The sequence below is a fragment of the Opisthocomus hoazin genome, chromosome 1 (assembly GCF_030867145.1).
Source record: "Opisthocomus hoazin isolate bOpiHoa1 chromosome 1, bOpiHoa1.hap1, whole genome shotgun sequence".
NCBI classification, from domain to species: Eukaryota; Metazoa; Chordata; class Aves; order Opisthocomiformes; family Opisthocomidae; genus Opisthocomus; species Opisthocomus hoazin.
This window is the reverse complement of record NC_134414.1, coordinates 143,198,512-143,342,466: the sequence shown is the minus strand read 5'-3', so window position 1 is coordinate 143,342,466 and position 143,955 is coordinate 143,198,512. Positions and strand designations below refer to the sequence as shown.

The 143,955-nt window shown below is 39.1% G+C and overlaps 2 protein-coding genes across 23 annotated transcripts; one reads left to right on the top strand and one right to left on the bottom strand.

The window, feature by feature from the left end:
- Positions 1 to 2,247: 2,247 nt before the first annotated feature.
- Positions 2,248 to 35,354, bottom strand: ETNK1 (ethanolamine kinase 1). The gene is made up of 8 exons (XM_075439869.1): positions 35,045 to 35,354; positions 24,323 to 24,582; positions 23,393 to 23,533; positions 21,726 to 21,868; positions 15,039 to 15,122; positions 13,123 to 13,283; positions 10,447 to 10,520; positions 2,248 to 9,245 (listed from the first exon to the last, which is right to left on the bottom strand). The coding sequence occupies exons 1-8, from the start codon at positions 35,198 to 35,200 to the stop codon at positions 9,173 to 9,175; spliced, it is 1,092 nt and encodes a 363-aa protein (XP_075295984.1). The 5' UTR covers positions 35,201 to 35,354; the 3' UTR covers positions 2,248 to 9,172.
- Positions 35,355 to 58,076: 22,722 nt separating this feature from the next.
- On the top strand, positions 58,077 to 127,710 carry C2CD5 (C2 calcium dependent domain containing 5). Of its 22 annotated transcripts, none has more exons than XM_075439688.1 (29): positions 58,077 to 58,248; positions 58,449 to 58,555; positions 62,257 to 62,343; positions 64,225 to 64,396; positions 66,660 to 66,755; positions 67,323 to 67,478; positions 71,003 to 71,201; positions 72,688 to 72,812; positions 79,414 to 79,499; positions 80,437 to 80,469; positions 85,103 to 85,211; positions 87,043 to 87,108; positions 99,555 to 99,669; positions 102,208 to 102,396; positions 104,090 to 104,281; positions 106,626 to 106,812; positions 107,777 to 107,941; positions 108,275 to 108,415; positions 111,337 to 111,400; positions 114,317 to 114,378; positions 115,389 to 115,487; positions 115,885 to 115,974; positions 116,643 to 116,730; positions 117,797 to 117,883; positions 119,883 to 119,933; positions 120,931 to 121,032; positions 121,875 to 122,065; positions 124,939 to 125,085; positions 125,782 to 127,710. In XM_075439688.1, the coding sequence occupies exons 2-29, from the start codon at positions 58,466 to 58,468 to the stop codon at positions 125,908 to 125,910; spliced, it is 3,318 nt and encodes a 1,105-aa protein (XP_075295803.1). In that variant the 5' UTR covers positions 58,077 to 58,248; positions 58,449 to 58,465; the 3' UTR covers positions 125,911 to 127,710. The 22 variants fall into 22 exon arrangements, with proteins under 22 accessions (XP_075295803.1, XP_075295835.1, XP_075295814.1 ...); XM_075439720.1 differs by lacking the exon at positions 72,688 to 72,812 and adding an exon at positions 73,802 to 73,953 and having other exon boundaries at positions 102,208 to 102,336; positions 125,782 to 127,709; XM_075439699.1 differs by lacking the exon at positions 72,688 to 72,812 and adding an exon at positions 73,802 to 73,953 and having other exon boundaries at positions 120,961 to 121,032; positions 125,782 to 127,709.
- Positions 127,711 to 143,955: the final 16,245 nt, after the last annotated feature.

The following is a 143,955-nucleotide window of genomic DNA, read 5'->3' as shown; positions in this document are numbered from 1 at the left end:
GGACCTGCTCCAGCAGGTCCATGTCTCTCCTGTGCTGGGGGCTCCAGAGCTGGATGCAGGACTCCAGGTGGGGTCTCACCAGAGCAGAGCAGAGGGACAGAATCACCTCCCGCAACCTGCTGGCCATGCTTCTTGAGCAGCTTTATACCGAACAGCACAGCAAGAGACCAGGATGGGGATGAGCTGCAGATTGGTTGTAGGGAGTATTAAAAGGGAAGGTGAAGAAAACAAGCCTTGGTTAACAGCTTAAATCTGGAGTCTCAAGGAAGGCTTCCAAAGAGCATGCAATAAGACGTTCACACTCCTGTTTCAAATCAAGTTCTTGATGAAAGAGAAGTTTTTGCCGCTATGCAACAGGAATAAAGCCCACTGGGAGGCTTTAAAAAAAAAAACCCTTCTCTACATGTTCAGTAGCAAGTGCCAATTCTGGGGGGCTATCAGCAGTGCACACTCACAGAAGCACACGAGACCGATTCCAGCGCTCTCATGCAGCTTGACTCTGCGGTGCTAATGGGAATAAAGCCTCCTATATAATGTATCTATTAACCTATAAACCGATATACATCCCATATAATGCACATCAGCTTTCTGTTATTAAGGATAAATGTGCTATTTCAAACTCACTTGGGGAAACTCCTAGGAACGCACATTTTATACAGTTGACATTTAAATACATTACGTATTGGTGTCCGCTACACACCTCACTGTTTTCCCTCCTATTTCATGTCCGTAGTTTGCTCTTTACCTTGAGGAAAATAAGTAACTTCTTCAGGACCGTAGTTTCTGGGGTGGCCTCAAAAAACCTCTTCATTACCTCCCACAGACAAGTTCTAGCTCAGTAAGGGCTTGCTCTGCATTTTCTGGCCAAGTTGTGAATGATGGGTTTTTATCTCGGGAAGAAAAGAAAAATTCCATGTCAAGATGGATTAGTACATCAGCACAGGAGATCTCCTTTTGTCTGCGATCAGGACAGTGAACAAAGACCAGCCACCACTGAGCCCTGTGGAAAGTTCCAAGCATTTGGGCAGCGGACGCCAGAGAAATGCTACCACGAAGCAGCAGTTCGTCAGGGACAAGAAACCAGATACCCAGCCATCGTCTGAATATTTTCTATTCCATTGAAAAACAATTTTTGACTCCTCCCTTCGGTAGTAACATTTCAGCAGCAAAAACCCCAGTGAAAATCAGCCACGTGTTTAGGTCAATGAGAGGCAGCAATGCTTGGAGCATTTGAGAACCTCGGGCTGCGTAACGTGTACGTTTAGAGCATTACTCTGATCATTGCACTTCCAGAAAAAAGTCAGAGTTCAAAGGTGGAGGCCTTGCAAATTAAGAAGTGATTACATACAAAAACCTAATTAAGCAAATAAATAGGGGCTCCAGCCTCCTACAGTGCTGGGTCAATGCTTTTTCACAGCCTAAAGGTTACTTTACTTTTGGACTCACAGAAGGGGTTGTTCTTTTTTTTTTTAATTTTCCTGTATTTGCTTGTTCTATCTGTCCCTTCTTCCTTATCCAGAAACTGATAAAGCCTTAACCAAGCCCACTACAAACTAAGACCAAACCTTTGTGCTCAGCATATACAGGAAATGCCCATTTTCACTGACAAGGACAGCAGGTACTAACGGAGCACGGACTTCAGCCCAAGGGACGTTTGCCTCAATAAATTCACTGCAGGCAACTGCACAGGGTAACTCCAGCCCCAGTAAAATCTGTACCTTGGTGAAACCATTCTCTTTAGGGTCCACAACCAAGCTGGAGGAAGCAGTTTGCTGATGTACATCGAGACATCCCAGTTAACCTCCAAAGCAAGTATCTAACGTCGTGCCACTAGCACTGGGCGCAGAGCCTTTCCTCAGCATCACAGATCAGCCTGAAAAATCAGTCCCTAATAATTAACACAGCCCTTTTTGTGCATAAATTAAACTTCAGAGCAGACCGAACTTTGCATGTTTCCCTCCAGTTCCTCAGCAGTAATTCCTACTGACAACCATGCTCCATCTAATCCCTGCCTCACAGATGTGACATTTTAGTGGCGATTTAGTGATCAAGCCTCTTTAATACGCAAAACTTTTAACTTTGTGCAAGCCAAATACTGGCCTGAAGTATTTCTTTTTAGCCGGGTTGTTCATCCCAGAAAGGTATGCTTTTGAACACAAGCCAAAAGCCTCTAAAGAGCTCTGAAGTATCCAGTATAAAGTACTTTCAAGCCCAGGGAAAGCAAAATCATCACAATATATGCGTACAGTGCAGTTAGAAACAAACTTTATTGTTGCAGTTTGAAATTATTTACACAATATAAATCTCTTGGAAAGGTACATTACTTCATTTAATGAGTGGTAGGTGGCCTTAAAAGAGCTTCAGTAACATTTAGTTCGAAAGAAATACAATTCACTCAAATGGATAAATGATGCAGCTAAACTCCACAACATACAAGGAGGGTCATGGGGACTTTCGGGGGGATGACGGTGCTGGGAAGGCTTATTTGTAAATTGAGCTCATTTTATTCACAGGACAAACAGACTCGTGTTTAGAAGGACACTAGAAACTATGCGGGGGGGGGGGGGGGGGGGGGGGGCGGCGGAAAGAGACACAAAATGAAATATATCCCTAATATGCTAGGCCCTGCTTCTGCAAGTATTTAAAGTTTTAGATAGCTGGATTAAGAGGCTTGAGACAGAACCAGTGAATCTAACTTAGTCATACTGAAGAAAGATTGGATACATTCGCAGTGCTGAGACTATTCAAAGCACTTGTGTACAAAGCAGCATTATTAACTACCACAGACTGCATCCAAGATACAAAATGCTAAAATGAACACTTCTACAAAAAAAAAAAAACAGTCTTTCACACACTGAAGACTTGACACCTACCATTTTTTAATAACACTCAAGAACTACTACCACCAAAAGCTTAGAAACACACTTTTTTCCAGTTTAAGCTGCATTTTATGCCGTTGTATACAACATTTTCCATGTTTCTCTTCCATGGTCTCTTTCATCTTGTGTTTTGCATGGATCTCTATGGGGAAAAAAAAACCCACTTAACATAGAAAAAACACAGCTGCAATATCACAAAAATAGGCTGGTGCAGTACCTGAAGTTACTTCAGCATTTATTTTCGAAGTTCATTAGATTTCAAGTAACATGTTTGCTTCCTACATGTTCACACAACTTTTAATTTCCACCAAGCTTTCCCTATGTCATCTCGCTACAAAGCACCAAATCAAACATATTTGGGAAGTCCATGAATTGGAGTTCCACACCACAGCAAACATGAGACAGCAGCTCAACAATTTTAGGTGGCTACAGAAACAGCTGACGTAAAATCACGAACCAGAAGTGAAGTCTGGCCACCTGCTCTAAGATCATCATCAGCTTCAGGCCCGCTCCACTCATTTTTCTAACATTTCACAAGAATAAAACCCTTTAATAAAGAATCTTGTGCAGAACACCACCTGCACTACTGAATACACAGAAAAGCCCAACACTCGCAAATCCATCAACTGCCTGGGTTTTTAGAATAATCTTTTTGGAATGTTTATGCCCTCTCCCCGCCCCCCCCCCCCCCCCCCCCCCCGAAGCTGACTGGTTTCCTAATCACAGGAACTTAATCTCTACAGACCAGACCAATTGGAAAAGTCACTTAAAAAAACAAAAAAGAAAATCAAATACTGCTTTTTCCAGCTTCTTACCACATCACTGAGATGGAGCACCTCCATGCAACCAGCACACAGAAACATTTCACTTGTTTTCCTTTCCACTCCAGAGGTCTGAGACACAAAGATTGGGTTCTTCCAACATGTCCCACCTGGATTTGTGTGGTTTCTCACTGCTGAGAGCCCCTTTCTTAAAAATTGTGTGGCTGGCTAACAAAACACCTTCCTTGCACAAGACCAAAGGTCATGGCTTTTTTATATCTTTCACAACTAATGAAAATAATCACTTTGAAGCCCACTAATAAAAAGAGAGGAAAATAATCAGCTGCAAGACTGCTCAATGCAGCTTTGCATGACCTGAAAGTTTGATCAAATGCTTTCTGTTCTACTACTGTAACTACAACCTGCCTGGTGTGGAAGAGATGATAAGAGCTAGTAGCTAATTCCAGTAGTTTACTAATCTAGTACACCTTAGAAGACATCCAAGAACACAGTAAACAATACAAATTCGTTACAAAAATCAAGATTAGACAGGAACTATAAACACAGACCAGTAAGATGTGGTTAACCTCTTCTGCAAAGTAGAGGGGGGACTACTCCAAGCAAGAGATTATGGTCTACTAGGTTACAGAACAAAGTTTCGCTTAATCAGGAAGTTACTAAAATTCAAGATTTCTTTTCGTAGGAGTAACCAAAGAGTATTTTGTAAGCTTTTGTTAGCTACCAAATGCTTTAAAAGAAATTTAAGCCTCATTTTGAAACAAACTTTCCCCTTTACAATTTGCTCATGTCCTTAAACCATGGAAGTAAATAAGCACATCCGGTATCTTGCTACATCAAAAGCTTAAGCTTGAGTTTCCATGTGAATTATTTCCTTTTACTTGTATTTACTGAGCCCATCCCTCCTCTTGACTAATACTTCTTCAATACACTCACTTCCCAGGACCCTAGTAACTTAAGAGTGTCAACACTGATAAGCACATGTACCTCTCATCCGGGGCAGGTAAAGCTGACAGGATGTACAAACTGCATCAGGATCAGTATGTCCAATGGACAATGAAATTCACACGCCAGTATTTTCCAGCAGTTGTTGAACACAGACTAAACTAGCAGCCTGAAGGACACTGAGTTCAAAACAGACAGTGAAAAGCAACAGAAATGAAATACAGTTGGGCATTTGGAGAAAACTATGCTGCATTCTGTCTATGCTTCCGAGATTCAAGGCCTCTTCAGAAAGGGACTTCCTACACAAAAAAAATACGATGGAAAGTCATGTACTGACAAAACACCACACAATTTTGGTCAAAAAGGAAAGAGTGATGATTAAGTATGGAAAGGAAGCTTTTTATATCCTTGTTTCCCCTAACGAAGCAGGGTTGTGGGCACAGGAAGGAGCGGAGGAAATGGGACACAGGGAAAATACCTCAGGTAAGTTTCAAACAGTCTAAAAGGGCTGCCAATAGTTCTACTGTCGAGAAAAATAACTGGCAGAACCATTTTAGTGATCTGGGCATTTATTGTAAGAATTTATAAGTTAGAAACTAATCCTATAAGGCTATATTCACCAAAAACATTGAAGTTGGGACTTCTACCACAACTAACTCAATTGCTGTCACCATGGGAGAGCACATTTTTAAAGCATTTCAACACATTTATGTTTAGAAGTCACCAGCATTCAATTCAAGAATGTATAGGAAATTTTTGGAAGTTTAAGTAAACAATTTTAACAGCCTTCCCTAAACCACAGGTACACTACATGTACCTCTGACACATAGTTTGCCCTATTATTAGAATAGGCTTTCTCTTCATCTTAGTACTGTATAAACTCCTTTATTCCCAGAATCATTCCCAAGAGCAAAATGTCAAAAAAGCTGATGCAGAGAAAAAAGACACTGTATGCCCAAGGCTATAAATGGATGCCTTAACATAAAACTATTATGCTCTGTTACAGGTCAAGTTAACAAAAGAAGTTCGCACACAGAGTTAGATTTCTTCTTTACATCAAATTTTCTACAAAATAGGAGAGAATACAATGCAATACACAAGTCCATAAATGCAAGATACAGTACAATTCACACTAATTTACAAATGGTTATTTACACTGTTGTATATACATATACAGTCAGACCTGGTTAATGCAGAATTTGGTGAGTCCTTTTAAAATGCAAATCAAGAAGTGTAAATGAAGAAATTAAATTCTGCAAGAAGACAATATTTACCATTCAGAAATCTTTAATGCTTAGGTGACCTAAGCAATTAGGCATGGATTAGCCAGATCTGACTGCAGAAATGAGAAGAAAAAAATTCACACTATTCTGCTTTACAAAAGCAACCAGGCCACTACGGTCTATTGACTTGATGCTATTTATGCAAGAATGCCATTAGTAATAAACCTCTTTATATTTACAATATAGGTTTAACTAGAGTAAGAATTATTACTTTTGGCATTCATGCCCTTAGCTTAACATAAAGGCAACAGAATATCTTCTTGGCAAGTCACAGTCAAAACTACTACAGGATGTTTCTAGAGCTCAGCCTTTTTTTGCCCTCCTTCAAATATCTTAACGTTGCTACTAAAGAGACTAAGATAAATTAACTGTAACAAGTACACGTTCTCTAGTACCTAACTTACATTCAGAATGTCCTGTATTCACAGTTTTACGCTACCTTATGATCTGCAACGCTGTTGCAAACTACTGCTTCAGACTTAACACATCTGTAGATACTCCTCAGCAAGTGAGGATATCCAAGTGCTACTGGCTCAAACAGATGTGGAACAAGGCTCAAGGTAACTGGTATTTCATTTTGGAAAAAGTTTTACAGTATTTCCTCAAAACTTTACAGGAATTGTTTTAATCTGCACTTGTCTTGAAAGAAAGCTGATGCAAAGCAGCATTTAAGTGTGTAAAATGAATTTTAACATGCAATATGAAAGCCTCTACCAGTACTGCAAAGTCAACCGCTATAACCTCTGATAATCCTTGTGCTTCTTCAAAGTGGCTCAGGAAAAGCTTGCAGTATTTATTATCTGCTTCAAAGTGCTTTTATAGGATTCAGTGGAGCTTCTCTCCACAAGCATGAGATTGAGCTGCACTCGTGAAGAGCTTTGGTTCTGCAGAAGCAAGTTTCCACTCCTACAGTTATTGCTACTTGAGCTATAAAACCAAAAATACTACCGAAAAAAACGACACTAACTTAAATAGTACTGGTACCTGAAAAGGGAATGTGTTTTGCCAACTGCTGACAAAGTTAGGATCTGTCAGGTGTTGGATTTCGCAAGACCAAGTGAACTTCACAGCCTTTTTCGAATATTTCACAAATACAAAGCAACACTGCCAGAAATAAAGCCAACACTTGAAGAAAATAATAATAAGAGTTCAAAAATCTTTACCAATCTTACTTCCAAGCAGACCTTGCTGAACTTAGAGAGACTACCAAGACAGCAGGTTATTATTCAACATATGTCAATAATGTCAACAGGGAGAAAGCACAGAAAATTAAAATCTTCAGTGCTTTCATGAGCTCTAGCAACATCCTTGATAACTGCTACAAGGAAAATATAAATGTCCATTTTAGATATTTGTTTCTATTTAACTACCCAGAAGATTTGTCCAGTATAGTAGCCTCCAGCTAAAAAAAGCTAACGAAAATGGTCACCTAATTTCAAGTTATAAAAAAAATCCTAGTTCTCCCATCTGTATTAGGATTAAGGTTTTGACTGAAGGAAGTTTTTCAAAAAAATTGGAAACATTCAGAGATGAATATAAACAAGCTAAGAGGAAAAAAAAACACCCAAACCTTGCTTTTGTAAAATAACAGAATACCATTCAAAATGGTCTTTCAAGGTGAAAATTTTTCATTCACATCAATTTTCTTTGTCCTGAATTAATCCAAGGTATTTTGTAAAGCACATATGTGTATATATGTGTGTGTATACACACATACACACACACAACAGTGTGCCATAAAGCAATTTTGAATAAATATCTTTGCTGGAGTCTGTACAACAGACTCCCCATAATATTTACTCTTCAGGTAAGTTTGTGTTTGCACGTGTATATGCACACACACAGACTTTGTACATGTGGGCACTTATGTGACCAAAGTGCAAAGCTTTTCAGAGTATGATCAGAGTTGAGTACATGCCTGCCCAACTCCACACTGCATTGTTGGGTTTTATTTTTTTGTTTTGGGTTTCTTCCCCTCCTGCCCTCCTCACCACCTTTCAGATTTAAAGCCTCTTTCAACTCAAATTTATACATCGTATTAAGTAAACATTTTCTTCTCAATTCACATTTTGTAATTCAGACCATTCTTGGTATAATAGCTTTAAGAAAAAAGAAAACACATGTGATTATCAAAGCTCCATTGTTCAAGTCATACACTTTTCCATATTATGCTTCAAGATGGAGACTTTGAAAAGTAATTTGCTGTCACAAAAAAAATAAACCAGACATACCAGAACCTGCAACTACAGGACCAGGCATTTAAGACTAGAATCCAAGGTTAGAAGATGACAAAGCAGAAAGATGTCAACAATACACAAACTGTAAACCTAAGTGTCTTGCTCCCCAGTGCAACAGGAACTCTGTTCACTAATCTTCAGTTCAATAGTCCGTTCCGCTAGATACTGCTGAAGCACATCAAATACAGAGACCAGAACAGCATTCAAATTCAGAATCACATTTCAAAAAGGAATACAGATCTGTAATAGTGGTCTTTTGCTGTAAAGGTACACTTAACAAGCAAGCAGCTTTCCTAGAGAAGTTAGAGATGGTACACTGTCCAACTACCACTATGATGGCACGCATCCTCAAAGAATCTGGTGTTCACGGAACTTCCACATTTCTACAGCTTAACACAGCAAGAACGAAAAATCAAACATCATTCATCGTTTCAGCAAGCTGATTGATTCTTTCACAAAAGAAACGTACCATCTTATGGAAAGCTACCTTTTCCTTTTTTTAAAAAAAAAGAGAGAAAATACAGATCATTCTAACCTTCTTTCCTAGTTACAGCACACTGGTGATCTCACAAGTCTATTACCACTCATATTTTGCTTGTACACGTCTAAAACATTCTCTGACCATGTTTTCTTTAATATAAGTTAATGCAACTTCACTAAAATAGGTTGTTAATTGAATCCTTTGGAACAACTTCACTGTCTGCACCCAACTTTTACAAAAACTGATGAAAGCAGCAATGGAATCATGTTAAACTTATAATAAATAATTCACATACAACATATGTTAAATTACAAAGAAGGATTAAATTGCCATTTCTACAACTTTTTATAGATTTAGCAAGTTTCTAATCCATTTTATATCAACAGCAGTATGTATGCTCTTCATATTAAATTTAACATTGAAGGACTGTTCAGAGGCATTATTTATAAAGCAAGAACCACCAAGTGAGCATTACAGAACTTCAACAAATGTTTAGCTTTTTTCCAGTATCTGTTCTCGGAAAAGATTCAGGGGTTGTCTATCCACTTGGTAAGTTTCTTTCTCTTCGTTACTCTGGAAGAGTTAATGTCATGACCTCCAGCTTCATTTTGAAATACTGGTTAAACCGAACAATTGCATACCTATTCAAAGGGAGAGAGAAATTTGAAGTTAAGAGCAGGTAACTCTCTACATGAAAACAGCCACCCTACGCAGGACTAGTCAAAAATCCACCTATCCCAGTACCCTGTTGCCAACTTTGACCCTTATCAGCTGCCAAAGGAAGAAATTAAGAACAGAGCAACCATATTCTGGTACTTCTTCACTCCTCCCCCCCAGCTTGCTACAGTTCACAAAAAAGATGCTATTCTGGGACTATCAAAGGTGGCGTTTTCGTGCTTAACAGTTGTTAACAGACTGTCCAACAACTGACAACTACAATTCCAAATAAATCTGATCTTGATCATTGCAAGAATGACATTTTATTCAAAAACGACACTTTTTGGGTTCTACCACCCATGCTTTAACTTGGTTTTTTGTGCCATCTAGCGGTTACTAACAAGTACTTCTACTTGAGAATAATTAAGTCACACAAAGAAATTTACATTTGTCTCATTTACAAAGTGACACAACTAAGCCGAGTAAACTGGCTTAGTCACGCATAAAATTCTAAAGTGGGGTCCTTTACCAAGAAAAATTATTAATTTTATCACCTCGCCCCGTCCCTAATAGAGAGATTAATTCCTCTGCTTGTTGCCATGAAAGGCCATTGAAAAAAATGTCAAAGACACACATCTACCTGAAACAGAACACCATCCGCCAGCGTCTCAGGAAACAGAACTTAACACTCATTGACATTACGAAAGACTCTTTAAAAAAGATTCGGAATTTTCAAGATCAACACTCCATGCAACAAGAAGTCAATAAGCTCTTTCGTACAAGAGCCCCATTTCTTGACTCTTGCAGTTGGAAATGTAGGTCTTGTGTCTGACAGATCGTACACCACACTGACCAACTCGGCTTTTACACCTTTCTCCAACAAAAACCACTCAATATCCAAAAACATTTACTCCTCTAGTTATGTTCCTTGCCTTGTTATACCATGTGTTTTAGCCCAGGGGCACACACTAACTCAGAGAACTTTCAGCAACAAGCAAGCACAGACAGACAATTTTTACTGTCTTGTTTTCTCTGGAAAAAATGAAGAGTTATAGTCTGATCACATAGATCAGGTCTGCTGCTCAGACCTTGTAGTTTCTGATAGCTGGGGCATTGGACTAGATGGCCTCACAGGTCCCTTCCAGTCTCAAGCATTCTGTGATTATACTTAGCAAGCACACTTACCCTAGAAAATCAAAGTCAATGGTGGAATATTTGGCTTGAATTAGAGCCCACAAGCCCCAAAAGAAGTGGGAAGCCTGAAATAAAAAAAATTATTAGTGAAATATTAATATTATAGAAAATCCAACATGTAAACATATTCTCACATTGAGACAAAAAGTTATCTACTAGAGAACTCTCAAAACCCAAACTTGTCTTAAAGTTATTCGATTACCTCATTGCCAGAGACCGGTAAACAAGTATGACAGAATTAATTACTGGCAACTGGAGGAGTAAATCCATTGGCCTCCTGACACTGTGCATTGTTTTCACAAAAAATGATGTTGCAGTTTGAAATAGGGCATCTAATAAGTAGACTGTTGTACAACTATGTACACCATATTAAAAAAAATCTACATAAATACGACTATCTCACTTCTATTGCTGTTAATTGAGTATTTGTTATTCTACATGTCTTCAACTCTAGTGTAAATATGGAATTCCTTTTGAATCTCCAATTACAGCCCTTACATCATTTTAACTACAACTCACTTTCACTACTGACTTGGACAAAGAGACATCTTTCTGCGATGTAAGAGAATCACTTAACTCATCAGCATTTATAGAAATTTCTCATCTGTTGTAAACTTGCTTCCTTTACAACTCCAGATAAGTAGTCTGGAGGCCTATGTTCAGTTTCAGACTGAAACTACGGATTACATCAATGACATGATTGTTAGTATACTTCAAATGAAGAAATATGAGCTTGATAGTCTCCTTGTGGAAGACCTCTCTGGACCACACAGGTTACAAGTGATACACTTCAAACTTCTGTTCAGTAAATAACTACTTACAGTAATTACCTAAATTGCTTCCTAAAGCTTGTATGTAACACTTAAAAGCATAGAAGACATGCATGCACACACGCCTGAAAACACCTTGAAACAGCAACTACTGTATGTACATGTGAATCCTTCTTCTACCTTTAGTTTAGTTAAGTTTGCCTGATAGTGAGCAGTTTGGCATTTCACACCAGCACCATTAACTTTAGTTTGTATTTTCTGTTAACAAAGCTTCCCACACTAACCAACACAAGAGTGTTTGGCAATATTTGTGCATCATGTGTGGTCTATAAGCAGGTCTTGAGCTGTTCTGTAAACAGAACTCTATCCTCTTAAATATTAGTATGACCATAGTTTAAAGCTGACAACAACACTGCATTTTTCAAAACAGACCACCAGCCTACTTAAGTGTAGATCTAACTTTCCTAAATGAATGGAACAGTTGAATTTAACAGTAGCAGTTGATAATACAGAATTTAAAAGAACAACAGCAAACAAGCTGGTATTTATTATTGTTTAATAATCATCTTCCTAGAACACGAACTGTGTTTCCACACTGCACCCATTAGCTTTCTGCCAGAAAACTGAAGGTATCACAGTAACAGAGGTGTGTTTGGGTTAGTCAGCAAGAGGACTGAAATAAGGCCAAACTAGCTGCTTAGCCTTGGTCCTCCTATGACTAGTTTGGCAAGTTATTCTTCAGGAGAAAGCAAAACAAAGTTATCCAGCTGTTGGGTAAAAGGCACTCTTGCTATAACATTCCCTGTTACATCCTCCAGGCAAAACAAGACCAGGGCTAGTCGGAAAAAATAAAACTTATGTGATCCTGTAAAGTAGCTTCGGAAATCAGACAGAGATAAAGCTGGGGGTAGGGGGGAAAGACATTTTCAATCTGCTTCTAACTGTATACCTAATTGGGGCACTGAAGGACTCCATGCCACACCTATTTGACTCCTTATTCTACCTCCATGAATTACACTTGATGTGCTTTTTTTTCTCTGAAGGACAAGGCACCAAAGCCAGGTGGAATTTTCTGAAGGTAGATCAAAACTGAACACACTCCATCCTTTCAAAGTGAAAGAACAAGTGAACGAAAATCTCACATCCAAAGTCTGGGAACGACAGACTGACAGACAGGAGATAGCTTATAATGCACAAGCTACAGGTGGAGCAGGAAGCAGACTCACACAGCCAGCCCTCACACTCTACAGAAAGGCAGAACTTCCAGGCAATCACAGGAGACTACCTGTGCACTTTGCTACAATTAAAACCACTAAGGTGACCAAAACCAAATCTGCAAGCAAATCCCTGCTTGCCGAGACATTGCAGGCAAGGCAAGAATTCTGGTAGTGCTGAAAGACTTTAGAGTGACCTAATTATCTGAAAAAAACCACCCCAACGTATCCTAGTTTTATTGTAATAAAATTTTATCATCTTACTTTAAAAAGGCTTTTAAAGCCTTTAACTTTAATAAGGCTTTTAAAGTCAGAAGATTTATTGGTCTCTATGAAGCACTACCTTGTACTCTATCTTCTTACCACTACAAGAAAAAGTTCAACACAGACTCACGGTAAGCTCTAGCCAACTCAGGAACCTGCCAGACCAATAAACAGCCAATAGAAATACTCGCTAAAAGCTCATCTCGTTTTCTGAATGCTCACTGCCTCTTTCACTAGGAATATTCTACACAGAATTTTTAACACACAACGTAACAGAAAGCTTCCATAGAACAGGCTAAGGAAGTTTTTCTTTACATACCACAGAACACAGAGTAAGCAACTGGCAATTACATTTGTCCATGAATTAGCAGGTTTCTGTATAGTATTTAATACATTCTAATCAACAGTTTCTTATTTACCAGTGCAAACTGATTGACTTGGACATATAGAACTTCAACTTCTTTTTCACTGACGTCTGTGCCAAATCCTTTATATTCTTTGTAGGCCTCAAGGTAAGATCTCAGCCATTGCTCCTGTAATTTTCTGTTAGGATAAAGGCTGTAGTCTACCTCATTTACTCCTAGGAAAAGAAAAAAAATACCTATTAGAACCTCATGGTGTCTAAAAAGACCATTAGAATCACATTACTGGACTACTTCCCCCCCTCCTTACCCCCAAAACACACAGAAAAAATGATGCAGACAAACATCAGTATTTTTACTTTGACCTGATTTTATCAGTTGCACCTTGACAAGAATTTCTCACACACGAATTGGAGCATTCAATGTAGTAGAAAGGTTTATGCTGTTTATGTTTTCAGCCTCATACATATTGTATTTATATTTTGAAAATCAACAAGTTCGGCTTTGAGAGAAGCCTCAAGAAAGAGCATTTGAATTATGAAACAAAAGCCCTCCCACACACACCAAACATCACACATTTCATAGGAAAAGGGGCTTGTATGCAACAATATCCAAAGCTGAATCCAGCTGCATATGCAGGTCACCAGCTAAGCTCTTACTTCCAAGATCAGAAATTTATTAGCAGTCTACCTCTCTCCTCCACAGAGTATTGGTAGAATCAGAAGTTTTATCTCCACAACCACTCTTTTTTGTCCCATTTTTCTTCCTATACAAGAAATGCTTAGTCACAGGCCATACAGAGTCTGCCAGTTTACTCCCAGTATTTATCATTCCCTAAGGATGTGGGAATTATCCTTGCATCTTATTTTACGAACAGTGCAATCCCCTAGCACCTAAATCTTCTCCTGTGTCAGATTCAGTCAAGTTTAGCTTTAAAAAAAAAAAAAACAACACAACATATTTTTACTGGATGGATATAGAATAGCAGAAGCACAACTCTTCCCCGTAGTCGAAAAAAGTGTTTGTGTTTAGTCTTCTTACTGCACTTAGTTCCTTTTAAAAATGTAGTCAGATCCTCAGAAGAAATCCCAGATAAAAAAAACCCAAAAGCTCTCAAATATATTTTGTAAAGAATTTAACTTGCTTTCCAAATACTTAAAGTACCAAGTATACACCCTTGATTTTTCTTTTTAGTTATCTAGACTTCACATTCAGTTTGTGAAACGACTGGCAAATGAAGGCTCCTAATTCCACCATACTGCACTTTCAATATAAACTAATCACTATGTAGGGTTTTCCCTGTCACCTTATCTTCTGGGATAACACTGCAATATGCTCAAGGTTATTTCTCTCTTACGGAGTAAATGGAATGAGCATTCACTGAAAAGAACTGAACCAGTAAATGAACGAATCTACCAACACCTCATTCCTAAAATTCCACCTTTCTCCTACCACACAGTCTTAGCTTTTACTTCTCATTTTAGGACACGACCCAAGGGCAAGTACTTAGCACACACATTCACAGCCATGAAAAAAAAACAAAAACAAAAAACAAACAAAAAAAAACCCACACACACAAAAAAACAACACACCACACCACCACAGAAGCCTGCCATTTGGAACTGTGGAAACACACAGTGTATTCTCAATATGTATCTATGCTGTAAAAGATACATCTGCAGTATTTCATTACAGTGGGCTGTCTCTGCTGTGTCATTTCACAGAAGGATACCATGAAAACTACGAGTTCTGTATTTACCCAACTCTACCAAAAACTTAGGATGCGACGTTCCCATTTCTGGGTTAGCAGAGCTGCAAAGGAAGGGCATAACTGTCTTGCAAGATAAGACATCAATACATTTTGATACCAGCAGATGAACAGCCATACATGTATCTAGATACACAGAGAATGTGCAAGAATGAGGCTTCTTTATAAAACCAGTTTACCTTTACCTCAGAAATCCAATATTTACCTGCAAATTCATTGAAGTGATTTCCAATGTCATAAGCCAGGTAGTTGTATCCGGAGTACTCATAGTCTATGAACTGCACATCACCTATGTGAGACACAACAGCAACATCAGAGTCCGTATCAAATGAAGTCATGGCCCTAATCGCTTCGTGTCCTTTGAAGTTTTGGGGGGAAATAAAAAAAAAACCACATACCCATCTTACTTGTGCCTAGTTGCGTGCACTCAGACATTCCAGGGTAAGGCTGTGATTATTATGATACGAGACATCTTTGAATACTTCCAGAAAGCTCTTAAATCATTACTTAGAGCTTACAGTTCTATATTTTTAAACTCTGAATAGCAGAAATTCAATTTTAACTTCTACCACATGAGGGCATCCCTTGCCTTCAAAACAAGAAATATAGTAGAGGATCCTTTATTTAAACTCCATGTAGAAACAGCAGATCAATTTTTCCCCAAGTCCAAAAAGAACAGTCCTGTTTATTCTCACACAGGTGTGCAACCACAATAGACTAACATGTCGCAACACGTCGATACTTCCTTTCACGTGTTGGTATATCTGGCTTCCTCCAACCACACTTACAAAGCAAGACTATCCTTAGTTGTTGCTTTTCTTAGCTGGCTTGAACTAGTATCAATAAACTATTAGACAACCCTAAAGTCCTCAAAACTATGAAACTATGTAGTGTTATGTAAACCAGGACTGACAAAGCAGCAAACACTGCCTGAAATGTTTCCAAACTACATTTACCTATAGTGAAGCTGGGGAAAACGCTTCACTCAAGGTAGTACAGCACTGAACCTCCTCAAGAACGTCTACACCTCAGCAAACAGTCAAGACATTAACAAAATGGACTAGGTAAAACGACAGCTCTTGTATTTTAAGGGAAACCAGCAAAATTACTAAAAACATCAGAAAGGGAAGCAATGGGTTAATTTAAGTCCTGTTCACACTAGAACATTGAAATGCAAAACCTTACATTTCCCACTGCTATGCTGAAATGGGTAATTTTCACAGTTGCACCCTTCTCCCTCTCTACACCCATTCTTTTGATGGCTAGTTGCATATTTACTCAATAAAACTTATTTGTTCTAATACAATGAACGACTTTCTTATAATGACTTAAAACATCTTACTGATACTAATGCTAACTATCAGAACTCCAGGTCAAAAAAAAAAGTAATCAAGAACAAAGTATGTTATGTATTCCCTATACTAAAGATTTTAAGTGTCTAATATACTGCCTCCTTCAGATTTATGGATATTGCACGTATCAAATACAGCAGCTTTGCCTGATAAATGTCCTGACCAAGTTATCATAGAACAACTTGGTTAAAAGTGTTTCTTGTATCTATGCAGTTCATCTTTAACATATTTGAAATACTAACATATTAATATTTTCCAGATGGATAAAACTTCTCATCTGATCACTTACAACGGAAAATTAAACCCCACAACACAAACAAAATCACTTCGTCACTATCCTCCAAGTCAGCATTTACCCTTAGTTCCACAGAAAGAGAGGACTGCTTACCCAAGGCTATGAGGTTAAATCTTTTAGGGTCTGACAAACCAACATGAAAATGGCCTGCAAAGTGGCAAGCTCCTCCCAGGAGTATCTTCTTGGCAATGGAAAATTGAGGCTCTCTAGAACACTGAAGGGACAAGAAATTCTACAGCAGCTGCAGCCAAGATCTTATAAAATTGTCACAGATTAACTTCTGCCACTGCTTGACTGGCAGATCCATATACTTGTATATGCTTGCATTTCCCACTGGTTCTTTACTACTACTTGTAAAAAGAAACACCTGTAAGTCACAAGCCAGTCAAAACACACAGCCAAACCCTGGTTAATAGTTCTGCTACAGAACTGACTTCCTGAACCTCCCCCCCTACACACACCCACAAACATTTGATACTGCTTGTATTCACAGGGCTTTTCTTCCCCTCCCCACGCAAAATACAAACACAGCAGGTAGAAGTCTATTTGCAAAATATCAACATAAGAAATACTTCAAATTTATTTCACATGCATATTTCACCTCGAGTATGCGAATGTGCTGCTATGCATTGTTAAGTGCAGCTAACATTTCAAATGTACTTCCAGAGAGAAATAATATTACACACAATGAGAAATGGAATCTAACAAGATACGAATGTGGCTGTTACCAAGCGCTCTCCTATAGGGAAACACACATGAACAAGTGATGCGATAAACCTCCAGTCAGTGCACAAGCAGCACAATGCATGCCACCACCAGGCAGCAGCAACGGCATACCTAATCTGTAGCAGATGAAGAATATTTGGCAAACTCACATTCGATAAGACAAAAGTTCAAAGTGAAAAAGTCCTGTATTTTTACTGATCTTTCAGACATATGCTACTGTGGAACTCCCACCTTAAGTTTAATTTTTGCATGAAAAGCTCAAGATAAAGTGGCATAGCTCTCTACATGAAACTGGAAGAAAGCAAACACCTAAGTTTGTCACTTCACAAATCCCTATGTGTCTCAGCTACCTTTATTTAGAAGAAGAAACTTTGCATTAATTGTTTAAATATCCACAGTATTAGATGTTGCCTTTAAGATTTAGTGCAGTTCATACAGGAAAGCCACTTCTAAAAGATATGGCTTACACGAATAGTTAAGCAGCTAGCTTTTGTTTTTAAGTTTTTAACAAGTACAAAGAATTTGTACATCCCACTCATTTCATTGGGAGCAGGCAGACCAACAAGAGACACTAGTCTGAGCGCATTTATGTTTTATTGAAGACATGATTTAAAACTAAGCTCCCTCATCTCTCTGGAGAAGCTACTGTTATCAACATGAATACAGACATCAAGAGTATTGAACATCTCAAGTTGAAGCACACTACTTTCACCAAGTGTAGACAATGTGCAATGCAATCTATGAAAACTACACAAAGATACAAAATGGAACATGTGTTCCATACACCAGAAATTCAATTTTTAAATAGATCAAGCAGTAGTCAAGAGGGCATCTGTTAGACCTCCTCAAGGAACTGAAAGGTTGGAGGGTGATGACACCTGTGTTTCTAGCTGCTCTTCATTTTTAACGGTTTAACAAGGTAAGCACTTTCAACATGCAAGTCCTAGCTGTAGTTATCACAGCAGAATGATGTATCCTGAGTTCCACCCCATCCTGCTCATCGGGTGAGCCACTGAGGCCCCAGAGGACAGCTTCAGAAAAGATAATTATCTATGCTATGAACACACCTGAAAATTCACAAATGGGTCATATATCCAAAGAATAATTTTAGCTATAAACACCCAATATAGCTTTGCAAAACAAAATAGGTTTTTAGATCAAACCAAAGCCTTAAACATACCTCAGTCTTCAGAAGCACTGAGCACCCACAGACTCCTACCAAAGATCATAGAAAACATTGGGTAGGCAGAGGGAATAAACAGAACAAAACTAGCCATCTACCTACATACTTCACTTCCTGCCAGATGATTTCACTACATTCAAAAAGAGCACATACAGATATAGACAAAAGAATACTGATACTTGGTCATACTGAATAGCAAGTATTTGAATACTCTTGAAACATTAGGTATTTTTGAAAACTCCCAGGTCACATTGGAAAAAAAAAACAAAACCAAACTAAGAGCATCAGAACACCAGGGCTATAAGTAAGCAGTACCAAGCATCAAGCATATTTTGACTATCTTGATGCCCAAACTGTAATTAAAAGCAACACGAAGCTCCAAGTTATATCCTTCAAAGAGTAGTTCACACTGATAATAAGTTATGTAAAGCAACACTTGCAAATTTTCATATCCTGACTGACTGCAAACGGACATTACCAAAACAGCAAGAGGCAGAGGTTTCAGCCATGGCATGAACAAATTCAAATAAGCTGAGTGACACTCCATTAAATGAAGCTAGCACTCAGCATGCTATTCCAGTCTCGTAAATAAAATTTAAGGACACGAGACTGATTCTTCTTAAAAGCAGTATGTGGCACAACCATGATTTTTCTTTCAATTCTGAAAATTCAACATTAATTTAATGTGGAGGACAAGTCTAAAGCAAACCACTGGGACAAGCCACAATCATTCTAACTGCACTGGACAGGAGTCCTACTATCTGTTCATACTCTGTAGCTTAAAAAAAGCCACATACATGCACCCACCCTGTGCCTAATAAACATGCAAATTAAGCATTCACAAACAAACTGACAAATACAGTGGTGCTAAAAAAGATAAATGAGTTACTCTGTTTATGCCAGCTTCTGAAAAGCCAGATAAACGCTATCAGCTTTGCTTAAACTTTACTGGGGAGAGAAATAAAAAAAAAAAAAAAAAAAGTTAATCTAGAATACTGATCCTCTCTTTAGTTCCAGCTTAGGGTCACCAAGGTCTTTTTTGATACACTGGAGTCTTTCTAGATTAAAGAGGACATTTAGTAAGAGTACAGCACCACCAAAGCTGTTAACTACCTTCATACAGTTTGCTGTAATTCCTAGTGAAGTACATCTTTAAAGACTCTATTTTATGCTCTTGGAAAATTATTTGTATACCAATAAAAGCTTTTGCTCTGCTAAACAGAATTCCAGCAACAGATATTTACAGTTAAAAGCTGAGCTTCTACTTCTAAAATCATATTTCTCATCTTAAGATTGTACTAACAGATCAGTATTTTTTGCTCTGTAAGAAGTACACTGCAAGACACAGCTTTCGAACAACAAATATTCTACACATAGCATTGAGGTTTGGTTACTATGAAAATGGTACTTCTTGTACCCAGACTGCAGAAGCTTTACAACACAGTACATGTGCAACATTCAAACATTAAGTTTAATAAACATATGTATTTCATATTTCCAAGTCTTTCCCCTCCCCCAAGATGTTTACAGCTAGCTTGAAGCCAAAATGCTTTATGTACCTCCCTCCTCCCCACCCTGTACCCAAACTCTAAGCACTCACACACTTGTTATGGTAGGATTGCTCATAAGTGATGCACTGCTGGCATTGTTTTTTCCTCCATTCTGTTTACAAAAAGAGAAGCATATAGCATTTGTTGTAAACGTAGGAACTTCAAGCCTATTGATCGTGATAGTGAACCCTCTAAAGAAATTCCTCTGATTATTTTTGCAGTATGGTTCTACTATGAAAAGTGACTATAAAAATTACTGTTACCTCAAAGGGTCTGTTATGGAATGCTAAAAAACTCAAGGTAGTTTCATCACTGAAAAAACCCACAAAACAGCAACAGATTTATTTTTGGTACAACACTATCACAACTCCGTGTGTAAGACCACGAGCTGATTTTTTTTTTTTTTTTTGCATACTTTACATGCTTTTTCCCCCTCCTCTTTTTAAACAGAGCTATAACCTACCATTGAAACTAAGCAAAACCACTGATGTTTTGTACTGAACTCTTAGAAATTAAAATTGCTGTTAATAGCATTATACAGGTATATACACATACATATGTATGTATATACCGATAGAACTAGAAGTACTAGCAATTCCCTTCAAAACGGTATTACTCAGAAGGAAACTTGTATACAAACCACCAAAAGACTATTTTCTCAGTTCTCGTGCATTTAGTCCATCTCCGATGCAGAAATTGGTTATACATACACAGCCAGTTTTCATACTGGAACAAAATCCAGCATGTTTTTGTTAGTTTTTATTTAGAAATTAAGCCACGTAAGCTTAAAAGGCCAAAGACCAACGACGACTGATGAATACTTCAGTTCCATTCACAGTCATTTACTTCACACACGTTTGGCTTACACACCAACAGTCTCATTAACTGTCACAAACAAATACAAAGCTCCTAGAAGGAACATGTCATTCTCACTTCAAAAGAAAATCTTGATCTAGCCTGATTAATTTGTTGCACTCAGCCAAGCCCAGACATTTGAAATGGGAGGAAAGTTGTGCATTTTTACTGCACCATGGCCATTTCGTAGGAGGTTTACCCTTTCTGTTTTAATATCCCATTTAATCAATTCATTTAGTAACCGAAACTCAAACCACTAAAATACAGCAATAAAAGAAACTGTGGGTTTATACAGAAGCTTTATAGATTTTAGTTAAGGCATTCTTTCATAACATGAATTACAAGTTAAATCTATTATAATAAACCAAAAAATTTATCTTCGTCAAGATATGTACTGCCTAAAACTGTTTAAATAAAGCATGTATTTACAAAAGAAATCTTTCAGATTCCTATGTACCTCACATAGGAAAAACTGAGTCACAGAATGTAGTATTAAGTATCACTAAGATACTTCACTATGAAGGTGTCTTCCCACAATCAAACTACAACAATACACGTTACAGGAGAAAGTCTTTAGGTTATTTTCTATGCTTATATGTTTTTTTTCTCCTCCAAAAAGCTCTGTGACTAGAATAAAATCAACATAAACAATTACGTATTTTAAAGCCCTGTCATACAGTCAGACTAGGGATTAACAATTAATTTAAGTAAAGCAAGGAACACCAACATTCTTCCTCTGTACAGTAACACATAGATGAGAAATAGCTAATTAATCAACCTAATATTTGCACAGATATCACTACCACTATATTGGATCTTAAAAGTTCAAATTGAGTTCACTTGTTAAAGTCAGTGAAATGACGCTATTGATGTAGCAAATGCAATTACAGCACAAACTAAGCCACTACTTACTGTTTAGTTCAATACCTACCTTGTTTTTTGTTGTAAATAATATTCTTACACAACAGGTCATTGTGACAGAGTACCACTGGCGATCCTAAATTTGACAGTCTTTCCTTCATCCAGGCCATCTCTTCCTGAAGAACTTGAGGACTTGGAATGTCACTTAAAAACCTTTTCAGGTATAAAAAGTCTGAGTGTTAATATTTAGTACTGTGCATTCCATCTCAAGCATTTGTGATGAAATAAATTATTTTGCTCTATAGTCTTCTTTCAAATAATTCAGTAGACCTTCTCCCAAACTAGAGTAACTCTTTCCTCTGACACCACAGCACTCAAGTTACAACAATTACTTCCCTCTGTCCTCCCCCAAAACAATTCTCTAAAGACAGTCTGTGCTGTAAAAACAACATCAGTGGAAAAATCAGGAGTAGAACTTGAACACACTCCTGCACATTTTTTAAAGGAGTAAAGATTAGAAGTGTTACATTAATTTAATTCACTGTTTGCTCACGTTACATTACTTCCTCCCAGTAGAATGCACAATAAGTATTGTATGTATCTATACTAGTCATAGTAAATATGCTTACGGAGGCATTTTCTCTTTTAGACTTTCAATTAACTACTCAAATTTTCTCAGTTTTCTTAAGAATGTAACATACAAAAAAAATTTAAACAACTTTGCTAGATCATTCTTTAATCACAATGCAGCAAGAACGACAGTTGGCATCAATGATTTCAAAGAAGTTCTATGAAGAATGCTTTAAGCTGGAATCTGCTTCCTGAGCAATATGAAGTTTGACAATATTGTACAAATGCTTCCAAATTGAGGTTTTAGCTGAAAAGTTTGATCTCCAGTCCCCAAGAAATACTGTCTTCAAGTCAGGCATTACAGCACAGAAATTTTATCTAAGTCAACTTAAATATAAAACATTGCTCCTAGTTTTGCCATTTCTCTCATCCCAATCTTCTAGTAACTGATGCTAGAACCCTTCAGAAATATTTTCTTATTTTGTTAATCTCCTAAGAAAAAAACAGTTTGATTTACAAGTCAAGAGCTATACTGGGATGCTAAAACCAAAGTGTGATTAAACCCTTAAGCCCAGGTGAATCTCCATGATAGCACAAGCCTAGAATGGCTGTGCAGATACCTCTTCCTCCTCTGGAAAACACTGTGGGAGCTCATCCCATCACCCAAACCAGCCTTTCCCTAACTTTACTTTTATGCCACCCAATTTTGGAAAATTTACAAGCTGAACAAATACAGGACAGCTAAGAGGTGCAGGTTAGAACGAACCAGCAGGACTCTTGCAGCCCCAGGAAACATACTTTCAGTATTCATCCCAGAATACAGGTCTCAGTCGGGGAGACTGATGGATCTCTTAAAAGCTGTTGAGAGACAACCACCTGAAGAAGTACTTCACTTGACCTTGGTTCTTTAAAAAGAGTAAAGAAAACTACCACCATTTATTAAGTGTCCAATCAAACCAAGAACTTTATTTATACATACACAATATACCAAATAAATTAAAAGTCTCTCCTTATTATAATTCACTTTTGTATAGAAGAGTATGACAAAAAAGAAAATTTTACAAACTTCAACACTACGTGGTAAACCAAACCTATTTTTTTAAACATTCTTCTACCCCTCAACCAGAAAGAGTGGGAAATCTGGAAAGCACATAATGAAATACCTACCTTTTATTTACTTCCTCATCCATAAATTCAGTGGGTATGAGAGAGAAATATTTCCCCATCTTCAGCCACAGATTAGATTTAGGGATCCATCCATTGTGTGCATGAATAGTATGGATTTTAGCAAGCTGTCTGGCAATAAGTCTGAAAAAAAAGTTTAATTTAACGTTCTATTTGCAAGAGATCTGACAGTCTTTATCATATTTTTCCTAGCAACAAAAGTCAAATACAATATATTTAACAGAAAAACAGCTATAGCGTAGCATCTTTAAAGAATCGAAAGGTTGTTAGCAGCACTACTTAAGTAAGTGGAGGCAGAAGGGATGAGTTCAGTTACCGCATGCATACTTCACCTGTATTTGCAGTCTACTCTTCAATTTACTTATCTTTAGAAGAGTTGACTCAAATTGGCTGCCATGGTTAGGCAAATACATTTCAGCGCATACATGAAAAGCTAAAACGTTAAGACATCAGGACTTTCTGTTCACCTCTAAGAGTTTAAAAAATTATGTCTCAATGGAAGACTGTCTTGAACCTATTCACAAAAGGCATGTATTAGAAACAGAGCCAGGAGTACTTGCTTTAATCAAGTCCAGCCCCCTACAACTCTACCATGTTACATGATCTCCCTAACGGTAATGTGCTAGTGTTAAATACTCACAATAAGCAGACCTCTAAAGAGTTTATAGTCTTCTGGGGAGGCAGCACGGATCATTTGTTCAGCACTGAAATACCATGATAACTAAGACAGAGGACAGTGAGCTGTCAAGAGTGTGAACATCAACTCAGTGCAGGCTTATAGAAATATTTCTTTTCTGCTTGCTCATAACTAAGCTTGAGATCCTTCGAGCCTGACAGAACACCATAAATGCATCACAGAACTTGAATAATGAAATAATAATTATAAAAACTTTAAAAAAAATAGAAGCTTACCTGAAAATATCTGGATTGCATACATGCTCTGGATCCAGTGCTTCTCCCTGCATGAACTCGTAGCACAGGCCGTTATTGAAAGTACAGTATAGTTGAGGTGCACAGCCATGAGCCTGCAACACACGGAAACTCTTCACTTCCTCATCTCGATCTACTAAGAGCTCTGTTTTATTTCCATAGATCCTGACTAGAACCACGTCGTCTGTTACATCACCCACATAGCAGCCAATTAGTTTATTGGTGATTCCATCGGTGAACAGCTGAAAAGTACAAATAATGCATTAGCAACTCACATCTGCATTTTCAATGTGCAGAAAAAGAATGCAGGTTATTCTTTCATTCACAAAACAAATGTTAACTAGATTGAGCATTAACAAAAGAAATAACAAAAAATAAAAAAAGAAATAACAAAAGATACAGGAAAATCATGGAGAAAATTGCAAGGATTTTTACCAATATCACATGAAAATAGAAGGAAAATGTGAAAACATGCTATGCTGAACTACAGAAATACTACACGCAAAAGGCAATAACTGAAAGCTCAATATTGTAAAATAAGTTTCCACATCACCACTCTGAAACTGCTGAAAATGGACGAAATCACAGCCGCAAAAAAGCAGCAATCCTAAACCAGTACAATACCATCCATGAATAGAGGCAGCATAAAATCAAAAACAATTTTGATGCACCTCAATTTCATTACTTGCTGATCAGTGCACAACTAGCAAAAGACACTCCTGGGGTTCTGAACTACTCCTTTTAAAAAGCAAAATTCAGGTCAGAAACAGTTCAAGTGCAGTGGTTATCATCCTCCCACTACCCTTGATGTTTTACTGATTGAGAACAATTCCTATAGTCACTTCGGCTCCTCTACAAATTTGAGACAGTACTTAAAATTCAAGACCCCAGTCTTCAGCCTCAAGTATCATTCCAAATTTAAAACTTCTGACAAGACCCACTATCCTCTCATTTTACTTCGTAACTGGTGTTTGCCATTTAAAAGATTAAAAAAGCATTTCAAGTCCTTATCCCTAAGATGTACATAAATGCAATTTTTAAAGCCCTGTAATTTACTAGACTTTGACCAGTCTAGTCACTGAGGCCTGAACATACTGAAGATGAAGCAAGTAACTTTCTACAAAAATAAGTAAGAGTAACATTTGAGCATTATGTTTATAGCTAATGACAACCTACTCACTGCCTTTCAAATAACAATGAAGTAAGGATACTACAGGCTCCTAGCTATGGAAAAGCAGGAGCGGAACAAGAAAACCCCACTCCTTAACTGCTGCTTCTCCTTTCGCATTGTGATGGTGAGGCCAAATAGTCACTATACAGGCTGAACTCTTGCAGAAGCTACCTGACAAAGCAGACTTGATCCTGAGTTACCAGGCTGCATGTAGTCAAGCATTTGAAATCCCACTCAATGACTGCAGGAATAACAGAGCAGTTCTTGATCTCCTCCTACAATCTGGGACAGTTGTACAGCTCAAAAAAACAGGTGTTTGGTACTCTGTCAACCCAGACTGAATGCTTAAGAACGTGCTAGATAGATAAAGACTACCCATATTAACTCCAGCTGTTAGGTAAGTGACTGAAGGACAAGACTTTAAGATTCTCAGGTGACAAGCAGCATCACAAGGAAGAATGCCAACATTTTTATAACTACTGAACAGCCTCCTGCAGTCTTCAGCGTAAGTAGTAAACAATTTAAAGCCAAGGTTCTCACGGCAACTGAAATTTATATCCAAGTGCAATTTTCTTTCAGTAGTTGCAGCCATGCCTCTTCTCCCACTCTGTTGCCCCCAAAACCCTAATTAAAACTCAACTGAAAAAGCATAAACTCTCACACAAAGCACGAAACCTCCTTTCAGGACTTTGCACTAAAACAAGAGAGCAGCAGGAAGTAGTTTCAAATTCATTAACATACACAATTTTCCCTTGGGTGGACATTTTGCAAGTTCAGTTTGACACCTTTCTTTAGGCAGTTCTCATTTAGTTAACTCTTCTGGCATACACAAAAAAGACAAATGGAGATACGGACTGAAGACTCTGGATATATTTTTTTTAATTCATAATTGTAATAGAAGTCAGAAATAAGTTGAAAAATAAAACATATATATCAGAATTTGAATATTAAGTGTTCAATGACAACAGTCTGAAATCCTTATTCACACATCCTCCCGCATTTCTTCTCCCTCAAACACTAAGTCAGGCCCAGGACAAAGATGCTGACAAATAAAGAGGTCTGTTGCATTTCAGACCTTGTATTACACACTAACATTTAAAGAAAAAGTACTTTTTTTCTTTTATTAAAATACACATCAACAACAGGCAACTTCTCTACAAGCATTATCATTCCTTAGAACCTCAGACAGTTTTGGTGTTTTGGTTTCTTTTCAAAGCCAAACACAATTCAGAAACTTTGACTTCCCCTGCTCTCTTCCAATAGCGAGCCTTTATTTGGGAACATAAAGCAGTATCATTCAAACACAAAGAGACAGCTTATTTCCACATCTCAGGGATCTGGAAAAATCAAGCATCAGCATCTTTTTTTTTTTTAATTCCTAAAGAAAAAAAAAAATATTATGTTGTCTCAAGTCTCCCGCATTTCGGAAAAGACGTTCACAGTGGAGCATAATGTCTTTTAGCTATTATGCCTTGCTTTCCTCAGCAGCCTTCTGCCAGGAGATGAGTAAACTCAACAAAAAATAGCTTAGGGTTCCCAAGCAGAGATGTAGAATAGCAGAGTATACAAAGCTACTCCATTTTCTTAAAAGAGTCAGGAACACTTAATCTCACAGAAGTAAGGTTCAGCAAATCATACACCTTTCATCTACATGGGGCAACCATAAATTCAAATACACCTGCTTACAAAGCTTCCTTGACAGAGTCAAAATTAAGACTTTACAATTCATGGACACATGTTATTACTAGCTATTATCTTAATAACCCAGAATAGGAGACAAGTAATGAAGAACCTTGTCTTAAACGGTCTTTACAGCAACTAAATAAATGTTACAGTGCTAATCAGTGCAACTATGAAAACTATACTCTTTAGCACCACAGATACTGGTTTTCACATTAAAACGAATACAGCTGTAGTCTAACACTACGTTACTGTTTGACACACAGGTGTTTTAAGTCTTCTCTGTGTACATAAGCATGTTGTTGCAACAATGCACAAATTACACTTTTATATTATATTGTATTCATTCATGACCCTCCCCTTTGAACTGTATTGTCACAGAACTGATCAGATCAGAAGGGACCTCCTGTGACCATCTAGTTCAACCTCCCTGCTTAAGCGGGGCCAACTAGAGCCAGTTGCCCAGGACTGCATCCACTGAAATCTCCAGGAATTCTGAAGACCCTACAACCTGTCTGGGCAACTTGTTCCAGTGTTTGACCACCCTCACAGTAAGAAAATGTTTTCCTGTGTTCAGATGGAATTTCACATGTGTTTTATTTTGTGCCCATTGCCTCGCCTGTCACCGGGCACTGAGCAGAGTTTGGTGGCTCCTTCTTCATTCCCCTTGGTAAGATGCCTGCAACCCTCTTTTTTTCAGACCAAAGAGCCCCAGCCCTCCCAGCCTCTCCTCATGTGAAAGATGCTCCAGTCCCTCGGTCATCGTCAGTGCCCTTTGCTAGATTTGCTCCAGTGAGCCTGTATCTTTCTCATACTGGAGAGCCAAGAACAAGACACAGCACTAATATGGCAAATCAATGTGGAAGTAACTGATTCTCATACATTTTATCATAAAAGCAGAATTAACTCCTTAAAAAGTATCTTGCCTGCCACACGTAAATGAAAACTTCTAAAACGTAGCAGTAGAAAAAGCTCTTATCCCATCATTGCAGGACCAAAAGTGAAAGGTCTGTTGAACTAGGAAGGATCAAAATCAGCAAGTATAAAACTCACTGCCCTCTCTGAAGAAAGCAAATTCTATTGTCTTTATTGTATAGGAAAGGTGGCAAAGAAAATAGGAGACAATTCCCAACGTACAATGGCACCACTTCGAATCACTGGAACTTATGTTACTGTTCTCTACTTCTTATAAAACAATCCTCTAATGAAGCTTGCCTTTCTCCCCATGCAAAACTGTACTATAACAAAGACAGGGCTCTAAGGTCATCAGAAATAGTGATACTACTAAAAAAAACAGAAGTTAAATAGTACTGATGCAAAGAAACAGCAAAAATTTTATTTGCTTATGCTGTTAAGCAGAAACTTCTGGCCCCTGTACAGCTTTTGTCATACTGCACAGGTCTATTATCCCTTTAAAACAAGTCTCATTAGTGTTAACAAAAAGAAATCTACAACAAGGAAATTGGACTCCCTCAACTGATAATTCAGCAACTTTACTTCTTATTAGCATCTATTTGTAACATGCTGCTATAAGTAATTATTTACACCCAGGAGCATTTTAGTTATTGCTTCTTAAAAGAGGAAGAAGCGTTTGCTTACTTTTCTAATAAATTATTCAGAGTAGACAACTTCCATATTCCATTATGAGAAAACACGTAATGTTTTCTACCACTAAAAGAACGTAATACTCACTTTATTTTTTATCCAGAATGCCTTCACTGGAGCATTTAAAGAACCAGTTTAGAACACCTTGCCTGAAACACAAATCTGAGACGCAGCAGAGCAAAACTGGAATTCTACAACAAAAGCACCAGTTGAGCAGCATAAACAGAGAAGGGACTCTGATGACACGGATAAGATAACCAGTTAACTCTCAAGACCACGTGGAAAATCATGGAAGAATCTACAGAAATTTATGAATAGCAGGTAGAAAATTCTGGAAATCAATCAAGACATACAGTGAGCCAACAGAAGTCAAGAACACGATGCAACACACAAATCCAGCACAAGACTGTGGTACTCTTGTAATCTGCAAAAAATTAATTATTGTGGTATGTATTTATTATATTGTAGTAAGCACTTTCAGGTGAGACAATGCAAAGCTAAAACCAAATTCTAACAACATTTTTGAAAACGGTATTTATACTGGTCCACAATCCAGAGATCTAGCTTGAAGTCAAGGCTTTCTAGCTTTATAAACCAGTTACTGAAATGCAGAGTGAAGGTGAGAAAGCTACAAATAAGCTTAAGTTACTACCGCAGTCTCAGAAAGCAGCACATGGCAGAAACAAGATAGTCCAAGTGAGTCCAAGAAAAGCAGAGAAAATTCAACCAAGACAAGAAGCACCTTTGAGACAGATTACTCTTCTCAGCAACGATCAGGTTATTAGATTCCTGAAAAGGGCATGTGATGGATATATTCCCATCTTGTAAGCAGGTGGTTCAAGAAAAGCTTATATCTGATCCTGTTGTTCCAGGTGCTCAAAAAAATTCTGATCACACCTAACAAGCATGAACAGGCAGAAATAAAGTGTTACAGGGGCAAAGTAGAAAGCACTTATCACTCACAGAAGAGACGTAAAACTAAGCAGATTTTTCCCTTCTAGACTGTCATTACATCCACAGGAGGAGAAATACAGAAAGCAACACTGTATTGCTGTAGAAACAGAACAGTGATATGAAGTTTCAGCACAAATAAGCAGGGATTCCCCCGATTCTACTGCTGAACCCCAGACTGAACATTAAGATCTCCAGAAATGAACAGACTTTTAATACATGCTTCTTCAATGCTCACAAAACTTCAAGTTTGTATTGTAACATGTAACTTCATTTCTTATGGAAAAGTATAGTCTATACAGGTACATGCACAAGTGTATCTCTCTCAGGAATTTCATTTCTTGAAATCAGGGTAGTTATTTCTCCACCTCTTTCTGTAGCTATTCCTAAAAGAAGGACAAGGTACAACTCATGGAAAATGCAAGCCTTAGATAAATTCTCAAATACTCAGTGAGGCTTACAAGCAACCTTATTCAAAGGTCTCCATGCTCTGGAGCCACATCCTCTAGATCATTATGCTTAGCAGGTAAAAGCCATTGCCTAGGTGATTTTGGTGGTCAGATGATCATGAACAAGACCATTTGGTGTAAAAAGTACCAAACCTAGCAGAGAGCCAGTAAGTTAATGGCACCCTTCCACGGCAAGTTGGGCCACAGGCTGAACTAGTAGTTTTCCATTGAACTCTTGGGAGTGCTCAGGTACGACAGCAGTTGACACAGAGAAAGCAATAGCACCACTACCTACGCTGTATAGTATCACTCCAATGTTTTTTTGGCTACTAAATCATCAACTCTGCAGCTTCAAGGAAGAACCCCAGGGAGGGTTCTTTGTTTGGTGGTTTTTGAGGGGAGTGTTTGTTTTTCAAAGGTTTTAACTGAAGTTTCACATCCTCCATATTCTCAATACAAAGATCATCTAAAATTACATGCAGTAGTCTATTATAAAATGCTATAGATACGTCACCCTTGCAAGGTCTGGTGTTCTGAGCTAAATGCATGATGAGAAAACTTTTTTTTTAAATGTCACAAGAAAATATCAAAGACAAACTGCACATTTTTCATCTTGTTTCTGAAGAATATTCTCCTACCTGAAAACAGTCAACATCAGGTAAGTAAGACCTCTAAAGTGATGAATTGGTTTAGACCTTTCTACAGACACTGTGATACTGATGAAAACAGTTTCAGATAGATCAGAAAAAAAAAATTAATAGGAAAGCAGCCTAAGATTCTATTCTGACTCAAAGAACTAATTTGCTGGTCCTCTCCTGGAAGACTTTGACATGAAATGGCCACGTAACAGTGGCAGAAAAAAAAAACCAGGAACTAAAACATCTTAGATAGCCACCTTCCTTTCCAACTTTATCAGCCTATAGCATAAATTATACACCATTACAGCACCAGATTCAACCTGTGTCTAAGCAAATACCGATTCTCTGGTATGTGAACCAGAGTCATCAACACACACACACCTGTATCTTGCACAACTGGATTACATCATGTACTGTGATGTGGCAGATCAATTACATAAAATGTCACCACTTGCAGAATTGCTGCCCCACCCACTGATATCACAAGAAACCCTTTATAAATTATCAAGCTTCCATCAGAAAGCTTAGTAAGAATGCAGAAACCAACCTAGCCTCAAGTGACATCTAATACTACCTACATTTCCCACTTACTGTGTGACATTGTGTTCAAGGCACACCTCAAATTACAGTTTTTCCACAACACATCAGCAACGCAGCCCATTCTGCAACTCTTTAACTTTTCTTACTCTTTCCTTCACTCATCACTTCTCTATTTAGAGATAACAGCACTTCAGGATGTTAATCTGTGAATTTAGTCCTCCCTCTTCACACAGTAACTACTTTCACAACTGCTGAAAACCACGATATCCTAAAAAGAGCCAAGCAGTAAAAATCTCTCTTGAAAAATATGACACTGAGATACAAAATAAAAACTTAGTTTACTTTGTTTCCCAGAGACTAACATTTTCTGTTTCCATTCAATTATTTCAATGGTTTAAATCCCACACATCTCTCTCTCTAGACGGTCTCTCAGACCTACAAGATACAGAATAAGCCATGGGATAAATGAGCAGTGGATCTGCGCTTGCTGAGTGGCAACTAACCTTCCCATACTGTAACAAAACACTGATCCTCCTTCAAATACTAACAAACGTTCTCCACAAAAGAGGTAAAATTTAAAAAATTCTTAAGATGGGCAACAGATTTTAAACTGTGACTGCATTTTTACATTAGGAAGGGTGATACAACCTCTTCTAAGGCAGCGAAGAGTAAAAACAATTCAGTTTTTATCTTTCATTAGTACTGTCCAGAATATAAAAATTGGAATGTCCACTGCCACAATTCAAGCTGTTTACTAACTCAAAACAGGATGTGATTGAGTTTTGAAGAGTGTTTTTGTTTATGAAATAAAGAAAAAACTGTTTCATGTTCACCACAATCAATTTGAATTTAGCAAACACTGAGCTTTTCAGAAGAGGGCTGGAAGAGAGGCCTCCAGAAATCCGTTCCAACCTGAACTACTCTCCAATTTTTTCACTAAAAATCAGCTGTACCAGAATCGAAAGTGACTACTGCAAAAAGCACAGATTTGTCTTAACGACCTTGCTTTGTACCACTGCAAAGCAGAGAAAGAAAACCTCAAGAATTTAACAGTTCGAAAATATAACACCCAGTTCTACACAACTCCTAGTACATCCTCCTGGGATTACAACTGCAGAAAGTATCTACATGAACATCAGTGTCTAGACAAGAAAATTTTGTTTCTCCTCACCAATGCAGAACTTGAATATTTGTACTGGTTTGTAGTGGTAATAATCACATATTACTTGAGATAGAGGAGGTACATTACAGTAAACCTGCTTATGATTCAGCAAATAATTGGCAATGCTTATGGACTCCATACTTTCTGATAAATAACGCAATAAAAGAATAATTTAAGCACTGAAAATTTAAATTATTTTCATCCTCTGTCCTACACATGTTCTATGCTATGATGCAAAATTTAAAAATTTTTAAAGACATTCATGATTTTAGATACTTCTAAATCTTAAAGAAAGTGAGGATTAAGCATTAAATATTCTAACTACACTGTTTCCAAATTGTTTAGCCGACTGAACAATTTGAGACACAACATTAAATTTTTGCAAGAGAAGTTAATCAACTTAAAGTCAAACCCTGGACCCTTCAACTTCTTACTAATTGTTTGGACCCAAGAAGTACTAAGAGCAAAGGTAGCTAACAGCAGTTTAATGGATGAAGTAGTAGTCTGTTCCACCTATCCATGTTCTTTGTCTACTTTGCTATGATACTGCTGTTTCAGATCAGTCAAGCACATTTTCCATGCAATATGCATTTCATCTCATTTTCATCTCCCTCCCAAATACATGCCCCTCTAATGAGGGGACTCCAAGGCAGGACCTTCTGTTCACTCCATCCTCTTAATAAAAAGTCATCTTTCCTTTCAGCGACTTACTGTATGTGATGCACGTGTAACAGATTGCAGTGGCCACGGTGGTAATACAAGTAGTTTCAAGCCACATACACTCCTGCTTGTTACATACGCATAGCGGTTTAAACACAGACTAAAGAGTTAAAAATACAAGGTCACTTAAGAGCTTCATGAACAGGATATTCTTCTGCTGTTCAAAAGGAAAAAAAGCAAGCTGAAAAGCTTTGTTCTTAAAGTAACTTGGTCGAAACAAAACTCAGACAATTTTAGACAGAAACCTCTAGCCACAGACTATTGCATGACCAGTCAAATGCGCCCCTGTTCCACACCAATGGTACCGGTGTGTTTTACTGTTAATTGCTTTCTTGCGGAAGAGTGTGATGGAGGAAGGAAGCTGCACTTTTTTTTTTTCTTTAAACCTACTAGAACTTTCCTGAATGGTTAGTCATCCCTCCTTAATAAGAAAATGTTTCGTTTTCATTTATTAGTATTTCTGTATGAAAGAAAGAAAAATATTCTGTTGAGAAGCACCCTCATCAGACAGCTAACAGAACAAAAACACCGTTAATTTTAGCTAGTCGGGCAAGGAGCAGGGAGTCATCAGTGATCCTTATGGGTCCCTTCCTACTCGAGATGTTCCATGAACTCTAGCAACCCTGTCTGGCATTACATCTCGTGAATGTATTTTCATTGCACCTCAGGATGCTGGGCCCGTGCTTAGCTTCTGGCTACAGCCCTCAGAAATTACTTAGCAAAACCTCCTTAGCTTTATTTTCATACCAACCGGACTGGCATATGTCACGTTTCTTTTCCTACCAAGAAACTTGGGAAAATATCAGCCAATTTTTGCGCTATTGCCTCAGTATGCCCGGAACTACGAATTAGTTCCAGCAGCTCTCTTCAGCAGAGCTTCACCAAACAAGACGCTTCCCCATATTAATAACTGCTGAACAACGCAGTCGAAACGCGTCTAATCGAACGCTCAATTAAACCCACCGTTTAGTGGAAACTGCTCGTTTCGCGGGTAAACCGGCTGCGGACTCTCGCAGGGCCAGGTTCAGTACATTCTAGAAGCACAACAGCGGCCAGTCCCTGGCAGCTGACTCGCCACAAACACGGCTGCCGACTCACCTAGAGGGGACCGGGCTAACGGATGCAAGCACGGAGGGTTGGCGGGGCGGACACCGGCCCGGGCACCGCCAGCCCCAAACCAAATCCCGCAGCGAGCCGGGGCCTGCGTTTATCTTTTATTTCTTACAGGCGACGGCGCGGGGAGCGCCCACCAAGGGCTCCGATGGCGCCCAGGGCAGAGCCGCGGCGCCGTTACCTCAGAGGCGGCCGTTACCTCGGCGGCGGCCGCCCCCCCCCCGGGCAGGAGGGAGCCCCCCACCGCCTCACCAACACGTCCTGCTCGGCGCAGATCCGGCCGAGAGGGAACCGCACGGGGACTTCCCCTTCCGCTCCCTCGCCGGCACCGCAGCCCTCGGCTCCCGGGGCCGGCAGCGGGCGGAAGAGCTCCTCCAGCCCCGCTATCGGGGGAGGGGGAGAGGAAAGCGAGCGATGGGGCCGGGAAAGGGCGGGAGGGGGCCCGGGATGCTGCCGCGCCGCCACGCCCCGCCGCCAGGCTGCCTGGCAAATGGGGCTCGGCGCGGGGGGCTGCACTCCGGCAGCGAGGGGGAGGGGGAGGAAGCCAGGCGGCAGCTCCCCCGCACAATGGCGGCCCGCCCTCCCCCCTCCCCCCTCCCTTCCTCTGCTCGGGCTGCCAGATCCCCCGCCGGGGACCCGGTCGCAGGCCTGCGACGCGCCCGGCCTGCCCCGTACCTGCAGCGTCACCTCCTCGGGTCTCCAGTGGGGCCGCAGGCGGCGCAGGAGCCGCAGGGCGCCCTGGCGGCAGCCGGGCCCCTCCCGCTCGCTGACGGTGATGTCCAGCTTGGGCACCTCCGGGGAGCCGGGCGGGACGTGGATGTAGTTGGCCATGGCGGCAGCGGCGAAGCGCTCGGGCGGGACGCGGCTGGGCGACGAGGGAGGGCGAGCGGCTCTGGGCTGGCGTCTCCTCCGCGGCGGAGCCGGCAACTGACGGGGAAATTTCCACTTCGGCTCTCGATAAAGCGACTCCACCTCCTCCCCCCCGGCTGCGGCGCGGAGCAGCCTGGGAGAGCGGGAGGGGCTTGCGGGCGCCCTGCCCTGCCCCTCCCCCGCGCCTCTCACCTGCCCGCCCAGGCCGCGGCCGTGAGGCGATCAACCGACTCCCCCCTCTCCAGCCGCCCTGAGGCGATTAACCGACCCCCCCCCCCCCCCCACGCCGCCGAGCCCGCGGCCCTGAGGCGATTAACCGAAACACCGTCACGGCTGCCGGTGCAGGAGAGCGGCCCCCCCCCTTCTCCCCCCCGCCCCAGCCGCCGACCCGCTCCCCGGGCGTGAAGGAATGCGGCCGGCTGCTGCCGCGGCGCCGCCCCAGTCAATCACCGGGCAAATGGCTGGTTTTTAATCAGGGTTTTGAGTTACCTGCCGCGGTTAATTTTTGTCTGGAATGTCTGTGCCAGCCCTTGGTAACCGCCGCCCGCCTCGCTCCGCTTCCCAGGCTCGGCCGGCTGCAGCCCGAGGCCCTTTGCGGGCCCTCAGGGCACGGGGAAAGCATCGCGCACTTAAACATCTACATAAACATCACCCTTTCCCTGAGCAGTACAGAAAAGTTACCTTCTTCTTTTCGTCTTCTTCCTTTATGCTGAGAACCTTGCCTTCCTGAAGTTATTTTCAGCCAAAAAAAAGAGCTCAGGCTGCACCACAGCATTTTGCCAAGGAGAAAACAAAAGGGAACAAATGATCCTGTCTTTTTTAGAGATACTGTGATGGTACCCACCATATTCCTGCAAGTACCCACCTCCCATCAAGTTCTGGTCTTCCCACGTAGGAAACACTGAAGAATTTTCCTCTGTTATAAAGCAGGTTTATGAGGTTAGCCTGGAAATGGACAACTGCGCAACCGGAATGGTGGCCAGGCTCTTCCCAACCTGAAGAGACCCAGGTTAGGGGAAAGGGGGCCATAACATGCTCAAAACGATGCTGTGAGGGAAACAGCCACTTCTACAGGTTTAGTTCTTACTAATGTCATACGCGTTCCTCTCCACGAGTGCAGTGGATTAGTAACCTTTCCACTGTTGTCACCCACCACCGTCTACTTGTGTGTCTTGTCTTAGTTTGCCAAGAATTGCTGTCTTCTTGTCACCAAAGGGTTTTGCATGGCCTCACTACGCCAGTGCATCGTCACTTCTATTCTTACTGTTTCTGCTGACACCTCACCTTATCCCAGTATTTCTTCTTTATTCACTCACCCGCATGCCTCTCTCCTCAGAGAGGATTTAGCATTTGGAATAGTCTGTCAACAATTTTTCAAATAATTTCCTTCTTAAATCTTTTTTTCTCTTGTCCCTCATTACCATTAATCTTATTGTTGTCTTCCATCTAAACTTTGGTTCAGACCTTCCTCTAGCGCTTAAAACCTTTAGAGTAAGGAATACATCTTTGCAAGAGTTCAATAAACATCATTTCTTTCTGTTGTATTTTAAATAAAAACACAATGTTTATGGGTCAGTGTTATCAGTGTAAATATGTTATTCTGTAGTAATAGCCTTTTCCTATCAAGGATTAAAAGGGTAAGAATATAGGGGTCTGAATTCAAGTGTCATAAAATTTCTGGGTCTAAATGTTATAGCTTAAGTACATTTCTAGTAGTAATATCCTTTTGGCTTGCCTTTATTTAAACCTGTCCTCTCAAAGAAGCTGTTTCAAGTTTTATAAAGCCCCTTTCCTGTGATTTTGCATCTGTCTTTTTATGTACACCAACTCACTTCTTAAATTCTTCTTTGTCCCCCTCACCTGATTTGACTTACCCATTTCTTCTATTAGCCCACTCCACTTTTTCTTCTTTAAATTTAAGGGCATTTTGAAAGGTACACTCTTTTTTTTAACTAACCTTCCTCCCCCCCCCTTTCTTTAAATACACTCACCTTTACACGTTGTTCAGTCCCATAAGTTAGTATTACCGTAGTAGCACGACAGCACCCTATCTAACCAAGCATGTGATACATGGTGCCCTCTGCTTCTGCTTAGGCAGTTTGGTAGATGATAAGCCAAGCCTTATTTATAGATCACAGGCAAAGCGACATTTTTGTTGAAATAAAATGTCAAAGGTTGAATGCTCTAGCTTCCGTGTGTTAAATTCAACCAGAACTGGTCTGAACAGAGATTCAATCTTGCTAATGCTGACCATAATACTTAGCCCTGCCAGAAGCTATATTACTTTCAGTTGTTAACTCGGAGAAGCCTTGCTAACTTACCCAAGTCTGACTAACTTTCCATAAGGTGGCTGTGAGTATAGTTTAAACATGAGGGGGGAAGCTGGAGCAGTGAAAGTGCTTAGATTGTCTGGGAACTAAGAGAACTGAACTTCTGCCAACTAAATGCTTATCAAATAGATGAAAGAACTAAGAACACTTAGGCAGCAGCACCTTCATCTTTCTGGTCATGGGATAAAGACACACATCATTTTTGCCTGTCCTCAAGGTGCATTAGGAATTCTTCAGTTCTGTTTTAAAACAGTTCAGTAAAAGTTATAGCTAGCTACTCACCCTTTTTCCCTTCCTTTTTACCTTTTGTTTCCTGCAAATATTTGCGGTGTCCAGATCAAACCCCAGAAAACATCTTCTGGAAGACTGGGACTTTTCTCAAGTTTCCAAGAAAAATAGTTTTTCCTTTTTGGAAAATTTATTCTCCTTCCCCACCCCCCCGACACCTGCACCCTACAAACTGAAATTCATTAATAATCACTCCAGTGGGTAACTCACAGGCTACAAATTGTTCAGACTTGTTCATAGGAAGACCTGATGTTAGATGAAGTAAGGGCTCAGGAATAAAGAGAATGTGTTTCTTCTTAATGCCTGATAGTTTTGTAGATACACCATACTAAACTAAAGTCACCCTAAGGTGACAGAACGTGGAACTAATGAAAACAGCGTGCTTTAGTTCTCTCCCAGGCCTGCGCTCTACGAGACAGTCTGGGTACTGACTACATACAGCCTGTCCGACCTGCTTATCCTCACTGTTCTGCCATTCTCTTTTCCTTCTGCTAATCAGAAACCAGGTTGTACCACTTCATTTATTCCTACATTTTTCACCTTGCCTTTAGGTCAGTGTTGGATGATTTATTAGCTCTTGTTAAAAAAAAAAAAAAAAAAAGGCACTAAGGAGAACGCAACATCAGGCTCAGAACCAGTTTGAACTTCCCAGGTGCAGTTCTCCTGGCTGCTTTCCAAACGTAGTAATTCAGTAATTGCTTCAGAAGAACTCAGTGCATAAATGGGACTATAAATGGGAAATGTATCCCTTCTAGCCATAATTAATTTTAATAACATTTTGCGTAGCAGAGAGTCTCAAAATACTTTCTATTGTCCTAATGTCACAAATACAAAAAGTGAGTGATCAGAAGGTTAAACCTGCCATTAGACCAGTCAGTCAGTGGGCCTAGAAATAATTTTTGACTTCCAGTCCAGTCCTTTGATCGCAGACTTTCTTCAGTGCTCTGAAGAATGACATCTCTGTTGATTACCCAGCACGTATTATTTCTGTCAAGATGAATCACATCTCTGCACACACAGTGTTAAAATGTAATTCAATTCTTATATTTATTTATTATATCGATTTTTAAAGTGCCTGGTGCCCTAGCATCCATATTGATTTACCAGCAACAACTCTCAACACACAAAGTTGATAGTTCTGTCATACGTTTATTGTACTCTACAAACAAGATTTCATTTTAATCTTGGTGAAGACTAGCTTGAAACATACTATTTTATAAAAATCTTGACAGTTTACGCATTTCTCTAAGATGGATACTGCTTGGTATACTGTTGAAATGGTAAAACCCCTTCTCTTGTGCAAGTTGCTTGACAGAATAATAGGTTATAGCTTTTTCAGGTACTTTTTGAATGCTACATATGATAGCAGAGTAAAAGCCTCAATGTTCACTGCAGTTTTACAGTTTAATTTTCCAGTAGCCTACCAATTAGTGACACTCATTTGACACATTCCATGTAATAACCTAGTTTCTGACTATCTAGCCCCTATTTTTTCCAACATGGGAGTGGTGCGGTGCATCATGTGATGTAATGACCACGTTACCTCCAAGGCTCCTTCCGACAAACGCACAGATGCCTGCCCTCTGTGCTGTCCCTGGCTCCCAGTCCACGAACTGGAGGCTGAACCGCTGTGAGTAGTGGTCACCAGTGGCACCCGGTCACACGTCCTGCAGGACACCGAAGCCAGCTAAGCAAAATGCTGAAACATGCACGTTAATTAGTCTCAGTGCAGTGAAGAGACACAACCTGACAACACTTGCTTAAGTCCGTAGGACCAAATACATGCTTATGATTAAGCCGGTGCTAAATCAAAATGAGCAGCTTAGCAACAAATTCTGCTGTTTCTCCATGCTGGTGGGGCTAAACTGTACATTTGGATAGCGCTGTTTACAAAACATTGCAGCCACTGGGCATAGGGAAAGAAGAGAGAAAATCTTTTTACTAATTACACTACTCAAAAATACAGGTTAAGTAAAGCAGTACAAAATCATAGTTAAGGCCTGTGTCTGCATTTATTCCTGTATTTTAAAATATGAAGAGTAATTACAAGTTGACTGATCCTTGACTAAACTTGAACTGTACACGCGTCCAATGACTAACCATATCCTGGTGTTTCTCTCAAGGGCAACAAATACACATACTGTGCCAATACCCAAAAAGAGTCTACTTCAGCAGATTTAGGATGCCTTGCATGCAAGGGTAAATTCACCTGCAGCAACATAAGGGGAGGAGTTGAATGGCTCTTGTATCTTCTAGAAATTTAAGCTTTTCTAACATTTTATTGACTAATCAAACATCTTTCTATGAAGAAAAGTTATAAACCTTAGCAATTTGAAACACTCTCTGTGAACAAAGACAATATCAAATGTGCACTTAAATGTCATGCAAGCTTGTAAAAGAAGCCTAGAATACTTTTTCCTGTTTTTAAGGTACTATCAGAATGCCATTCCGTATTCTCTAGTGAAATCTCTAATCAATTTTATAGCATAAAAAGAGGGGGGGAGTTAGCTGAACTAAATTAAAACAATTAAAAAAAGTGTACAGAATTATCTTGAGAGAATATGGTTATAACATATAAATGGCTGTCAATTCACATTCATCCTGAATCAATAATAAAGAAGGAGGAAAGGCAAAAAAGGGTGGCAAAGAGAGGAGATGAGAGGGAGAAGGGGAAGGCAAGGGCAGGAAATTGTTGTGATTCTGTATCAATGAAAAAAAAATTACTTCAGCGTCTTTCTCACAAAAACACCATTCCCAGCAACTTTGTTGGTAGTTTCAAGAAGTCAAGGACTGAAAAAATCATAGAAATTACAAGCAATGGAGCTGCTTGCTCATGCTTGCATCCAATTCTTTTTCATCAAGTTGACAGATAACCAGGAGGATTCTGGGGCAACACCACCACATCCTTTCCACAAAGATTCAAGTTTGTGTACCAAGGCCTGCGCGCCCCATAGACTCCAAGCTGGATGCTCTTTTGGTGCCCCTTTGTGCACCTTTTCTCTAAGCCTTCCTTCCATCCTTGTTTATAGCCTATTTGCTACAGATTTGAGGTTAATGGGACCAGACTTTGTGTCTGCCCTCCCTTAATAACTTGAGGAGGAGGGACTTTAGCATTTCACTGGGACTTTAAATCCCAAAGATAGTTTAAAATCCTAGAACTGGGAATTACTGAACAGGTGAAAAGAATCCCTATTATTTCTCACTGAAGGAAAAGAAAGTTGAGCTAAGCTTTCATTCGCTTGCTGCCGATGAAGTAACTTGTTTGGTTTTCGTCTCTATGTTTGCCACTTCTCAGCTTGGTAGAAGGGAGAGGTCCCTTCACTTTTGAAAGGTGCATAATCCCAGTTTCTCTGGATTAAAATTGACTAGCATAACCTAATTCAGTATTGCCTGCTCATACTCTGCCTCTTTTCTTTTTGATCCCCCTGCCTTGTTTTTCATGTAGTGCTCTCACGCTTTGGTCCCTTCGTGCTGGTAGAGTGGAAGTACGTAGCTCCTTAGTGGAAGACTTGCACTGCATCCAAGGAACAAGCAACAGCACTCCAAATTAGTCCATGGCTCTGCAGTTATTTTGCTTTCGTGGAGATCTTTTTGTTCCATAACCTACACACTTCATTTTGTTTGTTTGTTTGTTTTTTTCCCCCCCACCGTCTTTTGTTTTTAGCTGATTCCTCTTTCCTTGTGGTCTTCTCCTCCTTTTGTTATATACCAGCCAGGTTAAAATCAGTTACGCCAAAGGAGCAGAACTTTGAGCAGCCCATTCAGCTTCCATTGCCGTCACCAGGAAAACAACCGTTTACTTCATTAGGAGCCAAATGAAGTGAAACGGGCTATGTAGGTCTGTACGGTCACGTGAGCTTGGATTAAAGTTCAGAGTGGAACGCTGCTCGCTCAGTGGGGGTGCACATGCCACCCCCCTCCCCAGAGCAGACCTGGGGCTGGGGGGCTCCCCGGGGCGGCAGGGCAGGGCTCAGCCCACCACTGCAGCCAAGGAGCAGGGCACAAAGGGCTGAAATGGGATCCTGGGCAGGTTGGGCAAGGCCATGAAAACCCATGAGTGCCCCAGGGCCTGGCAGCACCTGCCCTGGTTGCAAAACGACCTCGTCTCAAGTGGGTAGGGGAGAGCAAATCAGACTTTCAGAGGGGCAGACTCGTACTTCCATTCTGACCCTACAAGCTGTAGGTCACCATCAGGCTGCTTTTGAACGTCCTCCGCATTTTATTTTTTCAGTATTGTTTATTTCGTTATTTGTCCTACAGATTTTAATTACTCCCCCTCTTAGGGGGGCTTGCCAAAGAAGTACAGTGGGCATAAGACAAGAACAGCTCAGAACAGCCTGATATTTAATCATTGGCTGTAAATATCTTTTACAGACTTCTCTGTCTGTAACTGTTGCTAAGCATGGGAAATTACTGAATTAGTCAGCTTCATTTGTATTTTTGTTACGGGAGAGCTTGGAACGTTAATTAAATTACATTTCAAGTTTAGGGACAGTAAAGCTATGTATTCCCATTGGAAAAGTAAACTGATGATACAATAAAAAATAAATAGAATACAATTAAACTATAGCAAATATACTAAGTGTCAAGAGCCAAACTTTCTCAAAGTCTCTGTCTTCCCCTCCATAGGGCTGTAGAGCTCAACAACCACAGAAGTAGAGAAGACTGCAGAGGAGAACTGCTTCCCCAGCTCCTGCTAGCTTGGACAACAAGCAGTAAGCAAGCAGGAGGGTAATCAAGGGGAAGGGGAAGGAGTTGCTATATCACAAGAGCATCGTGTCTTACTAGGAGCTCCCAGTGCAACTGAAATTCAGAGTTTAAGCTTTATCAAAACACCTTGAAAAAGAACTGGAAGGCTTCCTGCTGCGTAAGCAAACACATAATCATTACCAGCTAGATTCTGTTTCTTTCTCTTCCCTTACAATATTTTGGTTTGTGCAGAGGACTCAACTCAGCAGTCTTTACACTTCAAGATGTGACAACTTTTCTGGTTTGTTGGAATCCATAAAGCTTTTAACATGTGAAAAGGAAAGAATATTCATAACCGGCTTCAGCCCCCTCTCTCCAAGCACCAGAGGTGGGGAGTAATGCCTCTGGTCCTTTCTCACACACTGGAATTTTGCATTTCTATGTCAGCTGGGCCTGCCTGCCCACAGTCCCTAAAGGCTGAGGTTCACCCAGAGTACAGCAGAAAATCTTTTGCAAGCAGGTTCACAACTGCAGCATTTTGTTTCAGTTCTGTGATGCGTGTACCTTCTGCCTCAATGTTATTCTGAGATTTACATTTTTATCTTGACTTTAAGTTTCTAAGTGAGCAGCATTTTTGTTTAGAAGATACTGTTTTCCCTGGTAGTTATTACAATTGGCTGTGCTTCGAGCATGTCAGGAACTTAGTCAGCTGTTAGTGCAACTGAGACTTGTTTTTCTTTCTTTTTATCCCTTTCATCCAGTAGAAAAAGTTTCCTGCTGCTCTCCCTGCTGATATTTGATATCCTGTTTCCAGCTGATGTACATCTTTAACTTTTAAAGAACAGCATGTCAACTAGCTCTGTTAATTGTCACTTGTTTTGATGGTTTTGGTTGGTTTTTTTTTTTTTACATTGCAAGATTATTTTGGCAACGTTACTTCTCAGGGGAATGACTTTTTCTAATCCAACTCCCTCTTCTGTAATAATAATAAAGAAATCACTTTCTCATGCTTTGCAACAATGTATTTACTTAATCTACAGAATTAAAGGAATGCTCAGAGTAAGCAAAGCAGCCAGTGAGCAGCTTTTCTGAATGTCTGTTGCAAGCAATATTGTAATGAAAAAAAAAGTAGGGAACTTAATAGATTTTTTTAACTCTCTCTTGAAGTGGTTTACATTCTAACAGGTTTTCCTGATAATAATCTTTCTTCCTCTTTTTTACCAGAAATAATCTTTCTGGCACCACCAGCAACTACGTACATTGGAAAGAAACAGTGGGAAGTCATTACCATGCAATTATTGATCATGTAATCACATGTATCACTAAGAGCCATGACAAAAGCTGTCCACTGGTCTTTTTATGATGAGTAAGTGACAAAAACATTTAAAAAACTTATTCTACCACAAACATTGAACTCCCTGCTTATCTTTAAAAGTGTTTGTTTCCCCACTGTCTTTGGGAACAGGAAGCTTCCAGCAGTAGAAAAACACAAGTATACAAGGAATGTTTCAAAGATAGATTGTCTGATCCTACAATCACACGGATTAATTGTCTAGAATTATGTATTTATAAAAACACTTGCAAAATACCATTCATAGATCCTTAGCAGTAGACAAGTGGAATTCATGAGACAGCTCTTCTGTGACGGTCAGTTCCAGTTCAATAAATCATTGTCTTACTTTGCTTTGCCAAGTTGCAGAAAGTCATTGGCTCAAGGTCAACTTCTGTGTGATCCCTAAAGTGTCCCCAAACCAGCTCTGCCACAGCCTCAACCAGATCCTATCTAACAAGCCAGAACCACATGTGGACCTGTGATGAAGAAAGCAAAATAAACCCAGATGTTTGAGACTTCAGAATGCTCAAAAAAACCCCAAAATCGCCTTTAAGACTCCTTTGATGAGTTTAAGGTCACGGTGTATTTGTAGTTCACTTTCTGCCAGTCAGGGATTTACTTTTCCTCCACCAAAGAGGAAAACTTTTCCACCAAGAAAAGTTCTCCTTAATCATGTGTGTACATGAAAATTGATGCCAGAAACGAAACCTCTGGCAGAAAATATTTTTTTCCTACAATAACATCTCCTTGGCTTACTCTTTTATAAAGCAAACTCTTTAATTGCTTCCAGAAATATTCTGTGTTTCTGCTCTTCTCTGGTACATTTCAACTTTCCCTTTTTTATCTTTGTGGTGTTTTTCAGCATTCTTTCCTCAGCTAGCTGTTCAACTCTGATCCTCATAATCCACTAGATGTTTTCATAAAAAGAGTGAGTCTTCTTTTAGAAAGAAAAGCTCACAAATAACATGTTTTACCTGGCAAATCTGACTTTCATATAAGAAGGATCACAGAGCAGAATACAAATACAAGAACAAAGCAACTTTTGATGCAGTTGCTGAAAGCATAAACAAGATCAGAAAAAGGTTAGAAAATGAAACGCAACTAGTACAGTTTGGTTTTTTTGAATACTGTATCAGGAAACACAATCTTAATTTGGGGGGGTGGGGAGGGGAGGAAATGTTAGAAAAACTGCATGACAGAGAAGGTTAGGCTCAAAGTTCCAGAAGCAGCTGAAAGAGGCCCAGAAGTAGCTGTGAAGATGCACTTACTATGTCTTCGACCCAATTTTACAAAACCCCGAAGTTAATTCCAGTTTTACGTGAGCAAAAGATGTTTCCATGTGGACAGAAGCTGAGTGAAAATAGTACAGGCATTTAAAAAGATAAGCTGTTGCCATAGTCATAGCCTATGGAAACCTTTTCCAAAAACTAATCACTAGTTTTATGTCCCTTATCAGCAAAACATGGAATTCACTCTGATAAAACTTATGTCCAATGAATTTAGAATAAATTAAAGCATTGTTAACTGAGATAGGCATATGGAAAACAGCGCTTTGGGCAGTTTAGGTAAATTTTGTGGCTGAATAATTTTATGGCTGATAATAATACCCGCAGTTACTGCACGTACCAAGTTAAGGATAATCAAGATATGGGGGTAACTAAATCTTATTCTTGTAGGGTATAAACCAAATTGGCAAAAGTCAGGAGGGAAGTTTTTATTTCAAGCTTTATTTATTATTGCACTGCATATATTTTTAGGGAATATTAGAATCATAGAAAGTTTTGGGTTGGAAGGGACCCCTAGAGGTTATCTAGTCCAACCCCCCTGCAGCGAGCAGGGACACCGCTAACGAGATCAGGTTGCTCAGAGCCCTGTCCAACCTGGTCGTGAATGTTTCCAGGGATGGGGCCTCCACTACCTCTCTGGGCAACCCGTTCCAGTGTTTCACCACCCTCATTGTAAAGACTATGTTTACCTATTTTTGGAAGCCTCTGGTTCTTGGATACTGTTGATAACAGAAGAATGGATCACTGATACCATCTGCCATCAGATTATTTTTGGTGTCCTTGGTGGAAACCCACAAAGCCTGGAAACACACAAAAAGAAATTCATAGCAAGAACAAAGTATTGCATTGTGTTTATATTCAAAAGTACATTAAAACATTAATGTAGCCATCTTTAGCAACACTTTTAATTTCTTAGCTTGATGCTCCGTAAGAATTAGAACCTATTTACATTGAGTATTCAGAACACATGCTGTCGCATGTCAGCGCGGAGATCTGAGACAAAGAGGGAGTTCTGCCGCTACCGAGCCTGTCTGCTCCCTTAATGAGCTCCCTGGTCCTTCATGGGCTGCTGAGGAGATGTAGTCCTCAGAGAGCTCTGCATAATTCTCAGTGTTTTTTTTCACACACAGGCCCAGCTGCATATGAACTGGTGATGCATGTGTAGAACACACATAGATTAACTTTTAGTTTCTATACCTCTATTTTTACAGTTGCACCCTGATAGAGCATTATTCTGTTTTTATAAACTTTCCTGTTGCACAAATATGATATGCTTGTCGAAAAGGCAAAAGGAATCCTAGGATATATCAGGCAAGACAGTCCCGGCAGCGACTACCTACAAATACAGAGGTACGTGGGATACAGAAGTAGGGGGATTACAGCTGAGGCCTCATCTGAAGTATCGTGCACAATTCTGGTCCTGTATTTTAAAAAATGAAACAGGTATAGATAAAGGATAATAACACGATTAGATAAATGGAGACCCCCTTCTCTTGTAAGAGGAGTCTGGATCAAGAAAAGTTGTGTGTGGAGAGAACCTCTGGACAGATGTATCCTAAAGGGAAAAGATCCACTTAGGCTAAAAACCAATACTGGTGTGCACAAAATAGGCATAAACTACTACCGAGTTCTAGTTGGAAATTTCTCATCATGCATGAAGGTTCTGAAACAGCCTTCAAATACAAGTAATGGAGACAAAAAATGTCTTTTAATTTAAAAAGAAAGAAAAAACAAGTATAGCTGAATCACAAGAAACTTGATAACTCTGTCGTCTTTGATACTAAATTAAAAATAATGGGCTTCTTAATGTGACGTAGCACATTATCTCTAAGAAATACCTGATGTTCCCATGTGCTTTTTCTCATCAGAGAGGGAAGCAGAGAACAACAGCTAGTTAGCTGTACTTTAAATTCAGCCTCCTACTGTTGTCAGCTGTGGCCATTTGGAATGAGAAGGGTTAGGCATAGAAGTATAACCTGGTCTACATCCAGCCCAACCCTAGTTAAGGGCTTTCATACTTCTCTGTATCTGACCACGTGGTTATGTGATGTGGCTAAAACAGAATTATTCTTTTTCCAGATTACTTTTCATCTGCACCCACTTCAACTACCTGACTTCATTCATCACAATTTAGGTACCGCCAGCTAACAAAGCTGTGAGCAAGCACTGCATTTTACCAGATACTGAAGTACTTTTCAGTGACTGTGTGAAAAAACATGTGTACAGCCACCAAGAACAGAAAATGAAACTGTGACGCACATCTGGTTTATGAGCTGAAGGTTCCCTTTCCTCTCGGAGCCATTCAGTATCACAGATAGATTTGAAATATAGCTTCTGTAACAGCATGCTCTGATAATGAGACTGGGAAAGATCACAGCTGCAAAGGTTGCTTCTGAAAGACCGAGCTGTTACTTCTTTGCACGCAGAAAGTGTCCGTGGCCACAATCTTGTATGCTTATCTAACAATCACTAATCAGCAAAAAAACTTGCAAGGTGTGAATTACAAAGGTCAGGCAAAGATCTAAAATTACAGAAGGAGTCATCATCCTTTCCACACTTTTCTGTTAGTTCCCCTAGCTCGGTAACATCACTCCCAAATAGATTTTTCCTCAGCCTTTTTGTTCTCACCCATGCTCTGGTCTCTCTAAGGCACCAAGCTCAGAATTCCTGGCTCAGAGGAGTATCAGAGGACATGAAGATCAAACAGATAACACCTGTGCAGCTCAAACACTTCCTAAGACATGCATTAGAATTACTGCCTGTGGAGAATAAGCAGTACACTTCCAGCAGAGTTTCCTAGCCCAAGCCCACCGACCCTTCTTTTAGACTATGAGCACCCCGACCACACCAACAACCAACCCCTACGTGCGTGTTTTTATAACACAAGATCTTACACGGCAGATATCACAAGAAAAATGTTTCAAATGTTATCTGAGACAGTTCGTGCTTTTTTAAACTTGAAGATCAATGCTATCAAGCTGTTTCCCCACACATGCAAACAATAACAAGGTTAAAATAATATTAGGCCTGTCTTAATTTCAAAACAATCCTCTAAAATGAAGGCTGATGAAGTGATTAGTCTGTTGATTTACAGCACTGAAACTTACATAGTGCATTGAGATAATCTCTGGCATAAATGGAAAATCACTGGAAAGGAAGGCCATGGATAAAATATGATACTACAGGTGACAACAGTTAACCGTTTGGATTCAGAAGCTGGGTGAGAATTAGGCCTTCACAAATTCCAGGCCTTGTCTTCACACAGATCACAGCCATGCTTTGCAAAAAATACTTGAATCAGTTGACCTTTGCAAAAATTACATGGAGGCTTGTTTTTGAAAAACAGTTATATCAATCTCGCTTGCCTTTGTTCAGTGAAGGGTTCAGGAGTCACAGCAATAAAATCAGGAAAACCATTGGGTTTTCACACTATTGAAAGTAATTTGTGAGATACTGCAAGACTAGCATTGTGAAATTAAGACAGAAAATTAGTGAATGTCTAAATATGAGGATGGATGTCCTGGAATATTCTTATTTCTCCTTGCCTCTTTCAGACTGTTGAAATTAGCCAAGGCAGGTCTGTTGTTAGTCCTGACATTTGGTAATGACAAGATAGCAGAGATATTTCTTACTCCAAGAGCCAAAACTGCAGGATACATTTCTAATGGGATGGCAATCACACACTTGCATACATGAAAATTCTTCTGGACTACTGTAGAGAGAAAGTTTTTGCTACTCCTTAAAATTACAGCAGTGTGTCTCCTTAGTTTATGTTAAACTTTTTTTTTTTTTTAATTTTAGCAGAATTTTCCTCACTGCCTAATGCTTTGGTGCTGGCTAGCAGCCTACTTAACTTCATGTCCAACTTTAACAACGTACCGTTATCAGGGCACTGAACGCACCAACCCAATGACTCCAGGTCCAATGGCCCTCACCAGCCTTAACCTTCCTCCACAACCCTCTTCTGCAGTCCCTTCCACCTCTCTCCCCAGCCTCTAGCTGCCACTGTCCAAGACAAGCTGTGCCACAGCTGCATAGCTTGTGTGAAAACGAGTAAGTGGTGAGAAAATTCTCACCTGGGGCACCTGGAGCTTCTGCCCCTGGGTGGGAGCTGGCACAGGCTCAGGTCCCTGTCCTTGCTCCTTCCTCCGTCCTTGCCCGAGAGCTCTGGTGGGTTGCCCACATCCAGCCTTGTAGCTCACAGCCTTGCCTTGCTGCCTTGTCTTGACTGTCAACCTGCCTCATTACTATAGACTTGACTGCTAATTACCGGGCTGTTGGCTGAACTCTGCTACCACCACTGGACCCGCTGGGCTCCTCTTGCTGGGGTGCTGTGGGGCTGCACCCTGGTGGGCAGTGTCATTGCCCTTGCCTGCCTTGCTGTCACCCCTGTCTCCTGGCCTGCCTCATTAAGGTCTGTATTTAACTTGCATGCATTGGAAGATGCTCAGTCATTTTACAGAGTTACAACATATAATTAAGTGATGTATTTAGCATATATTTCTCAAGTTGTGCTGTTCATAATCATCTTTGCTAATAAAATGAAAGCAATACCTCCCTCAGCTACTATCAAGACAGTCCAAGGTGATGATCGTAATTCTCCTGTACATAAAAGTAGAGAAAGGCAGAACAAGCCTGATGAATGAGCATTTTTGTACTGCCTTTGAAGGCAGTTTGAAGACACTGTCCTTATGTTTCAAAAGCTGTATAAATTGCAGTTAACAGGGTCAAATGCAGCATTGAACACAACTCTGTCAGGAATGAATTAAGATAGTACTCAGAGAACAAGCAGAGGTGACAGGATCCTACCTTAGTTAGCCAGGATTTACTCTACAAGTTTTTCCTTAAGAAGTAAGGTGGTAAAGCGTTTGCTTAATGGCTAGTAATCAAGAGAGAACTGGATTAATTCACAGTAATAAAGAATGGGTCAGTACCGAGACCATCCATCTTCTCTTCTTCCTACTCTACATAATATAGTTTTATGCATCCAGGGCTATGTATAATTAGGATTTTTTTGAAAAGTGTGCAATGTGGGGGCTTCACTTATCCTGCAGGTCTTGAACTTTTCTGCTTTCTCTGTGAATAGAGGTTTCTGTCTGACCACCCAGGGGACTCAGGAAGGTGTACAGGAACCATGGTATGACTGTTACAAACAACAAAAAAATTTTCTTTGTTAGAAGTAGTCATCTTGATTGCTCCAATAACCTATCAGCCATGGATAAGACAACTCCTTTCTGCTTTGGACTTCTGTGTGCCTTCATATACAGCGTAAGATTTTATCACTAAGACCAGCTAGAGCTGCTTCCTAGCACAGAGCCCCAAATCCTGTAGCAGCAGCAGCACTGTTCTTTTGCCACACCACACCATGTTCTTACATTCTCAGTAGAAAACATAAAATGGACTTGGGATTTCTAGTTGGGGCTTCCTACCCATCCCCTTTCCCAGAAAGCTCTGGATGAGAACAGGAGAGTTTCTACTATTTGTTCATCTTTTTCCCCTATCACCATGCACCTGGAGGGCTTTTCTATCCAGCTTGTGAAGTGCTTCATCTCATCACAATCACAGTTTCCTCAACCTTCTTCATGTGACGCGTCATGACCACTTTGCTAAGCTGAGCTTGACTTACATTTTCTTCAGCAGTAGAACATACTTCTCACAACAAATTGAATGGTGATGGAAAGTCAATTATAAGAATATAACTTTTGGTTTACAGTTTAAGCTTCTAACCTTACCAGCCTGAGTTGGGAGCCTGGTTTTTCTGCTTCTCGCATACTAAGAGAGGAGACAGAATTTGGATCAGGAGCCTCTCTGTCTCGGCATCAGAGTTAAACTCTTAAAATAAACAACATGAACCCCTCAGTGTCAGATGTTTTGACAGCGAGTATCACAGTGTAGACACTTTTGTGAGAAGCTGAACTTAAGGCTTTCCACGCTGCTGAAAACAAAACTCAGTGAGTATGCCTCATTAACATGTTTTTAAGGTTTATACATGAAAAACTTTAATGTTTACTAACTCACATCATCATGTCTGTTCCAAATAATGCACAAGAAGCAAAAGCATCACATGATTATTAAGAACTGCATTCACTCCACGTTTCAGAATACAAAGATTTATTGTTTTGATTGTAATCCAATCTAATCTCTTTAATGCACCAGGAAATAACTTGCATATCTCGTGAAGGATCTTGAAGACTACTCTATAGATAGTTTATGCAGAGTTACTATACTTAAAATAGTCTTCTCCGAGACACAGCCTGACTTGCTGAGCAGTATGTCTGCACTCCTGCTGCCTGTGCCATAGCTGTTGACAAGACAAAGAACCCTAGTTTTAATAAGCGTTAACCTACTTCAAAATTTCAGTATCATCATCTTTGATCCTGACAGCAATTTCAATATATAAATATATGCATTCATTAATATTTCCATGTTTTGGGATGGGGCCTGAATAAATGATCCATTTATTACATCTACACAGGAAAAAGGAAAATACCAACAACGTTAAGCGGAATAAAAAAACAGTAAATATAAGCATTTTAATAACTGTGTAAGTCTAACATATTACAATCACAGTTAAATATTTCATTTCTTTGTCTCAACCCTTAAAAGAAGGGCAGAAATGTTGAAAGTGTCACTGAAGGACTAATTATCTTCTAATGATACAAATATTGCAGCTGACAATTAGATTTAATTAAATTATTAACTAGGTGTTGACTAATTAACTAGGCTTTGTAAGCATGAAGCACTCTGAATAGCTACTATTATTGTGCTGCTTGTAACCAAGGATCTTTGCTAGAGCATGTGCACACAGGATTCTGTTGCAGTCTCTGTGAACTGATCTCCCAGTTATGCCACTGCCACTCAACAAAATGCACAGTCATATGCAACGTTACTTCCCTCACAGAACTGTAAGAAAGATAAATGATATCCAATTACTAGCTGAGAACATGACATCAGATCCAGTTGTTTGATTCCCCCAGTAGGTAACTGCATACATTCCCATGTTAGTGAATATTTATTTTATCCAAATTAAGTCTATATGGAAATTGAGACCTTTATATAGCAATAATAGCATGAAACGGAATATTTTGATGGCTCTTTGTTCTTATGAACTGTTTGATACGGACCAAATCCCAAACTGCTGAAGTCAACAGAAGATTGACTTGAGTAGACTGTTGGAAAGATGTCACATTCAAAAGAATATAAAGTGTTCAGATCTTATTTCCAAAGGAAATACTTTCATTTGATATCCAGGAAACAAGTGCACAGAAACAATTCAGAAATATAATTTTAGGACTAAGACATATTTGCCTTATTTTTACTCTCTTAAAGTAAGCCTTGAGAATAATTCTTGGCTTCTGTTCTTCCTCAAAGAAGGTTTTATTCATTTCACTAGATCTGCATGGGAATAATATTTTAGAACAGCATTAAAAAGTTTTCATTGGATAAGCTTTTTTTTCCCCCCTACATATTATAGGGTACTAGCATGTTTATCTGGATCTGACTATCTGTTCTATCACCAGTACAGTACTTGAATTTCCTGACAATGTTTAACTTCAAAAATTAATTCCAAGATACTGTCTCTATGTAAGGTCTGTATTCAGTTCCTGTATAATATAAAAGAATAGACTAAATTATCATCTATCACCAATGTCAGCTCAGCTTAGTTCTGTTAGCCTGGGAACAACTTTGAATAGATTCAGGACAAAAGTAAACCACCCGGGTATACCATTACTCATATCATGTACTTTAATTCCATCAGGGAAATCACTTACTGCTATCATCTGATTTTTACCTAATAGTTACAGCATCAAGATTAAAAAGGATTATTGAGAGATGCAGCTTTAGGCAAAGTAGAATAAAGTCAGCAAAACTGAGCCATAACACCCTCCCCAAGTAACCGAGAGTCAAAATGAACGTTTTGGCTGAAGTACTAGGTACCCACCGTTTATTGATTGCTTTCGCAACCAGCAATTTCTGCAGCTCACTCTCCACCCATTCTGATGACCAGGGGGGAGGGAGCTGCCCTAGCAGCAAGGTGACAATCGTGCAAGGCTGGAGACTGCCCACAGTCACCTTCCTGCTGCACATAGTGCTCGTCTTTGCAAGGCCATGGGCCTGTTGTTTTTTGTTCTCACCCACAGGTCAACAAAAAATGCAGTCTCGGTGACGTAACTACAGATTCTAAGTGCTCCCAATGACTTACGATCACACACAATTAAAAAGTGCCTATCTTTGACACCTTGCTCAATGATAACTCACATTTCTGTCAGTCACATCTACATATTTCCAGTTTTAGTTTGTCCTGCTCAGACTTCCATCCTTTCCTTACCACGCCTGCTATACTGGAGATCCCTAATGGTAGCAGGAATTTGTTCACATAGATAGTAATAGACATTAATACTGCTCTTAATCTTCTGTTTACACAGGCTAACTAAAGTGAGCTTCTCCAGTGCAAATCAGAAACCTCAGCAATGAAGCCTTGCTCCCCCTAGGAGTTCATAATAAAACCTATCTCTTTATTTCAGTCAGAGATTTTCACCTTACTGATTTTATTGAGACAGGTTTTCACTCCCTACCGTTTAATCTAATGAGAGGGATTAGGGGTTGCACTGCCATACCAAATACATGTAAGCAATAACAAATAGTAGCGATCAGGATTTTGCCCCTCTCTAAACCCTTCTAGTGAGCACACAGCATAGCACACATAGTCAGAGTGGAAGTGATTTAGTTGGTTTTTTTTTCTGGTATGCAGGAGTCCTCTACTAAGGAGATATATATCTCTTGGGTATAGGACCCCTCTGAGCATTATTAAAAATATTTTTTGATTGATGTTATGTAGATTTCAGCTGGATTGTTTGGAAACGCGTAGTTTTACAAAGAAATACTAGGGTTTTTTTTTCCAGAAACCAAAAACTGGCACTGCAGAGTTTTCTTTCTTGGCAACAGTTGACAAACACTCCTGTTTCAAAGATTACTTATCACAGTAACTGCAACAGAAATGGAGCCAGCATCTTCTGTGAATGCTAACAAACAAAAGCAGATATAAAGTCTCTTCGGTATGTTTCAACAAACTAAAAAACTTTTTCATTCATTTTTGTTCAAATCTGCTCATGCAATATACTCAAAAAGCACTTATCCCCATGGTTAAGACACATCCCACCACATTTCAGGTCATGTTATAACCTAAGGAAAGCCTAAGCCACCACCTTCTAATCTGTATCTTGAAGAATGCTAGTAAACTAATATAACTGAAACCTACCCTAAGTGATGGGTCCGCAGATTGAATTTACGGGGAAAACCTTTTCTTTGGAGTATCGATTTCTAACCTAAGGGTTCAACACTCATGTCCATCACAAAGGAAATGTCTGTTGGAAATCCAGGCATGCACTGACCTAGCAGTTAAGCAGATAACAAAACAAAATCCTATCATGCTTATAAATGGAAAAGAATGGATACATAGATCTTTACATTTAGATGACAGAAACTCCCACCTTCCCCACATAAAACTCTCCCATTTTTATGACACTCATTGTTCCACACAAAATGTCTTTAATAATGTAATCAGCACTATTCTTGGTTTCTATAGTTGGGTTACAATGCCATTTAATACATGACAATACCTGCTCAAATAAGATAACGTTGTTCTTTAAGCATATCACACTTGTTATCTTGCTGAAACAGGGCTTCTATTGTCACAACCTGCTAAAACATTACTTTTAAGCAGAAGGGAAAAAACTCAGCAAGAAACAAAGTGGATACTACAGTGCAAAGTCAGATGTCACTCTTCTTTTTATGATGAAAATACACCTGAGTATTTTCTGTGGACTTCTGGCATGCATATTACTGAGAAAGTACATACTATAGCTTTGGTTTCAAGTACATCCACTACACTCAATACAACTTGCCTAAAACAGAGGGAAATCTAATGCTATTTTAGATGGCTCAAATAGCCTATATATTCTTGTGCTTTGACTAAACTTTCAGCCGAGACCCTTCTTTCACTTTCCATAAGTCCCTGCTGGCCTTAGAGAACTGGAATACTATTGGCATGAAATGTGTTAACATGCTAATTTATGGAAAGACAGTTCTCATTCTGACAGCATAGAAAGTTCTCAGCTCTGAGACAGGTATAATACACCAAGCACGTTTCTCAATGCATTAAATCATATCTAATTGACCATTCTACCTGTCTAAGAAATAGATTTGAACTGGTTCTCCAAAACAGGTGTTTTTCTCATTTCTAGTCCTTTGACCACTAAAATCTTCCATTGAAAAGCCGGATCTTTAGACAGATTTTTTTTGAGAAAGAAATAATGCATTTCATTAATCCCTATATTTTATAATCCCAGACAGAGGGAGATGTTCACTAGGCAACACTGGTAAAACTTCCCTGGAACTTTATTTCCTGTTTGAGATACTACACTTTAACAAAAAACACAGCCTGTCCAGAGAGTCTCCAAAGGAAATGAAAAAGAATGTTGAGAGGCACGAAAAAAGACCTATGAAGAAGCAACGGAAAAATTACTTATTTCAAACAAGTCAATTAAAAAAAAGTTAGATGGTTAAGTCCATAAAAAAATCCATAAAAAACTTTGCATGAATAAAGGGAACAATTCTTCCTTCTCTCTCATAATGTGATAGGAGTCCACAAGTGTAATCAGTTTGTAAGTTCAAAATAAAGAGATAAATTTTCCCAAAGCAGGTAGTTAACCTGTGGATCCTATTGGCCCAGATGCTATAAAGAACAGAAAAAGATTACCTAAAAGAATATGTACCAGTTATTACCCGTCTAATCCAGTAAGTCTTCTAATGTTTCTAAAGGGATAATCTGAACTCCAGGTTCAATGGATAAGACAGGAACAGATTTGTATTTCATCACAAAAAACTCCACAGTTTTAACTTTAGAAAAATCTTTTTAAAAAGTTTGAGAAAAAGAAGCGTTGAGGTGTATTGTCTGGGAAGACTAGAGAGGGCTTTAAGAGTCAGGAGTGCTGCAGATTTACAAGAACCTGCCCGGACCAGTTTACCGAGTTTACCGTGTTAGATGTTCTCTTAAATGTTTTCCTTCCAGCAAACACCTGGTACAATAATGCTTGAAGTGTTTAAAGATTGTCCCAAATTGTAGCTATCACATGTAACAAGGGAGCACATTTAGCCAGGTATTCACTTTATTAACTGGCCATTTGTCAGGCAAATTGTCCAATCTTTGCTGAACAATAAAGAGCTCCTCCGAGGAATTTTGTTTGGTGCGTTCAGTGACTGAAGTGGGGTTTAGCAAGACCCTTGCATCACAAACATGTTTGGTAGAGCCACCTACCCACCTCTAAAGAGACAGAACTAAACTGCATTTGTGTCCCTTTGCTTACACTGTAAAAAGGCAGCTACAATCTTTTGTTCAATGGGCTAGAAATCCCTTTTCCAAATTAAAGAAATTTTTTTCAAGGATTCATGTCCTACATATGCCCTTAAGCAGCTAGACTGTATTTGGTGTATTTCTAGCTTATGCTTTTCAGTTCAGTCTTATCCAAATGAAATATTCAGTTCGTATGCTCTACAACTGCTCGATGATGTGAGACAAAACATTTCAGCAGGTGAGATCAGGAGATTCCATTCAAAAAGCACGCTGCTGGTCCAAACTAAAACCCTAACATAAATGATGCCTGAGCAAGCAGGTCTCAAAGGACCCCTGAAAGCCAGAGGGATGGGACAACAGTAGCAGCATGTTTTCTGGTTTTGATCCTCCTCCTGGGTCTTTGCTTTTTACTGCTATCCCGCTTTGGGAGCGGTCTCATTCCAGTACTCCACTCAAACAAGGACGGATGAGGAAGAAACATGCACCTAGCCTGTTTCTATTTATTCAGGTACGACGAATACTAGCAACAGTATGAATTGTTCCAAAGACAATTTAAAAACAAGCTAAAGACAGGAAGTGCTATATTAGCGAGACTAAAGCAGCTAGCTGGAGGACAGAGAACCAAAGACCTTCTATACATTAATTTGCTATGCCACATGCTACTGCATTTTGTTCCTATGGCTTGTGTCTGCAGTATCACATTCCAGCCCATAACATTATTTAGTCGTTTTGTAAGATTAGAAAGAAGAGAAAATAATCCAACCAGATCTACTATTTGGCTCAACATCTGGGGACTGCTTAATCAAAGCACAAAGGGTTCTTTGATACGCCGGGGGTACCAGGCCTGGGCCTGCAGACCCTCGCAGGGCCTGGCCGCAGCCTGCCCGACCCGCAGGCACACACCTGTCAGAACCCCGTCCAGCCCCCAGCTCCCGCTGCCAGCGTCACCTCCTCAACAAAGAGCTTTTCAGGCATCGAAAAGTCACAGCCTGGCTACAAGAACCGTATCAAATCCTACTTCTGATAACTAAATTCCATTTAATCTATTCATAATCCCTTAAATACTGCCAATATTTGTCTTTGATTGAGGAGAAAAGAAAACCCAAACCCATGGGGTTTGGTTTAAACCCTTTAACAGGCTCTCCCAGCGAGATGGGAGATGCGGACAGGTTCTGCGCCTCCCCTTCAACGGGCTCTCCGGCCCGAGGCCGCCATCAACCCCTTCCTCGGGCACGGCCGAGCAGGCCCGAGCCACCGGCAGCCCCTGAGGCAGGGCCTCCGCGGCGCCCGGGGAGGCTGAGCAGCCTAGCGCGACGCCCGGCTCCGGGCCCCGCGGACCAAAGGCTGGATGGGGGAGGCGGCGCGGCCGCGGCCCGGCTGCGAGAAAATTGGAGGCGGCCCCGTCGCGTCGCGTCCCACCGCTCCCCAGGGTCGCCCGCCACCTCCGGCATCGATGACTCGGCGCTCAGGCACCCCGACTTCCCTCGGAAGCGCCGCCGCAGCGCTAGCGCGGAGCCCATCGAGGAGTCGGCGTTCGACTTCCAGCGGGGTCTCCGTGCCCGTGGCGCCATCTTGGCGTCGCGGCGGAGCGGTACCGGCCAGGGGGAGCGGCGCGGCGCAGCGGGCGCCCCGGGGCCTTGCCGCCGGCGGGAGAGGGGGGGGCGGAGGACTGCCCGCTCCCGTTCCCCCGCCCTAGGCCCGCACTGTCGGCCGCTTGCGGCGGGGACACAGTGAGTAGCGCATGCGCCCGACTGCCGTGCCCTCCCCGGCGCGCTGCGTCGCGGCGCTAGGGCCGGGCGGCGGCGCCGGGCGCGGGCGGGCCGCTGCAGACCGTTGCTTGCCGTGGCGCATGCGCAGGAGCTCCCCCACCGCCCCCCATCCCCGTCCAGTGCCGCTCCATGGGACACGCGCTGTTGTTTTCTCCCTGCAGCCGGCGGGAGGAGGAAGATGCCGGGGAAGCTGAAGGTCAAAATCGTGGCAGGGCGCCATTTGCCGGTGATGGACCGCGCCAGCGACCTGACCGACGCCTTCGTGGAGGTGCGCGCCGGGGGGGGGGAGGGGGGGGGGGAATGTGTGAGGCGGCCCCGCCGGCTCGCGCCCTGCGCACCTGCCGCCGGCCCCGCGCGGCTGAGGCACCTGCCGGGCCCCGCCGAGGCGCCCCCCGCCGGCCGGCGCCGGCGTCGTGAGGCGCGTTGCCGCCGCCTGGGTCCCGGTGCCCGCGGGCTGGGCCGGGGGTCTGGGCGCTGGGCGGAGGGGCTGCGGGGTCTGGAGCGGCTGCTGATTCACCCCTGGGTTTTTGGCCGGTGACCGCGTAGGTTCCGAAGGGCGCTGGGTCAGCCCCTGGGCTGCGGGTTGGTAGCGAGTGGCTCCGGGCGGTGCAGGAGGCGGGCGGAGTCCATTTCAGGGCTCGGTGGGCGCGTTGTGAGCGGGGTGAGGGAGCAGAAGCGAGTTTGAGTCGTCTGTGAATACCTGAAGTGCAGAGGGTTGTAAAAGGCTTTGCTTTTAAGGAACGTATTCGTATTTCTGTCTGAAGTACTTGAAATACCACAGTATTTTCCAAGAGAATTTTTGTTGGACAAATATTTAAGTTTGTTCGCGTGTTTAAATCACTTTATTTTACCGAAAGTATCTAAACTCCACCTTGTTCACAATCATATAGTTAACAGGTAATATATAGGGCATTTCTCAGGGAAGGATTGTAAAGCGGGTAATGTGACCCTTCTGAATATTGCTATTATTTTCCCTATTTCTAATATAAATAATTTGGAACATTGCAGTAACATTCCATAGATTCAGAAGTCGTACTCTACGAAAAAGCAAAGAGGTGTTTGAGGTGGAATGCTGCGTAAATGCATGTTTGTACTGTGGATAGGAGTTGAGGTTGGTGCAATGCTGGAATTAAGGTAGGAAGACAGAATGTCTTTATGGAACGGTGTAAGTTGAGAAGTCTCATGATATTGATGTCGTAATTTGGTTTGGTGCTTAAAAATTTGGTTGGCATTAGACACTAAGTACATTGCATAGTGGGACAATAAATTGGTAATAAAGTGAAAATGTATTTCTTGTGTGCTTTTCAATGGAGCTGAGATAGCACGGGGTTCTGTTTTATTACACAAATGACAGTCATTTAACTTACTATTTCAGTGTTTGGTTTCAGATGTTTCATCGGTCAGTTTTTAGTTTATAAATGCTTCTCTTGTAATTTTGAGTTTGATTAATAGGCAGCCTACCACAACTCTGATGTGCGCTACGAGGATATAGGGAAAACGGCGATAGGAAATAGAGTGCTCTGATAAATTTAATTTGGCCTGGTTTAATGCTGCTTTGAGGAGAAACCGCTCTCCTCTCCTGTTAGTCACTTGTTCTCAACCCTGCTCTGTCTGTGCCAACCCCGCTGTCTGAGTAGCTGTGTAACAAAATAGATTTGGAAATTCATCTGGTTACAGACTAACTTAGCAAAAAAGGTAAATAAAATTTTTCAGAAAGATCAGTTTGCTTACCTGGGTCAATGTGCGGTTTCCTGAATGTCTTGGCACAGATAAGGCTATAGAAATACATTGATGAGGCCTTGCTTTTGGGACTGTTACTTAGAAAGGTGGTGGGAACTGCTCTTTGCGTGTGTGGAGTAGGCAAGGCAGCAGGTGAGATTTAAGTCAGAATAAACTGAGCTTGAAACCATTGTTTTATTTTTCCATGTAAGGTTGCAGAAACCTTTACAAAACATTTTCACTTAAATAAAAATGAATGGCTGAAGTAATCTTAAGGTACTGGTTGATTATTAGCCTTTAATTTCCCTGTTAAATTTTCTAGTATAAATCTAGAATTAGAAACGAAAATGAGAAAATAATTTAGAGCTCTTGCTTGGCTCAGGTTATACGTAACTTGGACTTTGCTAGTGTGTGTGATCTGGAGCAAATTAGCACAATTTCTTCTGTAACTGTGCTGCTAAATTTGTGCAGCAGACAGCAGTGTAGTGCTTGATTACCTCTGCTAGCTTTAATGAACTAGCTTGACTACTGGAGAAGTTCAGTTATAGCTGCCTGGGGCTCCAAGGGAACCAATTTACTCCCAAGACAATGTGTAAAAATAGGTTGGGTGGAGCTGTGGGCTGTTGCCTCTTGGCACCTCGTGGTGTGTAAGGTAGCTCAGTTAAAACTTGTGTCAGTATCGCTTGGTTACACGGCTTTGTGTGATGAACTCCCCTTCTGGGTGGCAGTGCTGTTAGTTTTCTGTATGCACATTGCCTGCTTCCACCTTCCCATAGCTAGATGACTTCTTACACTGAGGTTGCTTAGTCCTGTGTTTTCGTACTTCTCTGGCTTTAAACCTCAAAGCTTGCTTTGAAGTAGCTTCTCTTTGAAAAGCATTACTGTTCATTGAATCACATAGGGAGCCCTGCCGTTTGTTCGTTTGTTTCTTTGGTTGCAAATGCTGTACAGAGCTCTGGTGACTGAAGTACCTACGGGTACATATGCAGAGCTTAGTGTGAACTCACAGCCCAGTTCTGCAGTGCTTTAGGCTTTTAAAACTAACTCCGTGTACTTAAGTGCAGAATCTCTTTAGAGTTAGGGTATGCACCTGTGCAACATAATCATAGTATTACTGAGATGTATAAGGTGTTTATTTATTGAGCAAACGTGTTTAAAAAATTGCTATACAGTTTTCAAAAGCTAAGATGAAATTTAGTCTCCAAAATCTATGTAGACTTTAAAAAAAAAAACACCCAACATTAAAAATCCACAACTCTCTTTAACTGCAGCTTTCTTTTGTATCAGGACGCTCATTGTTTTCTTAAGAGTCTTGAGTGAATTCCGAAACATAACTTTACTTAGTAGGAATTCGAGTACTAATTATTTTGAGAGGCAACATTCAGAGAACAGGTGTTTGTGAATGATTTGGAAAGAAAGCTGCAGTCACATAAAGGCTCTTGCATTGTGCAGCATAGTTTCTTGACGTATTTAGCAACAGAGAAATTCAGTTTCACCTTTTTTTAAAAAACAAAATGAACAAACCCCAAATGGGGTCATCTTGGAATGGACCCCTGGGGACACCAAATGGAAATTCCTGAAATAGGCTATTCCGTGGTTGAAGGTGCATTAATCCAGGCAAGTATGGAGAATATTTAATCTTCAGTAACTGGAGGTTACAGAGATGTAGAGAGAGGTGTGTAGTCCCTCAAACCTTTTTGCTATATGCTTTCTGGAATTTTCTGGATTTTAAGAAAGGGATAGAAACTGATCAGGTGCTTCCTCCTTGCTGCTTTGAATTTATTGGTGTGTGTGCAGTTAATGGAGATTTTCTGTGGAGATTTAATAAATTTACCGATGTTACCATTTGTTTCCATATTTCTTCTATAAATTGTCGATAAAGCTGATTTAGAAACCCTAGAGAGAACAGTCATGGGACATAAACTGTTAGTGTTTGGATAGAATATGTTTGCTTACAGTATTTCTAAACAGAAGAGTGACTCTGAATAGCCAATACAAGTGATATTTTTACCTCAAGTGGTTGAGGAGGAAAAGAAACAGTTTTAATAGCGGGAGAGAGATATTTATTGGAACTGGTGTTGATACATGGGAAGTTCCTTGCTGATACGTGAGTGAATTAAAGCCACTTTCACTGAAGAGAGTTTGTTGATATTGAAATATGTATTTGAAATTATTTGCATGTGTAGATTTAATGAGTTTCTAAATTTAATTGCTAATATTTACTGAATAATTGAATACTTGTATTTTTAGGTAAAATTTGGAAATACAACATTTAAGACAGATGTGTATCCCAAATCTCTTAATCCTCAGTGGAATTCTGAGTGGTTCAAATTTGAAGTAAGTATTTTTTTAAGAGTTTGCCTGTATCTGTATAGACACTATGGTTTAGATGCCCTTAATGAAACAATTTAATTCCAGGCAGAAGATTAGTTTTGAGGAGTGAAGTGTATTTCTGTGTAAATACACATGAAACCTTTTCAGCAGAGCTACCTACAGCTAGACCTTGTTTGCTAAAAGTATCTGATTGGCTTTTTAGGACTGTTTGTAAAGATAAAAGCTTGCCAGATTGATCCAATGCATATGTTATTCTGGGTAGTACTAAAAAAAGCAAGACAGAGGTGAAAGAGGGGGGAAAGTAGCATTATGTACTAGGCTTTCAGACACCAGTACGGGTATGCTTGTTTATTTTTTGGGGGTAATTTTGAGTAAAGAAAGTTAATTGGTGTTTGAAATGTTGCTTTGGGTTGCAAATGAACACACTTGACAAGGAAGAAAATTGAGAATTCCTGTGAGAAAATTACAAAATAAAGAACCTGGACAAAAATTATCAGACACTTTCTCTTCCCATTTTCTTATGTAGTAATGAAGGCACTCAGCATTTTCCGGTAATTGTTTGCTGCTTTCCAGGATCTAATTTGTTGATGTTCTTTGATATTGTGCGCTGAAGAAGTGTTGACATATTATTTTTTTTTTTCGGTACTGCATTTTTTATTACTTTTTAAAAACTAATTGTATAATGGTGTGTGGAATAAATTAATTGTTAAAACATTTGAATATATAGTACTGGTTCATTTATCGTGTTCTAAGATAATAGGACAGTATAAACATAGTTGTATATGTAATGAGTGATACATTAGCTAGTAATGTAAGTATTTTAGAGCGACTAAAAATAGTAAGGTTAGATCATTAATCAAAATAGAATGCTTGATTAAGAGCATCTTTTAATCAGCAATCCATATTGATTAGAAAATAGTACAGTGGTGTTGAAATTAAATCAGTTTTCTTTTTTTGTGTTTCAGTTCCAGGGGTCGTTTTTTCTGGGGGGCAGAGAGCTGATCTGTGTGGAGGGTTAACTGTGTTCATACACAAAGAGTTTTTTTGACAGTAACCAAAGTCTCAAAATTCTGTCTTTTTGCATGGAAAAATGGATTTGGGAAAGAAAAGAGCCAAACAGTAGCGGGGTGGGGGGGAGAATTCCACATTTCAAAGAGTGGAAAAACACTGACTGCTTAAGACATCGTAAGTGTGTGTGTGTGTGTAGTTTTACCTTTTTGCAAGACTATGAGTTATAGTTTTGCAAACACTGGCGTGAGTCATCCCATTGCATCTATCAAACCTGATTCTTGGTTTGTTATGTTCAACACACAAAGTTGTAGAATGTCTATCTTTGTAAGTCCTAAAAAATAGTTGAGGTATCTGCAGATGGATTATTGCGTTTGTTTAGGAAAGTGTATGTCTGAAATCACTGAATTTTAACAGCTGGTTCTATAAAAGGTCTTACCTTCTTTTAAGCCCCTGACCAGTTTGGAAAGGTGAGAGTGCCAATAATAATAACTTCAGAGTATAACAGTTCTCTGAAATGCTGTATCTTACATTTTCATCTTTTGTAATGAAAAGTATGTATTGTGGAGACAGGTAGACAGTCTAGGAAATATGACTTAAATCACGTGGAATTTGAAAATGTATAATCGCTGTAGTCTTGCTTCTCTGTTCTTCTCCCAGTGATAACTCTGGTTCCAGGATCTCACCAGTCTGTGAAGTGTAAAGTCGAAATAAGTGAATGTGTTGTTTAGGTACAGGAGATCAAAATTACAGATTTGTCTGTGTCAGGTCACTGTACATAACTAATTCTCCCCTTTTTGTGCATTTATTTTTTCAGTTGTGTTTCATTGCGCATTTTTTTAAATACTCAGATTCCGTGTTAATATTTGCTTCTAGGTAGATGATGAAGAGCTACAAGATGAGCCTCTCCAGATCACAGTTCTTGATCATGATACCTACAGTGCTAATGATGCCATTGGCAAAGTGTACATAGATATTGATCCTTTGCTCTATAGTGAAGCAGCTACAGTTATTTCAGGATGGTTTCCAATTTATGATACCATTCATGGTAAGATTTGCTGATTTATAAGTCTGTTGTTTGAGATGTAATCTGCTTCTGAGAATCTTCATTTTTGTAAGCCATCTTCAGAAATTTGTAATAATTTGTAATACTGCGGCAATAATTTTAGCCCTGGGAGCTGGAAAACTACTTTTCTGGCGTTTTTTTTCCTTATTTCTGGCGTAGTAGTTCAGACTAGTGCTTGGCAGAACACCTGCCATAGAACTTGTGAAAAGTGGAAAAAATCTGTACAAGCTATTTAAAAGAGTTACTGCAAAATTCAGATTAGAAAAAAAAGACCCAAACATACTTTTCCAATTACCACGTGTTTACTAAAAGAATATACTTTTGCTGAAGTCATTTGGGGTGTGCCTTTGTGTGATGTTGAATAAAATTCACTAGAGATGGAGGGACAGGAGGTGACGTATCTTCAACATACAGGATGGGATTGAATTCATTTTCCCTGCAGAAAGTACTCTCAGTGCTGGGTAGATTTCATCAGAACATCTTGAAGGTTTGAGACAATGAAGTTACTGATATTTTTTCCTTTGATTTTAATGAAACACAGCTGTTGTCCCAGAAAGTCAAGGTCGGCTTGCAGCAATTAGCTTGCTGATTGAACACCTTATTACAGAACATCTCTGTGGTTGTAATTACCACCCTTGTTCATTATCCAGTGCACATTAAATGACTTAATTATGTTAAAAGCTAATTATAAATCATTGTTTGGAAATAATTAATAGTATTTACTAGACGATCATAACTGATGCAGAGTATTTTTTACATTTGAAACAACTATATTGAATAGGGTTTTTCTAAGAAATACTGCATGTGTATTTCTTATCCTTTTATTCTATTCACGTTTTCCTGTCGTACATTTTCTTTTGATGTTAAATTATGTGAACACTTGTCTTAGGATGTGTACAATTTATATGTCAGAGTTAGATTTCTGTATATTTTTCTAGATCTGTTAGTATTCCACAGCTTTTTTCTATTGAAGTAAAATTAGAATTCTTGTATTTTCGTGCTCATAGCAGTAGATTCTGATTGTCTTGATCCTCAGCAAACAGTAATTGATGCTTGCTTAAAAGTTTACAAATTTTTATTTTCTTTGCACCTCAACATGATTATTTATGAAAATGCATGTACCTGAGGCACTTCCTGTTACAGTAACTGAAGGCTTCTTTCTGTTGACATTTTGGAAGTTAGACCTAGGTGACTTTATTGCAATAATGTCAGAGTCAATCTACAAATCTAATGTTTTTGTTTGAGCATCATATACTTATGTGATAAAGGCTTCTGAAGACAGTAGAGAGCAGACCCGTCAAGAAGTTTAGTCCTCAATATGTCAGAACCTATAATATGTGAATTGATTTTGTTACTGGGTAGGGAAAAAGGAAGAAAAGGCTCAGAACAGGAAAGCAGAAAAATAAATTAGGAATGGCTGTGTTGAAGGATTCTTCAATTATCAGTAAGGTTTAATTGTGGCCAAAAATTAAGCTTTGTCTAAAAGTCTGTAGTGCCTTATTTTTTATATATTTCTTCTCATAGCCAGAGTATCTTACAAACATTTACTGTGCCATTGTGTTGTTCTAGAAAGAGCCATAAATTTTGTCATTGGATTGGACTTCAGAGACTAGCTTTACTGCGATTTTGAAACCATTTCAGGGAGAAAATGTAGAACCTTTTTGGTGTTGGTCAGAGCTTTTTCATGTGGACAGGACTCCAGTTTCAAGGCATCTATACTCAAAATTAGTACTTCTGACCTTTTGTGCTAAGGATATCTTGGGACGGTCACGGTACTTAGATAGTGGTTTTATACCCTTTAGCATTGATGGTACAGGGCAAAGGAGCACAGAGAGCTCTTGCACACTGCAACAGAGGCCACTGCAGCCTCAGGAGGCTGATGGCTTCTCTTTTCCCAATCCCATCTTTTCTTCTAAAGTCCCATTTGGTATGTGAGGAGTGTTGCTTGCATAGCTTCAGCCTCAAAGGCTGGGCAAAGCTAGAAACTTTGTCTGAGAGGGCGTCTCTGCAACAGACCTGAGAGGCAAGGAAATGTGTTCCTGCTCCTCTGGCCCAGGCTAAAATTGACACATGACCTGCCAGTTGAACCGAGTGGCTCTAGCAGGGTTGTGGTACATTCTTTGCAGAAAAACTGACTCCTTGGCAAGAGAAAGTGTATTATTACTAATAATAGGGAATATTGTTAGGGCTAATTCTGTATTCGCTTCTGATGCAGCTTCTCATTTTTCATGTTTTTTATTGATAGGTATACGTGGGGAGATCAATGTGGTGGTGAAAGTAGATCTCTTCAATGATTTAAACAGATTTAGGCAGTCATCCTGTGGAGTCAAGTTTTTTTGCAGTAAGTAGAGGAAAAAAGTTCATTTGAACAGAATACTCCTCCCACCCCCCCTTCTTTTCTTTCTTTATCTATTCTGTCAGTTTCCCTTCTTTCACCAGCTGGTTGCATAAGCCCACTGGAGTTTACAGTGAGGCCAGTAGCAAATGCAGAAAAGGGTTTAGTGGTTTTTTTTTTTAAATTTTTAAAATAAATTTTTACTGTTCATATTTCAAAACAATGTAAATAACTCATTCCCCCCCCCGTTTATCTTTCTTAAGTTGTGTTTCAGTGCATGTGCATACGCACATTGTGTTACTTTGGGTGCATATCCTGTTACAGAGGCACAAAGTGAAGAAGTTTCATAATGGTACATGTTGTAATTGATATGCTGGACAGTTATCTTATCGGTGTTCAGGGTCTTCCAGAATAAAACTGCCTGGGTATGTCCACATTTTAACAGAAAATCATGTGAATTACTTTCTGGAATCATTTCCATCACTTTCTACATGTAATTTTATGTTTTTCTTGGAATTCTTGGCTCGTAGTCTCAGGCCTTATATCTTTCATGTATGTGGTTTTTTTTAACAGCTACATCTATTCCTAAGTGTTACAGAGCAGTAATAATTCATGGATTTGTGGAAGAACTTGTAGTTAATGAAGACCCGGAATACCAGTGGATAGACCGAATTCGTACACCAAGGGCATCGAATGAGGCCAGACAAAGACTTATTTCACTCATGTCAGGTATTAAACATGTAGGCTGTAATGGTTATTGCTGCTTTTAAAATATTCACCGTTTAAGTGACTTGCTTATGATAAGAATATGTATGAATTTTGTTATTAATTCTGTTTATTTTTTCAGTTCACAGTGTCTTCTGTTTCTCAAAGTTCTGTTGTCCTAACTGATGGCCAGTATGGCTGACCTTCCCCCCCCCCCACTTGGTGAGGCCATGTTGTTGTCTAATTTGTTGCTGGTTTTTAGCAAGGTCGAAGAAGCCTGTGGAACTCTCTTGAAGATGGTCTTAACCCGTATGTGGAGTATCACTAGAAGTGGCTCAAACAATTAAAATAAACTACTCCGCCCTCTTTGAACTACTTTGAAGCACATGAACAAATATACGCCAGCACAGATACAGTGTGTATTAATACTTACCTTACTCATCGCATCTTTTCAAAGTCGGGATTGGTTCATTGTTTCTCAGGCATACTTCTGTATTGCCTTGCATCGATTCTGCAGGACATACCTGCAGTTCCTGGAGGGACCAGTCATTCGATTCAGTTGGTGTCTCTACAGTATCGAGTATATTTACAGATTTTTTTTTTGTTGTTGTTGTTGGTTTACTGATGCTTATGAACAGCAGTTGTGAACTAAGATACACCTATTTCAGTGCCAGTAGAACAGACCAAACACTCCTACCCTAGAGTACTTGCACACTAAGGCATCTGACAACCAGTTGATGGGCGTGGACAATATTGCAGGTTTAAGGAATACAAAGGAATTACGAAAAATAGCCACTAGTATGATAGCCAGTGGTTTCAGTTCTCTAATGGTTGTTAATGTTCTTAGATTTCTTATAGATACAGCTGTGTTTTATGAAAGATAATACAAGAAAAAGTTAATTGGATTTTGCAAGCGTGCATGGAGATCTTTAAGTGAGGTAACATAAAAGACATCATGGAGATGTTACTCAGTATCTTCACTAGGAGAGCCGGCATGTTTTGAGGAAAAATGTGGAAAACCAATATTGTCATAACTGACATGAATTCACGTTTAGTGAGGTTTTTAGCATAGCTTCTCTGGTATGTCAGTTTACAGGGTTAACATTTGCGTATCTCTTGCCTTGCATAAATGGTGAAAGCGGGTAAAGTAGCACATGTGGAAGTATTCTGCTAGATTTTATTAATACTTTTATTCGTGGCAGTGGTTTAAGAGGAAAAAACACCAAAGACCTTGGAGCAATACTGTTTCATGTCATGTGATACAATGCTTCATGTTGCAATCATTGTTTCTGATGGCCACACCTAAAGAATCCTGAAGACATCTGTAGCTTCTGAGAGTGACCCAGGCTGTTTCATAGATCTCTGTCATACTGTGTGTTGTATATGTAAAAAAGAGTTCAGTCTCAACCTTGTCTTGAATGGAATCCATAGAAATTTTCACTCAGCTAGAAAGTTTCATACTGTACTTCTGTCTTAAAGATTTTTTCAAGACAACCTGGACTTGTGCAAGGCATTTGACGCTGTCCCGCATGATGTCCTTGTCTCTAAATTGGAAGGACATGGATTTGACAGAGGGACCACTCATTGAATAAGGAACTGGCTTGATGGATGCACTTAAAGAGTTGCAGTCAATGGCTCGATGTCCAGGTGGAGACCAGTGATGAGTTGTGTGCCTCAGGGGTTGGTACTGGGGCCGGTGCTGTTTAATATCTTTGTTGGTGATGTGGACAGTGGGACTGAGTGCACCCTCAGCAAGTTTGCCAATGACACCAAGCTGTGTGGTGTGGTTGACACACTGAAGGGAAAGGGTGCCATTCAGAGGGACCTTGACAGGCTGCAGAGGTGGGCCTGCGTGAACCACATGAAGTTCAACAAGGCCAAGTGCAAGGTCCTGCACATGGGTCGGGGCAATCCCAAACACAAGTACAGGCTGGGTGGAGAGTGGCTTGAGAGCAGCCCTGAGGAGAAGGACCTGGGAGTACTGGTGGATGAGAAGCTCAGCATGAGCCAGCAATGTGTGCTTGCCCAGAAGGCCAGCTGTATCCTGGGCTGCATCAAGAGAAGCGTGGCCAGCAGGGCGAGGGAGGGGATTCTGCCCCTTTACTCCACTCTCGTGAGACCCCACCTGGAGTCCTGCGTCCAGCTCTGAAGCCCCCAACATAAGAAGGACATGGATGTGTTGGAGCGGGTCCAGAGGAGGGCCACGAAGGTGATCCGAGGGCTGGAGCACCTTTCCTACAAGGACAGGCTAAGAGAGTTGGGGTGGTTCAGCCTGGAGAAGAGAAGGCTCCGCAGGTACCTTACAGCAGCCTTCCAGTAGCTGAGGGGGGTCTGCAAGAAAGCTGGAGAGGGACTTTTTACAAGGGCATGGAGTGATAGGACAAAGGGTAATGGCTTCAAGCTGAAAGAGAGCAGATTTAGATTAGATATTAGGAAGAAATTCTTCACCGTGAGGGTGGTGAGGCACTGGCACAGGTTCCCCAGAGAAGCTGTGGATGCCCCCTCCCTGGCAATGTTCAAGGCCAGGTTGGATGGAGCTCTGAGCAACCTGGTCTGGTGGAAGATGTCCCTACTCATGGCAGGGGGGTTGGAACCAGATGATCTTTAAGGTCCCTTCCAACCAAAACCATTCTATAATTCTAAGTATGTGCATAATTTCAGCCTTTGTAAAGAAACCAAGCTTCTCGAAAGCAGTAGTGATCATTTCATTTCGCTTCATTTCGTAACGTTGACAGTGAGTCTGTAAGGCTGTGCTCTGTGGTGGTGAGGCTTTTTCAGTTTGTTAACAGAGGAGTTTGGAAATCTTTCATTTTCATCAAAAGAGAATTTGATTTCCCAAGAGGTATGTTCCACCTGGTATAACCAAGGCTATCTAGCTACATGGGTCAATGAATTTTTTTTTTGTAAACATCCTGCTGGGTAAGCATTATGGCAAACCATTGTCTTATAGTTACAGTCTTTCAGTCTTTGTGTGCATCTGATAGCAGTCTTGTTTGCATAGAGTGGCGTATTTGGTATCATGTTTTGTTTGTGTGGTGTTCCATTTCGTAGATGAGGCTGCAATGTTAAATGCTACTAATATAAACAGAGCAAAAAATATGGATTAGTTTGGAATATGCTTCAGTAAATGAGAAATTATGAATGCCTATCCACATGGATTTCAGAGATCTTACATTGTTCTGAACTGTGTGAAGGAGTATTGAGGAACTTGTGTGTGTTCCAGTACATGTCTTGACCATATGTGCTCTAAATAAGTAAAAAAGGGAAAAGCTAATGAAAAGAAAACCAGAAAAATCATTTCTGAAGTAAGATGTCGTTGCAATCAGAATAGATTTGGAGAAAAAGGAGAAAAACCTGGGCGAATCATGAACATCCCACTATGTTATAGGAGGTGGAGATTGTGACCAGCTTGGTGTAATTATGCAAGATGGGATCTATTCACTGTTTTGCTGACTTGGTTGGCAATTCCAAAAGCAGAGGCCAAAGACCACAAAAGAGAATAGGGAAACTTCACTGCAATTATGAGCTCTTTACCTTTTGTTTTGTAGGTGAACTGCAAAGGAAGATTGGCTTGAAGGTGCTTGAAATGAGAGGAAATGCTGTTGTTGGTTATTTGCAGTGTTTTGATTTGGAGGGAGAATCTGGACTAGTAGTGCGAGCCATAGGAACAGCCTGCACGTTGGATAAATTAAGTAACACATCAACATTTTTACCTGCATGCAACTCCCCATCCAAAGAAATGAAGGAGTAAGTATGAATTAATAGTCTGTAGGGAAACAAGTTTCATCTCTCTTCACACTCATTCAGTTTTACATAACTGGTGTGATTTCTTTTTTCTCCCCCAGAATTTGTTTTTCTTTTGTAGTTTTATTTGTCTGCAACTCAATTTATATTCTACAATTTTGAAATGTTTTAGGTTGGATTACTTATGTTATTTCTTTAGAAGCTGGAGTGGTAAACCTTAATACGACTCTTGAATTTACGTAGCAACAGTAGTCCATATCTTTGGGTTGTGATCCACCAATTTCCTAAGTAATAATTAGTTCTGCCTTGGACTCTGTGTTTGTACAATAAACATTTTTGTGAGGGCTTCTTATGATACAGCTTCTGTTCACGATTTTCCAAGTCCGGTACAGTCAGATTTGAGTGTTTACACTGGGCATGTAGGAAAAGAAAAATTTTGAATTCAGACAGTTCTGTAAGTGATTTAGAGAATGACCCTGAAGTAGTCTCGACTTTTCTTGTGTGCTTTGCTTTTTATTGTTGCAAAACAAGTGGGGCCATTGCAAAACAGGCAGAGTTAAATGGTGTACTTGCAGAGAAAACTTTTTGTGATGAGAAGTAGAATTTCTTGATCTTGTTATATCTACTGCAGCACCAAACACAGTTTGGATGCAGTTTTTTAATGTGCGTACAAATTGATAGAAAAATACTTGCAGTCGTCTTCAAATTACTACTGCTAGTTATTTTCTGTTTGGTAGAGCGATCCAATTTCTGGAAGGAAGAAACAGCACCAAAAAGTAAACTGCTTATGCTGTGTTTCCACAGATATTAATTGAATTAGCCATTTTCATTAACTTGAACTGTTGTGTCATTACAATAGTTATGCATTTAGTTAGGCATTTTTGCCATGTACACGAGTATGCTCTGACTTCTCAAAATCACTGCTATTTCAAATCATTACTTGTTTAACTTGTCTTAATTCTATAAATTTGTGATCAAAAGCTGCTGGATACACTGTAGCATAAGAGAAGAGTGGTGTTTTAAAAAAAAAAAAAAAAAGGTGGACCTGGTAACTACCATCTTAAAAAGCATTCATAAATAAATCAGTAGGTTTCACTCTGGAGCAAAATGTGGAAATTCCACCCCCCAAATAATCCATGTTCAGCTTGGTGGTAGATATTGTTGGAATCATTGTTCCTCAGTCCAAAAAGTGGGAATGTTTCTCAAAGCCAGCAATATCAACTAATACTTCTTATTCTTGGCTTTACTAACGTGATGCCCTGTTGTCAAAGAATCAATTACGCGTTCACAATGTAGTGCTTAAGCTGTTCCTTTCTCTCTTTTTATTTCATCTGGACTCTTGCATGCTAGGAATTAAAATTCTTAGAGTCTGCTTAAAGTAAGAGATCTCCTCTAGCTAAACTTCCCTGAAATCATTTATAACATAACTTTGCAACCTGTTTGTATGTATTGTTTTCTTTTCTTCCACCTTGGCTGCAAATTCTCTCAGGTCTCCGCTGGTTCATCCGCCAAGCCATGGATGCCGCTCGACTCACAACAGCCCAATTCACACTGCTACTGGCTCACGACTTACTCAGAACTTCTCTGTGTCTGTTCCCACTCTCATCTACACTGGTACGAGACTGCTCAGACTCAAGAGCTGGGGAGAGGCAGGCCACAGGCACAGTGGTCGCAAAGTGCAGGCAGGCAGGCAGTGTAGGCAGGTACCACCCATCTTTTCTCCCTCATTTTCTCATGGAGACACCTTCTGTTGTCAGTGAAGAACTACTCTGTGCAGGTGCTGAAACAAAGGCAATAGTTTCTTGAAAATGCATCAGAGTCTCTTCCACAAAGCCACACTCTTCTTTCTTTTTGACATGCTTACTTCCTAAGAAGTTAGGTATAAATAAGTTGATGTGTCTGGGGAACATTTGCTATGTTACAGTCATTGGAGGAAATCACGTTTTGACTGAAGTTTATAATTTCTTTCAAGCATCATTCAGATATGGTGTTTAGGTTTTAAAATTATTATAGGAAGGGCATGTGCCATTTGTGGAAGAGATGGTTTTAGAGAGCAGGTAAGTCAATCTGTGCATAAGTGAACTGTTTGTCGATATAGGTATTCCCATAAAGATTCTCCTCTTTGCTCTGTTTTTAGCTGTGGCATGCTGCTGATGCTATAGGATAAGGAAACACTTTTTTTTTTTTTTCCCCCCTTAAAATGCATATGTGTGTGTATACATAAATGTATGAATATGTATAAACACAAATATATTTTGAAATAATTTTTTCTTTATTTAACTAACTCAAAGCATTGTGTATTTGACCAGATTTTTAAGCCATAAACTGTTTTCAGTTTTTTCTTTTGCTTATATATATTTTTTTTGTCACATCTCATGCCTTTCATTTGGCTTAATTGTTTCATTGTAGATTATCAGCATCTATCTGTAGAATGCTGAATGGGTAAAACAGCATTTCTTTGCCTCTGGCCTCATCCCCAGTCTCGCACCTAAGGAATAGCTGCTGGCCCTGCCCCAGTCCCATCCTGGTGTTTGGATCATGCTGCTGTCAGCCAGGTCCTTTAGCACAGGATTACTGAATATGTTTCCACCTTCTTCTGGCAGGATTCCCTTCAATGAAGATCCCAATCCCAATACTCATTCATCAGGACCCTCCACCCCTCTGAAAAACCAAACCTATTCCTTTTCACCTTCCAAGTCCTACAGTCGACAGTCCTCTTCTTCTGACACAGATTTGAGTTTGACACCCAAAACTGGTAAGGCGCTTCCACCCACTTTTTGTTTAATTTGTGTTTCTCTCTATATATTTTCATTCAGCCCCTTTTTGCTTTTTGGCATTTAAGTTATCAAAATGATGTGGAAATTGGAGACTTCAGATAGCACACCTCAAGCTTGAAAGGGTTTCTGTAGGGTGAAAGTTTAAATCCTGCCTACATTTCCACTATTCTGGAGAACATTAAAATGACATTTGTAACAGAACCGTACCGAAGTTGAAATAAAACATCTCAGAGCATTAAGGGAGTCCTAAGTAATTGCCTTTTTCTTATTTCCTCCATTTCATATTACAAATCATAGGAATACATTTCTCAGCACAGTATGCTAAGAACAGCATTACTAAAACTACATAGTCTTCAAGCCCAATGTGTTGTGCTTTAGATATAATGTATACATTTCTCTGTGTTTTTTAACTCTTTTTTGCGAGTGTGGTACTAGAAGCGTAGCAGCTGCTGTCTTTTTATTCTCCTTGGTATATGGAAACAGCTTTACATACACAGTATACATTTTGAAAGTAAGAAGTTTATACTCTAGCCATCTTCAAAAAGCTTTTTTCTTTCTCCATTGGTGTATTGTAATTTCTTCAACTTGTGGTTTCCTCCCTCCTTATTTTTTAATCTGTGATTGGAATCATATCAGTAACGATGTCAGCACAACTCAAAGAATTATTGTCTGTTTATTCTGCATTATGTGACCAATGCCCTGAGTTTTGCTACTGTGGGGCAAATTATTTTGCAGAATTGCATATGAAAGTTTGGTTGCTTTTCAAGTGGTGTTTTAAATTGTGGTATTTGAAGCTCATAACATTCTTGTCTCCATCTAGTCTACAGAATTTCTCAGCATATTAAAGTAGTTGATTCAGCTTTACGTGATAGCACCCCTTTCAAGAATTTTTCCAAGGAGAGAAGTTAATGTTACATTCAAATGCAGTTGTAGTAAATATTTTACCCAGTTTATTCCCTAGATTTCTGTTAAAAATGTTCCCAATTAGGAAGCTGTCTTGCTTAATACTGTCTTCTCTGTTCCATTTTTTAAAAAAACAATCAAAAGTGCACACTTTTTTGTCCTTTTGTTTAAATGATGACTGTTTTGTTGATAACCTATGGTGGTCAGTTGTTTGAAGGACCTACAAGTATAACTGGATGCTTACTACGCAGGCAAACCACAAATTCGTGTGTTTGGTTTACTGAATATTTGAGAACCTATTTCTTTTGATCAAATTTTCCATGGTAAGGATCATGTGGTGTAAAGAATTTAAATGCAGCATAGATCGTCACCTTTATAGATGTAAATGTTCTGAATTTGTGAAGGTGGCGGCTCACTGTGAATTTATTAGTTTTTTTTAAAGCAGCAACCATACCTCATTCCTGGCAATGTTCTGTAGGTGGATGGACCCTCTCATCTTCATTCAGTTCATTTAGAACTGAAACAGATTGTGTAATTTTTACCTTATTTTTAGCAGTTTTGGAGGTATATAAAGATATTTTTAAGCATTCATTTTAGTATCAAAGCTAACAGTGGGCGTATTTTTGCTTACTAACACTGTCTTTTTAGCAGCTTTGAACACCGCTGAAACATGTCTTAAGATGATTTGCTGGTTGCATTTAAAAATTCTGTATCCTGATGTTACGTACTAGATTTTGAATCTTAATAGCTTAAAAGAACAGTATCTCTTGAGTCGTTTTGTTTTACGTTTTTACCAAAAATGTGGTGATGTGTGGAAGATAGTTCCACAATGTACTAAATTCAGTATGTTGCTTTTAGCGATTCACTGTATATGTTCAGACCTCTGTTTTCATTTCGCAAGACTGTTAAATTGGAATGTTTCCATGTGAAAGTTGGTGATGCTAGTGTTTTAGAAAAATGCAAACATCTCATGCAACATATTAAACATTATCAGAATTCAGATACCTATTACTCAGATTGGCTAATACGAAAAATGAAGTATTTTTTGATGTTTGTGCAGTACATTATAGTCCTCTTTATTTCTCAGTCAGATAGCTAGTGTGTTCACGTGTGTGAGATGGAGACTAACCTGGAAAAAGAGTGCAGATACCACAATTTCACAATATGAACAACTAAATAGAGGAGATTGAAACTTGGATCTGCTTAAGCATCGGATTTTTGGTAGCTCTAAATCAGGAGAATATTACCTTGATGTCTTTTAATAAAATACAATTGTTCTTGTGTTATCCATTCTGATCTATAGCTGGTTGTAATATGAGGGGAAGCTGTTCTGTGCTGAGCAAGCTTGTTTTGGTTTGAAGTTACGCTTCTTCTGTCAATAGTCATATTTTATGCCAATGCAAACAGAATATCAGGCTGACAAAAAGCACGACATATTTTAATGAGGTAATACTTTTTGATGTGACAGAGTATATGTTTGGAGGAAATTGAGAAGGTGGGAGCTCCTTTGCTTTGTGGGGACTTAGAATTCTGCAGGATTTATGACCAAAAATCATCAAACAAATCCATGACTTCTCTCAAAATAACTTTTTGTACCTAAAAAATGGAAGTAGATTAAGTCTGTGAGAAGACTACATTATTTAGCTATTACTCCATAGTATTTGTTATGAAATTTTGTATAAAACTTTAAATAATTGTTAGATTACCATGGCTTTCAAAAAATTGATTTCAAAATAAAGTTCATCAGGTCATGATTTTTGAGAACATGCTTCTCGTTCACATTGTGGAGCTGTATTGTCATTCCATTTCTTTGTATGTTGAGAAATGATGTACCAATAAGTGCTGGTTCATTTGGAGAGAAAAAAAAAAAGCTTCATTTTAATTTCTTCCGTCTGTTTCTTTAGTCATCTTCTGAATCTACATCTGTTTGTCTCTATTACTTTCCTCCACAGCACCTTCCCCCCAGGGACCTAGGATTTTCCTGTTTCCCAGCTCCCCTACACTCTCTTGTGATTCCCCACATCTTAAAAAGTCCTGTCTCCTCCTCTCGGGGTCTAGCCTTAACCCCCTACACTCTAGCCATGTCAGCCCAGTTGTTCTGAGGAAAAGTGTTTCTTTCTCTGAAGAGCTGCTTCTGGCTGCTTCTGGTAGGATCAATCTATTATGGCCTTTTAAACAAACTTTTAAGAAAATGTTGTTGTTACTTGGTATGGGGGCATTTAACACACAACCTTCTATAACCCTATGGTTTTGTTCAGTTAGCCTCTGAAAACTGCTGGCTACATGACTATTCATACCATCTCTCACCTCTGCCCCAGAAGCTTGAAACAGCTTCAGAACTTCTTACAGGATTGGAAACACACGTAGTTTATGCTACAGGACTTTCTCCTTTTCCCTTGCAAAATTTCATTTGGTAAATGGACTGAAATAATTTACTTTTTTTTAATCCCCCTCATTCCCTTCACTTTGTTGTTCCTATATTTTGCATGGAACAAGCACTTGCTCATTAATTCAGTCATAATTTATTGAAAGAATGGCCATCAAGTGGCTAGCAACTCTGATTTTTATTTTAGTCTTCTAAACAAAGCCCATACAAACTTCTTGTTTGTACTGCCTCCTTTTCCATTTCACTGACGTGCATTATTTTCATAGATTTAAATTAAATATTTGATATTACTGCTTTTTCTGTAGAAACTATTTTGATTAGTTTGTATTTTTTGAGTTTGTTTCATGTCCAGTATTTATGCTATGTTTGTCTGTATTGAATATTGTATAGTCCCTGACAATGGTGTTTAGAACCAATGCCAGACAGTAAAAGCAATTTAATCTTGTTTAATGGGACTATACAAATACTAATTGTTTTGTTTCCTTATCCAAGAACAGCTAAAAATATTTGTTAAAAACTATAGTATTTTTATGTGTAATTATATGGTAATGATAGCCTAGTAATTTTTGAAAATGTTAGGAATGAATTAACATAACGTTATTAAGTCCGGTATTATTTCCAGATCTAGTCTTTGGTTAAAACAAATAACTGCACTTTGTGTATTTACAGTCTCATTTATGTTTATTAGATGCTTGATCAGAAGAAAAAGGAAACTCGTGAGGAATTGTTATGTTAAATTAGTTATAAATTCTTTAAAAGACAATCTTGGCTTCATTCATAATTTTTGCAGTGTGGTGTTTGTATTTCATCCTGCTCCTCACTTTTTTGGTTCTTTATCCTGTGCTTTTCTCTACAACTTAAGTGTTTATTTTTCTTTGTCAAGTTAGCACTGATGGTTTTAGATACAAGAAATACCAATGATAGTATGTTTTTAGGCGTGAAATATTACCAAGAAAATCTGATTCACCAGCATTGTGTTTACTTTAGGAAAAACACAATCTTGGTATGTGTGTATTTTTTACTTTTGTGATTTCTAACCACAGAGCAAGTAACTTGCTGTCATACATATAACCTGCATCTCGACACACTCAGTTAAGAGTAGCTTCCTGATAACAGATAATTCAGTAGCTAAGATATTTGTGTATCTAATAAGCTTTCCATCTCTTCAGAAAAGCTCCTGTGTTGGGGGATAGGGGTGGGTTGAAATACATGAAAAAAGGAGGGAGAGAATTACCCATACTGTTCAAAATTGGAGTTTATTTCTTATTTTCATTTACAGATAATCTGCAGGTTATATGTGTGCAAATATAGTAATAAAGTGTGACAGTTTTAAATGCTGAGCAGTAGTCCTTAGCTTGTTTTACTGAATCAGATGACTGAATATTTCATTGCATAGATATTAAAGAAAATAAACATAATCAGTAAATCTTTCAGAGTTTTTATTTCAAATCAAAGGATACAAGTTGCCTTTGTGATTTTAGTCCCGATCATGTGTTATATAGCTACTGTTGTAATTACATGTACAGTCTCCTCACAATGGTTAGGAAAGGAGATTTAGTTACTCTGAAACTCTCAAAAAGCCAGATTTTATTTTTTTACTTTTTTTGAAAAGCTGATAATGATAGTAGATACTTGACTATAGAGTAGTCTGGCAGATAGGCATTGTTCAACAGCGTGGAATTAATGGTGACTTTGCAGCCCTTTTTAATAAGGGCTGAAAATCTAATTATGTAGAAACATTCTGTGGAAAGCTGAGAAGGTAGATCTATATTGAAATCATAGGCAAAACTCCTAATAACAAAAAAAGACATTATATGTCATAGGAAAGAATTGCAAGCATAGATCATGAAGTCCTTGTATTTTGAATTTTTTTTTAATTCGTGTTGACAGCAGAAAAAGATCTTTAGATCAGGGGTTTTTTGTCCAAATGCTAAAAAACCCCCACTGCTAGTCATGTAAAAAACAAACTCCAAAATACAGCCGCTGCTCCTGACCCAGATTAAACTGTGATGCTCAGCATTTTTTTCTGAAAATAAAAATTATGGGGATAATATCACTGTTTTCAATTACTATTTTAAATGTTTTTAAATTGAAGTTTGATTACAAATTATATGTTTGTTTGAATGTCCTTTGTGCTGATATTCTTCAGGAATGGGCAGTGGGAGTGCTGGAAAAGAAGGGGGGCCATTTAAAACTCTTTTAAGACAACAGACTCAGTCAGCTCTGGAACAAAGGGTAAGGCATTTTATACTTACGTTTTTGGTCTCCTGAAGTGAAAATTTAGCTAGTATGAAGTTAAATGTTTCCTGTTACTTTCTGGTTTAAAATATGTGTACTATTTAGGTCTAAAACCTTATTGCCAATGTTGAACATTTAATAGCTCTTTTATACACAAATTATTTAAATTTGAATGTATTACCAAAGTGTTAAGAATAAGTGGAGCAAATAACTGTAATGTGCATAGCACTCAAGTGATTACAGCTGGTGTTATAAGAAACAGTTACAGCAAAAATTACTGCTATTTAGTCTGTGTAAGTTACTGATGCGTGTGGAAGTTTAAATACATGATGGTAAAGTATTAGTTAAGTTTTTACGGAAGCCAAATTCAGAAACATTGGAATAGCTTTAAACAATGTGAAAATCACATCTATATTTGCAAAAACTTTCAGTTTTGAAAACTGGAGTTGCTGCATAATTTAACCTTTGTTCTGCTACATGAAATGGTGTGCATGTAGCCTTTACAAAATGGTAACTTAAATAAACCTAAACTATTTCCCAAGCAATAAAAGGGTTCTATGGATGTACAGGTTTTTGAAGAACCTCTGTAGGACTAAAAATGCCATCTGTTGGTATGCTGGATAGACTGTATAATGAAAATAGTGGTTTTAATTCTTTGTTAAAATTTTGGAATGAGTCCTTGTGCTTTTTTTGTAGATTATGTACTGCTTTTGTCAAAATGTTGTTAGGTGACTTGAAGGAAGAAATGTAAATGTTTTCCTATCCAGAAATAAATTCTAGTTTAGTTACAGTTTCTGACTACCTGAACTATTTACATAGAACCACAAACATTTGTTGAAAACAAAATCAGCTACCTATATGAAATGTAAGTGAATAGCTACTACTTGGAGTAAGTGGATGATTCTCTTCTCATTTTTTGTTATCCGTTGCTAAGGGAGGATCGCCTCATAGGTTCTGTAGAAGGCGGGTATGTTCCGAAACATTGTGTGACCCTTTTTGTAGCCTTTTTTTTTTTGTATTGAGGATTTCTAAACAATTATTTGAAATTTTTTGATTTTTCTTTTTTGTGAAGTTCTGCATATTTCTTTGTAATCTTGTTTATACAGCATTTTTTTATATTTGTTCTGTTATTTTTTAAGAGCATTTATCAGATCAGTGTATTTTTGCTTAGTATTTTGCATGTTGATGCATTTCAGTTAAAAATTTAGTTTCTCTTGAAATGCAAATCCATGGCATTTTGCTTTTAATGTTTTAGTTTGAAAAAATGCTTTAAAAAGATCCTTTTCTCTGTTTACATTTGTTTCTGCTAGCGTTTCAGATGCTTCCTGGCTGTTATTTCCCTAGGAAGCTTTTTAAAAAACACTTAATCTAAATTAAGAGCACTTAATGAATTTTTAGAGCTTGAATTATTTGCACATTGTTCTGGTAAGACCTGCATATTGTTTAGTGGAAAAAAAATACTGTAAAATGCGGTGGAAACATGTTGAGTCTGTTATTGATGATGATGATGTAGCAAAGCATGCAGACTGTTGATACAAAAATATGTTCATACTGTTTTTCTGAAAATTTCATATTGGATGTGGTTTTGCTATGGTTGCATCTTATGGTTACCTTAAGGTTGAATTACCTACCTAGGATGAATAACATTTCTAAGTTATTTTGTCTGTTTCAATATTGCACATAGAAATAGTGTGCTCTACTTACCTGTCTGGATTAGTTAGGGTAGCACTTATTTGGGAAAACAAAGAATAAATTCCATATGTATAATATGTTTCCACGTGTATAAGATACACAGTAAGTTCTTTTGAGTCTTAATTCAGTTCATTTGCCTATCTGGTAATGCAAAGGCGTATTAAAAGCGGTTCATTTAACTGGATGTCTTCACAGCATTTTTTTAATCAGATGTATTTTTAATGTGTCACCTTAGTTGCAATCCAGAACTGATTTTGCTGAAAGGGTAGTCGGGCTTAATTTCCTCTGGGAAAATACACCAGCCATGGAAAATACACGTGTTAAGTTTTACATTAATATATTTTTAGCATTTCACCTGGATGCCTGTTGATAGCAGGTGTAACAACATGACAGCTATCTTTCTGTGTGTATTTTTATCTATAAATGTATACGCTGAATTTACATCAGTGGGAAAACTTGAGTTAATAAAAAATCAGCCTGTGTTTTTGTAGAAATGGCCAATTGCTGCTCTTGATGGTATTTTGTATCTCTCTTGACCTCTACTTGGACAAATGCCATTATTCCTCCATGTTTGCATTCTGCAAGTGCTTGAGAGATCTTTTCTGCTGTCTTTTGAAAATGGAAATCCGTTGATCTTCATCTCTGAGCACTGCTAGATACTGTTATGTTAGAGTGCAGTTGTCTGTCTGATTCTTTTGGCTGAAATGCCGACTTAAGCAACTTTTCTTTCCAGTGACGACTTCTTAGTATCCAGCCCATCCCCTCAGTTCAGTTGAAGAAAAAATGTAAGGTTGTTTGGCCGCCTTGTGAGATGGCACAGTAAATGTGCTTAGAATAAAAATAATCCAACCATGCAATTAACAGTATTTTAATATGGACCAGTTCCCTAACTCTGGTTCAGCCCCATAAGCTCTGAATGTACATGAGCATTACGAGCGTTGTCTGAGGGAGTGGTACAACGATGGGAATGGGTGAGTGGCTGGAAGGGAATCTGAGAACTGCTTCAGCTGGCACTGACACCAAATGATGTGTGTGCATAGCCTTGTTCCATTTGCTTTTTCATTATTTTGTGTGTCTTTGTATGGAATGTGGTTAAAAAAGAATACTAGCAATACATGTATGCATATACACAAATATTTTTAAATGTTGTATTAAACAAATATTATGAGGATTTTATTGTAACCTTATCAAACTTTCCCCAAATGCCAACTATAACATCTCTGTGTAATTGCAAGGATTAAACCAGTGGCGGTTCTTTGAAGGTCTGTGCAGTCAATGACTATGAAATGGAGTAGTGAATTGATATGGAAATACTCTGTGCTTGCATCACCTTGATTTAAAGATAGTCCTTTGCAAAGTGCAGTAATAGAGGAGATTTGTAATGGAAACACTGCTTTTCACTCTTACGGAATCTCTATTTTTGTGCAAATTATAATTTATATTTTTTGAAGTATGACAGATCACCACATGTAAATGAGGCTAGAACTTGTATTTGAGTAATGTAATAATAAAAAACCTCAAACCTCTAAATGAGTTCGAACAAGAAAAGCCATCATACCAAGTGGTGGAATTCCACCTGTGTCAGAATGAGTGAGACATTGTTAATGAAATCAGAGCATGTCAGAATGATTCGATGAGTCAGTTACCCAGATTTGCCTGTGGCTGTAACTGGGAGGACATAGGTTAATTTCATCATGTATCATAATGTAAACTTGCAAGTATTGAACTATTGATTGAGATAAAACCATGTTATTAGTTTAAAAGTTATATTCCTGATTTGCAGTGTAGGGAATCAGGGAAACTGGAAGTCTGAACGTATTAAAATTACTTACAGTATGCAGCCTTATGTAAATAAACAAAAAATTTAAAGTAATCTCTGGACCTCCAGATAGATGAAAAGCATCGCGTTTGCTTAGCTTTAGAGCGTGGAGGATCGTTCACTTTGTTCGTTGCGTACTGTTTTAGCACAATTTAAGTGTGAGTGTATATATATGTTTGTATAAAATATGAATATAGCATAGGCTTAGTGGAGTTTCATATACGTGGCGTATGCGGTAGACTTTATTGATTTCTACAGTTCAGGGAAAGCTAATTATTGTTAACATTGTTAACGTGGGACAACCATATTCAAGGGAGAGAGCAAATGTGTATGTTTACATGTAAGTTATGCAAAGTGAGTGTCATGGAATTATAGAGGGACAGATATTATCAGTATACTTGTGAATCACTGAACAGTTGATACTACAGAGCCACAGTGAAAGAGGATTCTAACAAAGTGTGGATGTACTGCATTTTTTTCCATTTTTCGGCATGAAAGACATGTACAGCAAAGGAGTTCAGACTGTGTTGTCGTCAGAGCTTTCTGCCTGTTTTGATAACATGCAAAGCAGTTTTGTGATCTGTTAGAACTTTCTGGGGAAGCTTTTGTGTAGCCCCTCTAGAGATGCATCGGTGCTTCTGAAGACAGATTAGTCAAGCAGGCTTTGCAGAGTCCTGTGGTGAAATCTTCCTGCTTTTGGATTGCGTCGTAAGGCACAGCTGCAGGTTTTGGTGTTTTTTGGGGGTTGTGGGATTGTTTTTTTTTTTTGCTCCTGATTGTTGGTACTATGGTTGCCGATTTAAAAGTTTGCCTCTTGATTTTGAAACTCTAAGCCAAATGAAAATCCAGAAATCTTGAAGTTTGTACGACCTTTCAAAAGTTGTAAGGGTACTAACAACAAGGGTGGTTAAGAATTCTGGAGTGGTAATTTTTAAATCTACATTGGGCTTGAGTTTAAGAGGACTTTTCATGCCATGTATTGCTGGAAGAACCATGATCCTCATTTAATCTGCAGCATGTGCACTGTTTAGGTAGAAGCTCAGTTAAACTGTACTGTTGCAAGTGCTTCAATTATGTGAGAAAGGAATCTATGCTGTACTTTCTCTCATAAAAAAATGTTTATTTTATCCATTTAACCAATCATCGTGACTATACAAACCATGATTGCATGATTTTTTCTTTTTTCTTTTTATAGAATTGCTGAGCATAAATCTGTTGCCTTTCCCCCGTAAGTGTGCTATCACATGTATATTGGACATTCCATAGAATGTCTCTGTAGAAAATAAAATCTTCCAGTTTTGGGCTCACCTCTTTTGACTATGACTGTCTTATTTCATCACGTGTGTCATGAAAAATTGCTGTTTATCACTTACTTTGCCTCTTGTATGAATTGCTGTTTTGAGTAGTTGCTGAAACTTACTATTTCTTCAGTTTAATTAAGAATTGGTAAACACTAATTTATGCAAGGAAATTGGAAGTGAATTTCCTTACTTTTAAGAACTTAGTGGTATTTCAAAGACTTGTGCTTTATTCTAGAAGATGGATATTTACTTGTGACATTTAGAGCATACAACACTAGCAGAGCAGTCGGCTAATATTCTTTGGGTATGTTTTCCTGTAATAAAAGATTCATCATTCTTGCAAGACTACAGTTTGTTTTACCCTGTACTTCAGAATCAAACTGCAGTCAGTTGTAACAATAACACCCAAAAAACAGAGAAAAATGTTCCTTTATTTTGTATCAGATAATGAAAGTAGAATTATGTTGTTTAACTGCCATCCTAAAAGTGGACCAATAGAGGCGTTAACACAAATGTGTCAAGTTTTTGATTATTTATTAATATTGTGCTGAGATGCAACTCTACGGGGAAAGGTATTCTTACATCGTATAATACCTCTGCTTTTATTATACTATGGGTTTATGAAGACATATGGTTACGCAGTGCTCAGTACGCCTGAAGGGCATGCGTGGCCTAATGTAACTGCTTTGCTTGTATTTCAGGGAAATTTGTCAATTCACTGCATGTTTATTTGACAGTGAGCAATGATTGGTAAGCAGTCATTTGATGTTTGTTTTTAATTATAACAGGAATTTCCATTTTTTACCTTGACGACCTTCCCACCAGGCTTTCTTGTCCATGTTGGCGGTGTTGTCAGTGCACGGTCTGTGAAGCTTCTGGATCGCATTCACAATCCTGGTATGTTAACACAAGAACAACTTCCTTGCCTGAGTCCGGTTGTAATGATCCCATACTTCTAATCTTTATAACTTTATGACATATCAATATTTGATTAGATACAAATCTATTCTAACAACTTATGTTAAAAGCAGTATTTTTCAGACAATCATTTAAGCTTGAAAAATAGTAGTCTTTCAGAGGGTATGTTTTTAGTGAGAAACTTTTCAGCAAGTTAATAAAATAATAAGGTACTTTGAATCTAGTAACTTTGCACTAAAACCTCTTTGAATTAATGAGGGTTTAATTATTTTTTTACCACTTTTTAATGTTAAAACTTTATGCAGGTTTTCCATTCAAAGAAAAATGAGATTAAATACTTGATCTTAACTGAGTGTTTTTTAATTTTCAGCTCCTTGAAATCCTTAAGGACTAATGACTATGATTTAGCTCAATACATGTTTTTAACCTCTTTTGATAAAACCTTTACAGCTTTGTTTCTGTTCTTAAAAAAGTTTACTAAACAGTACTTTTAACATTTTTATTTAATATTTACCTGAGAACCCCAGTACTGGAACATGTGTATTTTGCGTGTCCTAGTCCTGGTATCAGAATTAAGTGACTTTTGATGCTGAAGACTTTGTTGTTACATTCACTGAGACAAGCTGAGGAATACTCTAAAAAGTTGGAGTTAACAGCGCACTTAAAAATGCAGACAGAGGAGAGGAAAAAATAGCACTTGTAGTGGTTTTGCATGCACTAGTCAGGAGTAATAAAACAAAGCTTGTGCAAATGCATCTTTAAAATCAAATTAAAAAAACCCACAAGACTTTATTCCTTTTCTTCTTCCTGTGGCCCAAGACAAGTAATTCTGCAGCAGGTAAAATGTTGCTGATTTAAAGATTCAGTAAACTGACAACATGAAATAAAATCCAAGACTTAATTTGTATTTAAAAAAACTACTTTAAGGATTTTTTTAAAAAAACATGTGAGTGCACAATATTGTTCTTTTTTTTCCTATTTTTAAGATTTTTTTTACACAGTGGAGAGAAGATTAAGAGAAATGTCAAAGTATAATCTGTATGTGAGTGCTCCCTTCCTTTGCCACAAAGTTGTCTGAGGCTTCTATATTTTCAATAGATTTCTGAGACAGGGCACTTCTGTGCAAAATTTACTGTGTGATAAATTTATTTAAGACAAAATGAGAAAAAAAAATCAGTTGTAAAAACTAATTTCTTGCATTATGCCCTCCTGTATTTTTACCAACTGACTGAAAGCAGGATGAGACAGAAGAGGAGACAGAGATGCATATTTGCGCAACTAAGTGGCTTTTTGCAATGTTTTTGTGGGACTAGTAGATTGCTCCTGACAAGTGAATGTAAGATGCATGATACTTTGAACTCAGTATATTGCAAAACAGTGAAAACAAAAGGAGGAATGAAGGCACATGGCTGTGGGAGGGAAAGTGAAGAAGCAGCAAAAAAATTCTGATGCTGTGGTGATTGTACTAAGCATTTGAGTCAGTTAAGTCTGTAAAATACTAAAGGAAACAAATAAACCAGCAAATGAAAAAATGGGAAAATGTAGAAGAGGAAAGATCATTTGAAGGTGGACTGAGAACTTACTGATAAGTCATTAATTGCTATATACTGTACACTTTGATCACACCTAGTGCTAGATTGCTATAGCATGCTCCTTTTTTCCCTTTCTATTTCAGCCTCTTATTAACTCTGCTGTCTGTGTCTTTCCAGTTCCTGTGGAGTGGTGTTGTCAATTGTGTTCTTGTTGGTAGTTTTTTTTTTCACTATTCTGCTCCTATAACTGATCTACTAATTTGCTGTTTTGAACTCAGCCTTTGTCGGAATTATGGGTAACACAAGATCATACAAACTGCTAGACTGGAATAGTTTCAATTCAGGTATTTTACTAGTCATTCAGTACTACATATGCTGACAGAAATTATGGCAGCTCAGTGAAGTTCTTAGAAATGCTGTAGGATGTTTAGGTTAATGCTTCAAATTTAAATCTTTTTTCTTATAAAATGCCAAAATGTCTTGTTTTAATGTTGTTAAAGGCTTTCGTTAAAATTGCAAAACACTGTTTTAGTAGAAAATAGTATTGCTAAGAATAATTTAATACCAATCTGGAAAGTTGAATATTCAGACGATTATTTTGTAGTAGCTTTCAACTCAGTGAACATGAAGCAAGTAATTTAGGGAAAGAGAATGGATTCTTATTTATACAGTTGGGATCATGTCAGATGTGAATTTTTTTTAAAGATAATTTTTTTGTTGTTAATTGGTGTTTGGTTTGAGGGGGTGTTAGTTTTGTTTTGTTTTGCATGAGCTTGCACTTTCTTGAACAATGGCTGTACTTCTGTTAATTTCAGGAAATTGAGGAATGTGTGTGTTCTAAATAGTAGATAAAAAAATTGAGAGAATGGAAAATAGATGAAGAGGACTTTCTGCTTAAAGAGAAGGGTGGTATGTAGTCTGGCATTTGTTGGTTCATGAATCTGGTATTGTAAAATGCAGTCAGCTTGCAGGACTGACAGTGTAATTACTTGAACTTTTAAAATCACTTTAACACCTAGCTTAAAAACCGCCCTAATACTCTAATACTCTGCAGTCTTTGAAATCAAAGTGTGTAACTTTATACAGCTGCAGAGAGAATGGATGAGTTGATGATGTTGTTTACCTAAAAGCTACATAGAGTACTGGCTTGTTAGAGGGAGAAATAAAGACACCACCACACCACACCCCCCTTTTTCTCTGGAAACGTAGCATGCTTTGGAAGAAGGGCAGGCATAACTTCTCTGCATATGATATCCAAGCCAGCACACTTTGCCAAACTTTGGTGTTTGTAAAGCTAGCATAGTAACAAGGTATAAAGCTAGCATAGTAACAAGGTATAAAGCTCACCTGGGGGTTTGTTTCCCCTGGAAACAAACTTTGCTTCTCCATACTTCAGTGTTGCAGTGCAACTCCGGGTCATGCTCTAAACTTGAGTTTAAATTATCTATATACATTTTTCATTTTACAAATAGTCCAATATTAAGTAGTGACTAAAACTCATGGCGGATTTTTGTATCCTTGTTCCTTGCTATAGTAGTGTCCTGTACTAGTGTAATTGTGAGATTTTCTGGTCTTACTGGTTTCATTTGCTTATTCTAAAGTGATAATATTTTAAAATGGGTTTTACTTTCAGTGTGAAAATAATATTATAAAATTCTCAGATCTGTTGCTGCTATAGCATAGTCTGATCCAAGGTGTTAAAAATGTGTCAAAATTTTTCATCTTGTATGTTACCTTGAAAAGTTGGAATTAGTTGTTACTATCTTTGAGATAGTGTTTAGTAAGATGTTACCATGGAAGAGTTGTACTAGAATAATGGAGCAAATGAATTATGTACAGACACTAAGCATGTGTTGAGCTAGACTAGAAAGTGATCCAGAAATGTAAGTCTAGGAAGCTAAGGGGAAGTCATGATTTCATTTCTTGACCGAATATCCAAAACAATAGCCTAACATTTTTAGAGGAAAAAAGAAGGCACAAATATACACACATATATATGTATATATATATGCATTTTGTATCCAGAGGTGGTTGTTACCCAGAAGTTTTAGAGTAGAGATGTCTAAAAGAAACAGTAATTTTAGACTTAATACTGAGAACTGTCTGTATTTCTATTGCCTTGACATGTGTCAGCAGCTCTGTGGTAACAGTCTCGATTAGTCCTGCTGATTAGGGACTGAGCAGGTTATGCTGCTGTTCGTGGAAGTACATTTCTTTCGCAGTGCTCGGTACGTTGCCGAACAAAGAAGAAAGGAGGGAGAGAGCATATCAGTCGTTACATATGACGTGTGACGGGTAGTAGAGTTGCAGATTACGTACAGGTTAACTCTGTTTTATACTGGAATAGCAAATATGCTGTGCAGATCTGTTATGAATGAGAAATCAAAGGATAAGATTTCTATTCTTCTCCCCCTTCTAGAGCTTTATTGCCAGCTCTGTCATTGCTGGCCTGACCGTTGCTTGGCCTGAAGGACGGCAGGGGTTTATATAGCTTAAGGAAATCAGTACTACATCTTTACATTACGTTCATGTTAACAAGAATGTAATCACAACCATGAGTAGGCTAAAATTATTTTCCTTTTTGAAAATTATTTCGCTTTTTTTTCTGTAGATGACCCTGCTTTGTCAGGGGGTTTGGACTAGATGACCCACAGAGGTCCCTTCCAACCCCTACCATTCTGTGTGATTCTGTGAAATGTTCAGGCTTCATTTAAGCTTGCTGATAGCCTGTGTAACATGGAAGGATATTTCTTTTTTTTTTTTTTTTTTCTTTTCCAGTGGCAGGAGGCCTTGTTTATTAAGTGTGTAAGATACAACAGGACTGTCCATCTGATGGTGGTGAAAACTCAGAGATTTGAAGATGCTTGAAAATCAAACATGGAAGTAAAGACTGGCTTTATTTGATGAATCAAACATTTGGGAATTGCATATAGTTCAGTGACAGAATTGTTGAAATGTTTGTAAAATTATGAAAAGGTGACGATCAAGATGAATCTGCAAAACAAAAGTAGTGAGACCACAGCACAAACTCGTAGAAAAGAGGGCACATAGTACAGTGGAAGAACTACTCTGGCGCTGTCTCTGAAAAAGGATGTTAAAGATGTACTATAAATACAAAAACATGAAAGGAATCCTAGATCCAGAAAACTGGATCTTTGTTAAAGTTTCTCACTGAGGTTAAACACAGAGAAGAAAGATTTCTTAAGAAGTGCAAGGAATTTGTTGAATAGAGATTACTTTTGCAGATGGCTGTTTCATAGCACTGACATATAAATGGTTTTCACACATAATTACATTTTTAAACCCCTCATTCGGGGAGCTGCTTCAGCAGTGATTCTTCAGCTCCGGTAGTCAAACATGGAGGAGAAAAGATGCTTAATAAAATTCCTGAGGGTTTCCTGAGCTCCCTGTGTGCTATCTGGATTTGCTGTTGCAGTGTGAAATTCTCCAGAACTCTAGTTTTGTATGTGAGGAATTGCAAGAGGATGTCTTGAATATGTTTTGGTTCTGTAACTGAATGCTTTTCTTTCACAGAAACACAAACGTACAGTGAATGTGCAAATTGCATTTCGTACTGCTGTCGGTGGTGTAAGTGTGGCGTACTTGTATGAACAAGTAGAAAATGTTAGAATGTTTTTGTTAGTGTCTGATGTAGTTATCGTTCAGAACTAGTAGGAAAACAACATTTCAAGCTTGACCTCTCACCTTTTCTTGGGGAGTTTCCAGGTTGACTTCTTGTACATCAGCTTGTTTTGGTATGATAATGGGAGGTTAAGGCAGTTGTCAGAGGCTTTTCTGAACAGAGTGAGGGGTGCTATGTGTTTAAGTAATATTGCACTCTACTTTTCTGCAACCTTTCCAGAGGCGTGAACATTCCTAGGTGTTCTTTATCGTTCAGCTGAATGGTGTTTGAATATTCTTTTTGAAGCAGATGCACCCTTATATTAATGAAATCATTTGGGGGTGGGTGGGAATGTGCATTAGTTTTATTTTGGAGAGTTCCGAGTAGATATTTGTGTAGCTGAACAAAGGCTGGTCGCTGTCAGGATAGAATAGTATTCCTGTGTTCCATTAGGCATTCATAAATTAATAAACTTGGCATTTAAAATCTTTGGCTTAGAATTCTTTGCCTAATAGTAAGTAATGCTATTTAATCTGTTCATACGGATTTAAAAGTCTCCCTGAAATTTGGCTAATGGTGTGAAAGCCATCATAGATTTTTCACTGCACAAATGCTTCAGTAAAGCTGTTGCTTATTGCACCACTATGATTTGGTTTTGAATTGATAGTACATAAGAGATAGAAACTTGGTCTTGCAGAACATTGTTATTCTTGCACGTAATTCTTCCTAATTTCAAAATAGAGGGCTTGACTAAAACTATTATCTTGATATAATTTCCTTCATGGATTACAATGAGCTTTTTCAGCCTTATGATGTGTCACTCTGTGGTTAAAAAGATACAGTTGTAGAACTTCTTGCCTGGCTCAAGATATATTACTGTTGGAAGAAAACTAGACTGATTCTAGTTGAAAGGACACGTACCTAACTACTATATAATTACAGGTGAACATGTCCTTGTAAAATGTCTACATACAGTATTGTAGGAAAATGGCAGATAACACAAGTTCTAACTGACCGTAACAGGATTATAGAAATAACTGGTTAAATGTTAATGGGTAAGATCATTATCTGAGCTGATTTAGGCATGAGAGATTTTCCTTCAAAGTGCTAGGACTGAAGTTCTTTAATATGCTATGTTGTTATAAAGAAAGAACATAGGGTTACTTTCTGGTTCAGTTTGTACTGGATGCTGTTAGACAACGCAATTTGTCTTTGACCTTTTGCATTAATATTTTCAGTGTTTTTTGTAAGTTCCGAGTTTTTGGTCTCTCCTCATGCGGTCTCACTGAGGTCCTGAACTCGTTCCAAAAGGCACTGTAGGCAAGGCTCCTAGGATTCAGAAGCTGAGAAAGGTTCTCTGACTAGTTTGTCCGAAAACAAAATAAACAGTTGTGAGTGTATAGAAATAATGAGTGGAGAGGTTCTGTGAGTATAACAAGGCTGAGCAGTGTAAACATTGAGTAGGAAGTACAGAGGCAGTGTCATTTTGTGCCAAATAATGCCATCCCATTTCTGCAGTTGTGCGGTGAGGTAGGTAGTCTGTGTGGCAGTCAGGAAGAAAGGCGATCTGACCTGTGAACATCTATCCGTGTTTGGTGAGAGATTAGTTTTTTTGTGTTTAAAATTCTGTATATTTCTTTCAAGGACTGTGTTAGACAAGTTAGTATTCTTGTTGCTTGTTGTAACATTCCAGGTAGTTTGGCTTGTTCAAAGCTTTAAATCATACTTCTAGTTCATTTTGTGATACTAGTTAGAAAATAGATGAAATGTGGTTTAAGATGACGTGTCTTGTTACAGCATAGTGTCTCCAGCTTTGAGTAATAGCCCCTTTGTTGCTGTCATTTGAAGATTGCTCATGTTTTAAAATAGGTTGTATTTATTGTGCCAAGATGACAAAGCAACAGAGATACAAGGTAGAATAAGTAGTTTATTACCTAGCAGCTGTTCACCGTGGCAGACCCTTGCCCTGCACTGTGAGAGAATCGATTAAAACGGGTTCCTAGATCATCTTCAGTGTCCCACTTGTCTTCAGATTAGAGGAACCTTGTGCACAGCTAGGAGAACTTCACTGTTACAGGATGAATGACTGATCGAAATAATAACTAAAGCTGGAGTGACAAACATACACATTTAAGCCTGGCACACTGATTTTCCAGAGATGAATTAGTTCCCAATATTGAACATTTTGTTACGTCTGGGCAGTACTGTTGAACTTTTATAATTCTAAGGAAGTAAGGTGAAGTTTAATCCTCTATTTTTAAGTGTTACCTTAACAGTTTAATTTTCAATTTAGTTTTTGTTATGTACATATATAAATACTCTGAAGATCATTATTTGTCTTCAAATGATATATCTTTTCATTTTATTTTAGTTTTTAAAAATTTTAGTTAAGTTGTATCACGTGGTGGTTTTCTTTAGCTATAAAATATATTATTACTGCAGTTTTGGTCTTATTACAGGATTTTTTTTTTTTAAACATGATGTTTTTTTGCAGCTTGGGCTGTGTCTATCAGACCTTCATCTACAATTAAAAGGAAAAGTTACAGAATGTATTACTGTTGTGGTTGTGTAGTTCATGCTTTGTGGTATTTGTAGCAGATTTTGTTGAACCACACTGTTGCCTCAAAGATTACTTTTAATATTAGAAAAGGTTAAATTATGCTATAGTCTGTCCAATTGACTTGCATGTTTATTCCTAAGATTAATTACATACATATGTATTACATATATAACTTGTCTGACTGATAGACAAAGTGTAGAACAGTGGAAGTTTGCTTTTTTCAGTGTGAAAATCCAAGTAGTTACTATTTTTTTTTTTTTAATTGGGGACATTCCGTTTAGATTTACAAAGTTGATTTAGTTTCCGTTGCAGATGTTATGTCACCATGGACTGTATAAAAATACTTCTGTTTAGTGATGTCAGTCATAAGGCTTACAATATGCTAATCTTTAGGTATCTGAGCATTTGAAGTGTTGCAGTGAATTTCTGAGGAACACATGCAGGGAGACATCTCAGGGCTTGCTGTCAGGGATGCTGAGAATATAAAATTGTTCAGGAATATATGGCTCAGAGTTAGCTGATTGGAAGTTATGGTAGGATTCCAAAAACCAAACATTGAAGTAGGATTTTTATAATTCCCTTTTAGGGGTGAGATAGGTAAAAACATCTCCTGACCCATTTGAAAAATTTCTTAATTGGAAGTATAATTCCATATGTTTCTGTCTAGATTACAAATATATTCACCCATATCAGTGATACAGAAGCTATGGTAATTCTGTTAATTCTGTTTCATACTTAGCAACACTTTTTTTTTCTTTTGTAAGAAAATCCAGAGTATTCTCTAGCTTGCTAGCAGCAAGGTTGTTTTTTTTTTGTGTTTTTTTTTTATGAAATTTAGAATATAAGAAAAGAATTCAGGGTTTTTGATGGGAATGTTACTAAGACAACCACTTTGCTGCTTCTCCATCATGGATTGTATATTGGTATTAAGCTAACACACCTCAATGGTGAGCTACCACTGAAAGGAATGATGCTGCTGACCTGTACAATTTCTATCGTGTGCACTTGCGGTCTTCTGGCTGTCATGTAGTGATTTGGCCTGACTGACCCAATGGAAAACTAGCCGTGCGAATGAATGGTTTTGTGTTCAGTCAGCCAGCTGAAATACCTCATTCTGTCAATGAGTGAAGGCTAGATGCAGTTTTAATGCTAAATGTTCTTAAAATTGTTTCTTCAGTAATTCAAGAATTTCTTCAACATCCAAACTTAAACCTGCTTTTTGGCTCATTCAGCAGTTTGGGCTTGCTCTGACCTCATCTGGCGGAAAACCACTGATTCAATATTATTCTCCAGGCGCTGGATGTTTTGTCTGTAGTTAAGGCTTCGTAGGAGTAAGTGTACCTATTCTCTTTGGTGGCGTGGCACTGTTTTGTGCTGGTTTGGTGTATCTCAGTTTTCATTTCAGAAATCCCAGTAATGTACTTCCTTCAGTTTCCCTATCATAAGCAAAGTTTTATTTTTGCATCTTTTATTCTTGAAGATGAGTATAGGGAGTGATTTCTGAAAAACGATGGAGTGGCTTTGAAAATCTTGTGAAAGTTTTAGGTTAATCTGTTGAGGCTTTAGTTATTTACTATCTGTGTTTTGTGTTTCAACTTTACAGACGACAGGATTTGGCTTTTTTTACAGTTATTTAATTGTTAATATTTTAGAAATATGATAGGAAATTTCAAGATTTATGGGATAATCAGAGAGGATTAAATTAAACTTCAAGGTCCAGGGAAGGGTGCTTGTAAACCTACCAAAGGTGTCTCTTACAAAAAACAACCAAACCAACCTGCAAAAAAATCCCACGCTTTTTCTGTGTAAGCTGATTAAGGGGTTTTAATGAAGAAGATCCAAGAATAAGGGAATAAGGAAGATGTGGATAATGACTCTGCCCAGTGAAAGACTCAGAGACTGAATCTGAAAGAATATTAGGTGTCTCCATTGCCATTTTTGAGACAACAGAACAGTGAATAATCTGTAGATTGTGAAAACTTTCATAGTGTGATTGTCCTCCCCATTTCGGAATGTTACATTATAAATGTAAATGTTTACTAAATCATACAGTGTTAAAAGAAGTTCAAATGGATCATACAGTTCCCACTTCAGAGTAATTGTCTCACGATACCTAGGGATTCCGCTTTAATACGATAACTCTTGAGTACTATCTGTGTAATCAAGAGACTGTTCTTCTGAATATTTCTTCAATTTTTAAAAATCTGTATGGACCTAATGTAATGCAGATTGTGGCTACATCTTGAAAGGCCCTGTACAAGTGAACCTCTAGCAAATGACTTTGGAAAGATGTTGCTTCTTATGACTTAGAAAGTATTGACAGTGTCTGGAATTATCTCCAGGTGAAAGATTTGGACAGGATGTTGTCCTGTCGACGATAAAGCCTCATAGAAGTCAATCTCATATTTGGGAGCAAAGAGATAGGTGAATTGGTGGTGGATAGAACTGACTTGGCATTTAGGGCATGGAACAAGTACAGTGCTGTTTGTATCTTCTAAAGCTGTTTAATAAAATAAATTTGGAAAGTTTCAGTTGGAGGAGGTTTGAGTTGGCACGATTTTTATAGAATACTGTACCGTTGACAACATTTTCTGAAGTCTTCAACTCTAGAAGCAGTGTGCTTTGCTTCCACTTTGTTATAAATATCATGCCGGTTTTGAAACATTAATAAAAATAGATTGCATATTCAGTCGTTGGTTTCCAATAAATGACGCATAATAGCAGTGTAATTTTTGCAGGCTTTTTTGCTTAAAGTTATAGATAAACGTCGCTATAAACTACTCAGATTCGCTAGAAAAGCTTGTGGTTGAGTGCTATGTATGCTTGCCTTTTTGCTTCCACCTAGAATCCAGGGCCATTACTTTCTGTAACCATTTCAGTGAGCTGCCATAGTTTTCAGTCTGTACTGTCACCTGATCCAAGCATGCGCCAAAATACCCACCGTTTCTGGCTACTGTCTGCTCAATCTGCTTTGCAAACCCTTAGTTCCTAAGCTTTTGCCTTAGCGAAAAAACAACAACAGACACTCTTACGGAGTGTACTGGACACGTGCCATCCTGCTTCCCCAACTCCTCTAATTGTTTATGTAAATCCTTAGCTTTACTAAACTTGTAAATGCTACTATGGCATCCCCATGTGAAATTGTGTGGCTCGTGTCAAAAAAAGGCTGCTTGTGAAACTATTTGTCAGAAGGATATGAATGCTACACATTGCACTGCATTCAGTGTTTTGTATCAATTTATTATTGCAATGTCATGGTGTTTGATTTTAATTGTAGACAATCATTTTGTGTTTTAATATGCAAAGGTAAGTTCATGTAAACTATGAATGCACGGTATTTATATATAAACATACTGATTCGTATCTTTGGCCTTTTTCTGGAAGAAAAAATACTCAATTAAATGTCTTAAGCAGAGGACCCAGTCTTCTCTAGAAACACTTGTTTATGCATGACTCGTATAGAAAATTTTGAACTTGTGCAATAAGATTTTGTTGGATTTTTTGAAATATATTGGGCCCGATCCTGGTAACACTGAAGACAATGGCTGGAAAATTGTTCTTATCTCTAATAAGAATGAAAATGATCCATTATATTACTGTAGTTAATAGCTTTGTTAATTCTCATGTTGAACAGATTCTCAGAGTAAGGAGTTAAATGTTGTGTTAGCAAGACATAGTGTTGAGCAATCCCACAACAATATGTGCTTTTCATTGTTTTAGGGTGCTCTTGTAGATGAGTTAGGTGAGAAAATTGTGTTAACTCTCTTAGGAACTTGTTCTTAAACTTTAATTTAAAATATAAATTTTTTGTGGAGGACAGTTAACTGTTTGGGACCCGTCACTTATTCTACTTTTTCTGTTACCCTTAAGCATATCTGTTCCCTTTCAACATTTCATTCTGTTTCAATTTTTACTGTGTTTGCATACCTTTTCAGTGTCATATTCTTGTTCGTGATCTTACTCTTTGTTGCACAGTACTTTCAGTGTTCATCCCCAGTCACTTCACCTGTTGCTCACTTTCAACTCCTTCATCATGACTTCACCTTTTCTTGCACTTTTTGTCATAGAAAGGTGACAATTAGGAGCAGTTTTTCCCAAATGGTACCTAAAGGTGTGAAGAGAGAAGTGATCATTTAGTATAATTTGTTTATGCCTAGAAGAAGGTTGCTTCCCCTTTACAGGTGTTTTTCTGTGGAAACACATAAATTTGTGTGGCTGTTCAGTCAATGCTTATAGCGAGCTGCCTGTGATCGTCTTATTTGAGTAAGAATTGTTCTGCATAGTCAGTGAACCACTTTTCCTGCTACTTACACTTTCCTGTTGTAGAGAGAAACACACATTGATAAGCAAAATTCTTGTGTGTGATTGAATGGGGAAGGAGGAATTGCTCCCAAGATCCATGTCCCTTCTGCCATGAACAGTTAGTGATAATAATTACAGAATGTGCTTGAGGTCACACATCTCCCATACAGCTCTCCATTTTGTCAGATGTTGTAGCCTTTGCCTTAAAATGAATTTCCAGAGTTGCTTCGTTCACCTACCACTACTGCTGTTAACTGGTGGCAGCAATCACGGCCTCTGTTCAGACAGAGATGCACACACAAAAGAGAAGACATTTCGCCTCCCACTTTCCTTTGTGTACCACAGATGATTCTCGTAGCTGAGCTTGGGAACTCCACCCCTACAATGTGATGGGTTATTTCTGCATGATTGTCGGCTTCTGAAAGCTGAAAAGTAGGAGACCTTGCTAGCAGGTACTCCAACCGTCTGAGTCAGGACTACTGTGTATTATCTCGAGCATTTGATTTTCCCAGTCAGTGAAAATGTTTAAACACTGTTTTCATGGTAAGAGACAGCGAAGTGCTATCCTCGAGATTCTGGTAGTAATGCATTGAAATCTACTGAAGGTGAACTGGGATATAAGGGAACATGATCGATACAGCTCATAAAAATCCTTAGTCTGTTTTGTGTCTTAATGTGTATATTTTTGTCTTGATTGCAGAGAAACTTTCGAAGGACTATCACTGTAGGTTTTTTTTTTCTTTTCAGTGTTCATTTCTTAAAGGTTGCGTAAAGTTCAACCTGGACACTCAAGGCTGCTGTTAGTGCAATGCTAGGAGTTACACAAGAATTAACATCTAAAGTTAGGTATAGTTGGATATACGTACCTCTGCTCTTTTTTCAAATTAAAAATGATCATTAGTTTATTTTAGAAAGCTGGAAGCTTAGTTCTAAATGAAAAGTTGAGGTAAATTCATGAATGAATACATCTTGCTGTACAATGTTCTTGTTTCGGTAAATTTCAAAGTATGTGTATATATGCATCTTTCATTTTTGTTTGTCATGTTGTCAGAGAACCTAGTGTATGATAAAGGTTATCATATGCTATACTTATAAATATTCCTGGTAGTAAAAAATTGGTTCCAAATAAATCTCAGGTTTTGACATTGATATTTTAAATTATAATTCAGCAAGGAGATCTCAATTGCTAGAAGTCTGAGCAAAGTTCAGTTGATTTCAGGGAAATTGTGTAAGAATCTATGCTCAGAACACTTTGTAGTATCTTAGTGCCTATTGTTTGTTATTGTTTTTCCCTTTATTTTGTGTATGAGCAGTTAACATAGTTCTCAACTAAGTTCATTGGTACAGGTAAGCCATTTTGAAAGAAGAAATAGTCGACAAACTAATTGTAAATGACAATACTTGTTGACTTCATATGTAAAAAGCTCATGAGACGAGCTTTAGTTTTGGGAAACTAGTTGCTGAACAGTTAAAATAAATGGATTGCATAAACTTATTCTAGTAGCAGTCTCTTTGATTTTTAATGTAGTATGCAAGAAAAGCAGTTACGATAAATTTTAACATACAACCTCAAAGACAGTAAAGGTGATTAGAATCCATTGGAGGGGGAGAGAGAAGAGGTGTGGTTGCCAGGATACTGAAGGAGAAAAGCATCGAGAAACACATAGTCAGCATACATCTTGTACTGCTTAGTGTGGTTAATGCAGAAATAGTTTCAAATACATATAGCGTCTCAAAGTTGGAAGCCCTGAAATAAGGATCACAGAGCTGTGTATTTGGTTAGTGATAGTCTTGGACAAATATTTTTAAAATCTGGTTGACAGAACTGCTTGCAGTAGGAAAAACTATTGAGGTTATTTCAAAGATGTCAAGTGTGTACCAAAGTAAAATATTACTTTATTACTACAAATACTGTTTCCTTACTTCTAATGCTAGTTTTTCAATATCACAGAGTGTTTGTAATGCTTTGTTGAAAGCTACATGCTGCTCTCGTGTTGTTGGAAACTGACAGTATGGTCTTCAAGTGGGTGGAGACTGGAACAGTATCTACAATATTTTGGTGTTATCTGTCATATGGACAACAACAAGAATGCAGTAATTTGTCAGAACCTGGTCACATGGGTGACAAACAAGAAAGTGAAAAAGCCCTGTTAGGGTTTGCTGAAGTGTGATAGCTAGGAAATAAAGCGTGTCCAGATACAACAATACATTTGAATATGAACAATTCGACTTTTCAGATTAATTGCATGAAACTTTATGTTGACATAGTGCAGAATAGTGAACTGATTGATACCTTTGTCTTTCAGATGAACCAGAGACGCGAGATGCATGGTGGGCAGAAATCAGACAAGAAATAAAATCCCATGCCAAGGCACTGGGTTGTCATGCTGTAGTGGGCTACAGTGAATCAACTAGCATTTGGTAAATCATGATGATGATTTGATTTTCAAAATGCCACAAAATTTGTATGATCTTCAGTGGATTAAAAATGATGAACTGCTTCAACACAGTTGTTCGTATTGTCTAGTATACCTACTTTGGAGGTTGTTAAAGTAACTTTCTGAGATGTCAATATTGTGCTTTTTAATATGTTTTGGTTTGGGTTTTTATTGAGTTTTAAGTTTTTTCTAATGAACATTACAATTTTTATTTTTTAAAGATATTTCAAACCTACATATTTGCTTTTGCAGTAACAATATTTATTTATGAAGCTTTCTAAACCTAAGACTGTTCCTAAAAGTATACGTATTGCAGTTTCATTGCTGAGTAACAACTCGCAGACCAGTACTTAAATGGTAAACTTCAAACTTAAGGCACAAGTTCTTTACTGTGAATGTATTAATTGTAAATTAAAGGAGAATGTGCTGCCTGATAGATCTTGAATACTTTAGGTGTAAATGTTCTGTATTTCTTTCTGGAAAATGTGTGTTGCTATTTTTGTCTTTCAGTGCTACAGTAGTGTTTTAACATATTAACCTGCAGCTCTGCCGTAGTCTTTGTGGTTAAATTCTCCAGCACTGCATCCTGTTTGGGCCAAAACTCCAGTATCTTGCTGTATTCCATTTGGCTAAGAAAGTTCCAATCTTGTGTGTTTTGGTGGCTTAATAACAAACTTTGTGAGAGGCTTGGAGATTGGGAGAAATAATTTGGGATTCATCTTATTACTCACTATTACCCACCCTTCTCTCCGGCCCAGGAAAGGTTGTGTCGCTTCCTGCCTCCGCAGAGTAGTATATGAAGAGCTGCTCCTGGGGCCAAGTGTGTCTGACTGGTATCAAAGTACTCTGGCTCACCGATTGTTTTGAATTGCTTCAGGAAAGTAGCTGAAGCAGACTCAGACATGTGATTTTATTTTCTGTCCAGCTGATTTTCTCTGAATGCTTTGAAGAAAAAGCACTAAGGATTTGTTTTTTTAAAGAGAGAAGTTGGAAAAAGAAGTTTCATTTTAGTTTGCAATTAAGAAGTTGAAGAAGGAAATCCAGAGTTATGCAGTGCTTTCATGAGTGCACGCCATCCATTGGTGAGGTAGGAAGATAACCAGAAATGATCAGGGTGAAAGCCACAGCATTGATGGCTTCACATGTGTTGCTGCTCCACCTTGGTTGCTTCACTGCAGGTATAAAAAAAAACAAAGCAAACCAAAACCAAAGCACCCCATACCAGATATATAGATCTTTCACAAAACTTGAAAACTGGAAGTTAAGCACTTGTGCTAGCAGAGTAGGAAAACAGGAGAACTTACTGAACAGACAAGGCATGGTATGTATTCCTTATGCTGTCTTGTCTGGTTATGTCCTGTCTTGCTTGGTAATTTAAAGACCATATTTACCTCAGAATTACAATGTGCAAGTTTCCATTGCTGGGTGATGAACTTGCACTAAAAATGGAAAATGTATTCCTTTGGCTGTCAGTCTCCTTGTAAAAAGTATGAATATTTTTTTTTTTTTTTTTCTACCTTAACTGTGGGGAAAGAGTGTACAGAGTATAGATAGGCAGTCAGTTACTGGGTTATTTCCTACTTTCATTTTTCTTAAGGAATTTAATGTGGTAGTATTTGATCATTGATAAAATAGTTGATTAGAGTTCCCATGCTTGCTTGCCAGTTCAGCTTTATTCCATGCTTAAAGAGCAAGGCTCTGTCTGTAAGTACTGGTCTGCCAGATGTTATATATGAAAAAATATTCTGGAAAGAGAAATAACAAATCAAAAAGGCACGTGTATCATTCTAGAAAATGTGGGAAAGCTTTTTTTCTGTATTTTTTCCAATATAGTATTTTAAGTACTGAATATTAGAGATTTGCTTACTTAACAATTTCAGAAATATTAAAAGCTCTGAGATCATAGTTTGCACTTCTGAGAGCTTTAATATTAATATTGTCAGTTACTTTACATGCTGTATATACCATTATTGTAGTTGTTCATAGTCAGATTTTCCTGTTTTGCTACTTTTTGTCCTCCAAGAAGCACCCCTGTCAGTGCTGTGTTATAACTTCATTTTGAGAATGTTTATAAGATGATGAGGCTCTCAGCTTCTGTTTTACTTTGGTAAACAATTATGCCTTGGTTTGTTACATGTTTCTCTGCTTTTTTGGTTGACTGGATTTCTTTGCATTATTAACCATAGTATTGAAAACCATACTTAAACCTTGTTAGCCTTTGTGGTGTTATAGCATATTAAAACCTTGTTAGCCTTTGTGGTGTTATAGCATATTATTTATAACGTGGGGCAATGCTCTACAGTCTTTCAGCTCAATCCTTCTGCATCCCTTACATAATGGTTTAAATACCAGAAGAGGATTGTTTGTGAGATTTAATGGATAAAATTGCACAAATGCACAAAATTAGTAGTTTTATTGAATTCTTTGAGACTTTTGTACCAGCCTTTTAATCTGATAGTTTTAAATAAAAGTAGCACGAAGTAGAAGGAATTCACTTTGTTGTAATTCTTTTCTCTTATAGTGAAGAGGTCTGTATTTTGTCCGCGTCTGGCACAGCAGCTGTACTGAACCCTAGGTTTCTTCAGGATGGCACCATGGAAGGCTGTTTGGAACAAAGGTTGTCATGGCAGCCTGGCTTCTTTTCCATAGGGTCAGAGAAGGGAGAGGTTGATTTTTTTCCTCAGAGCCAAGATAGTTCTTCTCTATTAGGGTAGGTTACAGTGTTACAGTACAGGATGCGGGACCAACCACTTTACTGCTTTTCACTAACAACAACAACAACAGAAGTAATGGAACTCTGCACCAAATTAGATATTCTGTTTTTATTTCTAACAGTCTGAATAAGGTAACGCCTTTGACTACTAACCACAGATCATAACTCAGTTTTTTTTCTTTGCCGCTCTTCAGGTATCTTTCTCAATTTTATATCCCACTATAAAAAATGACAGATGTATAATAAGTTATGTAAGAAAAACCCTGCTGTGGCTGTACTAGGTGTACATATGCTCTATATATACTATTTAACAGCTGTATGGGAGATAAAATAGCTTGGTTATAAAACAAAGAAGGTGCCAGATTTTTACAGAAGATGTATATTTCAGTTGAAATTTATGAAGAAGATAATGAAACTGAAGGAAAAACATGAAGTTTCGCTTTGTTCCTACTCTTGCAGATAAAATCTGAAGAATGAGTATTGACAAACAGTTATAGTGGGGGGGGAAATTTTTAGATTAACTAATGCATATTGGTAATTTATTATGTGTTTATCAGGATAGTCATGAAAGATTGCAAGGGATTATCGTAGTTATAAGGCTATTTGTTACACCTTAGAACTTGCATTACTTTTTCCGTAATAACCCTGCCAACATAGTATTTTTGGTTATTCTTTTACTTTGTTAGCAGGAAGCCATTGCCTTGTTGCGTAGAAGGCGTTTTTCTATTCTTATGTAGACTTTTGAAAACTGTAGCCAGAACATTTGTTTCCATATTCACAATGTCATCAAAAGAAATGGCATGTTCATAATATGAAGGAAATTGCATTTTTATCAAAATATGTATTTTGATGCTACTAAGAATCTTGGCATAGATTAGAAATGCCAAAGGAAAGCGAAGCACCTAAACGGACAAAGCCCATGTTTGAGACAAAATATATTTGCCAAAGTCTAGGATAACTAATGTTCCAAATATGTCAGATTTGCTTAAGCATCTCTTCAGAATTCACTGAGAAGAATTGCTTATGTGAAACAGATTAACTTTGCAGTGTTGCAGCTAGCCTGTGCTTTCCTTGTTTGTATTTTTATAGTGGTCATTCCTGGATATTTCTTAATGGTGGAGTGGGACTGAGTGTTCTAAGTGAATAACACGTTTTAGCTAATACCTTATTTCAGGAAATAATCTTGCTATTCTTCTTACAGTGTTAATATATATTGTGCTGCTTCTCAGTAGGATGGTTGGTTTGGTGTTTTATGTTCTGCTCATTAGGTTTATGTAGGTTTTTGGATACAATCCATGTAAAAGAGACTTTTCATTGTATTTGGTACAGCAAATTCTCTGTACAACTGTTGTACCACGGACTACATTTAGAAATAGTGGCTAAAGCCAGCTCAGTAATGCTTTAGGTTTATAGAAATTGTTGGTCATTATATGTACTTTTTCTTGATTCCTGCATAACAAGTTTCAATGCAAGTTTTATTTATAGCATTTTAGCTACTAGTGTGCAGCCTAATTTTATTCTTCTAATTCATAAAATGCAATACTTGTCACATTGGTATAATGGAGCAGAGTATAGCTGCAGTGTATGATTGAAGTAGGTATCTGTAGGTGTTTATACACATGTGCACATACTGATCATTGTTAATAAGATGCAGATGTTTTAAAGTATGTTCTTCATAATGTATTTTTAGGATTGAAGAAGCTTCACCACCAGGTTGTGGATTTTGCCATATACCATATGATGAACTGAACATGCCGTTCCCTGCTCACCTCACTTATTGTTACAACTGCAGGAAGCAAAAAGTTCCTGATGTCCTTTTCACCACAATTGATCTTCCTGTAGAGGCAATAGTTATTGGGAAGGGATGTCTTATTCAAGCCAGGTATCTATGAAAATGTTTTCTTAGTAGAGTTTTGGAGATCTTTGAAAGAATTGATGTTGTAAAATCCAGTATGTCATCAAAGCTTAAATTTTTATGTTGAATTGCTGGGAGTTAATGACAGTGTATTAGGGTACAGAAGGAGAAAGACAGCCTCCTCTCTCTGTGTTATGTGTCATGTCTGTTGATGAACATCTGGTAACTTATCCATGTTGATGGACATTTGGTAAATGTTCCGCTTTTTTTTTTTTAATGCATATGGGAATTGCTGTATTTTTGTCTGCCTGGATGTAAGAGTTTTCATGCTTTAACTTGCTGTTTGGGACTGCTAACATGGTCAGACACAGCTATTGCACTGGAAACTAAATGAACAGTTTGAGTGAGGTGTATTAATTCTGTGCTGATGTCCATAACTGAACATATCTCTGTAGAATTGCTGGCTATGTCCAGTTTCTGCTGTGGTCTTTGAATTTGAATTTGGAAAAGGGAGTAAGGTGGTTTACAGTGGGAAAGAAGGAAGGGTTGGCTATGTACAGTTGGCATGGGTGGCCAACTACATGGATAAATAACTGGTTGGATAGTTGGGCTGAGTGGGTAATGGTTTGTGGTTCATAACCTACGTGGATGGCCATGACAAATGTAATAGAGTCTGCAGGGGGACCTGTCCAGTTGAACATGTTAGTGATGTGGAGGGGGATGATGAACTGCATTCTCTTCAAGTTTTCTAGTTACACCACAGTCAGTGGGACCAGACAATACGGTATCTGTCCAGTTTTGCCCTCCTCTGAGGGGGAGACAGACATCAGAAAACTAGAGCAAGTTCAGTGGAGGGCCACCAAGGGAGTAACGAGCACCTGCCCTATGAAGAGAAGCTGCGAGTGCTGGACTTTTTCATTCTGGAGAGAGGAATGATTCAGGGGGACCCAACAGCAGCCTGCCAGTACCTGTAAAGAGGTTATGGAGCAGATATAACCAGGATCTTCACAGTGCTGCCCGACGGGAGAGTGAGAGATGGCCTAAGTTGAAGCAACAGAGGTTCAGAGTGACTATAAGGAAAAACTGCTTACCCATGAGGACAATCAGGCAGTAGAGCAGATTGCCTGAGAGGTTGTGCAGTCTCCATCTTTGGTGAGTTTTCAGGACCTGACTGGATAAAGCTGTGAGCATCCTGGTCCAAGCTCAAAGTTTACCGCTTTGTATGTACAGGAGGTTGGACTGGAGACCTCCTGAAGTCCCTTCTCACCTGAGATTTTTTTATGATGCTACAATTATTGTTCTCTGACTTCTGCTAGAGCAGAATTACTGGAGATGCTGTAGAGATGCGTTCTGTGCTCCTCCTTTGGTATTTTGCGTATTACTAAACTGTGTTCAGCACCATTGTGGAAATTGACTTCTAGTGTCACAGTGTGGTCCTTAATCTGTCTCTGGAGTGCTTGCAGATGTCCTGTTCTCTAGAATGATTCCTCAAACGTTCCCACCCCCTAGAAAATATGAAAAAAGGAAAAGACCAGAAGCTATAGTTATAAAGATTTTGGGGTGAACTTGTTATGATTAGATGAATTACTGTCTCTTCCTGATCATATAATAAATGGTCCTTAGAAGGTGTTGTCTGTTCTTATCACTAAAATGTACAGTTGTCATGTGCTCTTTTTGAATGAAAATTTGTGACTGAAAGTAGGTAGTCATTACACTGGTCTTTGGTTTGAATTTCAACTTACGGGACTAAACCCAGAGTGGAATATGACTAACATAACATAGTCAGAGATGAGATTTGTATGCTCTTTCTTTTGTTCTTTTAAGATAAGTATTTTTAGTCTGGTCAAAGCCTGAGCTGTCCAGGCACTAGGGTTTTTTCTTTATTCCAAAGTGTGCCTTGAATGACTGTATTAATAGAAACTTAGAAGTTCTGCCAGTAGATGTAATTTCCTGTGCCTGTACCTGAAGTGTTTTAAGAGGTTTGCAGCAACAGAAATAGATGTTTGTGTATTGGTAATTTTTGTATTCTGCTCTGCTAGGGAATATTTTTGAATGTTGCTAAAGGTTATGTATTGTTCTGTTTTGTAAGTTTACTTTCTGTGTTACCCATTTTTATTGTTAATACAGTTTCCTATTAAAAACGGAAGACAATTTTGCTTATTGAGACTTGGTGCCTCAGTCTACCTTGATATTTCTGATGAGAATTTAGTATTTTACAGAATTTTAAAATACATTAAAAAGAAACCGATCTATATTAGGTTATACCATGAGGAAAAAAAAAAATCAAAATACCCTTGTGATCACTTTCAGTCTTCAAAAGTCCATTAAAACTGTTGATCTGCTGATGTCATGTACTGTTTCGTGTTGTCAGGTTATGCCGTCTAAAGAAGAAAGCTCAAGCTGAAGCAAATGCGACGTCTATCAGTAATCTCTTGCCATTTATGGAATATGAAGTACACACCCAACTGATGAATAAACTTAAGCTGAGAGGAATGAATGCTCTGTTTGGGCTGAGAATTCAGATCACTGTGGGTGAAAATATGCTCATGGGGTTGGCAGTAAGTACAGTTTTAATCTTGGAATTCTTTTGCCTTTCTTACAGTATTTTTCTCAGGACACAAAGATACACAAGTGTTGTGGCGTTCAGAGTAACTAGAGATATTAACGTGTCATTTTAAGAATAAATGAAGTGATGGAAAGGAATGAGGTGTCTAATTGTTGATAAATCAGGACAGACTGTCTTTCAGCAGCAGAAAAAGAAGATTCAAATCTCTTGAAACTCTGTTAGAGGATACCATTATTAGAAGGGACGAGAAGAAAAGAAACTTTAAATGGCTTAATGGCATAAATTGTAGAAAAAGTGATTAAGTTCTTTAAAGATCATGTCAGAGATACCTGTTCCTTAAGTTGCTTTAAGGTTCCATAAGTCTCTCAATAAATCTTTTGGTTAGTTGCCAACAAGAGAGAAGTCTGTCGCTGCTTCTTTGATGGCACTAAAGAAGTAAGCGATAGATTGGAAATGTCTTAGAGATAGTCAAGAAATGTTCATTAACATTTTCTAACCTCATTCTGTCCTGTGGGGTTAGCATAGTGAGATGTGCTGCTGCTTCTTGCATCAGTGTAAGAGGATGCTTGGGCAACATTGACTGGCTCCCATGTTCTTTTGTCTGTAAATAGAAATGGGATTGTCACAGCTTCGGTGGTACTGTAGAGGGCTTGATCAGATTTTAAATCCTTGAAACCATCATTTGCATATGCATAGTATACTGGAGCAGAGGTTGTAATTCATACTTCGTTTGGAACTTCTAGGTAAGTTAAGAGCTGCACCATGGAAGAGACCCATGAGAAGGAGACAGTTTATTAAAAGAATACTGATTTTTTTCGCAAGTGAACAGGAGACAGATACCCATTTATTATGGGAAGAGATCATGCTATAATGTGCATGTCACAATGCTGGAAAACTTTGTATGAAAGTAGTATGTGCTTATGTAATTGTACTTTTTCTTAATGCCTTTTTAAAAGTCTGCAACAGGTGTGTACCTAGCAGCTTTGCCAACACCTGGTGGTATTCAGATTGCTGGGAAGACTCCAAATGATGGCACCTATGAGCAGCATATATCTCACATGCAAAAGAAAATAAATGATACAATAGCAAAAAACAAGGAACTTTATGAGATTAATCCTCCAGTAAGTAAAGCTTTTTTATTCTTAAAAATAAAGCATTCTGAGTTGAACAGATATACACCATGTGTATCCATGAATTCTTACTGACTAAATCATTCAGAACAGAATTTTTTTTTTGATAGAGATACAGATTCTTTTCACTATATTTTGGGAACCTACTGGAATTTTCAGATCTCTTAAGCCACATATCCAAATGAGTTTGTACTTCTTTACATTTATTACTCAGTGAAATTGTTTTCAGAATGTTCTGATTCTTAGAACTGTTAACAAATTGCTTGTAACGGATATTATTTCTAGACTACACAGAATAAATCTTCATTTTTATATCCTTTTTAGGAGCTACCTGAAGAAATCATTGGGTCTCCCATTCCAGAGCCAAGACAGCGTTCCAGGTTGTTAAGATCTCAGTCAGAAAGCTCTGATGAAGTTACAGAGCTAGACCTTTCACATGGGAAGAAGGATGCTTTTGTCTTGGAGGTGATAAACGTTTGCAGTACTCATTTTCATACTTCTCTTTTCCTGAAATACATGTGAAAAAATGGAGAAAAGTTTTCTTGCTCATCTCCAAAGACAGTTCTTAAAGTGTATAAAATTTTTTTCATTTTGTATCAGTAGAAAATCTTAAGTATTGGATTTTGCATTGTCTCTTTTTCTTACTCTGTTTGCTTAAAGCATAGCTATATTATGCCTAAGGACAGCAGCTGAAAAAAGACTGCCCTGCTATTCATAAATATGTAGCAATATCTAGAATAGTAACTAAGAGCTGTGAAGAAATGCCGTTCTGCCTACTTCAGGCAGCAGTCATGACTGATACAAGCTTGGATACAGTTTTTGTAAACATTGACGTTCTGCATTGTCACACTTTGTATTTAGCAAAGAAAAAGCCTGTATATTCTTCCCATTTCAAAGTTCTTCTTGTTGGATATTCAGAATTATTAGTTTCCAGAACAGGTAGCATTCAAAGCGTTCAAAAACCCACGTGTCAAGAGAGTACATCAAAGACGACTTGCTATTCTGAATTTCAGCTGAAAGTTTTCAGAGTTCAAGAATTTACAACTTCAGAGAATACCTTCCAGTTCTTTCTACAGCAAACGAACAACACCGATAGATAAAGAACATAGCTTTCTTTAACCTATCTTTTCACTAAAATTCGAAGATATGATTTTAACATTGTACGATTTTGAAGGAAAGGAGCCAAGTAGTAAAGAAGACTAGAGTTTTGATCATCATCTTGTACATACAGGTATTACAAATACCTGTCCTAGACTAAGAAAAAGAAAACAATTTAATTAAGTTACAGCCTGTAATTGCAGCCTGAGGTACATTCAAGACTTTGCTTTATGTTAATCTTTGCAAATCACTGTCTTCATAGAAAATAATCTAGAAGAAAAGTTGTAAATAGGGAGAATGAGAGAGCTCTGTAACAACAGTTCGTTTGAAAACGGAGGTAAGAAAGGGAAGTGAAAAAAGAACAGGTTGGGAGAGATTGGTATAAGAAATTGAGATTGGTTGGTGCTTCTGCTCTCTGAGTAAATTTTTGCTCTCCAGTGCATTACAGATGTGCTAGGATCAAAGTAAGTAAATCGGGAAGTCCCTAGAAGTAACTTTGATGCTAGTTAACTCTCACATCAAAAAGCAATGAGGACAGTTTTCATCAAGTATTTTTTGCAGCTGGTCTTAGCAGGTTTTTGCTTTAATATCATCATCTATGTAGACTGACAGGGTTGGAATTGTGTCTCGAAGCAAAACTTAAAATAGCTGCTCTCTGAGGCACTGCATTGAAATGAATGAGCCAGTCAGAAAATACTTTGATAAATGCAAAGAGGGTTGAATACTTTTGTAAAATACAGAGGGTTGTGTAAGGCATAAAATACCACCAACCTAAAAACTGTTGCTGCAAGAGACCCTTTGGACAAGTTATGAAAAATACCTGAAAAACATAAGCCCAGCCTTCATTTCACTTCTAAAGGGTGTCAAATAGAAGAGAGATGGCAATAATAAGAGCTTGACGTACTTATTCTGTCTAGTTGCCTCATAAAGGAGCCTGATATGTTATAAACAAAGATCAGATGGTTAAGGACTGCATTATATACTGCAAGCAGAGTTCAGCTGTGTTTGTTTTTTTTTTTTTTTTACAGTTCTGGAGTATTCTTCCTTGTGCCTTACTAACTGTAGTATATGCACTTGGGATGGGAGGAGCTCTCTGTGTAAGGGAAAAATCTAAGTACACTGCAGTGTACTATAGAGTACATTATAAATGGTGCTAAAGTTAGCAAGAAAAATAAGATCTGATGTTTAAGGACCATCGTTTACTGGTTTACATTATGTGAGTGTGGTGGTCCTAGAGTATGCATCCCTGTGTTTTGGTAGTTCAGTCTTTATAGAAAAAAGACTTTTCATCTTTGGAACCACTTATTACTGTCTTTGTTAAGAAATTTGATACCAGAAATAATATTCCAGGAGCTTTAGTGAAGCTCATGACTGACCTTTCAAAGATAAAATAATTGTTTACTGGAAATATGTAAGAAAAATTGGTAAAACATTCACTGTGATGAGGAAATGCCAAGAGGTGCTGGGAAGGCAATTATGAGGACTAAAACTGTCGCTTCTTTTTTTTGGTGAGGAAAAAAAGACTCCTCCTCTTACTTTGAGAGGGAGAAGGAGAAACAATACCTGACAGAGAGTCCTTTAATACTGCAGTTAAAATAGAAACAATTTCCAAAATACCTGATAAGGAAGATAAAGTTGGATCTCTTGCAGATCAATAAGGCAGAATGAACCCAAAGACACATGACAGAAATATTTACAAAAGATAGCAGGGTAGATATACTCTCAGTCTGATCTAAAATAATGAAAGTCTTCAAAGGTTAGATGGGGTAGAGGCTATTTGGATAGGAAAAACTAATAATCCCCAAATTTATCTTTTGCTGTTCAATTTTCTGCTGTTCAAACTAAGCAAGGTTTTTAAAGTCATAGAAGAGATTTTTGTGTCATCAGAGTAGGCAGAGAATGATCACATCAGTATAACGCAGACCTTCTGAGAGCTCTAATAGCCAAAGGTCCTTAGCTGGAAGAAGTTGCAAGTTGTTGCGTGGAACCTTGTTCGGCATTTTAAACTGCTCTAAAATTCCTCTTTTTATTATTCTTGTCTTCCTGCATTTTCTGTCAGTTCTGTGCACATTGCTTTATTTTTAATACATTTTAAGGGGACTGTTTTTGAAGTGTTAACCATTTCATAGGCTGCTAGTTAAGATTCGGAAGCGTGGTTGATGGAATCCTATTTTAAAATCTCAGCTTAGCTGTCAGATACAGATGTCCTGATGACAAAGTTTTTACATATTTCTGAGACTTCTGACTGGAACAGCAACATGATTTTCATCAATTATTCATTTTTCCAGATTGATGATACAGATGCAATGGAAGATGTACATTCTTTACTAACGGATGTTCCACCACCTTCTGGTATAGTTAAAATTTTTCTAATTTATACTTTTGGGTGCAAAATGACAAAATAGAACTGGTTTTATTAAAAAAAAAAAAAAGTTCAGTAGTGACACTGAAAACAATGAAAATATTCTTGAAGCGTTCAGCTTGTCAGATATACCTGTGAAAAACAATTCACTAAGCCAAGTCAGTATTGGTCTTTTTCTGTAGAAGGCAGTAAAGTCAAATAATAGAAATAGTTTCTAGTTTCTTCAGTGTTTTTTGTAGGTGTACTTTGAAAAAGTGTTCCAATTTGAGAACATAAAACTGATTATAGTGAATAATTTTCAAAGTTCAATCATGAGACTTGAAATCTAGGTCTTGTTAATTCACAGTACGTGTACGAATGTTGGGGGTACATTGCTGGCAGTAGAACTTTGAGGTGTCCGTTTAGTTGTCTGCATTAAAAAATTATTTAAGACCCCAACATAGGGGGAAGTGTACTGAATCACTTGATGTCTTCTTGCTGGTAGGGGTCAGGCGAGAATGCGTATTGCATTGATGTAAGAGTGAGGGTGGGGGGAAATCCCACAGAATACTTGCCAACTTCAGCAGCATCCTGGAAGAAAGTTGCTGTGTTTGTCAGCAGTAGCCTTTGACAAACTTTCTGTGCATTTGGCTGTTGCATTTTGAGCCTATGTGCGCCTTCAGTGTTCGCAGAATTTTGCGTAAGAATCTGTACTAATGGAAGAGCCAGCTTCTTTTGCTTGGCTTGTATCAACCACTTCTTCCTTTTTCTTCTGTTGGGAAGAACAGTGAATCATTGCTTTGTACCAGTCATCTTTATGCTATCTGTGGTTGTATAGATATTTGTCATATCCTCCTCGGTCTGCATAAGAGGCTAAGGTGGTTGTCCATTGATGGAACTTGCTCTGTACATTTGGTTGTGCTTGTCCTCCCTCTCTTACCTTTGAGTTTCTTCATGTTTCTTCTGAATCAGTTCCCTTCCTAATAATTGGTATCAGTGTTTATCATTGAGTACTGTTGAGCTCAGAACTATGCTTGTGATAGTTATCTATTATTACTACGAAATCTTTTATTCCGTATCAGTTATCCATTCTTAGGTCCTGCTGCGGTTGATTTCACTACCCTACAATAAGGCCATCAGCAGTCACCTCCTTTTATGCTTTTTTGCAGAGAAGTTATTGATGTGTTTGAAACATACAATCCTGAGTTACAAATGCCTCCACTGTGGAAATGGAGCATTTATTTTGACCTTCTCTTTCCTGACTTACAATAATTGTATTTCCTTCAGTGGTACTCCGGTCTACACTTCAGTGTATTAGTTTTTTATAGAGTCCTTGGTGAAGCATCTTACCAAATGCTTTTTGATGTATGAAATAGACTGCGTCAGATGCCTTTTTTCTACATGCTTGTTGACAGCTTGTGAGCCATGACTGTTGCATAGAAAAGTGGTATCGGCTCCTCTGCAGTGTCTTGTTTTTCCATCTGTCCATGAACTCCGTTTTCTGGAATAGCTTCTATGGGACAGTAATACAGACATCTATACTAGGCACATTAGTAACTCCTAGTCACTAAAAGCACCTCGCTACCGCAAGATTAAAGAATCCTCTTCTCTGGTAGTGGGACAGTTTCAAATCAGAGTTCAATGCTGATTAGTCAGCTATTTAATATTTTGCCTTTCCTGTTTTTATATGAACCCATATTTTTCCATTTGCCTGTTTGTTCACTACCTCCTTCAGACACTTTTGTTTAAGACAGATTCTCTGATAGAAAATAAACAAGAGACTGGTTTTCCACTATTGTGGAAAGCTCCACTATCATGGTGAACACTGATGTAAGAAAACAAGCGCATGTGTTCCACTGTCGTTTTATCATCTCTGCATATTCTTTCTGTATCTTACTTGACTCTTCAACAAGACTTCTGTTTGATGTTCTGAAAGAAAATCTGTTAATATGTATACATTCTGCAAGCTGCTGCACAATTTCTTTTCTAGCTTATTTAGTTCATTTATATAGGCCCTACCAGAATCTTCTCTTTTGTACTCGTTTAGCTCTATCTTTAGATTTGCAGCATTGCCTGTTTGCTGTTTAGAACTTCTCTTACCCTGCTCTTTAGTCATTATACTTTATTCTTTTTCTGTCTTTTCAATTCTCTGTTAGTAACTGCTACGTGTTTGCATTCAGTGTTGAGGCAGTATCTTTGAAGTATCTCTATGCTATCTGTCAAAGGTTAGCTTTTTAGCTTTTCCTACCACACCTTTCTACTAAGTTTCCTCATTTGTACATAGTTTGCCTATTAGAAACTTGGCAGAGTAGTAGTGGATTTTGGGTGTTTACCCTTCTTACAGCAATGCTTAAGTATATTCTGATCAGAGCTAAAAAACTTCTTGGAAGGCATCTCTGCTCAGGACCCAGCTAGGCTGAGTTGCTTGTTTTGTGGGTCCCACAAGGAGCGGTTCTGTGAAGCAGTCGGGGAGCGTGTCTCACCGGTTAGTCTTACCGTCAGATGGCAGGAGTTACCCAGTCTCCATGGGGAGCAGCTTCACTGTTGCATTTCGTGCTGTTGTAGCCTCTTTCATGTTCCTCAGCATGATGACTTTTCTGGCCTTGCTTTTTGGCAGGTGAAGAAATGTTTTGAATAAGGATTCTGTAGTGAGTTAGTGTTTTAGAAGTGATGAGTTCCATCTTTCCTATCAATTTTTTTCCCTGCAGTGTGAATAACACAAAGCATGTGTCTTGAGTGTGTTATGTTGTATTCTTCGCATGCTATGTTTGTGTTCTGAATGTTGGTCTTATTTCTGGTATATTATTCAATATTCAAAAACACATGAAAGAAGATACTTGCTAAACATGAAGTAGTCACATGTTGCTTTAAAAATATTTTTATATTTCAGTGTGCAACATAGATTTCCCCTAATATTTTCTTTACAGGTTTTTACAGTTGCAACACAGAAATTATGCCTGGTATAAATAACTGGACACCAGAAATTCAAGTAAGGTTATTGAAAAAAAAATTAAAACTTCCAAATTGTGTTGAAATATGCTGTAATAATTTAAATATATATTAGAGATCACTGATTTTGAAAGATTAATTAAAAGGCTACTCTTGTGTTAGAAATAAAAGTAATATTTTGGTAAGAAAAATAGGGTATGAGAACCTGTTAATTTGTGTTTTTTTCGGTTTTCATAATGTAACAGAGAACCTGATACAAAAATGCAAAAATTAGAAAATAATTATAGTAAATATGAACTTTAAGATTTTGCCCATTTTTAAGAGCTTGACTAGATTTTGAAGCCTCTTATAAGAAACAAATTGTTGACTGTTTTTTAGTGTGAGATACTGAATATGATAACATTAATAGGTTAAGATAAGTAAGAATTAGATAAAGCCAGTCTGGTGAGTAGAGAAAAATTCCATTTATAATTAAGTTTAAACATTTTTGTCATATTTGTAAAACCAATTCAGTCTCATGTAGAGGGAGTTAAAACAGATCTATGTGGACTTTTACACCTAACTGACACATTGTAAGACTGTGCTTTGCACAGGCACAGCTCAAACCTGAAAACAATATGACTGCACCTGCAGCATACTCTCAGGTTGATGGGATTGCATTTGTATCTGTATGTGACATTCCATTATTGCCTATGTTAGTGTACTCAATTAACATAAAATTTTCAGCAGCAGAAACAAAATATGCAGCAGGTAGCATGATTCCTTTATGAAGCAAGTAAAAAGAACATAGAGTATGTCATATCTTGCTGAATCACTTATTTCACAAATTCATATGCATTAGTTCACAGAAGATTTGCCTTTTGTTTGTAAAATTCCATGAGCAATTAGCACTTGACTTCCTGTTGCTACAGTTTTTTCATATTCTTTCCATCCCTCTCCCCTTTCCCCCACGTTACCATGTTATGCCTTCTTTGTGGTTTTGCTTTGTTTTTAATATAACATACAGGCATGTATTGGGAAAAAAAATAATTGTGTTTGTTTCTAATTCAGATGTTCACAGCAGTAAGAGTATCCAGATTAAGCAACATTAACCTAACAAATCAAACACTTAATAAGAACTTTAATGATCTCTGTGAGAATCTGTTGAAGGTAAGAATCTGAATTCAAACATTTTTTGAATTGTTCAAATGGAAGCAAGGTGAAAATAACATTTTCTTCATAATAACTTTTCAGAATTAGTCTACAGAGTGTCTGTAATTAGTTTTTAAGCTGCTTTAAAAATAGGTTCAGCTTTCCTAGTATATTAAGGATTTCCAGAGCTTTTTGACTCTGAAGGAGTCCTTTGGTAGTATACCCTAGAAACAAAAGTATAAAGACTGCCACACAGTAGATTGCATTCTGTCCTGCCTTTTCACACCTGTAACTCTTCTTCAGGAAAAAAATAATATAATGACATGATTTCTACTATGAAAAGAGTTTTGATCTTTTTTGTGAAATAAGCCATACGTTTTTTAGAGTAACACAAATAATGTCTTGTCTTCAACAGAGCTTGTATTTTAAACTACGGTCGATGGTTCCCTGCTGCCTTTGTCATGTCAACTTTACAGTTGCTCTACCAGAGGATGAGTTAGTTCAGGTAAGTAAACTGCTTCTTTTGACTTTCAGCGTGTAGGCATGCCAGTTTGGGCCCTTTAGTTAGCGTTTGCTGCTCAGAGTAAACTAGGCTGGGATTTGATTTACTAGTATGTCTGGTGAATTCTGAAGTAAAACTTAAGGCCATAACGTGCAGTGAAGAAAAAGATTTTGACCTGTTGAGTTCACTAGTTTTGAGAATCATGGGACTACAAGGCATTTCATGAGCACAGTGCGTCTTAGTGGTGTGCATCTTTTTAGTGAGATAGGAAAAGAAAAGCCCTGACTAGATAGCCATTAAAAGGTGTTACCACATACACTACAGGAATATGGCACATTAGTTTTCTGAGTATGCTGTCATTGTAATTGTCTAATTTTTTTTCTTGCCATTTCAAGATGATGCGATATAATTGCTTTTGAAGAAAATGTTTTCTTTACAAGTATACCATCGTTCTTGTGATCAGTTAAACATCTCTTTCTCTCTTACAAATACAATGATAGTGATTTTTTATTATTCTTTTTCTTATGTCATTTAAGAAGTCTGCTTAGATTATTTTATTTCCCCTCCCTTATTATTTTTCTCTGGGATAAGCTGGCCTGTTTGCAAAATGATTTTTGCAGATTGCATGAGAGATGAAGTTACCTAATATGCCATATATTTCTGACTTGCAGATTGCAGTCACAGCTGTTGCAATTACATTTGACAAAAACCAGGCATTACAAGCCAACAAAGCCCCTACAGAAAAATCACAGCAAAGAGGTAAGTGTTGTGAGGCATGTATAGATAAGAGATAATATTTTTCTTTCCGTTTTTTTGCCCAGTATCTAATGAGTCTACGTTTTAATTTGTTATATATACACATTTTTATGGGGAAGTTCTATAAAATTATAAAGTCATAACAGTTTTTTAGAGTTCATATGTGTCATCTCCATCAGGGTGACTTACTTATTAGGTATTAGATATTTGCTTGTACGTAGTCAACAAACTTAGAGTAACATGAAAAAAGTGTTTGGTGTTTCCTTACTCCATGTACCATCTTTCTTTGAATATTTTTCTCTAAAGAATTAGTGTAACAGATGACGACGTTTCCATTGTGTTTTGAAACGTGCTGTAAGTCATTAGAGAATGCATGTTCTTACAAGTAGCAGATTTTGCCCTTACTTCAAGAAGGCAGGAAATAAATTATAATACTTAAAGAAAACGCCAAAAAAATCTTAAGTAGGTCAGTAATATTTTTGGAGATCAGTGAAGCGTATAGCACTATGGAGGGAGTAGAAGAGACTACTGCAGTCTGCATATGTCATCTTGCTAATGAAGTGCTATCTTATGATAGAAATGTATGTATGCAATCTGGCCAAGGGTATTTAGGCAGAACTTTGAAGATACTCCATTCTGAAGAACAGGATTAGGTGGTAGAACAGAGCTATCTGTTTCTAAAACATTAGTTATACCTTACTTCTTAAATAGTAGCAGTAGATTGTTTTCATTTGTGTGGAATAAATCATGTTACTTTTTACTGTAATGTATAGATAACTCGGATCCAACTGCAGAATCAAATCTAAAATGCATGAATTGACTTAACTTTTTTTTCCCTGAAACTACAAAATCAAATCCTATTCAATGGAACACAGGTTCTGTTCAGTTTTGCAGCTGGATTTATTGTCAGACACCTAACTGTTCGTACAGAACTGCATCGCTATATGCATATGTTGAAAAAAATCTGTTCCAGTGCAACCTGACTAATTTGAATCTGTAGTGCTTACTGTTACTGGCAAATCTTGATTTGGGGGTTAATTATCAATTGAGTATGTTTTCTTTGTTGAAGCGTCTACAGACAATGAAGAACAGCTACAATTTCCATTGGAACTTTCCTCTGATCCACTTGCTTCTCAGCCGTTCTCACCAGCTAAAGGTCAGTTAAAAGGACGAATGCTGAAATAGTGTTTTTTAATGAATTTGAGTCCTGCTCTTTCGTTATTGCAGTAGCTGTGAAATCTCTGTATTTTCACATACTTTAAATATTCTTTGCTACCTAAGCATAATGGGTATGTTCACTCCAAAAGGCAATTTTTTTGTGTCACATAAGATGGGTTGGGTAGTCATTCTGTATATATTCTTTTGCACATTTCCTGTAGTAGTTCTATCTTTCAATTTAGAGCTTTGAAAACACTGCAAAACGCTAGGTTTTGGGTGTCATTTGACCTGAAGAATTACAAATTACTTAATAGTTACGCTTGCCTCATATTGCTTTGCTTCTGTAAATGACCCATATAAAATAACTCCATATATTGTCAACCTCAGATAATTAATCTTACAGTTTTCGTGGTGGGAAATAACTTTATCTAGCAAATACTGGTTGTTAGCTGAGCAAAACCGCATGCAATTTTTTTGAAGTGAAAGGAGCTTAAACTTGCATAATAAACAATTTGTACAGTGTAGCGCTTTTTAGCTGTTAAACAGCTGCTTTATTTCATCTGAGAGGGAGCTGAATTTCAAGAACGGTTGTCACAGTTCTTCTATGACTCTGCTGAAAATTAGGTTGTTATTCACTGAAATCAGCAGTCTTTTCTTCTCCGTTGTTGGATTATTTACCCACCAAAATGGCTAGTGAAGGAAAATTTGGTGTCTGTGAATTATTGTGAATGTTCTTTTACTAAAATGTTAGAGCTCCCTGTTTTGCCCATTATAGAAGTTGTGTAGAGTACCTACCGCATTCACTTGTATTTTCAGAAGTCTGTTTCATTTCAGCAATAATATTCTTATTGCTTTGTATTCTTTCTTTTTTTTGTGCATTTGTGTGTACTGAACTTTTAATTGGTCACATTATGTTAACCTGTCATTTTCAAAAAGAGGAGCTATGCAGAAATTTCCGACTCGTTTCTCTTTCACTGTTAGTAGACTGTGCTACTTGTAGAATGAGCACTGACCAGCAGAGGGTAGCCTGTTCACGGAGATCTCTTTTCTTGATGTTCCTTACACTAGATAATTTAGTCTGTCGTTTCTTCAGATAGGCTAGAGGTTTCATTGTGGTTACATTTACTTAGCAGCTTGTTTATTATATTGATACCTTTTCTCCCATACTTTTCTGTAGGATTGTTATTTAAAAAATATTTATATACACCCTTATGGTCTTTAGTAAATGATCATAATAGAACCATAATAGAATTTGCAAGACAGATTTAGTACAGTTTATTATTTGAACCAGTTTATTATGTGCTATAAAGTACATATATGTACTATAAAGTACATAGTATAGTATATTTGGAGTACTGCGTTCAGCTCTGGAGCCCTCAGCACAAGAAGGACATGGAACTGTTGGAGCAGGTCCAAAGGAGGGCTACAAAAATGATCCGAGGGCTGGAGCACCTCTCCTATGAGGACAGGCTGAGAGAGTTGGGCTTGTTCAGCCTGGAGAAGAGAAGGCTGCGGGGAGACCTGATTGCAGCCTTTCAGTACTTAAAGGGAGCCTATAGGAAAGGTGGGGACAATCTTTTTAGTAGAGACAGCAGTGACAGGACGAGGGGTAATGGTTTTAAACTAAAACAGGGTAGGTTTAGGCTGGATATAAGGAGGAAATTCTTTACAATGAGGGCGGTGAAACACTGGAACGGGTTGTCCAGAGAGGTAGTGGAGGCCCCATCCCTGGAAACATTCAAGACCAGTTTGGACAGGACTCTGAGTGACCTGATCTCGTTAGTAGTGTCCCTGCTCGCTGCGGGGGGGTTGGACTAGATGACCTCTAGGGGTCCCTTCCGACCCAAAACTTTCTATGATTCTATATATACAAGATATTTTCTCATATTTTATTCTAAAAAAACTTACTTTGCTCTAAAAAAAGAAGGCAGCTGTTATCCTGTGCTAAATGACTCTGCTCGTATGTTATCTGAATGGAATTCATTTTGTCTCATTAGAAGTCCTGGAGGGTGCAAGTTCCCACACAGGTATTCCTGCTGCTCAGAGAGGTGAGTTTACTTAGTTTAGCCGTATGCCAGAGCAGAATGAGCATTCTTGGGATATTGGTATACTCTTTTTGGATGTGTCTTAATCCAGGAAGTGTTTACTAGTTAACTGAGAATGCATGCTCTGGTGTGGCTTAATAAGATCATAATATTTTGATGTGTTTTTTAATTACAAAAGGCAGTTTTGTTAATAACAGTGTGTCTCTGTCAGATATATTGATACCACTTTATCTGACAGAAAATTAGTTCCTGAGAGAGAGCTTTTTTTTGCTTGTCTTAATTTGAAGTTAGCATGTCTTCCTTCCGTTTCTTCAGGATAATGAAGAAATGGTGTTTGCAAAACTTTTTGTTTTTTTAAGATACACAAATACCCCTGCAACTATCAAAAGTCATAGCAGAAACAACTCTACTTCTTATTGTAATGATAATGGGGGAGGGGAGTGTTGGAGGGGGGATGCTGGGAGGAGGAGGACAGTGTTTTGAAAGGAAAATTCATTTGTGTTTAAAACTGAGGTGTTGTTTCAGCTTGTGACTCTTATTCTCATCACCAAAGCTTTTTTTTTACCAGTGTGTAGGGTGAGATAGTTAGGAAGTTTAAATCGTGATCAGCAGTTCTTTGTGAGGAAAAGAATAGCAATGAAAATTAAAATTAAACAAGGCTTAAATAAACATAAAGAAGCCAGAACTTAATACCTAAAATGACATTAAAAAAAAAATAATCTAGCATAAGTCGTTAATGACTGTATTTGCATGTTTTTTCAGTGATGAAGTCCCAGTCAGGCAGTTGGTTCACAGCTGGGACATCACCAGAAATCGGTACACTGGTTTGGACAAATCCAAACCTATACTGTAACTTTTCCTTTAAGCAGACCTGGAAAGGGATGTTTGTTCTCTCTGACACAGATAATGGCTTCCTCAAAAGGAGCATTGAGATGAGCAAGAGACATCATCCATATTTTTTTCTTTGTTTTTTCTTTTGTTTTTCTGTCTGTGTTTTCAGCAACGTCAATTGATTACAGTTCCTTTGCAGACAGATGCAACAGCTGGATAGAGCTCATTAAACTGAAAGCTCAGACCATAAGGCGCGGATCAATTAAGACAAGTAGGCGGCTGTTTCTACCACGTTATGATAATCTGAGGCATATCTCTGATTTCCCAGTGGTGAATAGTGGAGTTTCCTGCCCAGCGATAGCATTGCAGATCACATGTAGAACGAATACCTGAGTGTGAAAACTGCCGACATTGTTAATGTCTTTGTAAGCTAATATAGGGTTTATGAACCAGTGTCGTGAGAAGCAAAATACAGTATTTCTGTTCGCTTAGTAAAAATTAGTTGTTCATAAATGTGTACGCCTACTAATTATGTAACATACACTGCATGGATGTAGGTGTATGTATGATCTTGGAAAATTCTTGGTGAGAAACAGGAAGCAATCACCAAGGTGACAGTCAAGGGAATGGTCACTAAATTAGCAAGTGGTGAGTTATTTTTCAGTAGTTCTTTGGCCACAGGTCTGACTATCTTGCTTTAATTAGCCAAAATTAATACCTGTTTTAATGGAAAATGCTGCACTGGGGAAACACAACAACTTTCACACTTCCTATAATTTATTCCTCCAGCAGAATACATATTTCAAAATGTTGGCACTTTTTTCTTTACCTTCACTTTATAACCAATTGTTGTATGTGCAGCTACTCGCCTCAATGTTTTCCTTTGCAGGAATGCCACTCTTCCAAATAAATTCCATTTCAGCTTTTTGTCTCCTTTTGCATGCATTGCATGATAATTTCCTTTCTCACATGATATGGCTGAGCATCACAGGCAGCTGAATGTTGTCACCAAGCTATTTGGAAACCATAAAGAAGAATTTTTTGTGTTTTGAGAAACAGTGATTGATCTTACTTGATAGTTACTTTCTGTTCTTTTTTCCCCCATCTTTTTAGCTGCTTCACTTGATAAAACAAGTCCATTGGCCGAGGGATACTTACGGCATCGTTCAGTTCCATCATGCACCAACTCTACTGTCTCAGTCGTTAAGATGACACCTCTTTCTTTTCTACCTGGGGCAAAAATAACCAAATATCTTGGGATAATCAACATGTTTTTTATACGAGAAACCACTTCTTTGCGTGAGGTGAGCTGTATATCAGGGGTTAGCACTTTTCATTAATTATAATAATCAAGGGTAAATATCTGATGAGATTTGAGTTGAGGTATGGCACAGCAAGGGGGTAGAATTTTTGCCACTTGAGGGTAGGTGCTGAATGAGGAGTGAGTTGCATTGCACTGCCATGGAGCATAGTGTTTGGCAATGTTAGGAAGGGGTTGCTTAACCATTGCCATTGGTGTTGAATTTGGACATAACACTAAACCAATGAGTCCTTGGACAGAACTATTTGGGGAAAAATATGTCTTTGACCAGCAATGGTAGTTGGGATAATTTGAACCCAAAACTGAGATTGATTTAAAAGAAAAGGAAAAAAAAAAAAAAAAATCGACTCCTCTCATTTAGCAAGCTCGATGATGAACTTTCACAGTGTATTTGGAGTTTAGAATTCTTTGGTTAACACAAGATTTCCCATACCATATGTAACTGTTATGCTGATTTTTAATATTACATTCTGTGCATTCTCAGTGACATAGCTCTGTGGGATGAACGTCTAAAAAGCACACAGAGTGTATAATCTCACAGGCAGATTAGAGGGTATAGCCAGTGATACTCAAACAACGATGTCCTGTCTGGATCTGGACAACAGATGTTCCTCTGAGCATGCAAAAAACCAAGACACATTTCCTTATCATTTTCGTATCCTTTTGGGAAGTAGCTGTGTCCATCTGCTACAGTTTCTGGCCACAGAAATAGAGTGTACCCCTTGCGTGTTTTGTCAGCGCTGAAGAGTATGCTGTTTCTTGCTGATTACACATTGATAACTTGTAGGGATATTGATAAAAATAATCAGCCTTCTTAAAAATAAGTTGCAAACTCTCTAGAGAAACTTTGATAAAACAAATGTCTTGTTTGGATCTTGCAAATTACAGCCCCTTTTAACTTGAGAAATCTATGTGAAAAGGACAGCATTGTCAAAAGGGTGTATGTGGTATGACCAGGGAAGTGGTTATGTGACATTTCTGTACTAACTGCAGCTTCTGTACATACACATTAAATAGCTGATGAGCAAGCTTTGGTAACTGTGATAGCAGATCTCAGCAGAGGTAGGTTGCTCAAGCATGGATTCAACTCCTCCATGAAGTTGGGATAGTTGTCAAGTTGCTGTGATAGTGTTTGTGTGCTATTTTGAACACCTAGGGCGGCTAACTTCCATCCGTTTCAGCTGCGTAGGTTGGGTCACAAACCAGTTTTAACACAGGTGCGCAGTATTGCCCTCAGGCTATAAGAGTCGAAACAGAGTGGTCAGTATATCCAACTCGAGCAACGTGTTTCAGATTCTACGGAAAAAAATAATTAGTGGCATTTGTGTTTGTAATGCTTTGTATTTTGCTTATGGTAGTTTACAGAATATTGAGGCAGTATGAATGCTGTCATAAGCCAAAGTATATACCAGATGCTGTGCTTCGAAAATTAATGATAATTTTAAGTCCCAGTTTATCCATTGGTCTTGGGTTTTGCTGTTTACAAGTTTTGCTAGCAGGTTTATAATATTAGACACACACAAAACACACCCCACACCCCCCACCCCCCCCACCCCCCCCCCCAAATCAGTTACTGTGACTATTAAAGCACTTGGACAAAATCAAAATTTCATGAGCAATAACAAACTGGTATTGAAATTTTGATTTCTGGCTGCAGTTGACTTCATTCATGCTTTATGCTTGGATTGGTGAAATTATACTGACGCTTTTGTTTGTTAATTTTCATCCAAGATACATTTTCTGATGTCTTTATGAGTCTGTCCAGGGTTGGTTATGCTTTTTCCAGTAGATATGAGGGCAGTCCGTTTTTGTTGGAAGTTCAGCCTAGCTAGCCTCCTCTTCTGCCAGCCTCTTCCTTCTGCTCCAGTGGCTCATACACATCTGGGAAGTCTAGTGGTCGTGCCTTTCACTTTCATTTTGAAATTTTATAGATATTTTGAACCAATAGTGAGCTCCGTTTCATTAGTTTCTTTCATCATTTTCTTTCTGTGGATTTTTATTTTTTTGGTAGGCTGCCAGGTTTTTGTGTGTTGATTTCCTCCCCACCCTCCCATGTAGTTGCTCGCATGAGGATTTCTAGAAAAAAATTTCATAAGGATTGTCTAGAGAAAAAAAAACATACTTCATTGTTTTCCTTCTCCTTTCACAGCAATTTAAATTAATCAGCTTGGCACTGAAGAAGTACAAATCCCTCACAAGCACCATCAAGTCAAAAAACTTAATGAAACGGGATGGCTAGAAGTTCTTTTGGGCTTCAAGGGGAAAAAAAAGCTGGAATAGCTTGCTTGTTACGTCTCTGCTCTGTCCCTTGCTTGCTTTGTATTTTGAGGGATCATTTCTTTAGGGGATGTTGAGAACTAATGACAGGCATTAGCATACATGAAGTTGCGGGGACCAAAGGTAATGGCCACTCCTTACAAGTAATTTCCACGAAGTCTAAATCTCTTTTAATCCTCAGTAGAAATTATTCTTTAGCTGCTTCCCAGTTTTCAAAAAAATGGGTAGCTTCCTTCCTGATGAAAGAAAAACTCATTATTCACCTGTCAGTTGAAGATTACATGTTCCTGCAGAGGTCTGGGAACGTCTGAAAAATAGGAGTGTATGTAATATACTGACTGCGAAGAATGTCAGTCACAAATGAATAACCGGCTTGTGATTCTTTTACTCAAACAGCAAGTTCTATTGGTCTGATTTTCAACTATGACCCATTAAACAGTGAATAGCTTTTAAGGTCTGTAAAGTATGCCATTTAGGATTCACTGAAATACGCAGCTGAGAAAAATGTGAGTATTCAGCATCTTGTAGCAATACCTTACATCAAATCTTCTTTCTTTTTTTTTCTTCCCTCCATTTTAGGAGGGTGGTGTCAGTGGTTTTCTCCATGCATTTATCGCTGAAGTGTTTGCGATGGTGAGAGCTCACGTTGCAGCTTTAGGGGGGAATGCCGTTGTCTCATACATAATGAAGCAGTGTGTTTTTATGGAGAATCCAAACAAAAATCAGGTAAATTATTATACAAAATAACAGTGCTGTTGTGACCAGTGTGACGCAAATACACATCTTATGTGTTTAAAACACAAGAACATCATAGAGCCATGTCTGCATTACACTTTTATATCTCTCATCACAATGTCTGTATAAAGAGGCCAAGAGCATTCTTGAACACCTCAGCACAAAATTACCAATATGCTTCATAAATACGCAAATGGGTAAAAGTACCACGTTCACTAGAATGGAGTAAATTGCAGGAAACAGGAGAATAGTAGTGCTTAACTTGCTTAACTTTTCTGGTGTTGCAATGTTAGGATTTTCATCCTTTTTACATGGAGTTGCTAATGTAAAATGCGCCGTTTTGTACATAAAGGGACAAAACTTCATTAGTAAAGGCGACAGCTGAATATGCTTGTTTTGGTACGTGAAATATGTCCAAAACAATAGTGAAAGGAAGTACAGCTATCCAGATACTTCATTTGTGGTGGTCTTGTAAGAGTCTACCTACATGTTTGATAGCACACAAGTGAGTGGATGTAAAAGGAAATACAGCAGGGATTGCCTCACTGATAAATTCTAATAATTTGTCCTTCTCTGATCTCTGTTGACTTTTCTGCTGTCTGCATAGTTACATCTGGCAGATACAAGTAAACATAGAATATGTACTTCTTTAATGCTTAGTAACTGGGTTTTGTCCTTCTTTTTCAGGCCCAGTGTTTAATAAATGTAAGTGGTGATGCAGTCATCTTTGTGTGTGAATCTGAGTTAGAAATGTTACCAGTACAACCTTCTACGGTTGTTTCTCAACCCACAAGTTCTGGAGATGTCACAACGTGAAGACGGGAAAACTGAAATAGTCTCTGCCAAATATGAAGATTGTTTAAAATGTGGGAGTGTTTAGGTTTGCATCTTCAAAATCATTATCTGCCCATTACATTAATAGCCAAAATCCAAGACAATCGCTATATTTTGTCCTTTAATTTTATGTGATAGTCAGGGCAGCGTGTTAGCAGGTATGCTCTGTTGCTTTTGTTACAATTACAGGCCCCTTTGAAACCTAGATGGAAGATGAAGCACGATAAGAAAGTATGGATTAGAATAGTAGGCATCACGTGGAAATGTAAAAGTAAACAAAATCTGTCACATTTTTCAGCTGTTTAACAGGACCATGAGAAGTTATAGCTCAGAACCCTCTCTGAGTTTGCATATCGTATTGTCTGATTCTTAGCTCAATATAAAAAAATAAGAGGGGTCAGTGTGGGTGGGAGATAACAGAGAAGCCTGTATTAGCAGCGTTTGCCAAAGGAGCGAGAGGTTTGTGCACAGGCTAATCAAATGGGAGGTAAAGGCTGAGCTTGTCTTAGATCATGGAGCGTGAAAAGGGAGAAGCAGCACCAAAAAAATCACAGCTTGAATTTCTGCACGCTAAAAATATTTTTCAACTGTTTGTGAACTGCTGATTTTTTTTTAAGTTATTACTATACAGCAGATGTTTTGGGTAGGTTTTTTGGGTTTTTTTTGTTTTTAAAATGTTGCCAGACCATGATGCTGTGTTCCTAGTCATCCCTGTGGTCTTTAAAAAAATCCCAAAAACCAACAACAACAAACTTCCCGAGTATTTTAGGTGCTATATAAGCTGTTCAATATTGACCAAACAGATTTTTTTTTTTATATATATGTAAGATTCAGTGAAAGAATGGTCCTGAGACTCATTTTTTTTAAGGCATCGTCTCTTGCAAGGATGGAAAAAACAGTCTTCCAAAAGTCAGTTACACAGAGGTGTAGAACAGACTCCTTGCCGTTGAACAGGTTGGAAATGCGCCTGGCTAATTGGAGATTGATGGATGTTTGTAGTGCTGATTTCTACAAGTTGGTGTGTGTGTGTTTGTTTTTCCAGTACAGTAGCTGGGAAATGAGGGTACTGCAAAGAAAGGAAATTTGTCATTTCCAGTAAATGTCTGAAAGGCAGTGATATTTTGATATAAAAAATGCAAACTTTGATCTGAAGATGCATTCGTACTTAATTCTGAAAATACCAAATGTGGAACTTGAACAGACACGTAAACTTGAATGTAAATATTCTGCTTAGTGTTGAAATTAAGCAATGGCATGATTATTTGTTAAACTAATTATTTCATTGTAAATGAGCATGAAAAATCATTCTTGCACAATAAATTTCTGTATAAAATTTATTGCCTTTTTATATGTGTAATAGGTAAATGTGTATGCTGGGTGCAGACTAAAGATGTCCCACTCCCGTTCTCCTCAGAGGAACATTTTTTGTATAGAATGTTACAACCTGATCATTTGAACTTTGGGGTTAATTATCTTCAGATGTAAAGCGTTTGCGTTGGGTGCTTACCAGAACGCTTTACTCACACAGTTAATTGTCTTTCTAAATTCTGTAGCTGTTGCAACCAAAGCTGCCATAAATTGTTGCCTGTAAATAGTTGCAGCTCTGCTGAGTATTTTGCAAGGCAAATCTTGTTCCCTTTGAAGCTGATGGCAGAATATTAATAACTTCAGACAGTCTTGGATCTGGCATAAGAAGTTGTTTTTAGCGTAAGTACTCAGCATGGAAATATTCTCTGAAATAGTACATTAAAGTAGCTGTTCTTGATATTTTGGTTTTGTGTTGGGGGGGTTTTGTAGCTTCTGTGGAAGAATTAATGACATTGTTTTACTTCCAGCTGTTTAACAGGTCGCAGTTTCTTCTAGTGTCGTTCATTAGATGTAGAGGAAGAGCATCTAGAAATTTTAATTCTTCTCTAATTATTATTCCAGAAATGGCAAACATGTTTTTAAACTGTTACTAACTGGGATTTAGCTTTTCTTAATTGGTCCAGCTGGATAAATTTAACCTGTAGGAATCTGTACACTTAAAGTGCTTTTGATTGTGATTGTCGTCTTTCCAGTTTAAAAAAAAAAAGGGAAAAGTGTGTGCAAATCATTGTCATTTGGAATATCAGACCTCGTACATTACTCAGAGGCAAAAAAAGGATCATATAAACATAAGACAAACTTCAGGGAATTAGTAGAGTGTGTAAGGAAAGGAAAACTAAAACACAAGTAAAAAACTGAAGTCATTAGTGCACAAAAGGCCTTCAGTGAGCTGTGTGCCTACAGCTTCAGTTGATTTATGTTCCTTGTTGCATTTGGAGTGGCTGAAAATCATACAAAAGTACCTCGTTAGTTAATGACTGATACCCCTTTAGTCATGACGTCATAATAACAGTTTTGACTGCGGGAGAATCGCTGAAATGGGAGCAGTTAATGCAAGGTACCCTGCTCTCGGCTCTGTGGTGGGTTGACCCTGGCTGGATACCAGGTGCCCACCAAGCCGCTCTCACTCCCCTCCTCAGCTAGACAGGGGAGAGAAGGTGGAAGGAAAGGCTTGTGGGTGGAGATAAGGGCGGGGAGAGATCACTCGCCAGTTACCGTCATGGGCAAAACAGCCTCGACTTGGGGAAATTATTTTGATTTATTGCCAATCAAATCAGAGTAAGGTAATGAGAAATAAAAACTAAATCTTAAAACACCTTCCCCCCACCCCTCCCTTCTTCCTGGGCTCAGCTCCACTCCCAAATTCTCTGCCTCCTCCCCGTGAGCAGCGCAGGGGGACAGGGAAATGGGGGTTATGGTCAGTTCATCACACAGTGCCTCTGCAGCTCCTTCCTCCTCACTCTCTTCCCCTGCTCCAGCGTGGGTTCCCTCCCATGGGAGACAGTTTACAAACTGCCCCAGCGTGGGTCCTTCCCACGGGGTGCAGTTCTTCAGGAACAGGCCGCTCCAGTGTGGGTCTCCCACAGAGTCACAAGCCCTGCCAGCAAACCTGCCGCAGCTGCTCTTGCTCCACGGGTCCTGTCAGAAGCCTGCCCCAGCGCGGGCTCCCCACAGGGTCACAGTTTTCTTTGGGCACATCCACCGGCTCTGGCGTGGGGTCTTCTGTGGGCTGCAGGTGGGTATCTGCTCCACCGTGGGCCTCCATGGGTTGCAGGGGAACAGCCTGCTTCTCTGTGGGCTTCTCCATGGGCTGCAGGGGAGTCTCTGCTCTGGCATCTGGAGCACTTCTCCCTTTTTCACTGACCTTCATGTCTGCAGAGTTGTTGCTCTCACAGGGTCTTGCTCATCTCCCTTGACTGCTGTCCCACAGCAGGTTTTTTCCCCTCCTTAAATACGTTGTCACAGAGGTGCTACCACTGTCGCTGCTGGCCTTGGCCTTGGCCAGCAGCAGGTCTGTCTTGGAGCTGGCTGGCACTGGCTATGTCGGACATGGGCTGGCTGCCTGGCTGTGCTCCCTCCCAGCTCCCGCACACCGGCTCATCAGCTGAATACGAGGAAGTGGAAGAAAATCCTTGATTCCTTAGCAACAACTGAAACGAGTGTTACCAACGTTCTCCTTGTACTACATCCAGAACGCAGCAGCTACTGGGAGGAAAATTAACTCTGTCCCAGCTGAAACCAGGATGAAAGGACTCCATCTGTCTGGGCCTCTTTCTTCTACCTGCAGGCTCCATTTCTTCCCAAGCTTTCAAGAAATTAGCTGTATAAACCCTGCTGCGTGTGAGAGCAAGCTGCCCTGCTGCCCACGCTTGTTACAAGTGACACCATCAGGTAACACTTTTCATTGGTGTAACCTCAAGTGTTCCGCAGAATTGATTGCTATTGCTTCTCTGCTTTACAGCTGAGGTAGCGGAGGTGGAGAGGTGTGATGCAGCGCACCAAGGTTACACCAGCAGGCTGTGCTGCCATTCAGCAAGACCTGGACAGTTGGGTGCAGACGAACCTGATGAAGTTCAACAAGGGCAAGTGCAGGGTCCTGCACCTGGGGAGGAACAACCAGTACAAGCTTGGGGCGGACCTGCTGGAGAACAGCTCTGTGGAGAGGGACTTGGGTGTCCTGGTGGACGACAGGTTGACCATGAGCCAGCAGTGTGCCCTGGCTGCCAAGAAGGCCAATGGGATCCTGGGGTGCATTAGGAAGAGTGTGGCCAGCAGGTCGAGGGAGGTTCTCCTTCCCCTCTACACTGCCCTAGTGAGGCCCCATCTGGAGTACTGTGTCCAGTTCTGGGCTCCCCAGCTCAAGAAAGATGAGGAGAGAGTCCAGTGGAGGGGTACGAGGATGGTGAGGGGACTGGAGCATCTCCTACGAGGAAAGGCTGAGGGAGCTGGGCTTGTTCAGCCTGGAGAAGAGAAGGCTGAGAGGGAACCTTAGAAATGCCTATAAATATCTGAAGGGTGGGTGTCAGGAGGATGGGGCCAGACTCTTTTCATTGGTGACCAGTGACAGGACAAGGGGCAATGGGCACAAACTGAAGCAGAGGAAGTTCCGTCTGAACATGAGGAAGAACTTCTTCACTCTGAGGGTGACAGAGCACTGGGACAGGCTGCCCAGGGAGGTTGTGGAGTCTCCTTCTCTGAAGATACTCAAGACCTACTTGGACAAGGTCCTGTGCAGCCTGCTGTAGGTGCCCCTGCTTCGGCAGGGGGCTTGGACCAGATGACCCACAGAGGTCCCTTCCAACCCCGACCATTCTGTGATTCTGTGAAGGTCCTGCTGGGGGCCGGTGGGAGAGGCAGGTCTCACCCCAGGGATCGAAACTCCGTGCTTCAAACGTGCATGGGCCGAAGGCAGGTTTGGGTGGTGCTGGGTCTGCTGTCATCGTAGCTGCGTGATGAACTCGTTACCTGAGAAACTGACCTCAGTCTGCACCAATATAGCTGGAGTTAATGATCTTAGGTGAGGATTTACTGTGTATAGCGGTCAATAGACAAACTGATGAGTCAAAGCTGGAGTCTGAAATAGCTGATTTAATTTTTGGAAGCAAGAGTCACATTTCATTTGGCTTGCAGGTTTTTTAGGACAAACATGCACACTCGTTAAATGGTGCACATTTATTTTTGTTGCAAAAGCATATCCATTACTGCATACAGAAAGATTTCCTTAAATTGTGGGGAGAAGAGGAGCTAGGGTGATTCCAATTTTTGTTTTATTTTCTTAAAATCAGATGCCTATAACACTTCAGTCAAGGAGATTCTTTACTTGGAAACCTTGTGAGATTTTTGGAAACATCACAGTAATTACAACCTTTTGAGCAGAATATTCACCCCTGAAGAGCCCTTAAACTCTGAGGAAGTGCGACCAAGCCTGGTAAGCTTTGAGAAAGTGTCATTATCTCCTGCTGTGCACTCTAAAAGCCAGAGGAGTGAGTGAAGGCACTTCTAGCCAGCAACCCTTCCTCCCTTCGGTGCCCTCTCCCTGCCCGGCACCTTACCTCCCTGGGAGCCTGCCCTGGCCTGTGCTTCCCCCTTCCTTCTCTCCCTACCCCATCTGGAGGGGGTTTGGTCAACCACAGGTCAGCAACAGCACAGGCAATTACCCTCTGCTTTTGCTCGGCGCAGAGGTGAGGAGGCCGCCGTATTGAAGTTTGGAAATCGAAGATTCTGTTCACACTTCTTGCAGGACAGCAAAGCTATCGGCAATGCAGAGCTGTAGTCCCATTTTCAAGCTTTTAATGAAATTGATGATCTATTTGTACTTTGACCTCAGTCCAGGGGTTGGTGCTGTTTGCATGAGTGGAAATGGCTGAGAGAAGGTGAGATGGAAGAGTCGCTTGTTGTTAAATTGTCATTATCTCCCACCTCTGCCTTCCCTGGTGCTCAGACCCTGCCCTTGCACTGCGTACCACATGCTTCGTTACCAATTTACTCTGTCAGTTGAGGTTCTGCTTGCAGGGTGAGCAGAGTACGCTGGTCTGGAGGGATCTCTTGTTCATGCCAGAAACCTGCGAACGGGCTTTTAAACTGTCGCTTTGATTTTACATGTGTATCAACTGTTGAACTTAACCAGAGGCCACATAAAGAGAAAGAAACTTTGCCATCATGCATTCACACCGTCGTTTCTGTTGACAGTGTCAGAGCGCTGTTTGTTTGAAGGTGAAATGCTCTTGTGTTTCGAATACTGTTGCTGGTTTTGACTGTCTCTACAACTAGCAGCAGAGCACATCTACGGGCCACCTCATAGCCCAGGAAGAGTTTGGCGTCTCCAGACCACTTCTCTGTTGCCGCTGCAGAAGAGGAGCTGTGATAAAGAAGGGAAAGGCAAGAGATGGGGTAGGTAAGAGAAGGTAATGTAGGCTGAAGAAGCAAGGAAAGAGCGCAAAATGAAGTTAAGTGTCTACCAACAAAAATGACGGGAAGGAAAATAACTCATTGTAGACACAGATGAGTAATGATTCCCCAACAAAGTTCAATAAGAAATACTGAAAATGAAGTATGTGTTCTTTCAACAGTCACTACAGTAACGTCTTGTTCTCCTGCCAAACTTTTCATCAGTAGAGCCTGAATCACTTTGCAAAAATCTAGATCATTGTCTGGATTGTCTGTGGAGTGGATCCCCTCACTGGATATGGTGAGGGTCATAGAATCATTAAGGGTGGAAAAGACCTCTAAGAGCATGAAGTCCACCCACCCACCCAACACCACCATGCCTGCTAAACCATATCCCAAAGTGCCACATCTACACTTTTTTTTTAACACCTCCAGGGATGGGGACTCCACCACCTCCCTGGGCAGCCTGTTCCAATGCCTGACCACTCTTCCAGTAAAGAAATTTTTCCTAATATCTAATCTAAATCTCCCCTGATGCAACTTGAGGCCATTGCTTCTTGTCCTCTCACTAGTTACCTGGGAGAAGAGACCAACACCCACCTCACTACAACCTCCTTTAGGCAGCCGTAGAGAGTGATAAGGTTCCCCTTCAGGCTCCTGTTCCCCAGACTAAACAGCCCCAGTTCCCTCAGCCACTCCTCGTAACACTTGTTCTCCAGACCCCTCACCAGCCTCTTTGCCCTTCTCTGGACACGTTCCAGCACCTCAGTGTCTTTCTTGTAGTGAGGGACCCAACACTGAACACAGTACTCGAGGTGCGGCCTCACCAGTGCCGAGTACAGGGGCATTGTCACCTCCCTATTCCTGCTGGCCACACCATTCCTGATACAAGCCAGGATGCCGTTGGCCTTCTTGGCCCCCTGGGCGCACTGCTGGCTCATGTTCAGTCGGCTGTCGACCAACACCCGAAGATCCTTTTCTGCCAGGCATCTTTCCAGCCACTCCTCCCCAAGCCTGTAGTGTTGCATGGGATTGTTGTGACCAAAGTGCAGGACCTGGCACTTGACCTTGTTGAACCTCGTGCAGTTGGCCTCGGCCCATCAATGCAGTCTGTCCAGATCCTTCTGCAGAGCCTTCCTACCCTCAAACAGATCGACACTCCCACCCAGCTTGGTGTCATCTGCAGACTTACTGAGGGAGCACTCAATCCCCTCATCCAGAACACTGATAAAGATTTTAAACAAGACTGGACCCAAAACTGAGCCCAAGCAGATGTCTAATATACTGCTGCTGCTTTGTTCACAATTCAGTTGTTGAATGATGCGCTTCAAGAAAGATGTGGGTTAACAGAGAGCAGAGCTCAGTTTAGAAAACATGATCTACGAGGAAAGGTTGACTCAACTGCGGTGAGTGAAATAGCGAACTGGCTGACCATCTTCAAGGGATGTTTTCTACATCTGCAGCAGACAGAAGAGGCAGTTATGGGCTTAAAGGGGAACAGGAAACGTTCAGGCTACACGCACAGGCACAGTTTGCAGTCCTGAGGAGCAGGAAGCACAGACACATTGCCTGGGGAGGTTAGTGTTATCCTCCACTGAATGCCTTGGAGAACTAGTTAGGTGAGCATCTTTCAGGACTTGCATATGTGCCTCTGATCAGGGGATGAATTCGGTGGCCTCATGAGATCCTTTTCACTCCTAGGACTTCGCACATTGTAGATTTACATGGGTTCAGTTCTCAACTGAGAAAAAGAGCCTTCTTCCCAAGTACTCAAAGCTGCTGCTCCTAAGCTGTGTTCTGGTAACTTTCTGGTAGGAAGTAATGGACTTAATTATATACGGGGAGAAACAGACTTTGCTTTTTACAGTCTCCTTGCCTACAAATAAACTGACATTATTCTAAGAATGTAATTAGAGTGGTATGAAACCCAATCTAGTTATTGTTCCATTCCTAGAAAGAAAAATTCATGATTGTTTGAACTCATTGTAGAGTTTAGACATAAGAAAACCAACTAGACCCCTCTGAAATAAGAGTTTCGTACTACAGCAATTAAATCAGTGTCCAACTCACTTAAGCTGGAATGTGGAAATAGCCTGGACAGAAGTTTGCTTAGATCTTGGCAATAACATTGTTTCAGATACATGCACATAAATATGACCTGATATTCTGCAGTAAAACAATTACATTGTCTCATTTAATTTAATGAACCACAAAGTCGTTACTTCTTGCAGTTAAAAAGGTATATGGGACAAGCAGCTGATCTCTCAAGCACCCTGGCTGTACTGAAGAAAGAAATTTCGTTGACAGGAAATGATTTGAGACTTCTCCAAGCAGTTGCCCAAGCCATTAGGAAGTCTGACACCAGAATTTTCGAGTGATTAATGACTTCCGTGGGTTAACCACAGGTTTGTTTGATACCAAACAGACAGTCTGTGAAAAATACTAACAGTGTGTCATTAATTTCTCTGCAGCTCATTCTATTAAAATCTTATATGGCCAACCATTCTCAAATACCTGCTGTAATGTGAATCGAGTGCAGAATGTGTGCTTCTTTTTAAGTGATAACAAACATAGAATAAAAAATAGATACAGTGTGAAGAGCTGTCCCTGAAGAACAGTTGTGAGAAGGTCGAAAGCCTATGGGTAAGAATCAGAGACAGAGGCAACAAAGGGAACCTGGTGGCTGGTGTCCATCACAGGCTGCCTGATCAAGGGGAGCCTACTGACAAAGCCTTCTTCCTCCAGCTCCAGAAGGCTTCATGCTCTCAGGCTCTCATTCTGCTGGGGGACTTCAAGCACCCTGACATCTGCTGGAAAAGTAGCACGGCGAGCAGTAGGCAATCCAGGAGATTCCTAGAATGCATTCAGGATAACTTCTTACACCAGGTAGCAGGATGCAATACTGGACCTGGTGGTCACCAATGCAAGTGAGCTCATCAGTGACATCAAGACTGGAGGTAGCCTGGGCTGCAGCGCTCATGCAGTGGTGGAGTACACACTCCTGAGGGATGTGGGAAAGGCAAGGACCTTACATTTTAGGAAAGCAATCTTCCAGCTCTTCCCTCCAGCATGTTGAGCGCACCACACAGCTTTGTGTTGTTGGGGAACTTGCTGAGGGTGCCCTCAATCCTACTGTCCATGTCACAGACAAAGATGTTAGACAGTGCTGCTCCCAATACCAACCCCTGTGGAACGCCACATCACTGGTCTACACTTGCACATCAAGATGTTGACTGTAACTCTTTGAATGCGACCATCCAGCCAATTCCTTACCCACTGAGTGGTCCATCCATCAAATCCACGTCTCTCCAATTTAGAGACAAGGATCTCATGTAGGGCAGCATCAAATGCTTCGCACAAGTCCAGGTAGCCAACATCAGTTGCTCTTCCCTTATCCACCAACATAACGCTGTTGTAGAAGGCCACCAAATTTGTCAGGCACAATTTACTGTACTGAAGCCATGTTGACTGTCACCAATCACCTCCTTAATTTCCAGATGCCTTAGCATAGTTTCTGGGAGGATCTGCTCCATGATCTTGCTGGGCACAGAGGTGAGACTGACTGGCCGGTAGTTCCCTGGGTCTTCCCTTTTTTCCTTTTTAAAATAGTTGCTACTGTGATCAGTTTGCTTCTTTTGAAGCCTTCAGGTGAGATTTTTTTTGGACAGCGTTTAGCAGCAAAGTTCAAGCTCAGTCAATGAAGCACCAATATAAAAGCTACGGCACAATGCAGATGCTTTAAGGAAATATGAAAGACCTTCATGCGGTAGTGGAACACAACCTTTATGGTTTGGGCAAAATGAATACCACAACTGGACAAATACAACAGAATTTATAGACACTACTTCTAGTGTAGCCATGCACAAAGAAGTACCAGGTTCCTGCTTTCCTTGCTTCTACCACAGGACTGCATGTTTCACTGCGGCATTTCCTTCGCTCTGTGCTAGATGGTGGAGCTTGTCTGCTGCAGGTGCCTCCGCAGTTCAGAGCAGGTTTGTTTTGTTCAGAAGTCTGTTCAAAATCAACTGTGTCACCTACTTCTGCGGGAACTTCAAGGCAATCAGAGTAAATATTTCACCAGAAATAGCGTAACAGGAAAGTCAAAAGGTAGTATTGAAAAAGAACAGTAGGAGTGTTGCTCTTCCTTTGTGGAGTAATTGTTCATGGAACGTAATCACATGGGAGCAATTCTTCTACTGTCTTGTGATTCTACTTGAGAAGGAAAAAAGCTGTATACTCCAATGGCAACCAAAGATATTTTTAGCTGGCTAGACACAGATTTAATTCGTGTGATTTGCTTCAATGGTGTAATTATGATATTAATTTTCATCGTGTTGCCTAAATACAAATGCAAGTGCCAGAAACAGAAGACTGAATTGGCAGCCAATGATATACAGTTAACGCACAGGAAATATCTCAGACTAAAATAATCTGCAGATTATGAGAATGAGTGGGAGTGAAGCAGCAAGAGAAAAGGAATATATAATCTATGAAGATGACAGGAAATCAAATTAAATACAAATTTCACTTGTATTGCATTTTACCAGCTATGCTTAGTTTTCCCCCGAGAAAATCTCGTATTATATTAGCCCTTACTCCCTTAATGACAGGGAATTCAAGTATTTCTGACTGTTCTCTGGCATAATGTCCGAAATTTCCTCGGTTGCTAAAAAATCCTGCTGTAGGTGGGGGCTGAAGACACCTGAAGGCTCCGAACAGTTTTAAACTGGTACATTAGTGAAAAGAATGTAGAGTCATGCAGGGACAGACAGAAGTGTGTATGGCTGGAATAAGAAGGGGAAAGACCCAAGTGCTTGATACAGCTTCTAAGAGTGGTGAGATCTTAGCTGTAAAGTTCAAACATCTGAGAACACAAAAGATTGGAGAATTAGCATTTGTGGGACTGAGGAAACATCTGAAAATTCCCTTCTTAGTCTTGGATGGATGAGGCAGCGAAATATTCATAAAATATATTTTCTTCCTTAGTTTTCCAGTTTATGAATGGATATCAAATCTATATGTGTTATTTCTGTACAAGTATAACTGAGTGTATGCATACATATTGTTGCTGTGGGAACTCTTACCCGAAGGTGCAAATACATCCATCTCACTTCGTGGTTTTTAAACTGTTCAAAAAATCTAGCTAAAATTTGAAGATTACACAGCAATCCTGATGAGAAACACAACTGGATGGCTTGTGGAGCAACTGGGAAAAAACATGTTGTTCATGAAAACCAGATTACAAACATTGAGGAAGACATTACAAATTAAACACTGGTCTGCTACAGAGATAACACAGAAGCCAATAAAGTAGTGATTCACTGATATCATGGTAGTTACTTTACTTTTGAGATGTTTAAACTTATAATTGGGCTAATTCTTATCATATTACAAAATGAGATAAGTGAATAGGTTAGTATACTATTTTATAGTGCTTGAGTGCTCCTAAAGGAGCAGGAGGAATGTTGCTTGGGGGACCTTAGAAATGCTTATAGATATCTGAAGGGTGGGTGTCAAGAGGACAGGGCCAGACTCTTTTCATTGGTGCCCAGAGACAGGACAAGGGTCAACGGGCACAAACTGAAGCAGAGGAAGTTCCGTCTGAACATGAGGAAGAGCTTCTTCACTCTGAGGGTGATGGAGCCCTGGAACAGGCTGCCCAGGGAGGTTGTGGAGTCTCCTTCTCTGAAGATATTCAAGATCCGCCTGGACAAGCTCCTGTGCAGCCTGCTGTAGGTGACCCTGCTTTGGCAGGGGGTTGGACTGGGTGACCCACAGAGGTCCCTTCCAACCCCTAACATTCTGTGATTCCCAAATTAATGGATAGAGCTGGCTGAACCTTGTTAGTGGACTGGCTGTAAACATACAAAAAGTTGAATTTCTCACTGTATTCTTCAAAGTTAGCATTCAGAAGAAAGAAAATCTTCAGAGAATTTAGAAGACACATTGAAAATCAATTTAAACTCTACAAGCTCCTTAATTTTATTTTTTTTCCCACACTGCAAGATATGTTTTAGTTCCTTGTGAAATTAGGTAATACACTTGGTAGAATTTAGTCTACCAGATCCTTGTTTCATTAGAGGGATTGATGGGTAGTCAGTTCAGAAATGTCTTGCTGAGTTTTTCTGTGTTTAGTGTACTCTTCCTATGGTTTTATAATGATATTTTAGAGCTACTATGAATCATTTGAGTTGGTAGTAATTAACCCCTCTGGAAATCTGACTCCTAAGCATATCTTGTGTTGAATAATCATACAATGAGTCACTGAAATTAGACATATTGGGAATCTTTTGAGTTGATCACCCAAAAATTTGGAGTCACAGTTTGAGCAGATAATGACTCAGAAACCAAGTGTATCTGCTTCTCTGATCTGTGCCATGCATGAGAATAAACAATAATTGGATTAATCTAGATGAGCGTGGCACCGAAGGCAGAACAGCAAAGGCTACAGCTAAATCCTAGGATAGAAATGTTGCCAGACTGTAGCCCTTATCGGTGCTCCAGCCTTCGCAATAATCATAAAGACTCTAACCCAAATTAATGTAGCATCCTTTGTCACAACAGTTCTGTGCTGATCTAAAGTCTTACTTGCAGATGTACTTAGCTGTTCTTATGCATTCGTTCCCTCTTCAGCCTCCAACAACTAACTTCTCTTTGCAAAACTACAAACACGTATAAACAAAACACCCAACTTTCCATCTGAGGAGTTAGCTGCTAGTTCAGCGTTTATGGAGTTTGAAAATCTGCAGAAGGAAGAAAATGCAGACTTTGCAAGATGTTTGACATTTGTAATTATTGTAACTGCAAAACACAGCACATTATTTGTTCCAATAACAGGTCTCAGCAGCAAGAAAGTGTATGCCTCTCCTCCAGGTTTCAGCTGTGGGATGTATTTTGACAGTTGGATCCACAGTACGTAACTACACGTGGGCAGAGCTGTGTTTTCTTTTTGCTGCTGAAGAGGGGCTTTCAGGTTTGCCACAGATCTCGGGCACGTGAGCACATTTCCCTAATAAAGAATCCTTTGTTACGCTCTCCTTCCCTTCGGAGGGAAGGAGGTGGTTGATAGCCAGATTTGTACTTAGTAGTATCACCCCCTGGACACGCTTCCTCTGCTATTAGCGGGACACCGTGATGTCGAATATGACTTACTATCACAAAGCTGCAACAGCTGGGACTGGAAGATAGAACTCGCCTCTAAGCCTCGAGCCAGCGCACCGCCTGCGCACCGCTTCGGTCGCCCAGGCCCCTTTGGAGGCTAGCAGCTTAGGCACTGAGCTTGTCTCGAGCCTTTCCAAGGACAGGTTTCATCCATTTCTGGTGTTAGCTACTATAAATCACAACCACTGAATGGGGAGGGCACCCTAGCAGCTGATAATGTTGTAATAAACCCTCTCTCACATACCTTTCCTCTCTTGTTTGAGAACAGAAAGTAGGTGATGATCTGCACTGACATCCAGCTCAGGCACCGTCAAAACTACCACCAAAGAACCACTGCAGGAGTGGTGAGAGCTCCTCTTCATATTCATGGCCTAAAAATAGAAGTCAAATCTAAACCTAGAAGAACTTGGAGGCAACTATCCAGAGAATTCAGCGTCAGCTTAGAGAAATCCACCCTCCATCTTGCAAGCTGCATCTTCTTAGCTTTGGCTCTCTCTTTACTAGAAGTCACAGGCTTCTTCACCTTTATACTCTACAGAGCACAGGCAGCTACTATTTAGGGGTTCATAGATAATGTTTTAATTTCCATTTCCTTCTCTGAAAAGGCACGGTTGTAGAAAGAGAGCTCCATCTCTTCTTTTCTCAGTTTGTGGGTACTGTAACTATAAATAATAGCTTTCACTGCATCCTGGTGTCCTGGCATCAAAAAGCTTGGTCATTTCACGCAGTTTGGTCAAGTGGCTCACATTTCAAGGCTTTTCCAAACGCTGCTGGTTTGGGTAGCTCATGAGCATAGACTTCCCCATAGTGGTTGAGCTGTTGTGTCTGCCCAGCTGCAACCAAGGAACGCGAAGAAGAGGGAAAATGGAAATTCTCTTAACTTTGTCAGTCAACTTTATCTATTTGTTGTAATTTTCTGAGCTACTTATGATAGATAGTAACATGCAGACCTTATGGGTAGTCACTTCCATTCCTTTTTGCACCTCAGGGGGAAGGGCCGCTCTCTATTCATTTGTGGAACAGATTTCACATGGCAATTTGCAATGCTGTTTTTTTCAAACACTTTTCAGGAATGTCAGGTCCGTTCGAATCTTAAAGTCTGTAAAAGACATCGTACTACGCAGGTAAGGACTTTGTTTATTTTAATTATGGGATTTTGAATGACCAATGTATCACTGAATGGATTATCTGAATTGTTTGACATTCAGCCTTATTTTTTACATGCCTACGTGTATTTTGGAGATGGTGTTAATGGAGATCATGGTAATGATGCTACAACTGCACTTGTCATCTTGGTGTAAGGGGACACATTAACAGGTGCCTGCTTAACTCCACGTCAAAGATTTTGTTCTTTGCTCCATTTCTGGCATACGGGCAATTTTCTGTTATCCCTTCTAAGCCCCAAAAATTACTCTTTGTGCAACACTGTTAAAAAATGAGTTAAACTGTTTGATGTCACATTTTCCACAAAGTGAATAGGTAGGTTGAAAAGTACATTGTGTCTGAAAAAAAACCCCGGGCTTTGCTGATATTTATATTCCCAGCCAGCTTATGTTATCTATTAGACTCTGCACCACCATCTGGTTGAATTAATGACTTGTGAAACTTGCCTTCTAGATGACAGACGTCACAGCGTGACATTTTGTAAGACAAAATAATCCATCTCCTGTGCTTCTTCTCAAGAGAGAAAACTGTTACTTCCTTGCCTTTCAAATGTTTTGCAGAACTAACCTCAAAACAGAGTCAAAGAGTGGCTGGCCCTTCAATTGTTTTTAAAGACAATTACATTTGAATTAAGTAACTTGAGAAAAATTATCATGACGAAGCTCCAGAACTAAAGATGTCTGTGCATCCAGAGTCCATGTAACCTGGGTAGTGCTGGCGGGATCGCATTTTTAATTGACACCTGTGAAAGAGCTGCTGTGGTCTGGGATGCGAAGTATGGCTGAAGTTCAGCAGAGGAACGCGGAGGTTGCATTAGTGATGGTTCCCAAGTCCTTGATCAGCTTTTAGTGACGATGCTGAGGTCCTCTTTGGGCAATACTGCAGACTTCTGCACAAGGCTGCCTTCCCCGGAATATCTGATTAAGTCACAGGATGCTTCTGTCTTCCTGCACTAGCACTCTCTATTGTCACCTTGCACGAAAAATAACACTTCAGTTTGTTCCAAGTTTCAGCTCTGTCTTATGGTGGACAATCTCTGTGCCAAGCCTTGCTCTTACCTTCCTTGTGTTTGTGAAGAAACAGAATAAATTTTCATTATTGTTTGCCAGTTAACCAAAGTTTAAATTATCTACCTGGGTCCTGATGAAGTGATGCTGCATAACCTTAGAGACCTTAAAGAACAAATCCATCATAATCTTGAAGCACTTGGCTAATATTGGCTGTTGGTGCACCCAGGAGTTGGACTCACAGCTGACTCTCTCTGTAAGGTGTGTCCTACAGCACTGCACTAGGCTTGAAGAAGCCTGTTACAGATCTAGCTCAGTCACGAGTCAAATCTTTTCAGGTCTCTGTTTCCCCTGTTAAATGGGAATAAGGGTAATGACAACTTTCTCCTGGGAAAAAAACATAACTTCTGAGATCTACTTAAAAATGCCGGAGGGATGCTGGTTCTGGTTCCTGTGTATAAATATTACCATATGCATATTGCTACTGTACACAAGTATGTTTCAATGAATGTGTTTGGAAAGACCTTCTGAGGCCAGCATGTAAATTTTGCCCTAAATAAATGGGCTAATGGAAGGCCTGGCCAACGGAAACCTGACACGCAACCCGAACTCTGCACGGAACTCAGCCTTTTCCGCACTGGTTCTGTGCCTGAAGTCTCGTCTAGCCAGGCGGTTTCATTTCCCGTCTCTGAAGCCTTGCCTTTTGCTCCATTTTAAGGCAGGTTTCCATTTCTACTGTGGATGCTGGATCTGTTTTTACTCATGATCCCGCACCCTTCGGAGCCACAGGCCATGCTCAGGGACCAAGCTCTTGCCAGAGGCGGCCGGGGACAGTGAGAGCGTTTGTGAGGCTTCCTCTGAGATGCTCATCTGTCTAGACTTTGAGGGTTGCAGCCGTCCTTGCTGAAACATCTCTTAAACACATTTCTGCGTCACCTTTTTTGCTTCGTCCATTTCTCCATCATCTTTTTCATGGTGGACAACTGAATAAATCACATCATCTGGACCTCCTGCTACCTCTCAGCTAGTCTTGGAAGCAGAGAGGGATTTCTGATACATCACACAAATTCATGTTTCTCCCTAATAAGAGCTAAAGATTATTTGTTGAGGAAGAAAAGATACAGCAATATCAACAAGCTTTTTTCCTCTCCTCTGCTTTTCTTGCATACACTTCATCCTAGTCTAGAGGGATTACTTCTTGCGAGACCAGATTTATTCTGTCCCACCCTGTATCAGACATGCCCTTCTCATGAACAGGCATTCTTAAAAAACTGCTAAATTATGAATGATGGCTTCCTGACAGCGACAGCTCAGATCGAAATTTCAGCAAATGTCAGACATGAGGTCAGCATCTGTTGGAGTCCCCAGGGAAAAGGAACTCCACTAACGAGGGAAGTGCCTGCTTGCTGAAGGGATGGGCTTGGGGTCTGCGTGCATGTATACGTGCATGCTCCCTGGTTACTTTTCTACACGTTATATTTCCTTTTGAAATGGTGCGTGATAAAATAGCACCACTCCAGCCACAGTATTTATGGCATGATAGTTCTAATACATAATTGATACTAATCCAGCAAGTCCTTTACTCTTCTGAGTAGTGCTTCTCTTTGTGAGTAAACCTCTCAACTCCAGCACAGCTTGCTCCCGTTAGTAAGGGCAAGTCATAGAGCCGTACAGGGGTTCAGGTTCACTGCAGCATGTTCATGTGGTGGTTTTCCCTATGGGAGAACTCAGAGAGGCTGCCAAACCCCTCTGTCTCCAGTAATGTATGTTCGTCTATGCACTGTAAATTTTTTTTCTCTACAGCTTTACAGCTATTCTTCTTCATTGATTTCTCAGTTTGGAGGAAATATGCTTTATAATCAGAGCTTCTTCTAGGCTCTGATGCTTTTCGGTAAGAACTCTTACAGTGGTCTGGGCTGGAAACAGGTTTATTTCCCTTTGTTACAACAGGCCAGACCTATTGGACCCAATTGTTGAGAAGGTCAAACCCTTTAAGGACTGCAGTGAACTTACTGCGATTTATGGATGCACCTACTTCTATTGGATCAAACCATGCCAGTTGTCTGAGTATCTGTATGATGGGTACGAAGATTTGGATGTGCACTGTGAGTAGATATGTGTTGACCTTGAAAGGGAGCTTCCTGTAGTGCACATGGCAGGAATTTCACCCAGAATTTCACTGTACTTCCTTATCTTCACCTCGCTGCTGCTCCTGCCCATCCATGTGTTTCGTAGGCACTTTTACATATATTACAACATGCTAAAGAGGTATCCTGAAGCCAGTGCTGTAGAACAGAAGCCTGGTCTTTATGGCTCTCCTAGAGATACTGTAATGATGTACAGCAGTGACGGCAAAGTCGGCAAAAATTACTGGTCCTCCTCCGTTTTATGAGAAAACCGTGTGTTTTGGTTTGGCCTGGATAAATGCCAAGTGACCACC

Excerpts from the sequence above, each read along its gene's own strand:
- ETNK1 (XM_075439869.1), bottom strand. The coding sequence starts at position 35,200 with ATGGCCAACTACATCCACGTCCCGCCCGGCTCCCCGGAGGTGCCCAAG. Across the intron at positions 15,123-21,725 it reads TATTTACAACAAAAAACAAG|GTGATGTGCAGTTCATAGAC; the intron begins GTAGGTATTGAA and ends TGTCTCACATAG. Across the intron at positions 13,284-15,038 it reads TCACTTCAATGAATTTGCAG|GAGTAAATGAGGTAGACTAC; the intron begins GTAAATATTGGA and ends TTCTTTTCCTAG.
- C2CD5 (XM_075439856.1), top strand. The coding sequence starts at position 58,466 with ATGCCGGGGAAGCTGAAGGTCAAAATCGTGGCAGGGCGCCATTTGCCG. Across the intron at positions 99,670-102,207 it reads AGTGAATCAACTAGCATTTG|TGAAGAGGTCTGTATTTTGT; the intron begins GTAAATCATGAT and ends TTTCTCTTATAG. Across the intron at positions 125,086-125,781 it reads AGAATCCAAACAAAAATCAG|GCCCAGTGTTTAATAAATGT; the intron begins GTAAATTATTAT and ends CTTCTTTTTCAG.